At 35.9% G+C, this 121295-nt stretch overlaps 2 protein-coding genes and 1 non-coding gene across 9 annotated transcripts; 1 reads left to right on the forward strand and 2 right to left on the reverse strand.

Annotated features, from left to right (window-relative positions):
* Positions 1-3528: 3528 nt before the first annotated feature.
* Positions 3529-10700, reverse strand: LOC114086562 (small EDRK-rich factor 1). The gene is made up of 3 exons (XM_027927870.3): positions 10526-10700; positions 9636-9744; positions 3529-3793 (listed from the first exon to the last, which is right to left on the reverse strand). The coding sequence occupies exons 1-3, from the start codon at positions 10530-10532 to the stop codon at positions 3721-3723; spliced, it is 189 nt and encodes a 62-aa protein (XP_027783671.1). The 5' UTR covers positions 10533-10700; the 3' UTR covers positions 3529-3720.
* A 4582-nt stretch (positions 10701-15282) lies between these two features.
* On the forward strand, positions 15283-110413 carry Bdp1 (BDP1 general transcription factor IIIB subunit). Of its 7 annotated transcripts, none has more exons than XM_071612490.1 (39): positions 15283-15700; positions 18836-19112; positions 20494-20603; positions 22054-22113; positions 24524-24655; positions 27507-27640; positions 29113-29207; positions 33876-33930; positions 35900-36043; positions 40385-40654; positions 42856-43003; positions 48365-48487; positions 49694-49853; positions 52663-52754; positions 53702-53903; positions 54703-54842; positions 61034-62477; positions 63483-63670; positions 64315-64537; positions 67090-67268; positions 68200-68410; positions 69883-70022; positions 74360-74558; positions 75451-75644; positions 76612-76999; positions 81702-81824; positions 85619-85655; positions 86122-86214; positions 87820-88048; positions 88452-88612; positions 90683-90833; positions 91052-91232; positions 94240-94303; positions 94713-94893; positions 95812-96016; positions 100273-100309; positions 101876-102143; positions 103617-103866; positions 107429-110413. In XM_071612490.1, the coding sequence occupies exons 1-39, from the start codon at positions 15489-15491 to the stop codon at positions 107558-107560; spliced, it is 7632 nt and encodes a 2543-aa protein (XP_071468591.1). In that variant the 5' UTR covers positions 15283-15488; the 3' UTR covers positions 107561-110413. The 7 variants fall into 7 exon arrangements, with proteins under 7 accessions (XP_071468591.1, XP_071468593.1, XP_027783788.2 ...); XM_071612492.1 differs by having other exon boundaries at positions 87883-88048; XM_027927987.2 differs by having other exon boundaries at positions 64318-64537.
* LOC114086668 (U6 spliceosomal RNA) lies at positions 41339-41446 on the reverse strand. Its single transcript, XR_003581668.2, has one exon. It is a non-coding gene; the product is annotated as a U6 spliceosomal RNA (small nuclear RNA).
* Positions 110414-121295: the final 10882 nt, after the last annotated feature.

The following is a 121295-nucleotide window of genomic DNA, read 5'->3' on the forward strand; positions in this document are numbered from 1 at the left end:
AATTTTCCCTTTTAGCTTAATTTTTCACAAACAGGCTACTGTTTGATAAATGGATCACAATTTCTTATACATGCCACTAATAAAAAAAATTTTTTTCAGAAAGAAGCAAGGGAGCAAAAATAAACCTTTTTTAAGTAAAGAAAAAAAAAGAATCAAGTAACTTGTGAAACTGACTCAGTACACCTTATTTTCAACAGGACTCATGAAAATTGCTAAGGATAATGCACTACCTCCTTTTGAGGATGATGTAAGACAGTTTTTAATTTTAAAAAAAATTTAAGTCAAGCTGAGCGGGGTGGCCTATAATCTCAGCAACTCCGGAGGCTAAGGCAGGAGGATTTTGAGTTCAAAGCCAGCCTCAGCAGATTAGCAAGGTACTTAGCAATTTAGCAAGACCCTGTCTCTAAATAAAATATAAAAAAGGGCTGGGGATGTGGTTCAGTGGTTAAGCACCCTTGAGTTCAATCCCGGGTACAAAAAAAAAAAAAAAAAATTTAAGTCAGTTGGGCACAGTGGTGCATGCCTGTAATCCCAGTGGCTCTAGAGTTTGAGGCAGGAGGATCACAAGTTCAAAGCCAGCCTTAGCAAAAGCAAGGTACTAAGCAACACAGTGAGGCCCTGTCTCTAAATAAAATGAAAAACAAAAAATGGGGTTGTGGCTCAGTGGTGGAGTGCCCTGAGTTCAATCCCTGGTACCCCCCTCAAAAAAAAAAAAAAAAAGAATTAAGAAAATTGCTACTAGGGATTAAACCCAGGGGTGATTTACCACTGAATCACACCCCAAGTCCTTTTTATTTATTTCTGTACTGGGGTTTGAACCGAGGGGTGTTTAACCACTGAGCCACATCCCCAGCCCCTTTTTAAAAAATATTTTTTAGTTGTAGACGGACACAATACCTATATTTTATTTATTTACTTTTATGTGGTGCTGAAGATTGAACCCAGAACCTCACATGTGCTAGGCAAGTGCTCTACCACTGAGCCACAACTACAGCACCCTCCCAGCCATTTTTTATATTTTATCTAGAGACAGGGTCTTGCTGAGTTGCTTAGGGCCTAAGTTGCTGAGGCTGGTTTTGAATTCACAATCCTCCTGCCTCAGCCTCCCAAGCCATTGGGATTATAGATGTCTGCCACCACCAGCTCCTTTTTATTTTTTGAGATAGGGTTTCATTAAAATGCTGAGGTTGGTCTTGAACTTGGGATCCTCCTGCCTTAGCCTCTAGAGTTGCTGGGATCACAGGCAAACATCACCATGTCTGGCTAAGACAGTATTTTTTAAATTTGGGGGGATATCAGGGATTGAACTCAGGGACACTTAATCACTGAGCCACATCCTCAGCCCTATTTTGTATTTTATTTCGAGACGGGGTCTCAGTGAGTTGCTTAGCGTCTTGCTGTTGCTGAGGCTGGCTTTGAACTCTTGATCCTCCTGCCTCAGCCTCCCAAGCTGCTGAAATTATAGGCCTGTGCCACTACCCCCAGCTAAGACAGTATTTTTTTAATGCCTAAGAAAGTGTTGCATGGAATTTGGTATTTTCCAAATTAAATTCTAAAATTAGTACTACTTTACCTAAATAACTTTATCTTGGGCTGGGGTTGTGGCTCAGTGGTAGAGCATTTGCCCAGCATGTGTGAGGCACTGGGTTTGTTTCTCAGCACCACATATAAATAAATAAAATAAAGGTCCATTGACAACATATAACAATAATTAGATTTAATTTTCTTCTTCTCAGATAACTCTTGTCTGCCTTAAGGAACCCTATGGTCATGTTGAAGTTAAAAATAAAACCCCTAGCTTGGTGTGGTGGTGCAGGCCACTGGCTTAGGAGGCAGGAGGATCACAAGTTCAAAGCTAGCCTCAGGAACTTAATAAGGCTCTAAGCAATTTAATGCAACCCTGTTTCAAAATAAAAAATAAAAAGGCCTGGGGACATGACTCTATGGTTAAGTACTCCTGGGTTCAATCCCTCGTACCTAAAACAAAAAGACCTCATTTTAGCAATGAATTTAAGTGCCATAAAATTATTCAAGAACAGTTTTGAATTTGTGTCATAAGGATTAATTATAGTCCAGACATCATCTTTATCTTAATATCCGTGTTATTTTGGAAACTAATTTTCCCTAGATTTATAGGAATTAAGTTTTCAAAAGCCTAAAATTCCTTCAACTCCAAATAGGATAATTTAAACTATGGAAATTATTTGCTTGAAAAGAAAGCATATAAATAATAGAGCTTAAAGCATAAAAAGTTTCTTGTATTCATGGCTTATTTCTTTGCATAATTTTAGAGATAAGATTTACAGAAATCAGACCCATAATGAATCTATGTGGTACAATCAGACTTAATCTCTTTTATTAGAATGTAATTTAAATGGTTGTAACCTTTTTGCCCTTGTGACTACCACCATAGAAAATGTTGAAGACCGAAGTTAATCCAAGGGATAGACCATAAAAAGATCTGTGCTTATAAAGATAAAGACTCAGACCAAGCTGAGTGCAATGGTGCATGCCTGTAATCCCATCTACATGGGAGGCTGAGTCAAGGGGATCATAAATTCAAGGTTAGCCTGAGCCATTTAGCAAGGATTTATCTTAATAAAAAAAATTTACGGCTGGGGTTGTGACTCAGTGGTAGAGTGCTTGCCTAGCATGTGTGAGGTACTGGGTTCAATCTTAAAAAATAATGTGTCCATATATAACTAAAAACAATATTTTTAAAAAATGTAAAAATTAACTGGGTGCAATGGTACATGCCCATAATCCAAGCTACTTGGGGGCTGAGGTAGAGGGATTAAAAATTTATCGCTAGCTGGAGCAATTTACTTAACCTGCCTTAAAAAAAAATGACTGGGGATGCTACTCAATGGCAGAGTGCTCTGGGTTCAGTGTCCAGCATGGCAAACAAACAACAAAAACCTCAGGCTAAGCCAGGTGTGGTGGTGCACCAACTACCTGGAACACCAACTAAATGAATATAAACGAGAGGCCTCAGCATAAGTACTACTTATGGCTTTAAATTTTTTTATGAATTGTAACTTATTAATACAAAAACCAGTTGATTATGAAGCAAAAATTATTAGTATTATTTTTTGGTAATGGGATTAAACTCAGGGGCACTTAACCAATGAGCCGCATCCCCAGCCACCCCGACCCCCTGCCTTTTACGTTTTATTTAGAGACAGGGTCTCACTAAGTTGCTGGGACTGGCTTTGAACTCACGATCATCCTGCCTTAGCCTCCTGAGTAGCTGGAATTACAGGCATGTGCCACCATGTCCAGTACAAAGGAATCTTAAATTCAAATTATACAATCAATATTTCTGTGTGGATTTGGGGGTGGAACCCAGGGCCTTATGCGTGCTAGGAAAGCACTCTACCACTGAGCTATATCTCCAGCCCTATACAATAAAATTAAATTTACAGATCTAATTTTAGAGTTATATAAGGGATGCAACTGAGTCACATTACTTAGCTACTAAATTACATAAATTTCACGGCTGATAAAAAAATAATGTTCACCAATATGTCACATGCATGGTTAGTACTTTATTCTTTGAAGAACAGTGCTAAAACATCACACCAAGGCTGAAAAGTAAAGTTTAAAATAGACAGTTTTATAAAGATAAGTTATATGTAATGAATGTTCACTCTTAAGAAATCTTAGAGCATATGATGCACCCAGTTGGCTGTAGCACCCAGGTCTTCCAAAGGCCATTCGTCATTTTTCTCTTGTTTGCATAGACTTCTTCTCATTAGCTGCCTTCTGCTTTTGTTGCATGATCTCAGAGTCCCTATAATGGGAGAAAAGGCTGTTAATTTGTCACAGAAAAACTAATTTTTGTTTTCTATACATAACTCATTCAGTACTTTAGAAGACTATTTATTTTGGGGACTAGGGATTAAATCCAGGAGTGCTTAACCACTGAGCCACATCCCCAGCCACATCCCCCATCTCTACCAGGGAATGAACTCAGGAGCACTCGACCACTGAGCTACATCCCAACCCTGTTTTGTATTTTATTTAGAGACAGAGTCTGAGTTGCTTAGCACCTCATTTTTGTTGAGGCTGGCTTTGAACTCTTGATCCTGCTGCCTCAGCCTGTTGAGCTGCTGGGATAACAGTCATGCACCACTGCGCCCAGCAGAAGACAATTTTAAAATGTAGATATAAATATGCATGGTTTTGGTTTTTATAGATGATAACAGAATGGAAAGGCAAAGACTAGAAAGCCTTTGCAGTCAGATCTTATTTTGAACACCAGTCCTACTGTTATCATAACCTTGAGCAAATAATCTCAAGTTCTTTCAGAATTGGAGAAATTTTGTATATAAAGGTTGTTCTGAGAAACAGTTAAGATTAATTCACTCTAATTTTCTTCCTGAAAGAGGAACTCAGGAAGTCTCCTAGACATCTTAACTAGTACCTAGGATCAGTACACAGATGTTATGAAACAATTCAGTTTCTTACAAGCCAGGAGCCCAATAGCTAGTAATTAAAACTGGCTTACTCTTAAGAAAAGCCAGATATTCAGGGTGCTTTCTTAACCTTTTATCTCTAACTGAATTTCCATATGTTATATTAACTGTGAACTCTAACCAGACTATCTGGACTAGGTGATTCATGAGTTCATGGGATCCTTATTTTACTTTTTAAAAAATTTATGGGCTGGTGCTGTAGCTCAGTGTTACAGAGTTTGCCTAGCATGTGCAAGGCCTGGGTTCAATCCCCAGTACTATAAGATAAAACAAAAAGAAAAAAAATTGCATTTTGGCACTGGACATTTAATTTAGGGCCTTGCACATGCTAATCACGATCACCACCACTAAGCTACACCCCTAGCTGCATATTGTAAAAATATACTAATGACTATATATTTAACACCCACTATGTGTCAAGCACTACTGGCTCGGCCTAAATCTGAGTTATTGTCTCCGTGTTTCAGATATTTTAAAAAAAGCTTAGCATTGAATGATTTTTCTCCAAATCATATAAATACCAATGTCCATCCAATTTCAAAGTCTAGGCTTTTCTATGTTATTGCATAGATTTAGAATTACATTTTAATTGAGGATTGAATACCCTTGTCTATGACTAAGACATTTATGCAAAGCCAACAGTAAAAATAAAGAAGGAAAAACAAGGCAGCTACAAAGAAAAAAATATAGAACAACAGAACAGTCATATAGTTACTTTTGTTTGAAACTGAGCTCTGTCGTGCTTGCTATATAACCTTAGTAATGTTACTGCAGTCCAAAGCTTTAGTTTCCTATCCTGACTGGTGTGAATACTATTTTTCTGGTTGGGTCCTTTAGTCACAGCAATGAAAAAGCTGAGTAAAACATAAATTGGTACCAAGAAGTGGGATCATTTTGTGACTATCCTGACTATGTGGTTCAGAAGCTTTTGGGATCTTTTTGAAATTGGTGGGAGGAATTTTGAGATGTTTGGCAGTGCAAGCTGGAAATGCTTTAGACTGTTGTAAATGGAGCTTAGTGGCCAATTCTGGCGGGAGCTCAGAAGACAATGCCAATAGGACCATGGGCTCAAGAGGATTCAGAAGAGGACTCTATTGGAATTTGGAGTAGAGGCCATTCTGACTGAGAAGTTATCTGCATTTTGCCCATGTCCTGAGACTTTGAGACTGATTTTTTAAAAGTAATGGACTTCTTAATCTGGTGGAAGAAATGTCTAGACAGCATAGCATTCAGGAGGTGGCATGGCTATTACTGGTGGCTTTTAGCCAAATTTATTGTGATAATCAGGAGCAGAAAGCAGAGAAGAAAGATTTGAAACACTTGGACTTGAAAGGCAGGAGTAAAACCTGGGCTAAGGAAGTTGCAGTTGTTAAAGACATTGCTGCCACTAAAGAAATCCTGAAGACTTTGCCCAGAGACAATAAGAAAGAATGCTTGAGAGAATCTGAGGACCTGGTAAGACCACACCCACATATCCCAAAGCCACACCCCCAATGCCCACCTCCTTCAGACATACCCTACCACCTTCAGTTACCCCTCACATAGGGATTAATTCACTAATTGAGTTAAGACTCTCACAACCCAGTCATTTCTCCTCTGAACCTTCTTACACTGTCTCACATGTGAGCTTTTGGGCTCAAGAGAATAAAAGTGAAAATTCTCTTGAGAAAAGAGCAGTGGGGTTCTTTCTTGCACAAAGAGGCCTAAGAAGTTTTTTTCAACATGCTCAAGTCTCCTCTGAGACTCAGGGCAAGCTTGCATTGTGAGTTCCTGTAAAATTAAAAGCAATTTTCAAATATCCAATTTATAAAGGTACAGAGGCTACCCAGGCACTCAGAGGCTGCTACAGCTGTGGTCCCTGGAGGCTTTATTACTGCTTAAGATGCAGCAGAACTTGGCATCAACCATGTGGTGCTGATTCTGCATGAATGCAAGATGCTGGAGTTAGAAGGTCTTGAGGCTTCCACCAAGATTTCAAAGGAAAGCCTGGGAGGTCAGGTAAGCTGCAGCAGGGTCAGAGTCCCTGCAAGCAGCCCTGAGAGCAAAGTGTAGAGAGGTGAGGAGGAGGCCTAAGCTGCAGTGGAGACCTCCAAGATTAAGAAATGCCAATAATGTGGGACATTGTCCTAGGAAAGCTGCAGGAATCAAACAGAGACAAGCCAACAGAAAAGCCAGTTGAGCTGTAACCAACAAGGCCATGGGGCAGAGCTACAGAAGCCCGGTGAACAGAATATCACCATGTCATATGCCCCAGATGTCGGACATGGAGCTATAGGACTTGTTTGCCCAGCTGGACTTCAGTCTTGCTTTGGTCTGAGCCCTTCTTTCTATATCCCCCCCTTTTTTAAAAAAAAAAAAAATTAGATACTTGTAAAATTGCTGGTAATTTTATAGGAACTCACAATGCAAGCTTGCCCTGAGTCTCAAAGGAGACTTTGAACTTGAACTTTTGGAAAATCTTGGAACTGTTGAGACTATGGGGACTCTTGGGAATGGACAGAATGGAGCTTTTGTGGGCCAGAGTGGAATGTTATGATTTGGATGTGAGGTGTCCCCCAAAAGTTTACATGTGAAACAATGCAAGAAGGTTCAGAGGAGCTGGGTATGGTGGCACATGCTTGTAATCCCAGTGGCTTGGGAGGCTGAAGCAGGAGGATCATGAGTTCAACGTCAGCCTCAGCAAAAGCAAGGCACCAAGTAACTCAGTGAGACCCTGTTTCTCAATAAAATATACAAAATAGGGCTGGGGATGTGGTTTAGTGGCATATGCTCCTAAGTTCAATCCCCGATACTATATATATATATATAAATAAATAAAAGGGAAAAAAAGGAAAGTTCAGAGGAAAAATGATTGGGTTGCGAGAGTCTTAACTCAATCAGTGAATTGATCCCCTGATAGGGGTTAACTCAAGGCAGGTAGGGTGTGGCTGGAGGAGGTAGGCATTGGCGGTGTGGCTTTGGGATATATATATTTGTATCTGACAAGTGGAGATCTCTCTCTGCTTTTCTTTTTTAATATTTTTTAGTTGTTGATGGACCTTTATTTTATTTGTATGTGGTGCTGAGACTCAAACCCAGTGCGTCACAAATGCCAGGCAAGTGCTCCTCCACTGATCTACAACTCCAGCCCTCTCTCTGCTTCCTGATCATCACATGAGCCACTTCGCTCTGCCACACTCCTCTGCTATGATGTTCAGCCTTACCTCAAGCCCTGAGGAATGGAGCTGGCCTTCTATGGACTAAGACCTCTGAAGCCATGAGCCCTCAAATAAAGTTTTCCTCCTCTATAGTTGTTCTGTCAGATCTTTTAGTCACAGCAGTGAAAAAGCTGATTAAAACAATTATCTTGAAAAAGGCTATGATGCGGGGCTGGGGTTGTAGCTCAGCAGAAGCGCACTTGCCTGGCATGTGTGAGGCACTGGGTTCAATTCTCAGCACCACATATAAATAAATGAAATAACCATCTATCAACAACTAAAAATTTTTTTAAAAAAGAAAAAGAAAAGAGCTATGATGAATAGAGAGAACACATACAGAACAGCTAGCACAGAGCTTTATAAGGAATAGCTTTATAAGTAGTTTTATAAGGAGTACTCAGTAAATAATGGCTATTTCTGAACCAAGCTCAAATAAGTTCTGCAGTAAAAAGACTATTTCAGGGTCACTTATGTATACCACTTTTACCCCAAAGTGGGTAAAAAGAAATTTAAGGCAAAGCTCATTGCTTAAATAACAACTGTCACTAGAAGAAAGTGTAAAGTGATAGTGAAGGATTTTGACCAACAATTGAATCTTAACTGCAGCTACACAATGGAATCACCTGGGGAACTATTTTTTAGTCAGGTTTAATTTATAACTTAGGTAAAATAAATATTACCCAGCATGCTTTTAATGACCAACACCAGGCTAATTAAATCAGAATTGGGGCTGGGTGTGGTGGTACACACTGTTAATCCCAGTGGTGTGGGTGGCTGAGGCAAGATGATAGCAAGTTCAAGGCCATCCTCAGTAATTTAGTGAGACCCTATCTCTATCGCTTCTCGGCCTTTTGGCTAAGATCAAGTGAGACCCTATCTCAAAATAAAAAACAATAAAAAGGGCTGGGGATGTGGCTCCGTGGTTAAGCGCATCAGTACCAAAAAGAAAAAAATCAAACTGAGTACAGGGCACAGGCTTACCAGCTGTGATGCCAGGTGATACCCATGTACAGGACTGAGAAACACCCCAAGTCACAATGAAGCACATTTAGTCAGTTATTCATTGACCTCCAAGTTCCATAGAAACAATAAAATTTGATTTTAGAATATGGGGTTGGGGGTGTACCTCAGGGGTACTAAGAGACCTAATTTCAATCTTCAGTCTTCTGCACCAAGAAAAATAAAAAGATTTGAGAGTAAAATTAACCTTTGGTTAGTTTTTTTTTTTCTTTTAAAAAACATGAATGCATTCATTTTTCACCTAAGCTCTCACTAAAGTATTTCTGTGGCTATTCTGTATTACTTGTCATATAGTTTTTTGCAGTGTTAGGAATTAGGGCCTCAAGCATACTAGGCAAGCATTCTACCACAGAGCTACAGCTCCAGTACCCCTCACTTTTTTTTTTGGTGGTACTGTGGATGGAACCTAGGGTCTTACACATGCTAAACAGGTGATCTACCTCTGCACTCTGTCCTCAGCACTATTTGTCATTAAAGTCATATATCATCAAGCTGTTTACATGCATTCTCTTCAACCCAATGGCTCTTCAGGAGTCAGTGTAGCTACATGTACTTTTGTTACTGCCTCCAGGACAGTTATTACTGTAATCGAGTCACTTGTCACCCAGACTAGTCTGGGTAGGCTCACTGCTTTAAAGATGTATCCCTAGCATTTAACTGCTTTGTGTATGGAAGATGTTCTATTATTTTGCTGAATAAAATTATTATAGTTGTGGAGAAGCTGTGTGAGATTCTCTTCAAATCAAATGAGAGCGTCAGAGCTTTAAATTCTTTGTCCACAGGTGGGGATGATGATTACTCCACAAGGTTTCAATATGCTTGGCACAAAATGGATATTCATAACTGTTATCCCCTTCTGTGCTTAAAAAATGCTTTCCATTTCCTGAAATGTGGCTTTAATAAAAATTTCAGTGACTTGAAAATTCTGAGTTCCACTCACCTCTGCTTTCTCTGAGAGGCAGTCAAGCTATCCTCTTTTCTTTTTCCCTTGCTAATTTCCTGGGTTTTCTTCATATTTTTCTGGCGGGCAAGTTCTCGCTGATTTCCACCTACAAAGACAAATAGTCATGCTCTTTTCCCATCTTCAAAATTATTAATAATTGCATTTAAGAGCTTTTATTTAAAGGAGTCTGAAGTTTGCTTTTTAATGAATAAGCAAGCAGAACACTGCACAGAGGTGCTCCCAGATTTGACGAGGAAGCTTAAACGTAAATACCTAACAACTTAAGAGTATTATCATATCAGTCTAGGTGTTCACTAGCTATAAATACCCGAGCTTTTAAAACAGGCACTACAATGGTATGTCTATACGGGCCAGAATTCCAAAATAAGTTCTAGCATCTGAAGGGTGTGGGTGGATAAAGACACACACGAGATCCCACCTAGCTCAAGTTTAGCCCATCACAATTGGATTGTTAAAGCTAGCAAATGCAGATGCTCATAAAACATCACCTGTGAGGGCCAAACAAAAGAAGTAGGGAGAACACCCAGTCCGGACTCCCACCCAATCCTCATCAGGCCTTCAGACTTCACGTAGCAGCAGCTATGGACCGCCTCCAGACTAGCACCCTTCCTGGGGTGGCTGTTGCCCCACGCCTCCTGGAGGTGTGTTCTTTACCAGGCAAACTCGCGGCTGAGGGCAAGGCGCCGGTGCCACCTGGAACCAACTGACCATCCCTCTGCCTAGGGCAGCCCTAGTCCCCGTCCGCGAGAACCCAAGGGGATTCACTCGGCAGCCCCCGCTCCCCTCCCGCCGCGCCTCTGCCCCGGTGTCGGGCTAGGTACTGGGCTCCCTCGCCCGCCGCTTCCCTCACCCGTCTGCACACTCACGGGCCATGCCGACCACCGGACGGAACCTGGAAGAGAGCGACTCGGAAAAGCAACGGCTCCCTCGCACGCTCAGCCACTGTCGCCACCCGTCGATCTGAAAAACTGAGCCCGCGCCCGCCCTCCGCGGGGCAACGCCTCCGCTCAGTCCGCTAGCCGCCCAGCCCCGCTGAGCCCTGACAACAGCCGCCGGCGTGGCTGGCGAGCTATTGCGCGTGCGCGCCTGGGGGGGTGGGCGGTCGCTCCCCGAGGGCGGGGTCGCAGCTCCAGAGCTTCCACTGCACCCGGCCCCGCTGCTCCTGGCGTTTGCAGGTGTCGGAGAAGCAGGTCCCGTGTCCAAGAGAGGCTTAGGTGTGTGTGGATTTCCCACGCACTGGGGCTTAATCAGTCGTTTTTGACAACAAGGGACAATAAACACTACAAAATCTTAATTTTCGACAAAGAACGTTAGCTTTCATTCAGATCCCCTTGCAGAGGCGAAAAGGGGAGGAAGGCGATTGAACAATTTAAAGGGTTAACTGCGGATGACAGTGTGGACCATTTCTGTTTTCCTTCTTTATTCTGCAAAGTAGGCTTCATTGTTCTCATTTTACAGAACAGGCTGATTTAACAAGAAGGGATTTATAGAAGGCAGAATCAAATTTAACATGAACTCTAAACTCTATACATTTCTCATTTTATCCCAGTGTCCTTATCGCAGTCAATAGGGCTTTAGGAGTTTTAGGTTACTGGCTCTCTGCTTGGATTGTGAGGTGGGAAGAAGAGGGCAGAATTTAGAATAGCTCAGAATAACCTCAGCCTACGCAAAAACTGGGGACCATCTGCCTTAGCTAGAAACAAACATGTGAGCCTTCCGCAAGGTTGGGATGTAGCTTAGTGGTAGGATTCTTGCCTGGCATGTGTGAGAGACTGGGTTCAACTCCCAGCGACAGCCACACACACACAAAAAGAAGAAATGTTTGTGTGTTTTGTTTGACTGATCCGTATTTTCTTACCTATTCCATTGTTACAAAAAGAGACGATCCGGACACCCTAAATTTGGTCGGTGTTTTTTAAAATGGTTTCATTTTGTATAATTATAATATAGTCCCCCCCATATGGAAAGAAAAAAAGGGTTTTAAAAAATTTTTGTTTTTATTTTTGGATGATTTCAAATATATACAGAAGTGTGGAAAATACTATAATGCACCCCCCAAGTACATTTGATCAAACTTCAACAATTACTATCTTATAAAATTGCTTATTTTCTTTATTTATTTTTTATTTATGGCACTGGGAATTTAACTCAGGGGCACTTTTTTCACAGAGTTACATATCCATCCCTTTTTATTTTGAGACAGGGTTTTTTCTAAGGTGCTTAGAATCATGTTAAGGTGCTGAGGCTGCCTGGAACTTGTCGTCCTCCTGCCTTAGCCTCCAGAGTCACTGGGATCACAGGCATGCACCTCTGCCCCTTACAAAATTGCCTATGTTAGAGAAGGCAGGAGAAAGTGGCTGTGGAAATGCAACCTCTGGGTTGAAAATCCAGCTTTGTCACTTAGTAGCACTGTTAACCTGGGGACTCTTTGTGTTAAAAGCTTCCTGTACCTGTAAAATGTAAGGTACAATTGTACCTCCCTCATTGATTGATTAATATTTTAAGTATTTGGTGAAGTATCAGCATATTCAATATGTTAGCTATTTTTTTCATTGTTCTGTCAACCTTAGCTGTGCATACTTATCACTGTTCCCATGCTCCTCCTGACCCCCTCCTTAATACTGCTTATAGATCTATTTAGTGAATCTCCTCCTCCTCCTCCATCTTGTTTTTTGCATTTCTGGGGATGTGAACTTTTCTTGAGTAACATAAGCAGAAGGAAAAGATTGACTCTGTGGCCCACCTATTATAAAGAGATCATCTAAAGAGGGAGGAATGTAATGAATTTTGAGTTGGAAAGTGGGTAAGAGTTGTTTTTGTACAGGGCATGGTGGTACAAGCTTGTAATCCCAGTGTGTTGGGAAGTTGAGGCAGAAGGATTGAAAGCTCAGTGATAAAGTATCTCTGGATTCAATCCCCAATAATAGTTTAAAAAGGCTTGTTTTTGTTTGTGTTTTCAATTTATAATGACTGTTTTTTTTTCTTTGCAGCTGAAATTATAGTATTTGAGTTGGAGGGGTACGCATGATGTACATCATATACACAAGTTATGTCAAGTGTGTCTTCCAGAGAAAACTGGAGACCTTCCTTCCTTCCTTCCTTCCTTCCTTCCTTCCTTCCTTCCTTCCTTCCTTCCTTCCTTCCTTCCTTCCTTTCGGTATTAGGGATTTAATTCAGGAGTTCTTTACTACTGAGTGCATCCCTAACCTTTTTTATTTTCTATTTTGAGACATGGTCTCACTAAGTTGCTGATGCTGGTCTTGAACTTGCGACCCTTCTGTCTCAACCTCCTGAGTCCCTGGGATTATAGGTGTAATACTGGAGATTTTAAAATACTAATGACACTAAGAATTTACTCCAGAAATTTGGGTGTGTTACAAATGTCTTATGACTGTGTTTAATAGTAAAAATTTAATCTGACTTTACTGCCATATCTTTACTAGTAGAAAACTAAATCTAAGTCATTATTGATTTCTTTACCTATAAAATTGTTGGAATGCTCTAGATTCTTGGTGGAACAGAACATTTGAAAGAAGGCCTTATGTCTTCAGTTTGCATCAGAACATTCTGTCCAAATCTGTATGGTCCTACCAATGAGTCTAAGATCCTGAGACATCTTTTCTTTGGCAAGATTTTTTTTTTGTACTGGGGACTGAACCCAGGGGTGCTTTACCACTGAGTTACACCCCAGCCCTTTATATTTTTTGTTTTGGAACAGTGTCTCAATACATTGCTCAGGGCCTCACTAAATTGCCGAAGTTGACCTGGAACTTGCAATCCTCCTGCCTCAGCCTTCCAAATTGCTGTGATTACAAGAGTGGGACATTATGTCCATCTGGCAAGGTGTTCTTTTTCAATTTTTGGGCTTTTTAAAATTTTTTGGTGCTGGCAACTGAACCCAGGGCCTTGAGCAGGCTAAGCACTGAGCTTCTTTAAATGCATCTTAGTGGGGGAAAAAAACCAACAAAACCCAAGAAAAACAAAAAAATTAAAAAAAAATTAATCTGAGATCATGTTTTTTTTTTTTTTTTATCTCCAGAGTACTGGAGAGGGCCCACAGAACTTACAGACCTCCATTTTCTTCCCATTCTTAAAGTAATCTCTTAGTTCATCTCTACTTTCAGCCTTGCCTTCATATTTTCAAAAGCACTTGCTCTTTTCTTTCTCCCTCTGGATGACCTATTTTTTTTTTTTTTCAGCCAGTACAGGATTTTGTTTCTTTCATGCTTTGTTACTGATGTCAGGGGATGTTCTTATGGAATTCCCCTCTCTTTTCAAGAAGGAATCAGACCTTTGTTGTTTTCATAAATCAGGGGATTTGTATCACAGGTTCAAACATTGCTTCATACCTACAGGGTGAGCCTTATCTCTGGTTATTTTGCCACCATAAAGGCCCCTCATTACTCTCTATTATTATTTAAATTTATTTCATGATATTGAATGTGAGTATACACATATACACCACACTTTGGCACCAGGGGTTGAACCCAGGGACGTTGAACCCAGGGGCGCTGAACCACTAAGCTACATCACCAGCCCTTTTTTATATTTTATTTGACAGGGTCTTGATGAATTGCTGGGGCTGGTGGGTGTGTGCCACCCCACTGGGCTAAGCAACCCAGTGATACTTTGTCTCTAAATAAAATATAGGTTTGGGGATGTGGCTGGTGGTTAAGTGCGCCTAGGTTCAATCCCTGGTACCAAAACAAAAACAAAAACAAAAACAAAAAAAATTTTTTTGTTGTATTTCTTCCCCAGCCAAGAACATTTTATTGTTGTATTGCTACCTCTTGAAATAGATTAAGAATACTCATGCTGACTTGCAAAGTTTCGATTACAATAATTTTTGAATGGGCAATACATTCGCAAGTACGCAAGGGCGTATAGTGAACTGTCTTCCCATGATGCTTAGCAGAAACCTGGTTCCTCTCCTAGGGTGCAAGTGTAATCACGCCTTCACAACAGAATTTCTAATCTATATTCTATTCAATTTTCATTTTCTTGAAAGCTGGAAAACAATTTTTAAATTTTATTTATTTATGTTTTGGTATTGGGCATTGAACCCAGCGGCCAATTTGCGATCCAGTTGCCTCAGCCTTGCCTCAGAGTTGCTGGGATTACAGGACTAAGCCGCCGCGCCGGGCTTCAATTTAGAATTTCTGAGCCCTGGGGATCCCCATATACTGGTGTGCAGGCGCCGCTCTCATATGCTTAAATGCTCTTGGAGACCCTTTAAAAATAAAATTGGCCAGTTATTTTACTAGTTTCCATTAAGCCTTTCGTTGAGGGGGCTGAGGGGGTAGCCTAGCGGTAGATTGCAAGTTCAGCAAGCGGAAAGCCCTGGGTTCGATTCCCAGCCCCGGGAGGGGAAAATTGAAGGCTTTGAGCTGTGGAGTCGACTCGGCCTCCTCTCTCTCTTTTCAACAACTCCTAAGGACGCCTGAAGAAGGAATAGCACACATCTTAGTTTCTCAAATTCCGGTTCACAGGTAACCCAAGCTCTTGGTAGTTGCCATGGCTCCCGGCGCCCTGAGTCTGACGTCAGTCAGCTGCGCTGCCTGATGATGCGATCAGTTCCGGCGCCCTCTGAGGGCGGGGGAGCAGCGAGGAGGGAGAAACTTAGCTCTTAGTGTGGCAGGGTCATGAAGAAGAGGCGGTGGTGGGAGAGAGGTGACGGCGGCGGGGGCGCGAAACTGCGGTAGCCTCCCGCGGGGCAGGTGGTGTGGCTTTGTGGGGAGGGCGTAGGTCCTAGCCCCCTCTCGGGCAGCGGCCGGGGCTCGGGGCTTAGCGCGGCCGTGGAGCCGCCTCCCCGGGCCCCCTGGCTCCGCCATGTTCCGCAGGGCACGCCTTAGCGTGAAGCCGAATGTCAGGCCTGGTGTAAGCGCCAGGGGCTCTACCGCTCCCAATCCCCAGCGCGGCCAGGAGTCTCCCAGGCCCCCGGAGCCTACGGCGGAGTCCGCTCCGAAGCCAGTGGAGCCCACAGATGTGCCCGCGGTGGATTCCGGGGCAGCGGAGCCCCAAGAAAAGGCTCCTAGGAGCAGGTAAGCGCTTGCAGAGGGAAAATGAAGCTGAGCAGATGAACATTATTAGAGGAGTACTCCCTTGCTTTCAGAGTCTGGATGAACCCACTCTAAACTGCAGTTTGTCCCTCTGACCTTTCGTCAGGATCTGTATGTCCTCGAGGAGACCTGGTCTTCCAGTTGGTGGTGATGGGAATCCAGTATAGCAATCTAAAGGGATTGAAAATTTAATTATCGTAGTTTTTAAGTTTTTTTTGCAAGGAGAGTGGTTTAAAATTTTTTTTAAAATACTTATTTTTAAAAAGGAGATCGCCAGTATTGCTTTTTTGTTTCTGCCGGTGTTGGTGATCGAACTCAGGGCCTCGCACATGCTAGGCAAACGCTCTGCCACTGAGCTATGTTCCCAGATTGTTTTGCTTCTGCTGATTTGTGTCAAGGAAAGAAGTTTCGGTTGCTTGCTTTGGGTTTGAGGGGTGCACTTTATCAAGAATCATGGCTTTAGCGTCGTGTACCGCATTTGGATTAAGGACTCTTTTACTTAATTTAACAATTTAAGTAGACTTTTCCTAGACAAAATTTATTCTGCTAAATAAGGATAATATTATCTTCTTTGGGGGCGTTATTTTGGAGATTAGAGATAACTACTTGCACAGCACAGGCCAGAATAGTTCCCCTAGAAAAGTTCTTAGTTTTGCTTTTTCGTTTTTTTTTTTGGTACCGGGGATAGAACTCGGCGGCACTCGATCACTGAGCCACATCCCCAGCCCTGTTTTGTGTCACCGAGTTGCCTAGTGCCTCACTTTTGCTGAGGCTGGCTTTGAACTCGCTATCCTCCTGATTGCAGGTGTGCCCAGGCACTGGCCAAAGTTCTTAGTTTTAAGAAAGGGTGACAGTGGAAAGTAATTAAATTAAAAACCTGCCAGGTTAGTAAGGTGGTCTCTGTTTTTATATTGTATGTAGGAGGAAATAGTAAAAAACCAGCCCTGTTAAGTGCCAGTGAGTTGGTACAAATTTTGTTTATATTGTGACAAAAAGGTGAACATTTTCTTTTGTGGGAGCACAACTTACTCTAGTAAGCTGGTGCTAGTTATAGGGTGTTTATTTTGATAGTTCATTGATGCTCAGTTATTTCCAAGTTTTTTACATGAATCTGATTTAAAATTTCTCCTTAAAATGGAGATACAATACCTCTTACTGCTAAATTAATAAAGTTTTGAGAGATTTGATTAACAGTGTAGGAATGCATGATGATTAATAGTTTAATAAATTATTGTTATATGTCTCAGACTGTAGTCCTGAGACATTCATGCTCTAGAGTATTTAATTGATTTCTTAGAATTTAAATTAAGGAGTATATTTTGTTTTTGAACTGCATTTTTTTGTGTGTAGGCGTTTTTGCTAGTTGTAAAAATTGATAAGGTGTATATTCTGCCATTATGCATTCAACATAGTTGGGCAAAATGCAGATGATGCATATATCATTTCTGTAAGGGCTGAGATAAGATTTTTGGGGGGAGTGGGCAGCGGTTGGTGCTGGGGATCCAACCCAGGTCCTTGAACATACTGGGCAGGCACTCTGCTACCAGTTACCTCTTCAGCCTGAGATAAGAATTTAAACTGGAAACTTTCTGGAAAGGTTATTCCATAGGCTAAGGCATTTTGCATTTTTATATAAAAACCAATTATAAAATATGAAAAAAGTTTTTTGTTTTTTTTCTTCTCTTATTTTGTGGTTGTGGGGATCAAGACCAGGGCCTCACATATGCTGGGGCAAGCACTCTTACCACTGAGCTACATCCCTGGCCCCTTTTTTCTTTTTAATATTAAGAAAATTAATTGTTACATAATAATTGTACATATTTATAGTGTACAGTGTGATGTTTCAGTATATGTATACAATGTGTAATGATCAGATCAGGGAAATTGGTGTATCCATCACTTCAAAAGTGTTTCTTTGTCTTTGGAACATTTCAAATTCTCTCTACTAGCTATTTTGAGATATAAAATTATTTGTTATTAACCCTACAATTGTATTATCACCTGACTGTGTTATAGTATATTAGAAGTTATTCATTCTATCCAACTTACCTTGTTCTTTTTTCTTGATTTGATTTGTTTTTAGGCCATTCTTGAATTATTTATGTCTTATCTGTACCATATCTAATATATATTTTGAAGTGACTGAATATTTCTGCTGTGTAAGTAGAGTTGTACCTGAAAAAGAATAAATGATTTCTGCTCCAAATAGCATTTGGTTTGAGTCTGGTGCAGTGGCATACACCTGTAATCCTAGCAGCTTAGGAGGCTGAGGCGGGAGGATTGCAAGTTCAAGGCCAGCTTCAGCAATTTAGCAAGGCAGTAAGAAACTTAATGAGATTCTGTCTCAAAAACATAAAAAGGACCAGAGATGTGGCTCAGTGGTTAAGCACCCCTGGGTTCAATCCCTGGTACAAAAAAAAAAAAAAAAAAAGGAATTTGGTTTGGCTAATGAGGTTAAATGTATGTCTTCAAATACTGCAATACAAATATTTTATAAGTTTGAAGTTTTGTGTATTTGCTTTGACTGATCTCATGTTGATATAGTGCCAATAATTTAGACCAATTTAGGGAGATGTCAAAGTGATGTTTAGACTGTATTTGAAAAGAAACCTCTCTGTCTGCCATGCACGAGGCCTTGGGTTCCATCCCAGCATCATATATAAAACAGAAACATAAAACAAAAAGGTTAAGTCTTAAAACCCTCAGTTATTCAAAGTAGGTTGATTAAGTTTGTTCTGTAAAAACTTAGGTTTTTGTTTGCTTTGAGGAAACTAGCATATAATTATGTTGTTTGCTGAGCTTAGGTACATAATATTTGAAAAGATTAACAGTATTCATTAGAATTTATATAAGTTAAAAAGATTTTAAACAAAACTTATAGTAATCAGCATAAATCTTAAGTCATTGGACATGCTAGTGTGAACCCAGGGTCTTGCACATTCTCTGCCACTGAATTGTACCCCTAGACCCCCATTAATTCTTTTTTTTAATAATGAGACTTTAGTGTTTTGGATTTTTATCAGACTAGGTTTTAAAACTAGGACATACGAAAGAAGATTCATGGTGTTCGTTTTTCTTTTCTTTCTTTCTCTCTCTCTCTCTTTTAAATTTCAACAGTGATGAGAAGATTGGTGGTGAAAATAATGTTGAAGAATCCAGCAAATTGTCCTCCACCGTTTCACAGAGAAGAAAGCGAATATCAAGTACTTCTAGTTTGGTTAAGCCTAGTGTCAGTGTTCCTTCACAGTCTCATCCCTTATCTACAGTTAATCAAGATGCTCCACAGCCAAACCCCATTCCAAGAAAAGAGAAACAGCCATGCTCAGATAGATACCGAATATATAAAGCCCAGAAACTGAGGGAAATGTTAAAAGAAGAATTGAGAAAAGAGAAGGTAAGGGAGGAAAATCCCAATTTCAATGGTGCTTGCTAGATTTCTGTTTTTAGGTTAGTATGGCATCATTTGGAAGAAAAATAAGCATCTGTAGTAAAACCAAAATAATCCCTTATGCGTCTGTAGCAAAACCAAAATAACATCTCCTTTTGTTAATAGATGATTGAGAAGTCTGTTGAACTTCATAGTCAACTAATAAAAATTTTTATGTACTTCATTTAATTATGTTTTTAATTTTTTTCCATTTTTTATTGGTGCATTATAGTTGTATGTAATGATGGGATTTGTTATATATTTATATATGTACAATATAATTTGGCCAGTATCATTCCTCTTTGTTTTTAGTGAGGGCAACAAGTAAAAGTTTTATAAGAACATATATACATAGGCATATTTGTAAAATAAACCTTGAATCGGATTTTTCATATAAAGATATCCATGTGACATGCTGTATATTTATTTTTGTTAAGACAAAGGTATTTGAATTAAGATAAACATGGTTGAGCAATATGAATTGGTAATTTTTCTAAGTTAACTGTGTGGAAAATTACAAATGGGAAATATTTGTGCAATGCATATAGTAGAGTCCATGTTCTTTATAATCTTGAAAACTGATTTTTTTTTTTCCCCTGGAAGGACATGGTAATAGTGGTGAAGCATGCTGGCTCTGGAGTTAGATACTTAGGCTTTGAGTCTTAGCTATGTGATGTTGGGCAGTTTAATTGATCTTTCTATGTCTATTTCCTCATCTGTAAAATAGGACCAATAATAGCATCTACCTCATTGAAGGATTGTGAACATTAAATGAATTAATACATGTGAAACATATTTAAACTTAAGTCTAGAAAATAGTAAGTGCTGGTGTAGTGGTGCATGCCTGTAATCCCAGCTATTTGGAAGGCCGAGGTGGGAGGATTGTGAGTTTGAGTCCAACCTGGGCATCACAGTGAGACCCCATCTTTTAAAAAAAAAATTCTGTTGAAAATATTAAGTGTCCACCAAATGTCAGCATTTTTTTTTTTTTTTTTTTTTTGTCCCCTCTGTACTAGAGATTGAATCCAGGGCCTCATGCATGATAGATAGGCAAGCATTCTACTGCAAAGCTACACCCAGCTCCAGTGAGCAGGATTTTGTACATTGAACTTTCATCCAGTCCCAATCACTTTAGATTTTAAAAACTAAAAACTATTATGGGTAATGTGCTACAATTTTTTAATATCCAGCTCATAATTTTTTCCCTAAAATTAGATATAATCAGAATAGGAATAATATTAAAACTCTTGGAATGAATGTAATAGTGGTCCATATATTTGACTATAGTACATTTGAAATTCTTCTATATTTATAAAATAAAAGTGGATCTGTGTGTTTGTATATATAGAAACAATGGAAAAACAAATATGCTATAAATGAAAGTCAGAGGCCACCAGATCGTTCAAAAATGACTATGAGAGACTTCATATATTACCTGCCAGATAATAATCCAATGACGTAAGTAAAATTTGTTTGTTTTAGTTTCTTTGTAGTGATTTAAGTACCACATTTAGAGTATAGTTTCTTGTTTTCTAAAAGCATGTTGAAAAAATTTGTAGCACATATGTTATACTGTGACTGAAGATTTATGATAACTATTAGTGATCTTTTTTTCTTTTTGAAGCACTGGAGATTGAACTCTCGACTTCACACTTAAGCATCACTGAGCTACATCCCCAACCCTTTTTTTTGTTTGGAGACAGGGTCTTGGAAAAGTTGCCCACGTTGGCCTTGAACTTGATATCCTCCTGTGTCAGCCTTTAGAGTCACTGGGATTATAGTCCCGTACCTCTTGCCTGTTTTATTTCTTCCCTCCCCTCCCCTCCCCTCGTGCTGGGAAAAATCTATATAAAAAATCTGTATCTCAACCATAAGAGTAAAGATCCTGAAAGAAAGTTTTCTGATATACAAAAGAAAAGAAATCAAAGTAGTTGAAGTTAAATCTGAAAAATCTTTGAATGTATAAATAATGACAAAGAAGACACACTTCCCTTCCCCTCCCCTTTCCTTGTGTGGGGATTGACTCCAGGGCCTTGCTTGTATGAAAGCTTGTGCTCTACTGCTGAGCTATACCCCCAGCTGTGATTGCAATTAACTGTTTTCTGGGGATGGCAAATGATACTTTTTATCAATGATATGAAAAATGTTTCCTTTGTTATATTAATTAACAGGATGTAGTAAAACCAAGGTTGCAATTTCTCTTTATTATGTACTATAACCTAATCTAAAGGAGCTATCTAAGATTTTAAGCAGTACATCGTGATTAAATTCAATGGTAGTTTGATTAGCAAGTCTTCCAAGAATAAAGCTTCAAAGTCTTGGTTGGGGTTGGGGACAGAAGTCTTCTAAATAAATCTGGTCATTGTTGTTGATAGTTTAGCTGATAGAGGTAGCATATTTTTTAGTAGGACCTTTTGGGGTTCACCAGGTGTTTGACCCAGTTGAAGGAAGGCCCGGAAACCTAGATTTTGAGTTGCTTGACATACACACAGTGAAGACAAGCTATGTAGGTATTTTTATGTCTCGGGATTGGGAGCCTCCCTTTATTAAGGAATCAGGAATTACTAAGAGCATGAACCTAACAGATTATTTGTACTTGATTACAAATTTTTGACTGAAAAATTTTTTTCCTCCCTCCGTTCCTCCCTCCTTCCCTTTTCTTTCTTTCCCTTTCCTGTTTTCTGTGTTGAGGATTGAACCCAGGGATTTAAGCATACTAAATGCTCACTGAGCTAAAACCCCAGCTGTGACTGAAAAATTGATTGTTAAACTGTGCCATTATTAATGAAGTACTATGGTTTATTATATCTTTGAAAAAACACATAGAAGTTAATTTTCTTCTTGCTTACAGATAGAATTGGCAAGGCAAATTCAGTCATTAAAAAGTATTGTTATTTGTGTTTAATAGTTCTTCACTAGAACAAGAAAAGAAAACTGAAAAGTCATTGACTCCCGTCCAGTCAAGAGAGTAAGTATTCCATCTTATTTTTTTTTGAATGTATTCTATTATGGGAATATCTTTTCAAAAAAATGAAATGATTTTGAGGTCTGTGTCCAGATTTTTCTTTTCAGTCTTCTAATTAAATAAGCAGTTAATACAAAAATAGAGAAAGTTCTCTAAAGGAAAATTTTTTTTAAAAACAAATGATTGAACCCAGGGGCACTTTACTTCTGGGCTAAATCCCCAGCCCTTTTTTAATTTTTATTTTGAGATAGGGTCTCCCTAAGTTGCTTAGGGGCTTGGTAAATCGCTGAGGCTAGCCTTAAACTCGAAATCCTTCCACCTCAGCTTCCCGAGATGCTGGGATTATAGATGTGCATCACCATGCCTGGCTCCAGCCCTTTTTGTTTTTTATTTTGAGATAGGGTCTTGCTGAGTTGCTTAGGACCTTGCTAAGTTGCTGAAGTTGGCCTTCAACTTGTGATACTCCTCCCTCAGCCTCCCTACGCTTGGCTTGACTGGATCTTTGTATTTATTTTTTGTGGTGCAGGGGATGGAACCCATGTGTGTTCTGGGCAGATGCTTTGCTACTCAACTACACTACTAGCCTTGTTTGAATTTTTAAAATAGACTCACCTATGAATAAAAGTAACTTTTATTTAAATGAGCTTGAAAATCCCACACTATTTGTGTAATGCATATATAACTGGTCAGTTATGCACATATAACTGACCAGTATTATGATGTTAAGTTAAAGCTGTTAGAATAAGAAAGCTTTTTTTTATTGTTGTTTTAGAAAAATAATTTTTGCATGATACAGAACTCAAAAGGAACAAAAGTGAATATTGTAAAAATTCTTCTACCTCTGATCAAGCCTAGCTTCTTTTTCTTTTAAACATCAAAGTTAGCATGCTATATACACTGTCCTGCAATAGGTTTAGTTTGAATTTTTTTTGTACCAGGGATTGAACTCAGGGGCACTTGACCATTGAGCCACATCCCCATCCCTATTTTGTATTTTATTTAGAGACAGGGTCTCACTGAGTTGCTTAGCGCCTTGCTTTTGCTGAGGCTAGCTTTGAACTAGTGATCTTCCTGTCTCAGCCTCCCAAGCTGCTAGGATTACAGGTGTGTGCCACCATGCCTGGCAATAGGTTTAGTTTTGATGCCACTAGATGTAGACTGTATAAGCACAAGCTCCCTATGCTTTTCACATTCAAAACTATCATGTTAGTTTATTCTGAAGAAATTCCACCAAAAGACCTTTTTAGGAAGTTATTGGCATTTTCTTTCTTTTTTTTTTTGTGGGGCTGGGGATCAAACTCAAGGCCTAATCACATGTTATGCCAAGCACTCTGCTACTGAGCTACCTCCCAGCCCAAGTAGCTGTATATATTAAAGTGAAGGATTGTTGAAATTTAGCAGAAACATTAAAACAGTTTCAGAGCTTCACTTCAAGGGTTAAGTAAGCTTATTATTTTGCCTAGGATGCATAATGTTTTAAAGCACATTTCTGAAGCTTTAAAAATAGTTTATGCTTCACAGGTTTATAATTTATGTTGACTTCAATAAAACATATCCAGCAGTGTAGTAGATTGGAAAGTGTGTGGAATTTGGAATCATTATTTGAAAAACTAAAAGTTAGAAGCAAGATAATCTGGTGTGCTATTGCACAGTAGGGTAGCTATAGATAACTAATAGTTATGTACTGTATATTTCAAAAAGCTTTAAGAAGGATTCTTTTTTTGAGATAAGGTTTTGCCATGTTGCCCTGGCTGGCCTTGAACTCTTCATCCTTTTATCTGAGCCTCCTGAGTAGATGGGATTATAAGCATATGCCACCTACCACACTTGCCTAGAAGGATTTGAAATTTTTCAACATAAAGAAATGATAAATGTTTTTGTTTAACCTGATTTAGACCTTGCATATACACATATTGAAACATCATGTAGATGGTACCCCATTAATATGTACAATTATCATGTTTTTCTGTATCAGCTAAAATTAATATCTAATAAAAATATATACATACACATAGCTTTCTAAAAAAAGGAAAAAAAAAAGCCTATTTGGCTTTTTGTTCTATCCTTACTGTTGTGTAATCTAGAGCGTAAGTTTTCTATTTTCTCTAAGGCTTAAGTGAGTATGAAAATACTAAAGAGTTAATTAAATGTTCTGGAACCAAGTGCTAAGTAACTGTAAGGATTATTATTGTTAATTCCATAATAACCGGATGGTTTGCGTTAATACTGTGTTGAAGTAGAAAAGATGAGCATTTATTTCTCTTTAATTAATCAATTAATGTATTTAATTTTGTTGCTGGAAATTAAACCCAGGGCCCTGGGCCTGCTAAGCATGTGTACTACTACTGAGTCACACTTCTGTCCCAGGAAATACTTCTCTAAGCTATGTGAATTAACTTATCTTTACATTTAGTAGGCAGGAAAATAAGAGCACGCTTGATGTTGAAGATAATGAAGAAATGCAAGAAGAGACAGATGATGGGCCATTGCTGGTTCCTCGAGTAAAAGTGGCAGAGGATGGTTCTATTATTTTGGATGAAGAAAGGTAAGTTAAAGAGATTTGTTGTGGTTTCACCAGAAAAAGCATGCTTTATTTAAGGAGAGGGATCCTGTTTCTGAATCTGTCATTATCACTTATACCGCAGTGTTTATACTTATATCCTGAATGCTATAATCAGAAAAGTGGGTTACATTAATTCAAAACTTGTAGCTTTTTTGGTTTGTTTCTTTTGTTTTGAGAGGAGGGCCTTCTAAATTGCTCAGGTTGACCTCAAACTCGGAATCCTCCTGCCCCAGCTTGCTCAGTAGCTGGGATTATAGGCATGTGCACCCTGCCCAGTTCATTTTTAGCAATTTTTATGTGTTTTGTATGAGATGATACTGTTGTTCTGTTATACATTAGTCTTAACACCATTGTTTTACTAACCTTACTGGTAATTGAGCTGAGCTGCTAAACTAATTATATGCTGTTCTCCACTGAGAATAGAATTATCTAGAATTAACTTAATCTTGAAGTCAGTATTCAAGTTTTCATGTAATTAATTAATACCATATTCTGGTATACGATGATAAATAATGGATATACAATGAGACAGGTTTGACATTTTAGGAGTTTTGTTAAGGTGAGATTTTGTTTACTCTCCACTTTCACAGTTATAAAATTAAATTTCTCAGTTTGGCATTGCAGAATTCAGTTTTCTTTCTGAAGTCTACTTTTTAAAGAGGATATGCTATATTAATAAGTTAGTAAATACGAAAAAATGAAAAGTTTCTTGCCTAATTAATAAAAATAATTTTTTTTCCCTCTCCCCGTTACTGGGAATTTAACCCAGATACCTTCTACCACTGAGCTCTTTTTAAATTTTTTATTGTTTTTGGTACTGGGGATTGAATGCAGTATGTCTACCACTGAGCTATGTTCCCAGTCCTTTTTATTTTTGAAACAGGGTCTTGCTTAGTTGTGTAGGGCTTTGTTAAGTTGCTGAGGCTGACTGAACTTGCATCTTCCTGTTTCAGTTTCCCAAATAGCTGAAATTATAGGCATGCATTATTACTTTTGGTTTAGTAAAAAATTTTATAGCATTTAAATTTGGGTGGTGTGATGGTGTTTGTAATCCCAGCAACTCTGGAAACTAAGGCAGGAGGATCACAAGTTTGAACCAACCTCAGTAACTTAGTGAGACCCTGTCTCAAAAAATAAAAAGGCCCAGCCATGCTCCGAGGCGCATGCTTGTAATCCCAGCATCTCAGGAGGCTGAGACAGGAGGATCGTGAATTCAAAGCCAGCTTCAGCAACGGTGAGTCACTAACCAATTCAATGAGACCTTGTCTCGAAATAAAATACAAAATAGGGCTGGGGATGTGCTTCAGTGGTTGAGTGCCCCTGAGTTCAATCCCCAGTACCAAAAAAAAAAAAAAAGTAAAAAAGGCCCAGCAGCTTGGGAGGCTGAGTCAGGAGGATCAAAACCAGCCTCAGCAAATTAGTGAGGCCCTAATCAACTCAGCGAGACCCTGTCTAAATAAAATACAAAATAGGGCTGGGGATGTGGCTCAGTGGTTGAGTGCCTCTGAGTTCAATACTGGGTACCCTCTGAAAAAAATTTTAAAAAAATAAAAAGGACCAGAGTGTGCATGTGTGAATATGTAACAACAAATCCCATCACTATGTATAGCTATAATGCACCAGTGAAAAAGTGTGGGGGAAAAAATGGCTGGAAATGTAGCTCAGTAGTAAAGCATCCCAGATTTAATCCCCACTACTTTTAAAAAAAACAAACCAAAAGAAAACCCCAACCAAAAAACACCAATAATAAAACTATGATGATGATGGGGCCAGGGTATCGGCTCAGTGGTAGAGCACTTGCCCAGCATGTGTGAGGCCTTGGGTTCCATCCCTGACATCATATAAAAATAAACAGATAAAATAAAGGTATTTTATCCATCTACAAGTAAAAAATACTAATAGTAAAAAAGAAAAAAGGAGTGGATTCTCTAAAAAACAACAACAACAACAACTATGCTGATGAAACATGAATGTAATAGTGCTAGTAATAATAGTAATAATTTTGTTTGCTTTTTTCCATTAGTTTGTGATGGTGAGTTTACTGGTTGATAAAGAGTTAAAAATGTATTTAACTGCTTTGTTTGCACGCATGTAAAATATAAAATGCTTATATTTATCAATATTCTCATAATGCCTAGCATAATAAATATGTATAGCCTATAAGAGGCATACAGAAGGCAACAAAAAATATTTTTTAGGTGCCTCAAAAATACTGAGCCACATCCCCAGCCCTTTTTATTTTTTTCTTTTGAGATATTGTCTTGCTAAATTGCTTAGGGCATTGCTAAGTTGCTGAAGCTAGTTTTTAACTGATGATCCTCCTGCCTCAGCCTCCCAAGCCATTGGGATTACAGGTGTGTGACCCTATAGCTGGCCTTTTATTTTTTTCCTTCTCTGATACTGGAGATTGAATCCAGGGTTACTCTGCCATGGGATATATCCCTAGTTATTTTATATTGGAATAGGATCTCACTAAATTGCTGGCCTCGAAGTAGTGATCCTTTTACTTTAGGTTACTGAGTTGTTGGAATTACAGGTGTATGCTACCATGCCTAGCTTAGTTGCCCCAAAGTTATTTTCTCAATTTTATATTATTACTGTGGATTTTGGAAACAGATCGGTACTTATTTATACTTCTTGGTAATCACATTATAAATAACAATTCGTTAGTAAGTATGTATGTCTGAATATCTATGTATTTCAAATACATATTATTGTCATTTTTGTTCAAATGCATAGTATACTTCTAAAGTATAGCTGTTTAAATCTCATCTACTATTTGTCTTTTTACTTGTTTTTATTTTGGCTCTGTTTGAAAATGTGTTTCTTTCAGTTTAACTGTAGAAGTTTTAAGGACAAAAGGCCCCTGTGTTGTTGAGGAAAATGATCCTATATTTGAGCGTGGTTCTACAACTACATATTCCAGCTTTAGAAAAAATTATTATTCTAAGCCATGGTCCAATAAAGGTAACAAGTTTTCATTAAAAATTGTTTAAGTAAGTTACTTGAAATAAACTATATTTCTGGCTTAAATCAAATCTCTCTTAAGCTAAGTGAAATGTAAACTACCATGTTGTTTTCTGTCCAGCAAATTTTATTGACACCTCCCACCTGCTCCTACTGTGGAACTATATCCCTGGGTTTGTTTTTTTAAAATGTTTATTTTTGAGTTGTAGTTGGACACAATACCTTTATTTCACTTATTTATTTTTATGTGGTGCTGAGGATTGAACCCAGGGTCTCGCACATGCGAGGTGAGTGCTCTACCGCTAAGCCACAATCCCAACCCTTCCTGGTTTTAAATTAGAAATCTTTTGAAGAATTAGTTCTTTGGTCATTTTGTCTGATATCTTCCTGTGTCAAATTCTACTACAAAGAAATACCATTTAAATGAAAAAAAAAATCAACATTTCTAATGGTCATGATATTCTACTTAAGATAATTTATCTAGTAAAGATTCTATTTTTTTTCCCCCTCCTGTGTGCTAGGGAGTTGAACCAAGGACTTCATGCGTGCTAGGCATGCTACCACTGAACTATATCCCCAGCCCCCTAAAGTTATTATAGATAAAAATTAGGCTGTTAAAGTATATAGTACCTATTGCATGGTGATGCTTATTATTTACTTTTTATTATATAAACAATAGAGTTTTGGGAAGAAATTCAATCAAGACAGAAGGATATAGAGCAGAAGGAAAGAGTCTTTACTTCCTTTCTCTGACTACCCTATTCCTATTCTCCTGAGGTGACTTGTATCAAGTTTCTCATGTATTTTTTTTTTTTTTTTTTTAGCTAATTTTTTATGTAGGACTTAGGAAGTCTTAGTTGCACACATACCCGTTTCTGGCTATGACTGACAGTTTTCTTCAAGGTGTTTTGAATGAGACCAGAGAACAATGTCTTATTAAAAAATTCTGTCTGGGTGCAGTGGAGCATGACTATACTCCCAGAGACTTGTGAAGCTGAAATGGGAGGATTGCAAATTCAAGGCCAGCCTCAACCTAGCAAGGCCCTAAGCAACTTAGGGATACCCTGTCTTAAAATAAAAAATAAGGGCTGGAGTTGTAGCTCAGTGGTAGAACATTTGCTTAGCATGTGTGACAAACTGGGTTTGAGCCTCAGTACCACAAAAAAATAAATAAAGTCAGTGTAAAATAAAATAAAAAAGGCTGGGAATGTGGCTCAGTGTTAAAGCACCCATGGATTCAAGCCTCTGTGCCAAAAAAAAAAAAAAAAATCTGGCTGGTTTGGTATGAGCATAAAAATTTCTTATTCTACCCCCCCCCCTTTTAATGTTTCAAGATATTTGTTTAGATATTCCATGACTCTTTTTTCAATAAGAAAGTACTGTGGAATTTATTTTTAACTCATAATATGTGCTATGTAAGATTTCTTTCCTCTGAAAATACTTTTTAATGATTCTCTATCTAATTTTTACAGAAACAGATATGTTCTTTTTAGCCATTAGCATGGTAGGAACTGACTTTTCAATGATTGGACAACTGTTTCCTCACAGAGCAAGGATAGAAATTAAGGTAAAGTAAACTCATATATTTGTTGATTAGAAAAACTCAAAAGTTGCTAAATTTTTTTTAACTTTGGTTTTATTCATAATTCTTGATTTTTCACAGTGATGTTTATGTTACATTTTCCCTTTATCGCCTGAGAAGTAAAGCAATATTTCTCAATTCTATCATTGGTAAAATCTTTTTTAGTATTACTCTACTTAATTTGATCAAGTCTCTCATGTATTTGATCAAGTTTCTCATGGACTTGAGGGTGTACTAGTAAAGTTACTGAAATTAATTAAGAGTTGGACAGTGAATGAAAAGAGAAGATAAATATATAAGAACACCGTTTTTGGGGGTAATGGAGGGGATTTAAATTAATGCCTTGTGCATACTGGGCAAGAGCTCTACTATTGAGCTCTATCCCTATCCTTAAGAGTAGCCTTTGGAACACAAAATATATTACTAAATTTTCTAGGACAGCATAAAGAAAAGAATGGCATTGTTAGCAGTAGCAGTGATGTCAATTATAGCTGTAACATTCCTGGGAGGACTTTTTCTTCATACATGTTTCCTGAATTGGAGAGCCTCTGCATGCTATTACTCTGTTGCTGTAGTACATTACCCAGTCATGGTCTTTGGCCTTCATTTCCCACCTTATCATATTCATTACATTAATAAAAAATTGCCAATAGGGGAAAGATCATTTTTCCCTCTAGAACCAGATTAGACATTGATTGGTTGCCTGGGCACATTATGTAAGGTGCATTGTACAGTATGATGAAATATTCTTCCTCACTACATTACTGCATTTCTTCAAGAGATCAGAAACTGCTTATTCTGGTTTTTTTTTTTGGTATCAGAAATTGAAGCCAGTGGTGCTTAACCCACCGAGCCATATATCCACCCCTTTTTATTCTTTATTTTGAGACAGGATCTTAGTAGGTTGCTTATGACCTTGCTAAATTGCTAAGGCTGACTTTGAACTTATAATCCTCCTGTCTCAGCCTCCCAAGTCCCTGGGATTACAGGCATGTGCCACCATGCCCAGCTCATTTTGAGATTTTTTTCTAATTTTGTTCATGAGAAGAATATTGGTTAATGGTTTGTATTTTTTTTGGTTTGTTTCCTTTTTTTCTGAAATGCTGGGGATTGAATTCAGGGCCTTCTACATGCTAAGTGTGTGCTCTACTTCTGAGTCATTATAATTTTTTTTATATATATTTTTTAGTTGTAGTTGAACACAATACTTTATTTATTTATTTACTTGCTTACTTATTTATGTGGTGCTGAGGATCGAACCCAGGGCTTCACCTGTGCTAGGCGAGCACTCTATTGGTGAGCCACAACCCCATTCCCCCTTGTAATTTTTTAAAAATGTCTTTGTCTTATTTTGGTATAAGGATTATAGAAAATGTGTTGGAAAATGTTCCCTTGTCTGTTTTCTGAAAGAATTTAAGATTAATATTATTTCTCCTTTAATGTTTGATAGAATTCACTAGTAAAATCATCTAATCAGGTGATTTTCTTTGGAGGAAGACTTTAGATTATAAATTCAATTTTTAAAGTATCATTTAGGGCATTCCGATTTTCAGTTTCAACTGGGCACAATGGCATGTGCCTGTCTTCCCATATTTAGGAGACTGAGGCAGGAGAATTGATTTTGCCTAGGAATTTACAATTAGACCCTATCCTTAAAAAAAAGAAAAGTTTCAATTTCTTGTAACAGTTTTAATGCTACAGGCATCAGATTTCATGCTATCTCATTACTTATTTATCTTTATTTTTCCTTTTAGTACTGGGGATTGAACCCAGAGTCACTTAATCACTGAGCCATATCCTCAGCCCTTTTTTATTTTTTATTTTAAGATAAGATCTTGCTACGTTTCTTAGGGCTTTGCTAAGTTGTCAGGGCTGGCTTTGAACTTGAAATCCTTGGTTCAGCCTCTTGAGCTGCTGGGATTACAGGTGTGCACCACTAGGCCTGGCTCATTATTATTTTAATGTTTGTAGGATCTATGGTAATAACCTTGTTTGAGAGTTTGTTTTCTCTCCCTCCTCCCCCTTATCCATATACAAGTCTTTGCAATCAGTCAATTTGTGTTAATGTCAGGGTTAACTTTTTCTTTCCTTTGATGGTACTGGGGTTTGAAACTTGGATTTCCAACATGTGAGGCAAGTGCTCTGCCACTGAGCTATATCCTGGCTTTTTTTTTGTTACCAGGAATTTAACTCCAGGGCACTCAACCACTGAGCCACATCCCCAGCCCTATTTTGTATTTTATTTAGAGACAGGGTCTCACTGAATTGCTAAGTGCCTCACTTTTGTTGAGGCTGGCTTTGAACTCATGATCCTCCTGCCTCAGCTTCCCATGCTACTGGGATTATAGGCATGCATCACCATGCCCAGCTTCTATCTCAGTTTTTAAATTCCTTTTTTCTATTTTCTTTTGGGTTAATCAAATCTATTTTATCTGTTATATCATTTTTCTCTTTTTACTTTATACTTAACAGATAATAACCTTTTCTTGTACAAGGTATTGAATTCAGGAGTGCTTAGTCACTGAGCTAGAATCCCAACCCTTTTTATTTTTTATTTTTGAAACAGGGTTTTAAGGCTCACCTTAACTTGCCATCCTTCTGTCTCAGCCTCAGCCTCCTGAGTCTCTGGGATTACTAGTGTGTGCTACCATGCCCAACAACTTTTTTATTTTTTTTTTTAATTAGAGCATTATAGTTATACATAGTAGTTGAGTTCATTCTGACAAAAAATTGTACATACATAGAATTTGTTTTTAGTTCCTGTTCTCTTTCTTCTCCTGTTCCCTCCCCCTATCCTCCTTCCTGTAGTCTACAGGTCTTCCTTTTGCTTATCTATTTTATTTAGTTTTGATTGGTTCTTTCTTCTTAAATATAAGGGTGAAATTCCCTTGGTATATGTGCACATAGTACTATTTTTTAAAGTTCCTTCCACATTTCCTCCCCCTTCCCCTCACTTCTCCCTCCCTCTTTCCTTCTTCTACTCTACTGATCATCCTTAAATCTTTAGGATATTTGATCTTCCTCTCCTTCATTCTCTTCTTTTGCTCTAGCTTCCACATATGATAGAAACATTTGATTCTTGATTTTCTGAGGTTGGCTTACACAAATAATAACCTCTTGCTGGGTGCTGTAGCACATACCTCTAATCCTAGTTATTTTGGAGGCTGAAGCAGGGGTTTACAAGTTTGAGACTATCCTGGATAACTTAGTGAGACCCTATCTCAAAGTAAAATAATAATTAAAAAAAAAGGACTGGAATATAGCTCAGTGATAAACCCTTCTTGCCTTTAATCTCCAGTACCAAAAAACAAAAACAAAAAACCCTCTCACAAATGTACTTTTATTTGTTGCCAATCCCTGTGCTATGATCTTTAAAGTCCTTTTTTACTTCTACATGCCTTATAAACCCCATCTTATAATGAATTTAATGATTCTACAGTATACTTTTTGTTGGGTATGTTGAACCCTAATGCTTTAGGAGGCTACAATAAGAGGATTGCAACTGGCTTGCTTGGGCAGGTTAGCAGAACCCTGTCTCAAAATAAAAAAGGACCGAGGATGTACTCAGTGTTAACAGAGCACTTGCCTGGCATGTGTGAGGTCCTGGCTTCCATTCCTAGTACTGCCAAAAAAAAAAAAAAAAAAAAAGGGAGTCTTTAGTTTTTAAGAAATTTGAATAGAAAAACAAAGTTAGTCTTCAATATATTGAGTACATATTTACCTTTCCTAGTGCTTTTTTTTTTCTTTGTTTTGGTATTAGGGATTAAACCCAGGGGTACTTGACCACTTAGCTATATCCCCAGCCCTTTGTATTTTGAGTTTCTGAGGGCCTCACTAAATTTCAGAGGCTGGCTTTGAATTTGTAATCCGCTTGTCACAACCTCCCTAGTTGCTGGGTTACAATCATGTTCCTGCCTGGCTCTGGTGATTTTCATTTTTTCCTGTAGTTCTGAATGAGTACTCTACCTTTTTTTTTAAATATTTCTAGTTGTAGCTGGACACAATACCTTTATTTTCTTTCTTTATTTTTCATGTGGTGCTGAGGATTGAACCCAGTACCTCACACATGCTAAGCAAGTGCTCTACCACTGAGCTACAACCCCAGCCCAGTACTCTGCTATTGAAAAAATTTCTCTGCTTTCAGTTACCAAAATGTTCTTATTTCAACCCTGTTGGTTTTTGTCTTGTGGGTTTTTTTTTTTTTTTTTTTTTTTTTGTGATGCTAGGGATAAAAGCCTGAGTCTTGAGCATTCTAGATAAGCACTCTGCCTTGAGCTATATTCTAAGCCCTGCCTCAGCATCCTCTTCTTCCTCTCTTTCTCCTCTTCCTCCTTACTATTATTATTACTATTATTTTGCTATTGGGGATTTAACCCAGGGACACTCAGCTCCTGATCCATATCCCTAATTCTTTTATTTTTTAATTTGAGAAATAACAATAAGGAGGAGGAGCAGGATCAGAAACTTAGTATAAACCTTTCATCCTCATTTTAAAAAAGTGAACTTTAACTTGCCTTTTAGTGAAGGCATATTCAATTAGTAGAGAATAGTATGTTATTCATAACAGTTTTATTTTAATGTTTGCTAATTTTAAAAATAACCTTTACTCATTTAATGGGTGAAAATTACTATAAGTTTTGTTTCTCTTAACAGAATAAATTTAAACGTGAAGAAAAGACAAATGGATGGAGAATAGACAAAGCATTTCGTAAGTATTTCTGACCTCTTTTACAAAATATCATTTGAAGAGGCTAAAAAATAATCCTCTTTGGCTGTAGGTATAATCAAAATTACTCTTAAGATTTCATCTCACTCCTGTCAGAATGGCAATCATCAAGAATATAAGCAACAGTAAATGTTGGTGAGGGCTGGGATTGTGGCTTAGTGGTTGAGTGCTTGCCTAGCACGTAGGAGGCCCTGGGTTCGATCCTCAGCACCCCATAAAAATAAATAAATAAAGATATTAAAAAAAATGTTGGTGAGGATGTGGTGAAAAAGGTACACTCATACATTGCTGGTGGGATTGCAGATTGGTGCAACCACTATGGAAAGCAGTGTGAAGATTCCTTAGAAAACTGGGAATGGAACCACCATTTGACCCAGCTATCCCACTTCTTGGTTTATACCCAAAGGACTTAAAATCAGCATTCTATAGTGATGAAGCTATATCAATGTTTATAGCAGCTCAATTCACAATAGCTAGAACCAACCTAGGTGTCCCTCAATAGATGAATAGATAAAGAAAATGTGGTGTATATACTCAATGGAATATTACTCAGCTTTAAAGAAGAGTGAAATTATGGCATTTGCCAGTAAATGGTTAGATTTGGAGAATATCATGCTAAATGAAATAAGCCAATCTCACAAAACCAAAAGCTGAATGTTTTCTCTAATATGCAGATGCTAATTCACAATAGGGTGGGGACACTAAGGAAGAATAGTTATTACCTTAGATTAGGTAAAGGGAAGTGATGGGAGGGGAGAGGAGAGGATGTGAGGATAGGAAAAATAGTAGAATGAAACAGATATTATTACTGTATGTATATATGTGACTGCAACCAATACGATTCTGCAATGTGTACACTCAGAAAAATGAGAAATTATATCCCATCTATGTATGATAAATCCAAGTGCATAAATGCATTCTAATGTCATGTATAATTAATTAAAACAAATTAAAACATCAATTTATAGCTGGGCTTGTTGGCACAAGCCTGTAATCCCAGAGGTTTGGGAATCTGAGGCAGGAAGATTGTGAGTTTAAAGCCAGCCTCAGCAAAAGCAAGGTGCTAAACAACTCAGTGAGACCCTGTCTCTAAATTTAAAAAATTCAAAATAGGGCAGGGGATGTGGCTCAGTGGTTGAGTGCCCCTGAGTTCAATCCCTGGTTACCCTCCCCGCCCTCCCAAAAATGTCAATTTATAGCTGGGCATGGTGGCACATGCCTGTAATCCCAGTGGCTGGGGCGGCGAATGAAGGGGGGCTGAGGCAGGAGGATGGCAAGTTTGAGGCCAGTCTCAGCAACTGAGCAAGGCTCTAAGCCACTTAGTGAGACCTGTCTCAAAATTAACAGTAAAAGAACTGGGGATGTGGCTCAGTGGTTAGATGCTACTGGGTTCAGTTTCTGCTGTCCAAAAAAAAAAAAAAAGAACCAGACATGTTTACACATAGTTAAAAGTGTAGTTCAAATTTTGACAAATAATATGTATGTAATCACCACCCCAAACATGTATGGACCTTTTTTTTTTTTTTTTAAGATGGAACTTTTTATTGCTTAACAAGGTCAGTTGGTTCCCTTTCAATCAATTAAATTCTGTCCTCTTGACCCCAAGTAACCACTCTTCATTTGAATCACCATGGGTTAGTTTAGAATGTTCCAGAATATTTTATTCATGGAATCCTATAGTATGTACTGTTTTGTGCTTGGTTTCTTTTACTCCCTGTTTTTGAAATTAACTCATTTTGTTGCTTATATCACTAATTCTTTTTTTTAATTTTTAAACTAATAGTTTTTTCCTTTCTACATGGTCTGTTATGTACTTGTTTATCCATTATTTTGCTGGTAAATAAACTTGCTTTTGCTAATGTGCTATTTTAAAAACCAGAAATTCTTCTTCTTTTTTTAAAAAAATAAATACTTGAAGGTTCTTTTCCATTTTTTTTTTTTTTTTAAACAGAGGAAAAGCGTCCTTTTGACTTCGATTTTTTTGCTCATTTGCTTCAGAAAGTTCTTGCTGAGGAAGAGAAAAGAAAACAAAAATCCAGTAAAAGTCAGAATTTAAAGGAGAAGAAATCCTCCAAACCACGGAAAAATGTAAAAGGTATTAATTTTATAAGAAAGTGTTCAGTTTTACTTATTAATAATGAACTTTCAATATTGTCTCTCAGGAATTGAGAATTTAGGTACAGCTCAGGTAGTTGAGATCATGAGGGAATCCAATTGGACAGACTTAGTTTTTCTTTACTCAGCCAGTTGAGTGGGTCAAAACAGCAGTTCCTTATAAAATTTTATAATTGTCATGATTGGGCTACTTGACATCATTCTGGCAGTTAACAAATTTTTCTGGTTAATCAAAGAGCATCAGAGATTTTTAAGTGTCATGTTCTGTGTTTGGTTATTTATTATTATTGTTCTATAAAACAAATATGTTGTAAAATTATAATATTTAAAAAGTGGAACTCAGGGCTGGGGTTGTGTCCCAGTGTAGAGCATTTGCCTGGAATGTGTGAGGCCCTGGGTTTGCTCCTTAGCATCATAAATAAATAAATAAAGGTTAATTGACAACTAAAAAAAATATATAAAAAAAAAGGGTAGAACTCTAATATTTTTGGGGTTGTGACTATCTTGTATTCTTTGAGCATAGTTTAATTTCTGAAGGTTGACAGTGACTTGTACCAGGAAGAAAATTGCATTTGTGTGGGTATTTCTATTTTTAGGCTTTTATTTTATTAAACCTTTCAACTCTGGACTCTTAAGAATGATGTTCAGCTATAATCACATAATTTAAAGAAGCTTGAAACACATCCCAGGCCCCTTTCCATTGTTTTAATCACTGAAAAACAGCCCCAAAGATCCTACATTCCTATGCTCTCAGAATTTAAGATGGGGCAGAGGTAGGATTCAAGGTAGAATTGTGAGAGCCTGTGGTGGAGGTCTGCAAGACCACCACCACATTTTGTTATTGGTTAGGAGGACTAACAGTTTTCAGCACCCTATGTCTGGCATATACCAAAATTCCAGACTACCAAAAGGAAGAAAGTTCATCATAAACCATGTTATCTGTACAAACAGTTTAGGCACAGCAAGCCACTCTTATCAATTAGAGTAATAGAAACCTTCCCCAGACCATCATCCCGGACATGGTCCAATAGCCAACTCCTAAGCAGACCTTTCAGAAGATGACAGTGAAACCTGTTGTATTAACTCTTCTCTGTACAAAGCCAATCTAGAATTTCTTTTTCTAGAGTATGGTACCTCTATCTTTGATAACTGAAGTTACTTTATTCTTCTGGTAGCACTAAGATTGAATGTAAGGTCTTGTGCATGCTAGGCAAGTGCTCTACCACTGAGGCATACCCTCAAGACTTTGTTTTTTTTTTTAAAGTTCATTTTGAGACAGGGTCTTGCTTAGTTTCCCAGGCTGATCTTTGAATTTGTGATCTCCTCCTGCCTCAGTCTCCTGAGTAGCTGGGGTTACAGGTGTATGCCACTGTGCCCAGCTCATATTTCATTTATTAGCCAAAGAAATGTTTTTAAACTTACTATTTTTAGCTTTAGGAGATTAAGATGTATTAATTCTTCTTTGATTTTCATGTAAATAGCACGCATAACTCACTGTGTCTTATTTAATGTAAGAATTTTTAAAGATACATTATTATAACTCAAAATTTAGAAATTTGTGGTTATTTTGACTGAATAAATCAAGTGAATCAATCAAGTGTTTTTTCTCAATTTTGAAATCTTTTTTTCTTTTTTTACAGTCTGGGTTTTTTTTTGGTACCAGAGAATTAACCCAGAGGCGCTTTACCACTGAGCCATATCTCCCACTCTTTTTTTTTTTTAAATATTTATTTTTTAGTTTTAGGTGGACACAATATCTTTATTTTATTTTTATGTGGTGCTGAGAATCGAACCCAGTGCCTCACACATGCTAGGTGAGCACGCTGCCACTTGAGCCATATCCCCAGCCCCTCTCCCACTCTTTTTCTTTTTTTGAGACAGTGTCTTGCTAAATTGCTTAGGGCCTTGCTAAGTTGTTGAAGCTGGCTTTGAATTTGCAATTATTCTGCCTCAACCTTCCGAGTCTGTGGGATTATAGGCATACACCACCATGCCTGGTTTATTTTCACTTTTTAAAAAATGTAAGTGAATGAAATTGAATTTTATTATATTTTGGGATTGGATATTTTTAAAGAAAATATCTGATCAACCATGGTTTTGAAGTTAAATTTGCTCTTGGGTTGGGTGTCTGTTTTGTGCTGCTGTAACAGAATACCTGAGTCTGAGTAATTCATAGAGAACCAAAATTTATTTCTCATAGCTCAAGAGGCTGAGAAGCTCAAGATCAAGGCACCTGTCATCTGGCAAGGGCCTTCTTGCTCCTTCATCACATGGTAGAAGGTCAAAGAAAGAAAGCAAGAGGGGAATGAACTTGGCTCCTCTCAATACTGGTTATTAATTTTTCTGTGAGGACAGCACTCTTGGTCTAATCTCCTCATAAAGATGCCAACTCATGAATTGTTACAGTGACAATTAAATTTCAACTTGAGTTTTTTGAGGATATTCAAACCAAACATACTATTTTCATGGTGATCTCTATTATTTTTTCATTTTAATCTTTTGAAATAATTAAAAAATAATTCATGTTTTCACATATTTTATACAGTTGACTATTAATATGTCTACTGCATAAAATTGCTAGTAGGCAGGGCACTAGCAATTATTTTCAAATATTTGTTAAAAATATTTTTCTTTGAATTGGGGGTAGTGGCACACTCCTGTATCTCAGTGGCTTGGGAGACTGAGGCAGGAGGATTGCAAGTTCAAAGCCAGTTTTAGCAATTTAGTAAGGCCCTAAGCAACTTTTATCTCAAAAAAAAAAAAAAGTGTGCATGTGGGGGACCTTGTGTTATTTACACACAGACACACACACACACACACACACACACACATACATGCACACATATTTGTTGTTGTTTGTTGAAAAACAGAGAAAAAGGAAAAAATATGTGGAGGATTGGTCTCACAAAAATCAAAGTAATATCAGCTATAGAGTATAGGAAAGTGATCTGGAAGAGGGAGGGGAGGAGGGAAAGAGAAAATACTGGGTAATGATATTGGCCAAATTATATTTTTATATTGTGTGTGTATGAATATGTAACAACAGATTCAACCATTCTATACAATCAATGTACTAATAAAAAATATGAAAAAAGCACAAATGAGTGAAGATTAAATTCTTTTTTAATTTAGAACACCTGTCTACTACCATGGGCAAGATTCTAGTTCAATCCCTAGCATTACAAAAGCAAAAAATACTCCCCCCTTCAAAAGAAAAATCCATATAGATTTTTCCAGGCATGGTGGCACACTTGGACCTGTAGTCCAAGCAATATGGAAGGCTAAAGCAGGAGGCTCCCAAGTTTGAGAATTATCTCAGCAATTTAGCAAGACCCTGTCCCAAAATTAAAAATAAAAAAGGCTAGGATTGTAGTTCAGTGGTAGAGTTTGATTGAACTAGGGGGATTGAACTCAGGGGCACTCAACCACTGAGCCACATCCCCTGCTCCATTTTGTATTTTATTTAGAGACAGGGTCTCACTGAGTTGCTTAGTGCCCTGCCACTGCTGAGGCTGGCTTTGAACTTGTGATCTTCCTGTCTCAGCTTCCCAAGCCACTGGGATTACAGGTGTGCACCAGCCCACCTCGCTGAAGATTAAATTTTTAACACTCTCTCCCACCTGTTATAAACATTTTTCTGTTCATATATATGTGCTTATCTAAAGATGTATGTTTTATTAATAAAAATGGAATTAGAAATATACACATATTTCTGTCATTTGATTTTTTTTTTAAAATACAACAGTATGTTTTGAAATCTTTCACTTTACTGTATATGAACCCATCTTGTTATTGCTTTTGTGGATTATTTCGTGTTTATGTGGTGCTAGGGTTTGAACCCAGGGCCTTGTGCATGCTGAGTATGTGCTTTATCATTGAGCTACACTCTATATGGATGTTTTTTTGGTAGTGGGGATTGAATCCAGTGGTACTGTACCACTGAACTGCATTCCTAGCCTTTTTTATTTTTAATTTTGGGAACCGGGTCTTACTAAATTACTGAGATTATTCTCAAACTTGGGATCTTCCTGCTTCAGCTTTCCCTATTGCTTGGACTACAGGTATCTGCCGCCATGTCTGGCCGTATTCTACCTGTGTTCTTCTACTGAACTATGCCCCCAGCCCATCTCTGCATGGATTTTTAAATCATGAATGTATTGTAACTTATTTGGTTATTCCCTTTTGAATATTTTAGTTTTGTTCAATGTTTTGTTCACGTAAATAGTATTATAGAGGATATCCTTGAGTATTTATTTTCTCTACCTTTAATAATTTTTTTGTAGGTTGTTTATATATTTATCACTATTTCACTTATTTTCAGTGAGAAAAGTTACTAGTGAAGGAGTAAATGATGATCCCGATGAGTCTGGGAGTACTAATATTTCAGATACTCAGGAGGATGCTCAGACAGTTGAAGAAGAGTCTCTGACTTTATCAGGACAAGATTTAGAACAAGTTGTATTAGAACAAGACCGAAATGAAAAGAAAAAGAGAAGGAAGAATCAAGATGATGCTAATGAACAGGAAGTGAAAACTCTTTTAGGAAATTCCAGTGTTCAGTCAGTCCCTTTTAAAGAAGAAAAACACAAGAGTAAGTTTCTTATGCATTTTAATAGCCTTATATTACTTTAAGACGTACAATAATGTGATATATAACAGGTACTTTTCTTTTGGATAGATTGAACAATGCTATTTATGTATGTATGTATGTATGTTTTTATTTATTTGGTACTGGGAATTGAAGCCAGAGGCTCTTTATCACTGACCCATGTCCTTAGTCTCTCTTATTGAGACAGGGTCTCACTAAGTTGCTGAGATTAGCCTTGAATTCATAATTCTTCTTCTTCAGCCTCCCTAGTTGCTGGGATTGTAGGTATATGCTACTGTACCTGGCTTGTTAACTGATCTGTACTGATAGTACTGTGTTAGGTATTTTTAAAAAATTTTTTTTGGATGTTGATGGACCATTATTTTATTCATTTATTAATATACAGTGGTGAGAATCCAACCCAGCGCCTGGCAAGTGCTAGATGAGCGCTCTTTTTTTTTTAAGTTGTAGATGAACACAATATCTTCATTTTTATTTATTTATTTTTATGTGGTGCTTAGGATGGAACCCAGGGCCTCACACATGCAAGGCAAGCACTCTTGCCACTGAGCTACAACTCCAGCCCCCAGCCTTTTGTAATATATATATATATATTTTGAGTGCTCTATTGCTTAGCCACAACCCCAGCTCCTGTGTTAAGCATTTTTATCTTTTAAAATTTATTTTTCAAATACAGAATGCTTTACAAATTTGCATGTCATTCATGTATAGGGTCGATGATAATATTCTTTGTATTGTTCCTGTTTTTAGTATATGTGCTATCAAAGCAAGCACCCTTTTATTTTTAATTAAATGAAAAAAATTTATTGTTTAAAAAAAAGAGAAAAGCAGTCAGGCATGGTGGCACATACCTGTAATCCAGAGACTCAGGAGATTGTTCTTGGCATCTGTAGGCTCTGGGTTTAATCCCCAACATGAAAAAATAAAATCAAGTAAAGACAGGAAGAAAAAGTTGTAGCAGACCAGAACAACGTTTTATAGAATTTAAATATCATGCAGTTCATCTTCACTAATATGATTTTAATAAATTAATTCTGGTAGTTAAAGTAGTATGATTTTATAAGCCTAACATTATGCTTTTTTGTTGCTGTTACAAGAGACATTGCTTATAAAGCAGGAAAGATTACTGATTAAGATATCAGATTTTAGAAGTTAAACAGACTTTGTTTTTTAATGCTAGTTCTTGTATTTTTATTCTAGCTCTTGACATTGGACTGTCAGTTAATATATCTGAACTCAGATAGTTCTTCTCTATCATGGGTTAACAATGATACCTTTTAATAGGATTTTTGAGTATTAAGTGAGATAATACATCTGATAGACTTGCATTCTTGCTTTTTAGTAAGTAAATGGTAGCTGTTACCTTATTATTAATTATTACACTTCTGAAGGAACAAAAGAACAACCAAGTCCACTTTTAGCTTCCCAACAAGACATAATAAAGCAAGTCATTAACCACTTAAAATTTAAGAAAGATGCTGGGTATAGTGGTGTATGCCTGTAATCCCAGTAACTCAGGAGGCTGAGGTAGGAAGATCCCAGGTTTAAGGCCAGCAGCAACAATTTGACAAGGCCATAAGATACTTGAAGCACAGTCCTTTTTATCTGATTTTGTGTCTCAAAAAAAAAAAATGTATATATGTATATAAAATTGGCTGGAAATATGGCTCAGTGGTTAAGACGTCCTGGGTTTAGTCCCTGGTACCAAAAAAAAAAAATTCCCAGAAAGATAAGGGAAAATGCTACAAACTTCCCAGGAACTTGGGCTGATATTCAAAACACAAACCATTGTGAGTTGATTAAATTTTCATTACGTTCTAAAATAAGATCGTGTCTTACACATAAGAAGTTGAATGTTGATTGAATTGTTTTATGGGTAAAAAAGAGTCTTACATGTAAATATTTTTGTAGTTTTAAAAAAGAAGGTGTTTGGGCTGGGGTTATGGCTCAGTGGCAGAATGCTTACCTATCATGCGTGAAGCACTGAGTTCGATCCTCAGCACCACATAAAAATAAAATAAAGGTATTATTGTGTCTACCTATAACTAAAATATATATGTATGTATATTAATATTAATATATCTGTATATTAATATATATATATATATATATATATATATGAAAGAAGGTGTTTGTGTTTTTGCTGTAATTTTTTTAGAAATACATGCACTTTATATTCATAGGTAAAAGTCCATCTTCAAGGCCTGAAGTAAATGAAGGTGAAAGCAATAAGGAACAGAAGCTTCCCTGTGCACAGAACAGAGATGACATTGTGAGTTTAGCGTCTGGTGAAAAAGTTGAGAAGAGAGCTGACCCTGTCCTTTCAGAAAGGTATTTTCTATATCTTCACTGGCTTTATCTCATCTTTTGATGAGAGAGTAGTGTTGAATTCTCTAACTGTAATTGGAGATTTGTATTTCTCTTTTTCGTTTATTTATTTATTTATTTTTTTAAATGGTATTGGGAATTGAATCTGGAGGTACTCTACCAGTGTACTATGTGAACTATATCCCCAGCCCTTTTTATCTGATTGATTGATTGATTGATTGATTTTTAGAGAGAGAGAGAATTTTTTCTTTTAGTTTTCGGTGGACACAACATCTTTATTTTATTTTTATGTGGTGCTGAGGATCGAACCCAGCGCCCCACGCATGCCAGGCTAGCACACTACCGCTTGAGCCATATCCCCAGCCCCACTTTTTATCTGATTTTGACACAGGGTCTGGCTGGTCTGAGAAAGATTCTGAGGCTGTTCTCAAATTACAGTCCTCCCTCAGCTTCCCAAGTTGCTGGGATTACAGATGTGTGCCAGTGTACCCAGCATAGTTCTGTTTGTTTTTATGTCATTTATTTGAAGCTTTGTTGTTAGTTGCATAAATACTGTATCATCTTGCTGAAATCTCTTATTATATACTGTCTTCTACTGCCCCGCCCCCCTTTCCTCTCTCTTTTTCAGTACTAGGGGATTGAACCAAGGAATATTCTACAACTGAACTACACCTCCAGCATCCCCGACTTTTTTTTTTCCCCAGGAGGTAGCCAGAAGTTGCTGTTTTATTTTCCTAGGTTAAAGACATTTACTTAGAATGAAATGGGTTTCTAAATAATCACTTTCATTCTAAATGAGTCTACCTAGGAAGAAAAAGCTATTAAGTCATCAATGTACCTTCCCCATCCCTTTTTTTTCCTTTTTCTTTCTTTTTTTTTTTTTAAAGAGAGAGAGAGAGAGAGAGAGAGAGAGAGAGAGAGAGAGAGAATTTTTTTTAATATTTATATTTTAGTTCTTGGTGGACACAACATCTTTATTTTATTTTTATGTGGTGCTGAGGATTGAACCCAGCACCCTGCGCATGCCAGGCAAGCGAGCTACCACTTGAGCCACATCCCCAGCCCATCTTTTTTTTTTTTTTTTATGAAATAATTTATTTATTCTAATTTGTTATACACAATGGCAGAATGCAATTCATTTCATATTATACATATAGAGCACAATTTTTCAAGTCACTGATTGTACACAAAGTGTTTTCACACCATTTGTGTCTACCTACATGTACTTAGGGTAATGATGTCTAAGTCATTATACCATCATTCCTACCTTCTTTCCTCCTCCCTTCTCCTCCCTCCCCTTTGTCCTTTTCTTTTTTCTTACTTATTTTTTTTTTTTCAATTGTAGATGGACACAATATCTTTGCTTATTTATCTTACGTGGTGTTGAGGATCTAACCCAGGGTGTCACACATGCTAGGCGAGCGCTGTACCACTGAGCCACAACCCCAGCCCACCTCAGCTCTTTTTATTTAATTTTTTAAACATTTTGAGACATGCTCATATGAAGTTGCCAAAGTTAACTTTGAACTTGTGATCCTCCTTCCTCAGCCTCATGAGTAGTGGAATTATAGGCTTGCAGCACTGTGCCTGGTATCGACTGATTCAGATCTTTTTTTCTGACAATACTTTTGCCTTCTTTTGGTTAGTGTCTGCATGGGTTTATACGTGTGTGTGTGTGTGTGTGTGTGTGTGTGTGTGTGTGTACACACACGCTGGGGATCAAACCCAGGGCCCTACGCTCTCTTATTGTTTTCTATAAAGATTTTCTTTTTGGGACTGGGGATACAGATCATTGGCATTGGTACAAGATTTTCTCTTTAGTTTCATCAGACTGAATGTGATGTTTCGTATCTTGTGTGTTCTAAAATGTAGTTTATTTTTGAGGGGGTGGGTGTCAAACCTACAGCCTTGTACAGTCTAGGCAAGTGCTATTACCACTAAGTTACATCCCTTGCCCCTCTTAAGAAAATTTTAAGTGTATAATGCAGTACTGTTAATTATAAGAACAGTATAGTATAGCAGACTTATGACATTTTTTTCATCTTGCATTCTTGAAACTCGATTCATTGGATGGCAACTCCCCGTTTTCTCCTCATCCCAGCCTTGGGCAACCACCAATCTATTTTGTTTCCATGAGTTTGATTGCTTTAGAGACCTAATAAAAGTGCCTTATTTCACTTAGTTTACAAGCTTACTTTACTTAGTTTTCAAGGTTTATCTGTGTTGTGCATATGGCAGAATTTACTTTTTATGCCTGAATAATATTCAGTTGCATGTTGGGTTGTTTCCATCTCTTAACTAGTGAGTTATGCAGTGAAAATAAAAGTGCAAAAAGTTTTTTTTTTTTTGAGATCCTGATTTAATTAAAAGAACTCCAGAACTGGGATTGATGGATCATATGGTAATTCTCCTTTTTTTTTTTTTTTATTGGTCTCAGGGATGCTTAAACACTGAGCCACATCCCTAGCCCTTTTTGGTTTTGTATTTTGAGACAATGTCTTGCTAAGTTACTTAGGGGTTTGCTAAGTTTCTGGGCCTGGCCTCAAACTTGTGAACCTCCTGTCTCAACCTCCTGAGTCACTGGGATTATAGGCATGTGCCATTGAGCCTGACTAATTTTAGTGTTTTGAAGAACTCTCCATACTGTTTCCAGTACCTGGTATTCCAATTTATGTTCCCACCAACACTTTTATTATTAAGGGTTCATTTTTATATATCCTGTGACTATTTTTTTTTTAAATCTTTTATTGAGTTTTATGGTAACTAGCGTCCTAACAGGTGATACCTTGTTTTGATTTTCATTTTCCTGATGATTAGTGATATTGTACCCCTTTTCATATACCTTTTAGCTATTGGAGTTCTTCTTTGGATAATGTCTGTTAAATTCTTTGTCCATTTTAAAATTTGATTATTTTTAGCTTTGTTCTTTTTCAAGATTTCTTTTTTAAAAAATGTATTCTGCTTGGATTCTCTGATCTTTTTGGAATTGTGATTTGAGTTCTTTTCATTATTGAGTTTTTTTCATATTCTTAGTTATTATCTTTTTCTCTACTGTGGTTTAAAAATATATATATACACACATATATGTATATACCAATTTATATATATAATATGTATATATGCGTGCGTATATGTATATATGTGTGTATATGTATATGTGTGTGTGTGTGGGTATATTAGATATATTAACTTTTTTTTGTTGTTGTACCAGGATTGATCCCAGGGCATTTAATCATTGAGCCACATCCCCAGTCCTTTTTTATATTTTATTTAGAGACAGGGTCTCACTGAGTTGCTTAGGGCCTTGCTAAGTTGCTGAGACTGGCTTTGAATTCGTGATCCTCCTGCCTCAGCCTCCCAAGCCCCTGGGATTATCATTAAGAGTTCTCTCTATTTTTTTTTGCCAGCTATTATACTTAAACCTCCCAGTCAATAGCTTGCCTTTTACTTTACTTATAGAGTCTTTGTTAACAGAAGTTATTTTTTTCCAAGTGTTAAGAAACCCTTAACATCGCAAAGATATTTTCCCACACTACTTCGCCTGGCTGTGTGAACCCATTTTTAAACATATAGTTCAGTAGCATTAACTATACTTACATTTTTGTGTACCAATCACCATTTCTAAAACCTTTTTGTATTTTCAAACCAAAATTCTAAGTTGTGCAGTAATTCCCATCTACCCTAAACCCTAGTAATCTCTAATCTGCTTTTCCTCTTTATGAATCTACCTGTTCTAGGAACTTCTACACTACATTTCAGTGTAATTATACACTATTTCTCAGTTGTTTGTTGTTGGTTGACAGTTTAGACCTCATTTTTTTTTCTTTTTTTGAGGTATTGGGGATTGAACCCTAGGCTTCGCATATGCTAAGAAATCACTTTACCAGTGAGCTATACCCCTAGCTCTCAGTTTATAATTTAAAGTGTGACTTCAAAGATAAAACTAATTTCAGAAATTATGCACAAAACCATACTTATGACTTATTCTGTTATAGGAACAAAACAACAATCTTGTAATAACTGTTAAAATCCCAACAAGTTTTGGAAAACAGTAAATTGATTGAAAAATTGTCTGCAAAAGCTATGAGTTATGAATGGTAAAGAAAGTTTTGAAAAACAGCTGTGGAGAGGGAATATATTAAGGGTTATTCTAAAGCTAGAGTAAAGTACTGTGATACTGATAACAGGCATAGACAGATTTATTCAGTGGAACTGAATGTCTAATGTAGGAAAAGACATTTGGGAATCTTTTATGGCAGAGGTCGCTTTAGAAATGAGTGGGCAAAGATTAAACTAACTATTCATTAGGTGGTGCTGAGATATGAAAAAGATAATATTATATCCCTATTTTGCCCTGTCAAATTTTAACTTCCTGATGAATTAAGGACTACACATATAAGAAAATATCTTTAAAGGTTTTAGAAGAAATGTGGGAAATATCTTTGCGATGTTAAGGGTTACTTAACACTTGGGAAAAAATAACTTCTATTAACAAAGACTCCATAAGTAAAGTAAAAGGCAAGCTATTAATTGGGAGGTTTAGGTATAATAGCTGGCCAATAAAAATATATAGGGAACTCTTATTTATTTTTTTTAAAGATTGATGTGATTTTTTTATACCTTTATTTTATTTTAAATAAAAATATTTATTTTTATGTGGTGCTGAGGATCAAATGCAGCACCTCGCACATGCTAGGCAAGTGCTCTACCACTGAGCCACAGCCTCAGCCCCTATAGAGAACTCTTAATGAACTCTTAATAATACATCAGGAAAAGAGAAACACCTAGTAGAAAAAATAAGCAAAAAAATAAATAAAATAAAAAGACTAAATATGTGTTGAAACAGTGCTAGGTAATGTGTGACTATCAGTTATATTATTGTTAGTTGATATATTTCATAATAAAAAATAATCTTTGCTTTCCATAGTAGTGTTAATAACTGCAATTTGTGCTTTTGGAAACTGTGTCCTCATTTTATATGACTTTTGGTTAACAGTCCCATGCAAAGCAAGGACTGCCTATATAAAATTTTAATGAAAACTAATTCCTAAATATCATTATAATTTTACACACACATTTGATTTGTGAATCCCTTTGAATTATAGTTTTTGATTTTGGCACTTCTTGAGTTCTCCCAAGCCTATTGGTGGTATGTGGTGGTTACTTTCTCTGAAGGTACAGGTCTTTATAACATTATGCAAGAAGTATCATAGAAAAGCCAGCATAGCTTGTGCTTATTCCATAATGAGGGATAATTTTCCAAAGTATTGGTGTTATCTATTAAAAATTTTTTAAATAGTATGAAATAATGTATTACTAGAATTTTTTTTTTTTTTTTTTGCTAATGTGTCTTCATTTCCTTAGTAATCAACAAGATACCATGCCAGTAGCAACTGAGTTTTCAGAATTAAGCACTTCAGATTTGCCTCCATCAGAAGTTGAAATTAGAACAGGAGAAAGAAATGTTGACCTGAAGAATAAATCACTGTAAGTATTTTATATGATAGGATTTTTCTTTTCTTCATAATTTAATAAGGTTCTCAATTTTTTAAATTTTTTTTCCTGTCTTAGTAATTGAATCCAGGGCTTACAAGTGCTAGGCAAACCTCTACTATTGAGCCAACCCCCAACCCTTAATAGCATTCTTAAATTATAGCATTTTATTTAGGAATTACAAGGGATCATTAACATATAGACCATTTATTTTATAATTTAACTGTGGTCTTGTTAGTGCTATATCAGGGTTTTTTACTTTATATTCCATTATACAAATTTTCTTTTTCATATTTGATGTGTGAGCTTTCAGCAAGGTGGTAATTTAGCAGTGAACTTCTAAAATAGTTCAGAAGATTAAATATTTGCTATGAGATTTTACTTGTAGTGGTTTGAGTTATTTTTATTTCTTTCAAAAATAGTAGCTTTTTTTTTTTTAAAATCAGAAGTTGAACCCAGGACAATCTACTTCTGAGCTAAGTCTCCACCCTTTTTATTTTGAGACAGGCTCTGGCTAAGTTTCCTAGACTAGCTTTAAACTTGGAAACTTCCTGCCTCACATCCCCAGTTGCTGGTGTTATAGGCATGGACCACAATGCAATAGGTACATTCATATGGTTCAGACATTAACTGCTATGAAATGGCTGGGTCGTGGTGGTGGCACATGCCTATAATCTTACTAGCTCCGGAGGCTGAGGCAGGAGGATTGCAAGTTCAAAGTCAGCCTTAGCAACTCATCCATATTACTTCTATGGTTTAATTTAAATCTTTGATCTACTTCACATATATTGTCAGCACAGTATAAGAGGTGATGCTTGTTTTATTTTTTTCTCAATGTTATTCAGTTTTTTCATCACCATTTATTTAATTTTATCTAGTATATTTTTTAAAACACTGTATTTTGTATTTCATTTTTTCTTCACTGTTTTGAGATGCTACCTTTATTATGTGTTAAAATATACATTTTAGAGCCAGTGTTTGGAATTTGTTTCATTTATCTGTTTATTCATATGTTAATACCACTACCTGCATTAATTATTGATGCTCAGCAGTATATTTGTCACATCTAATAGAACAAGTTAGTCTCTCAATTTTCTTTGCCATTTCTATAGTAAGTAAACTTTCAAAGAAATTCTTTCTGGTTCAGAATTTTACTTGAACATAACTGCATGTTGCTTACAGTTTAAGTAATTTTTTTAGGGAGACGGATCCGGCAGAAAATGTAAAACCAATTTTGAGAGGTCGACTCCAGAAACCTAAACCGAATCTATCAAGAGCAGTTGGGAAGAAATCAACTCGTTCACAAAACAAAACAGATGCAGAGAGCAAGAGTTCATGTTCAGAAACTTCAGTTGAGAAGGTATGACATAGGAGACGTACTGGAATTAAAATTATAAAATAAAATTTTTTCCTAAGAAATTGGTAATAAAAGTATTCACCTTGTGGGCTGGGATGTAGCTCAGTGGCAAAGCGTCTGCCTTGCATTCTCAAAGCCCTGGGTTTGACCCCCAGTTCCAAAAAAGACAAAAAAAAAAAAAAAGAACCCTACCCCCCCCCCAAAAAAAAAAAATTCACCTTGTAATTACAGATGACTGTTACTGATATTAAAACCAATAAAATAACTTACACATCAACGTTAGTTAGGTTTGTTCCTATCTTATTAGTCTCTTGTTTACATATTTTTTTAATTATATATTTTTTAGTTGTTGATGGAGCTTGCTTTATTTATTTATTTATAGGTAAGCACACTACCACTGAGCTACAACAGCAGCCCTTTGATATATTTTCTTTTTAAAAAAATTTCTTTTTAGTTGTTGATAGAACTTTATTTATTGACATGTGGTGCTAAGACTTGAACTCAGTGCCTCACACATGCTAGGCAAGTGCTCCACCACTGAGCTACAGCCCCAACCCCTCTTATATATTTTCTTTAGAGCTAGGGGACGTATCATTTGAAACATCCTCAGTAATGATAAATCTTTTGTTTACTTACATAAAAACTTTTTAAAAAATATTTCTTAAACCATCTATACATTATACCCATAGTACTTTTATCTGAACATAGGCAGTCACATTCCTATTTGTACTTTATGAACTTTCTCTGTGTATGAAAACATTTCTCTAGTGCCTAACCATGATGTGTACAATAGTTAAAACATTTTTTTCTCTGGAGCTATTCATGTATATATTCTTGGGTCTGATTGAACTTTTAAATAATGTATTGGGCTGAACATGGTAGCACACTCCTATAATCCCAATGAAGGCTGAGGCTGGAGGATTGTGAGTTCAAAGCCAGCCTCAGCAACTGAGCAAGGCTCTAAGCAACTCAGTGAGACTCTGTCTCTAAATAAAATATAAAAAGAGCTGGAATGCGCCTCAGTGGTTAGGTGCTCCTAGGTTCAATCCCTGGTACCACAAAAATAAATAAATAAATAAATAGATAGATAGATAAATAAATAAATAAAAATGCATTGGATTAACATTATTGATTTACCTGATCATTTCTCTAATGGATTATATGATTGTTTTGTTTTTCTTTAATTTTTAAAAATAAGCAATTTTGTAAGTAGGGTTTTCTCTTCTTCTTCCTTCTTTCTTCTTTCTTCTTCTTTGGTTTTTTTTTTTTTTTTTGGTACCAGGTATTGAACCCAGGGGCACTTAAGCACTGAGCCACATCCCCAGCCCTATTTTGTATTTTATTTAGAGACAGGGTCTCACTGAGTTGCTTAGTGCCTTGCCATTGCTGAGACTGGCTTTGACCTTGTGATCCTCCTGCCTCAAACTCCTGAGCCGCTGGGATTGCAGGCATGGTGCTACTGCACCCAGCGTAAGTAGAGTTTTCTTAAAGAAACGATATTTTTATGGGTCATGGGGATTATATTATTGGTTCAAATTAAAATATTTTTATGGTTCTTATGCATTGTCAAAGAATCTATTTACATTGCTGTTAGCATTGAGTGAATGTTCCTGTGTCCTTCTGTCTCTGAGAATTATATTAGAAAAATTTAATTTTGGCTAAATCGCTTTTTAAAACATTGGCCAGCTTTCTTTCTTCAGTACTGGGAATTAAATCCAGGGCCTTGAACCACCAAGCTACATTCCCAGCCCTTTTTATTTTGAGACAGGTTTTTTGTAAGTTGTATAGGCTGGCTTCAAACTTGTAATCCTTCTACCTAGCTTCCCAAGTAGCTGAGGTGATAGGTGTGTGCCACCATGCCTGGCCATTGATCAGTTTTGATTAGTTATTTTCTTAAGTGAAGTATCTTTCTTAGCTTTTTTGTGGGGGGAGGGGAGATGTGTGTTTTTTGTACAGCTATCTTATCCTAATCTTAATAATAGGATTTTATTCTAGAAAATTTGGAAAATACAGGTTGATTTAAAAATCAAAACAAAAATAAGTTGTAATTTCATTATCCAGATGCAACCAGTCTTTTCACATTTATCATCCTAGGTTTTCTTTTATAAAATTGAGTAGTGATATGAATTTAATTTTATATCTTTTGGTATTTAACATTTCACAAATGTTTTTTTTTCATATCATTAAACTTCTGAAAAACATGTTTTTGCTGGGCATGGTGGCACACACCTGTAATCCCAGCTACTTGGGAGGCTGAGGCAGGAGTATTGGAGGTTCAAGGACAGCCTCCCTAAGCAGCTGAGCGAGACCCTATCTCAAAATAAAAAATAAAAAAAGGGCCAGGGAAGTGGTTCAGTGGTAATATGCCCAGGGTTCAATCCTCGGTACAAGGCAAAAATGAAAACATGGTTTTTAGTGATACTCTTACAGTGGTGTGTAACCGAACTTATTTAATTATTTTCTCATTTTTGGAAAATTTGTCTGTCTGCAGTGTTTGCTATTTTATTTAATGTTCCATTGAACAATCTAGTGTGTAGATATTTTTCCATTTACTTTCTTAAAAGTCTTCACAAGATATTACTGAGTCAAAGGATATGAACATTTTCAAGACTCTTCAAATTGAAAAGGGCTGACTATTAATGAATGAGATTATTTGTTTTATAATATTCTCATTTGCATTTAGGATTATTAGAAAATCTTTCCTGGTGTAAATACAAAAAATGCAATTTCATTGTTTTAATTTTCATTTGTTTCTAACAAAGTTTGAACTTTTTAATAATAAGTAGATTAACTGTAAAAATTAAATTCACAGAATCACATGGAAAAAAATGAAGTGAATACAGGTGACTGTTTTGAAATGGAGAATACAGAAAGAGAGAACCTAGAAGCTGAAACTGTATCTAAGTAAGTACTTAGAAAGTAATACAAAAGTAGTTAACTTTTAGGAATGATTCTAATCACTTGTTTTCTGCTTGATAAACTCTATTACTATTTTCATCTAATTTAAGTCCATTTTCAACTATAGGTGGTGATGAAACATTTTAGTAATGTTTTCTATGCTTGATATCATAAATACAAATTATGGCTTGGACCCATTGAATTAGCAATTACATTTGTAATTTTCACAATGTGTTGTTAAATACAGGAATGGTTAAGATAATATTTCTGGAAAATTTTATAGTAAGGGATTTCAGAAGGGATTATTTAACTCAATGTGGAGAACCATAACAACTCCACTCCAGTGTGACTTTAACCAGTAGGTTCTGGGCTATTTCAGGTGGTCCAATTTATACTATAATTTGGTACTAATATCCTGGAATTGTATAACATTTAGTAGTATTCTGTATGAGGCATACTAGTATTACATCCTTGATTGATGTAGATTTTTCCAGTTTTTTTTTTTTCCTTCTTTTTTTGTGATGCTGGAGATTGAATCCAGGACCTGACGTAAGCTTCAAAAGTGCTCAACCACTGGGCTACCTCTCCATCCCTTTTTTATTTGATTTTGAGACAGCGTTTTACCAAGTTGCCCATGCTACCCTTGAAGTTGCCATCCTTCTGCTTCACCTTTCCAAGTAGTGAGGATGACAGGTGTACACTACCATACCTGGCTGACCAATTTTGTAATGAAAAATTGATTTAAAAATATTTTTTGTAGTCAGGCTTCCAGGATTATATCTGTTCAAAAGAGTAGGGACTAGATGTATGAATAACCTTGAAGATGTTCTTGAGGATACCTGTGAATTATTTTATATTCTGAATTGTTTTCTCATTAATATCATGGAGAAGGAAATACTAAAAAACAATCAGTTTGTGACTTCAAAATAAACATTGATTTTATTTTTTTGTAGTTCTAGTTTGAGTGACAAATCTTGTCTGCATGAAGATAATCAACCAAAGGCTTTTAGACCTACACGACCAATAAGGGGCCGATTACCAAGGCCAAAGCCAAATATAGGGAAAGCTGCAGAAAGAAAAGAAATTCTTGGATCACAGGAAAAAATTGGGGTTGATAGGGAGAATAATGAAAATGAGTCCTGTGTTGGTGGAGAAGTAAGTACTTTGATTTTTTTTCACATTGTGTTAAGTAAGTACATAGTCTTAACATAAATCTCTCATTCCTTTTAAAAACAACAAATGGCTAAATAGTTTGTGTTTCTTTGATTATTAAATTTATCGTCAAAATTTCATAGATACCAGTTTTGCTAACTGTAAAGCCATTTTAGATTTTGATCATTGACATGATTTGTAATTTGCTTTCACATTCCCTCATATTTGGACTTGCTTTTTCCCTATTACTCAACGAATTTCTGAATTACCCTTTCCATTTGAAAAGATAGTTAAATGAGTAACTTTTAGTATTGGCTCAAATAGAATAAGATGTTGAAAGTTTCCCTCTAAACCATAATTCCAGGAACAAAGATCATGAATTTTAGATTATTTATTATTATTATTTATTATAAAGACTATTCTTTATAAGAAGGTTGGTATGATGTAAGATTTGGATTTCCTCTGTTGTAATTTATCTGGTTGTAATGCAATTATAATAAATAGAAAGATTCAGAAAGAGGGACACCATGAAATAATTCTCACAGATCAGTCTAAAATAGTTACTTGCTTTATGATTTGGCAGAAAAGAATGGGAGCTTTGAGATAAGGTAAAAGTTTTGGCTTATGAAATTTTTCTGAGATACCTAAAGAAAATACATTTAAAAAGAACCCTTTGAATTTCATTTTATAGTTTTGAAGTTTTTTTCATTTTTCTCATATAACAAAATATTCAGTGCAATTTTTAAAAATTATCTTTGATTGTGAAATCTAAAATATTAAAAAATTTTTCTTTGTTATTAAGATTCCTCAACAAATAGAAGATCAGTCATGTAAAAATTTCAATAGGGAAATGTCACATGTCATATCACAACCTGAGAGAAAAGATTCTTCTTTTCAAAAAGTGGAACCAGATGAGCCCAAGACTCTTAGTGAATGTCTAAGGTAAGCATCATTTTATTGATGATGTAATTTTTGAATTTTGTATAGTTTTTTTTTTTTTGGTACTAGAGAATTAACCCAGGAGCATTTTTGCCACAGAGCTACATCGTACCCAGCTCTTTTTTTTTTTTTTTTTTAGTATATATTTTTAGTCGTTGATGGACCTTTATTTTCCATTCATTTATTTATATATGGTGCTGAGAATTGAACCCAGTGCCTCACACATGCAAGGCAAGTGCTCTTCCTCTGAGCTACAACCCCATCTCCCCATTTATTTTCTATTTTGAGACAGGGTCTCACTAAGTTGCTTAGGGCCTCCCTAAGGACCTGTGGCTGCCCTTTCGTTTCAATCCTCTTGTCTCAGCCTTCTGAGTTTCTGGGATTACCAGTGTGCACCACTGTGCCAAGCTTAATTTTGTATGGTTTTAGAACTTAATCAGTTCTTTTAGACCAAATCAGATTGGATTTATTTTCTGTGTGATAAGTACAAGTCATAAAATGTTCAAAGATATTTCAAAGTACAACTTGATCTCCAAGGAACTTCATGTCATAGCTTTTATTTTGACTTCTTAGTTATTGGTGGCTTGAAAAGAGTTACTTACCATAAATTAGAATTTGTGTTAACTTGAGTAGCTTATCACTTAATATGCATATTAAGTTAAATGCCTGTATCTAAATATTGTAAATGCTATTTTTTTAAATATTTTTTTTTTTAGTTATAGATAAACACAATACCTTTATTTATTTTATGTGGTGCTGAGATCAAACCCAGTGCCTCACATGTGCGAGGCAAGCACTCTACCACTGAGCCACAACCCCAGCCTACAAATGCTATTTCTTATTTATTTATTTATTTTTTGGTATTAGATTGATCACATATTGCTTTTATTTAAGATTGATATAGGGCTGGGGCTATAGCTCAGTGGCAGAATGCTTGCTTTGCACGTGTGAAGCACTGGGTTCAATCCTTAGCACCACATAAAAATAAACAAAATAAAGTCATTCTGTCCATATACAACTACAAAAAAATTTTTTAAAAAAGATTGATATAAATTTTATGTAGAACTTATTAATGAAAACCCATCTGTTTTTTAAAAAGTATTTATTTGTTAGTTTTAGGTGGACACAATATCTTTATTTCATTTTTATGTGGTGCTGAGGATCGAACCCAGTGCCTCTTGCATGCTAGACAAGTGTTCTATCTCTGAGCTGCAACACCAGCCCAAAACCCATACTGTTTTGTAGCCAAAGTTTTTATTTCCCCTCTGGAGGGTACTAAACCAGAGTGATGGACTTATTAGTGTACCTTAAAAATTTTTATTTTGGGAATGGTTAATGCACACAGATGCAGAGAGAACAATAATGGACTCCCATGTATGCACTGTCCAAGGAGACAGGGTCTCACCAAGTTGCTTAGGGCCTCACTAAGTTGCTAAGGCTGGCTTTGAATTTGTGATCCTCCTGCCTTCACTTCCCAAGTAGCTGGGATCATATGTGTGCACCACCATACCCAGCTGTTGTGCTTTGTTACACCAATTTAAATGTATTTAAACCTTTATTAAAACAGAAAATTTTCTGTATTTCTTGCTTCCTCTACTATTTTTGCTTCACCCCTCAACTCTTTCGCTACCAATGTGCCACAGAATTTTTTGAGTAGGAACCTGTCCAATTATATTACTTGTTATGTATCAGATTTTATTTTCAGGAAACTGACAGGTTGGAGCCTGCATTCAACTGAAAAAAATGTAAATGAAAAAAACATTTAAAAATTAATGTGGGGCTGGAGATATAGCTCAATTGGTAGAGTGCTTGCCTCATGCAAAAGGCCCTGGGTTCAATCCCCAGCACCACACATAATAATAATGTGGCTTAGTAGAAAATTAGATTTTCTTTGGGTGCCTCTGAGTTTCAGAAAACTGGTAGATATTGTTAACACCAGTGCACAATTTGATCTCAGCAACTTCCCTCTCCACAGGTAGCTTTATCATGTGACTTTTCTGACTTTCTGGATATCCAGGATCATTAAAAAAAAATTCTAAAATTCTGTGTTTTGTCAAATCATATATCTCTTTGTATTTACTAGGCAGTTTTCCCTTTCCCCTACTCGGAACACTTTGGCCTGTTCAAGATGCTGTGTAAGAGAAATGGATAATGTATTAAAAAATTCTTCATTCGATAAATTAGTGAATGTTTTTTTCAAACAATCTTCTAGACAATTATGTATCTTTTATATAAATATTGGGGCTTGTGTCATGATTGATGATTTATCTTAAGGAGGCATGCAAATGTTTTGTAGATTCTTAACTCTACATTTTAGAAAAACACATTGTGGACCTGGAAGTAGATGTATAATTTTGTGCCTATCCTTTCTTTAGTCATGATCTCCTTTGTTTGCTTTTCTTCTTAAATTCTGTGATCCATGGAGAGAATTTATGGATCCATTGTATATTTTAAGTTGAGAAATATTCTGAATTAATTAATATCTGAATTCCAGTCTCAAAAACTGCTCTTCAGTTAATTATGCAGCTGATATGAATTCTATGAGAAAAGGTCTGTGTTGCTCATCATCGTATTCCCAGTTCATAGGTACTTTCTGGCATGTAATAGGACTTAGAAATATTTGTTGATTTATTATTCATGAACTCAGTGAGTTATCATATATCATATTTTTTATCCATAAAAATAAACTTATGAAAGTCCTTTTATTATATAAAAACAGTTTCAGCTGTTTAAGCACAATTATAACATTTCATGTTTGTATCTTACAATTTGAATTGATACTGAAATAAGGAAACTACCAATAAAGTATTTGCTTATTAATGCATTTATATGTTTAAAGGATAAACCAGTGTTGAAAATATGACTTTATAAAAATTCTCTTTTCTCATGATTCTCAAATCATATTCCTAGCAGAGTAACCTCACTAAAAGCTAGGTGTTTTTGGATGAGGATAATAAAGAATGCAGTAAGGGCCTGCAGTTTTGGCTCAGAGGAAAAATGCTTGCCTAGTGTGCTTGAGGCACTGGGTTCAATCCTCAGCACCACATTAAAATAACATAAAGGTATTGTGTTGGCTTACAACTAAAAAAATATTTATCTATCTATCTATTTATTTATTTATTTTGTGGTGCTGGGGATTGAACCCAGGGTCTTATGCATGTGAGGCAAGCTGAGCTACCAATTGAGCTATATCCCCAGCCCTTAAAAAATAAATATTTAATAATTAAAAAAAAAAAAGGAATGGGGTGAAATCCATCCAGGATTAACCACGTTAAATTTCCTTTGTCAGTTTATATTAATTTTGCATTTATTGTTCACTAAAGTTAGTGATAGATATAAATACCTCAGTTATATAAACAAGTACAATTTGAAAATCAGTCTATTTCAATCTAAAGACTTTTTTAAGTAAAAAATCACATTATAAAAAAACAGATATTTCAGTGAAGAAAGTTTAGATCCTACAAAAATTCGTGCAATAGCTTCCTTTTCATTATTTTTTTATCCCTTTGATATAGTATCTTTTTCAAATCTCAAAATGTTTATGGTCTGAGATGGCCTATACTGTACTGCCCACTGACTTTGGGCTCATGTTGGTAGGAGGGAATTTTGCACTTGGGTGGGCCTTGCATTTATTTTCTTTCATTGGTCATCCTTCCTTCTAAAGTTGGCAACCTGACATTGTGGCCCTTTTCTGTGTTTACTTACCCCAGGTGAATGGTGCAGTTTCTGTTGTTTTTAGGTATGAAAGGAGCAAGATCCTGAAAATCCTGTCATTTAACTTTAGTCTTTTTTTATACTGGGGATTTAACCCAGAAGCACTTTAGCACTGAGTGACAGACCTGCGTATCCTCCCCAATGTGTCCCCTCCGCCCTGCTGTTTTTACATTTTGAGAAATGGTCTCACTAAGTTTCTTAGGGCCTTGCTAAGTTGCTGAGGCTGTGATTACAGGTGTACGCCATTATGCTTAGCTTTAGTTCTTTTCAAAAAAATAAAAAAAAAATATTTTTTCTTAATTACAAGAAGTGCTTGTCTGTTAGCTCCTCTATTTTAAAAATGTTTTAAAATATTTAATTGACACATAGTAATTACATATATTTATGGAGCATAGTGGGATATTTCAGTACTTATATTCAGTGTATAATTATCAAGGTAATTGGCAAATTTGTTGTCTCAACATTTGTCATTTCTTTGAATTAGGAACAGTCAAAATTCTCTCTACGGGCTATGGTTGTAGCTCAGTGGTAGAGCACTTGCCTAGCACGTGTGAGACACTGGGTTGGATCCTCAGCACCACATAAAAATAAATAAATAAAATAAAAGTATTGTGTCCATCTACAAAAACAATTTTTTAAAAATCATCTCTACTAGCTATTTTGAATATCTAATTAATTATTGTCAATCATAGTTATCCTTCTGTGACATTTTTTCTCCTACATATTTATACCCTCATACATGTTAACCATCCTCTGTTCATCTCCTCCTTCTGCAGTCATAATTTTTAATATATTTTTTTAAAGTTCGTGAATTTTAAGGATAATTCACACACACACATTCTTTAAATTTATTTTTTATTTTTAAAATACCTTTATTTTATTTATTTATATGTGGTGCTGAGGATCAAACCCAGCGCCTCACTTGTGCTAGGTGAGCACTCTACCGGTGAGCCACAACCCCAGCCCCTAATAAATCTTTTTTTAAAGCTGTTAAATGTGCAATTATATACTTGTTCAGCCTGACATGGTTGAATAAATCTTTTTTGTTTCTTTTGATCTAGCTTTTGCCTAAGATTAATGACCTCTCAATACTAACTAAGCTCCTTCATTTGTGTATGTATTTCAATTGGTTTTACTAGCTATCATGGAAAATACAAAGCAAAAGAATGCTGTTGCTTTCTGGAGAACAAAGTGCTTGTTGTGGATAGTGATTGTAAAAAAAAATGTCCAATAGTTCAGCAAAATATAATGCATTGTGGGCTGGGATTGAGGCTCAGAGGTAGAGCGATCGCCTAGCACATGTGAGGCCCTCATAAAAATAAGTAAAATAAAGATATTGTGTCCAACCAACTACAACTAAAAATAAAAAAATATATATTTAGTGCATTGTGTCATTTAAAATTTTTAAAAAATGTTTGGGGGCTGGGGTTGTGGCTTAGTGGTAGAGCACTTGTCTAGCACATGTGAGAAACTGGGTCTGATCTTTAGCACCAAATAAATAAAAGTATTGTGACCATATACAACTAAAAAAACTTCGGTGATAAGCAAAGTGAGCAATCCCCAAAAAACCAAAGGCCAAATGTTTTCTCTATTAATGGATGCAGATCCATAATGAGGGTGGGGGAGAGAAGAATGGAGAAATTTTGGATTGGGCAGAGGGGAGTAGGAGTGTGGATATGGGAAAGATGGTGGAATGAGATGGACATTATTACCCTATGTATGTGTATTATTACATGAATGATATGACTCTGCATTGTGTACAACCAGAGAAATGAGAACTTGTGCTCCATTTGTGTACAATGAGTTGAAATGCATCCTGCTGTCATATATGACTAATTAGAACAAATAAAAAAATGTTTGGAAGGCAGACCTAGTTCCTTAGAAGACTTTCTTATTCAAATCATATTTTCATCTAACTGTTTGAGATGGTCAAGTCTGTCATCGCAAAATGTATGTCTGGGTAGAAGAAAATTGGAGCAAAGAGAGGGAAATACAGAAAAACATCATGAAGTAATGCCAACATAGATTATCAGAGTCTTTCCCAGCTAGTATTTGCATGGAATGGTGAGAATGACAATTGGAAAGGGACTATTCAGGGACAATTAGTGGCTACTGTTATTGATCTCATTAATATTTGACCTTTCTATATGTGTCTTGTATAAGTAGGTACAGTTATTACTTTAAAATTTACTATAATGTAAAAAGATAATTTTTTTTCTCCTTTGATTTTAAAATTTTCTCCACTGATCCTGGGGGCTTCCTTGATTGTTTTTATTTTTACTTCATTCTAATTTTTATTGCTGGAAATTGAATCCAGGGCCATACAAGAACATGCCCTAACATTGAGCTATGCCCAGCCCCTTAATATTTTAAAATTTGAGCATGTCTGGTGTTTTCATAATGATTTCTTGACTATCATTTCTTCCGCTGGTATTCTTGTTTAAAATTTGATTGTCTCCTCTTTTTTTTTTTTTTAATAGCATTCAAGAAGATAAACAAGCAGATGTTGTTAAACAAGTCCCTGTTTCAAGGACCCGATTTCAGAAACCAAAGCCAAATATAGGAAGAGGAAATGGAAGAAGAGAGAGATCCTCTAAGGAAGAAGTACCAGGGGAGATTCTTGCCTCTGGGGAAATGACAGTGGCTTTGAGAGAAATTGTAAAACTAGACACCCTACCGAGGGAGAAGGTACCAGTGACAACCACTACTGCTAAAGAAACTAAGTCATATTTAGAAGAAACTGGAAGAGACATTTCTCTCATGGAGAAGATGCCAGAAATAACTGATAATACTATGGAAATGCAGGCAGATTTGAAAGCAATTGGAAGAGAAATTTGCCCAAGGGAGATGCTATCAGAAATGACCGAGAGCACTGTGCAGAGGGAGACAGATTTGAAAACAACTGGAAGAGAGATTTCCCCAAGGAAGAAGGTGCAGGAATTGATTGATGCCATTCAGGAAATAGACAAAAATTTGGAAGAAACTGGAATAAGAGAAATATCCCCACAGGAAAATGTCCAAGAGATCAAGTCTATAGGTGAGATGGAGACAAATTTGAAAGAAACTGGAAGAGAGATGCCCATAAGGGACAGGACTCCACAAAAGATTGATGTCACTCAGGAAAGAAAGACAGATTTGGAAGAAACTGAAGGAAGAGAAATATCTGCGTTAGTAAAGGCTCCAGAGGAAGTCACAACTATAGATGAAATGAAAACAGATCTGAAAGAAAGTATAGGAGATATTTCCCAAAGGGAAAAGGTGCTAGTGACGGTCAATGACCTAGAGGAAAGGGAGGTTGATTTGAAAGAAACTGGAAGAGACATTTCTCTGATGGAGACCATAGCAGGAGAGATGACTGCCATTGAGGAAATGGAGGCAGATTTGAAAGATACTGGAATAGACATTTCCCTTATGGAAACTGTGTCAGGAGAGATGACTGCTGTTGAGGGAATGGAGACAGATTTGAAAGATACTAGAAGAGACATTTCCCCCATGAAGACCATATCAGGAGAGATGACTGCCATTGAGGGAATGGAGGCAGATTTGAAAGAAATTGAAACAGACATTTCCCTGATGGAGACCATATCAGGAAAGATAACTGCTATTGCGGGAATGGAGGCAGATTTGAAAGATACTGGAAGAGACATTTCCCCGATGGAGACCATATCAGAAGAGATGATTGCCACTGAGGGAATGGAGGCAGATTTGAAAGATACTGGAAAAAAAAATTCCTTGGGGAAGAGAGGATCTGAAAAGATGGGTGTTACCGAGGAAATGGTGGCAGATTTGGAAAAAACTGGAAAAACAGACATTTCTCCAAGGGAAAACGAATCAGAGGAATCCAGTACTTCAAAGCAAACTGAAGCAAATGTAATGCAGAGCAGTAGTGGTGACACCAGTACCGTACCTTCACTAGATATGAAAGTATGTATTTTTTGTCCTTTAAGTTTTTTAAAAATAATTTTTTCAGGTCAAAGTTACCAAAATAATTCCATGATTATTGACTTTAAAAATCCAACAACACTTTAAATCTCTAAAAGTTGCAAGTCTTTCCCAGTCTTAAAATTTTATATTTTGGACCTTGAAAAACTGTGTTCTTTAAAAAACAAAACAAAACAAAAAAAGTTTAGATACTGGGGATTGAAACCAGACACACTTTATCTCTGAGACACATCCTCTTCTTTTTAATTTTTTATTTTGGATAGGGTCTCACTAAGTTGTTGAGGCTGGCCTCAAACTTGAGATCTTCCACTTTTAGTCTCAGCCTCTGTAGTCATAGTCACTGTTTTTATAGGCATATGGCACCATGCCGAACAAATTTTTAATAACTATTTGAAGGTTTTTTTTTTTTTTGATAAAAGGAGTGTGAACATATGCTGGAATTTTTATTTTGTCCATATTTGTGTCTGTATTTCTCTTTATTTACTGTTCTACCTGATTTACGTTACTTCTAAGTTTCTTTTGTTGAAAATTTTATCTTGTTCATGTTATTTGAAGTTCATCCTTTTTTTTAAGAATTTTTTTTCTGACTTTTTTTTTAAATACACATTTTTAAAAATATTTTTTTAATTGTCGATAGACTTTTATATTATTTATTTATATGTGATACTGAGGATCAAACCTGGTGTCTCACACATGCCAGGCAAGTATGCTACTGCTGAGCCCCAGCTGCAGCCCCAGCCTCTTTTTCTGACCTTTTCTTGGTTAGATAATGGCACTTGTGGTTTGGAAAAATCCTAATGCACAATATAAAAGGAAAGCTTTTTCCTTGGTTCTGGGTTTTAACATTTGTATGTTAAATTTTATTTAGAAATTAAGAACGAAAGTTTTAAAGGAAAGTGTCCAGAAGACAATAGACATTTGAAGTTTGTAATGTATGAAATGCTTGTAGAATGTGTATGTGCTCATTTACTGTAACTATTTCCTTAGAATATTAGCAGTGAAGTATTATCAGTGATGCATATGCCTACAGAAGAAAACAGAAATTCTGAAAAGGAGGTATCCTGTCATTTGAGTCATTTGAAGACTTCTTCACAAACTTCTGAAATTGGTGAAATAGAAGACCAGGAGATAAGACCTCCAGATGTTCCAGAACAGTTTTCAGATATTAATTTAAGGTATAAGTATATAAAGGTCGAAGTGTTTTTAAAGAAAAAGCATATAAAGTTGTATTTATAGATTATGTCAAACTAAGGTTTCAAGGCATAACATACGGGATAGTGTTAGAGATTTTTAAATAGTTTTTGGAAGACTAGGAGACGGGATTGAGGTCATTCTGACACTGGCTTGTAAGAATCACTATCATGTATAAAATTGACAGACCACCTACTCCTAAGTCAACATAGGTTTTACAAACTGCTTTCTTTGTATAATGACAATGTAATTCCCTAGATTCATGCCTGGATTGTACTACTCTTGGTTTTTGGAATCTACCAAATAAGTTGATTTGTTTTCCTGTTAAGAATTAGGATTTGAAAGACAGTTGAGTGAGTTAGACATCATTAGCCTAAGTACATGTATGAAGACACAAATGGTCTGAAAATACTTTGTGTACAACTAGTGACTTGAAAAATTGTGCTCTATATGTGTAATATGAAATGAATTGCAATCTGCCATTATATATAACAAATTAGAATAAATAATTTAATAAAAAAAAGAATTAGGTTTTAATGTTTACTGCTAATTGCTAAGTTTGTCCTTCAATCCCACTTGCACTGCCCCTTCAGTTCATTCTAAAATTTGATAATCCTTGTTCCCAAAGCAGATCTCTTCTTCAAGAACAGAAGGCACCTGAAGTTAAACCAGCACCTTTTGTGAGAAGCCTATTAAAAAGACCAAAACCAAATTTAACAAGAGCAGCTTTAAAGAAAGAGACTGCAGAAGCCCAAAAATATGTACCTGGGAAGAAGTTGGAAACTGATGAAGTAGAGACCACTGTGATACAGCAGGACAGTGAACAAGCTAGTACTCTCCCTTCTCAACATGTGAGTGATTAAGATGGAGGTTGTAGGAGCTGGGTGCGTTGGCACGAGCCTGTGATCTCAGCAACTCAGGAGGCTGATGCAAGTTTGAGGCCACCCTCAGCAAATTAGCAGGTTCTAATCAACTTAGTGAGACCTTGCCTCAAAATAAAAAGTGCCAGGGATGTAGCTCCATGGTTAAGTGCCTTTGAGTTCAATCCCTGGTAGAAAAGAAGAGATGATGCTTATGTATGTGGGTTGGGGGTTACTATAGTTGTAAGTTTCTTCATATAATTTTTATTTTGTATGATTACATTCCCACGCTTAATGTGCCTCATTATTCTGCAGAGTTTGTGTAGGAATCTTAATGTGTCATAGGAAGTTGAGGTTCTGGCTATATTTAGTTAGCTCTCCACCCCCACCCCCACTTCTGTGCTGGGGATTGAACCTAGGGCCTTGTGCATGCACTATACCACTGAACCATATCCCTAGCCCTTAGCTTTTTGTCACTGACCAAAAGACCTGACATGAATAACATAGAAGAGGATAAAGTTTATTTTGGCTCATGGTTTCAGAGATTCAGTCCTTGGTTGGCCAGATCCTTAGCTTTGTAGGACATTATAGAAGAAGGACATGGTGGAGGGAATCAACTCAGGACATGGCAATCAGGAAGCAGAGACAGTGTGCTGCTCTCTAGGGACAAAATATAAACCCCAAGATATGCACCCAGTGACCTCCTTCCTCTCAGTCATACCATACCTGTCTACTGTTTTGACCCAGATAATACTTAGAATGGATTAATCCATTGATTAGGCTACACTTCTAACTCTTTTTACCTAAAAAATTCTTGCATTGTCTCACACATGAACTTTTGAGGGATGCCTCATATCTAAACCAAAACAGGCTTCGCAACTGTAGCCAAATGATGTAACAGATTTCTTCTAGGAAAATGGGAATTATAGTGCTTTATTTTACTCTGTTGTGAAGGTGAAATGAAAAATTAAAAACTTGGTATGAATTAAGAGTATCAGTATATGGTCCATAACAAGAATTAAAATTCTTACATGGCATCTTAAAGTACTTTAGTTCTTTATTATGCATCAGTATTTATATTTTTCCTGACCTTATGTTTATAAAAGATAAACTACTTTTTTATTAATTATTTTTTCTGATTATAAGAATTTTAACTTGGAAAAAAATACCTATGTTCTAAAAAGTGAGAGTCCTTTATAATGTCTCATCCCTCCATCCCAATTAATCATATAGCAGCTTTGCATTTTTGTTCCTAGACTTTTCTGTGTAGCTATTTATAAAATAATATACAAGTATTTTTATTATTTTCAAAAATGGCGTCATTCTTGCCTTCTGATTTTTCTACTAAACACAATACTGTGAACATTTTCTTTGGATCAATACAGAGAAATGTCTTTGTTTGAGGTACTGAGGATTGAACCTAGGTCTTTGTGCATGTTAGACAAGTGCTCTACCATTGAGCTACATCCCCAGACCTTTATTGAAATTTTTATTTTGAGACCAGGTCTTGATAAGTTTCCCCATGCTGCCCTGGAGCTTGCCATCCTTCTGACTCGGCCTCACATGTAGCTGAGATTATACGTGTGTTCCATCATGTCTGGTAAAATTTGTCTTTTAAATGTCTATGTCATATTGCATTGTAAAGAAATTAAAGTTTATATAATCTCCCACTCATAGATCTGTTGTATGTCCAATATCTTGTTTGTTTGGGGGTGGGTGGGGGCTATTAAATTATTCTAATAAGTATCTTTGTATATTTGCTCATAGGTACTTTGTTGGAAGGGAATACTGAGGATGGAACCCAGGGGTGCTTTACACACTGAGCTACATGTCTGGTCTTTTTTATGTTCTGGAGTCTTGCTAAGTTGTTGAGGCTAGCCTCAAACTTGGATCCTTCTGCTTCAGCCACCCAGGTTGCTGGGATGATTATAGGGTACATCAATAAGCCCAGCTATTTGAGTATTTTCACATTTTATTTTATTTATATGTGGTGCTAAGGATTGAACCAATGCCTCATGTGTTAGGCAAGCGGTCTACCACTGAGCTACAATCCAGCCCTATTTGAGTATTTTTATAAGATAAATTTCTTTCTTTCTTTTTCTTTATATATATATTTTAAGTATAAATGGACACAATACTTTTATTTGTTTATTTTTTGTGTGGTGTTGAGGATTGAACCCAGTGCCTCACACATGCTAGGTAAGTTCTCTACTACTGAGCCACATCCCCAGCTCCTAAGATGAATTTCTAGAGGTGGAATTGCTGGGACTTTAAATTTTTGATCAGTAACTGCCCCATTGTCTTCTACTTCAAATGGTGTATGAAAGTTTTTGTTTCACTATACTTTTTAGCGGGAATGGATACTGGGAATTAAACCAGGAGCATTCTGCCTCTGATATACACAGCCCTTTTAAAAAATTTTATTTTGAGACAGAGTCTGGCTAAGTTACCCAGGCTGGCCTTGGACTTGAGATCCTTCTGCCTTGGCCTTATTTCCCTATACTTTTACCAACTCAGGATGATTTCTTTTTTCTGCCTTCCAGGATGTGGCTTCCCCAATAACATCAAGAGAAAAAAATAAATCGGGTCACAAGAAGGAGGAGACTGTCACATTACCATGTATACAGACTGAAAAAGACACTTCACCTTCAAATTCTCATGAACCTAAAGAGGAGTCTCAGGCAACACAAACACAGGAAAATGAATTAGTTGTTCCTACGGGGTAAACAGTGATATTTCCTTGAAAATCTAAGAGACATTTCTTTGAAAAATTTTTTATTATTATTTAAGTGTGCTAATGTTTTTTAAAAAGGAATATAAAGAATATTTGGTTTATTTTAATTGATATGGCAGACTATCTACATAGAAAATAAAATTGAATTCAACTTGGTACTTTTTGGTACTGGGGATTGAAACCAGGGGCACTTAATCACTGAGCTCCATCCAGCCCTTTTTATTTTTTATCTTCAATAGGGTCTCACTAAGTTGCTTAGGGCCATGGTAAGTTGCTGATCCTGGCCTCAAACTTGGGAGTTCTCCTCCCTTAACCTCTGAGTCTCCTGGGTAATAGGCATGCCCCATCGTGCCTGGCTCAGATTGACATTTTAATGCTTTACTGTTAACTACTTAAGATTTTTTTTTTTTTTTAAATATATGGACAGCATGCCTTTATTTTATTTATTTATTTTTATGTGGTGCTAAGGATTGAATCCAGTGCCTCAGACATGCTAGGCAAGCACTCTGCCACTGAGCCACAACCCCACCTCTACTTAAGATTCTCTACAAAGAAATTCATTAAAAAATACATGTATATATGCCATGAATTCATTACCATTTTCATCAATTTGAGGCATACATACCAGAGGCATTAAGTATGTTTACATTATTCTGTAGTCATTACTATCATCCATCTCTAGAACTTTTTTGTTTTTGTTTTTTTTCCCCTACAAACTTAAACTGTATCCATTAAGCATTAACTTCCCTTATCTTATAACTTTTCTAAAATATTTTTATAATCAAAAACGTCATTTTCCTTTAATGGTAAGAAGTATTTTTTATAGAGGCTTTTAGAAGAGGTTTAAATTATATATTTTTACAATGGTTTTCAACTTTTTACTATCAGGCCTTCTCTCTTTCTTCCTATTCTTTTACAGGACTCCTGAAATTAAAGCTTTCCCACAAGAAGTGAAGGAAAGTGTTATCCAAAGTTCTGGACCAGTGAGGGGTCGACTTCAGAGACCTAAACCAAATATAAGAAAGGCTAGACACAGGCAAATAGTAGAAAATGATGAAGCCAAAGGCATAATTAAGGAAGAAAGATCATTACTACAAAAAAATGAAAGTAATAAGAAGTCCCTGACAATGGTGAGTTATCATATAACTAAATCGAATCCTTTTAAATGCATATTAAAACATCAAGCCCAGTGTGGAAAGCCTATAATCCCAGCAGCTCAGAGATTGAGGCAGGATCAGGAGTTCAAAGCCAGCTTCAGCAAAAGTGAAACCCTGTTTCTAAATAAATACAAAATAGGGCTGGGATATGTGGTCGAGGGCCCCTGAGTTCAATCACTGGTACCTCCCAAAACAAAAAACATCAAGCGATAGCTCAGGCTTGAAGTAGAATATAGTCATCTCACCCTTATTCTCCCTAGTGAATACATAATGTGTCCCAATTTTGTTTGATTTACTATTTCAGGTTTTTTTTTTTTTTTTTTTTTTTAACCGAAAAGACATTACCTGCCCAACTAATGACACTTATGTGAAATGTTTAATCAAAACAAAATAATAGTAAACCTCAAGTGTCAACACCTGAGATAACCACTGAGAATCTTTTGACCTATCTTACCGAATTAATCTCCATGCACACTTATGCGCACATTTAATACTATAATTGGATTTTTATATCAGGAAATAGGATTTAAACCCTTTTTGCTATGTGACAACACTGTGGGTTTTTAAAATATTGTTTTAGTTGTTGATGAACCTTTATTTATTTATTACTTTATACGTGGTTCTGAGAATTGAATCCAATGCCTCACACATGCTAGGCAAGTGCTATACCACTGAACCACAATCTCAGCCCACAATGCTATTTTGAATGATAATTTAAGAAATCTCTTAGTAAATCTTTTGATATTAGAAAAAAAACTAAGTAGTATAATGCCTGAAACTATTTCAGGTAGTCCTTATTTTTCCTGTAATAAGGGAAAACCTAGATTTAAAGTGATTATATGATTATAATAATCCTTATTTGAGCCAAAATACTTAAAAAAAAATCTGTTAAACTTTTTTTTGTAGTTTTTCAAGCATTAAACATATTACTGTGAAAGCACTGTAATTTTCTTTCTGACCTAGCCAGTCTTGTTTTCACAACAAAACATGAACATCAGTTACCCAGTTTGAATCTTAATTTTATTTTTTACTGATTTTTTGTAATATATTCTGCGTAATAAGTTTTTTGCCTTTTTTTGGGGTGGGGGGCTGCATTATTGAATCTTAATTTTACAAAACTACATACCCTGGCTTGGGGATATAACTCAGCGTTAAAAGGCCCTGGGTTCAATTTCTAGTACCAAAAGCTAAAAACAAAAACTAGATACCTGGGGACTGGGGTTATAGCTCAGTGGTAGAGCACTTGCCTAGTACATGTGAGGCATTGCTGTGATCCTCAGCACCACATAAAAATAAATAAATAAAATAAAGGTATTGTGTCTACCTACAACTAAAAAAAAGAAAAAATTAAACTAGATAGCCTTTTTAATGATTGAAATATTTTGGGAGGTATGTTCTGCTGTAAAATAAACACATAATACATTAATATGGTTTTATCTTTTCAGTCAAATTCTCAACTTGAAACTGAAATTGAAGCTGTATCCTCCAAAGTTTCAGAATGCAGAATGGATGAAAATCAAAGTCATGTGGTTCTTGTAGAAAACCTTCATGTTAATGAAAGAAATATTTTAGATGAAAAGATGAGGTAAGTTTGCTTTTAATGAGAAAAGCACAAAAGTTTTCATTGTTTGGATTTTTGCATAATTTTATATAACTTTGTATTCTGAAAATTTTATGAAAGGATAAAGTAATAATTAAGTTAGAAGGTTTTTTTATTTTTTGGTACTGGGGATTAAATCCAGGAGTACTTAGCCACTGAGCCACTTTCCCAGCCCTTTTTATTTTTTGAGACAGGCCTAGGGCTCCACTAAGTTGGAAAACTGGCTTTGAACTTGAATACTCTTAATCTCAGCCTCCTGAACTGCTAGGTTTATAGGTGTTGGCTGTCGTGCCTGGATGAACTAGAGTATTTTAAATTTAATTCTTTAAATATTTTTAAGAGTCACATTGCTGATATTGTGAATGTTTGGCAGCTATCCTTAGTTTTGTCATTAAAGCTAAATTGTTATATTTTAAGGTTCTTTTCTTTTGCTTTATTTTTAAAAAATACTTAAAGGATTCCTTTGTATCTTTAGAAATTTATAAGTAAAAATCAGACTTAATAAGTGCTATGAAGTACTTACTAGATACTCTATTTAGAGGTAACTACATCTAAGCCAAATGGTAAAATGATCTTTTAAATAAGTTGCAGTTAGGAGACATTTTGTCATTAATGCTTTTACATATTTCTTGCAGTCTGCTTTATTACTAGTATTAAAGTAGGAGTATTAGCTTCTTTAGTAAAAAACACCTTTCCTTTCTGAATATAATTCATGATCCATATAATTTATGATGTTATCTTTATAACTAGAGTATGTTTTAGTGAAATATTTATTCATTTTCTTCTAGGATGTCTCCAGCACCTATGGGTTTACTTTGATTGTCCAGTGTTCTTTAATTATGGAGTGATAGTGGTTTTTTGTGGGGGTGGTGGGGGTGGAGGTGGTGCAGAAGAGACATTATTATATTTTTTTTTTATTCTCTAGTTAAGTGAAGTCATAGAAAAAAAATTTAACCGTGTTATGTCATCTTTCTGAACACAGGGTGCTGTTGAGTTTAGGTTGTTTTAAACAGTTTGCTTTCATTGGAATAGATTTGTAATGTAAAACATTTATTGGTTTAGTATGGATTCATTTTGTTTACTTTTTCTTTTCTTGATAGTCTTTTCATTTTATGATTAAGGTCAATTTTTACTTCCCATTAATTTCAAATTCTTAATGAAATGACTAAGAAATGGGTAAGCCATTTCTTCATTTTTTAATAATTTGATGTTTAAATGAAGTCACTGATGCTTAGTAGTGTTTTTTTTCACTAAAGTGTGTTACAAATACACTTGTTTCAGAAATGCTATTGGATTAGGTTGATGACTGATCCCAAGGAGAATTGATAATTAATTTCCCTTAATGATTCTAGGAAACACTTTCTCCCAAACTTTAAAGATGAACCTGTTTACATCTTTGACTCTCCTAGTTACTAATTATGTTGTTCTTTTCTGTATATAATTTAATCTGGTTTTGATCTGACAGAATTTTATGACCTTATTCTTGTTCATTCATTTCACAAATATTTTAGTGTCCTCTTTGTGCCAGACATTGTTCTAAGTGCTGATAATAAGAGACTGAAGAAACAAAAATTTTTGTCACTGTGAAGATTATTTTGAATAGAGGAGACAGATTACAAACAAGAGAAATAACTTGAATAAATAACTAATAAATTAGAGAAAAACAAAAAGTGCTGGAGAAGGAGTACCATTGGAGACAAAAGTTAAAAGAAATGAAGGAACATGGGGCTGAGGTTGGGGCTCAGCAGTAGTGCACTTGCCTGGCATGTATGAGGCACTGGGTTAGATTCTCAGCACTGCATATAAATAAATAAAATAAAGGTCTACCAACAACCAAAAAATTTAAAAATAAATAAATAAATAAAAGAAGTGAAGGAATAGGTTAAGAGAATGTCCAGGAAGTAGGAACAGCAATTCAGAAGTACTCAGAGTATGCCTGGCATGTTTGTAGAAACAGCAGAAAGGCCAGTGTGGACCAGAGTGAGAGCAAGGAGTGGTAGACATAGGAGAGTTAAAGGCTGGACGATCAAGATAGGTTGTGTAGAGACACTGTGAGGATTTTGATATTTACTCTAGTGGGCTTTTACGTATTAGTGACTTTCAAGGTCTGTTTCTCTTAATGTTCTCATCTATAATTGAGTAGACCTGGAGGACTTAAATAGTTTAAAGTAATATTGGCAATTTAGAATTTAAATTTAATTTTTCAGGATTTATGACTTTCAGATTGGTAAGCTTCTACTATATATGAACAGTGTTTCCTGAAAGAAGCTTTTCATGATTCAAATATGCTTAGCCTTTTTTTTTTTTTGTACCAGGGATTGAACCCATGAGCGTTTAACCCACTGAGCCACATCCCCAGCCCTTTTTAAATATTTTATTTGGAGACAGGGTCTCGAAAAGTTCTTAAGTGCCTCGTTAAATTACAGTCAGGCTGGCTTTAAAGTTGAAATCCTCCTGCTTCACCCTCCTGAGCTGCTGGGATTACAGTCATGCCCAGCTTAGCCTTTGTATTTTTTAATGAGAGAATTCTAACTATTAAGACTTCCTGTGTAGAAATCAATCCCGTGCCTTTTCTTTCTTTTTTTTTTTAATATATTTTTTAAAGTGGTATATGGATACAATATCTTTATATTATTTATTATTAATATTAGTATTTCTTTTTGGGGGAGCGGGTGCCGGGGATTGAATTTAGGAGTCACATCCTCAGCCCTTTTTTTGTATTTCATTTAGAGACCGTCTCACTGAGTTGCTTAGGCCTTGCTAAATTACTGAAGCTGTCTTCGAACTTGCAATCCTCCTGCCTCAGCCTTCCAAGCTGCTGGGATTACGGGCATGCACCTCCATGCCCGGCTATTTTATTTATTTTTATGTGGTGCTGGGGGTTGAACCCAGTGCCTCATGTGGGCTAGGCAAGCACTCTACTATTGAGCTACAACCCTAGTCCCCTTTCTTAATCTTTAACTTTTTCTAGATCATAAAGTTTATACCAACTGTTGCTGTACTGTGGCCAAGAGAAACCATCTCAGCTTACTTGTAAAATTTGAAATTTTTTAGTTTTAAAATAGCTTATTCTTATGTCTAATGTTTTGTTGTTTCTTTTCATCTCAGAAGCACGTTGAATTTATGTATGTATTTTTCTTCTTCAATATCTTTGCAAAATCACAATTGATAAAGCTGTAGTATAACTTATAGTATAACTTATTTAAATTAACTTAAATATAACTTGTTTTCCCAAATACTTTAGCTTATACTGGCATGCATTAGCCAGAATTGTATCTTTTTAAACATGATGTGAACTTTCCTGGTGTTTTACTACTAGAACTTTGTAAGATTGGTATATTTGGAAATGTCTATGTACTTGTTTTCTAGATATTTTATTTAAATATGTTCTTAGGATTAATTTTTTTTTTAAATGTATCTTTTTTAGTTATTGATGGGCCTTTATTTTATTTATTTATATATGGTGCTGAGAATCTAACCCAATGCCTTACACCTGCTAGGCAGGCACTCTACCACTGACCTACAATCCCAGCCCCAGATTAGTTTTTGAATACAAATATTTTAGAGAACTCATATAACAAAATTTATGTTAGGTTTTATATTTCTTAATGAAGTTCCTTGCCAGTTGCTTAAATATTTCTGGGAAACCATAAGATTGATATTTGGGTTGTCCTAAAAGCTGTGATTCTACTACTGAATGTTAAAACCTTGTCTGATATGTCATATACAAATGGATTAAGTTAAACGACATTGACTGTCAATAAACCCTTTTCTGTGAGAGTTGTATTCTCCTTCCCACTCCATCCCTAGTGCTGGGAATTGAACCCAGGGCCTCACGTTTTCTGTGAGCCTTCAGAAATATGGTAGAAAAATAGATTCTTAACCTCAAGCCTGCTTTTGAGCCAGAAGGCCCAGGTGGTTATTGTGTATTTGTGTAGGCTTTAGAGTCTAATAGAAGGCATTTGCTTGATGTACCATTATGAAATTATTTTCAGCTACTGGTTTTGGGTATTTCAGTTATTTCTCTAAAAATTACTTAAAGCAGCATGAAACTACACATCAAAATCAATAATAAAAGTAAAAAAGATACATATTATAAAAATATTCCCAATATATACATAAAATGGAAGCTATAAAAGCTTATATGCTTTTACTTTTATATCAGCAATGTAGGAGTTTATTTTACATACTTGGTTTTATCTCCAATTTGTATATAATGCTTTGAATTTAGAATTGGTTTGTATCCAACATCATTGAATAGCTGTTATATCAATAAGGAATTCTGATTTTATTTTTTCAATGTGATTTACACTTCCTTTCAGACATGAAAATAAACCATATGTTCCTACTCCAGCACAATTGATAAGAAGGAAATTCCAAAAGTCAAAACCAAATTTGGGAAGGGCACACAGTAAGAAAGAGGAACCAGGTATAGAAAAAGGTACATATCAAAGTAAGACAAGCAAACAAGAAGATAATTTGCCACAGCAAGGAAATTCTGACATCCATTTCTTTCTAAAAGTAAGTTTTGGGGGAAAATTTCTTTTAGCAGGCTCTCTTCTGTCAGAATTGTGAAGGAGAGTATTGGTGAAATACAGTTTTGACATTTTATTTTGTTTTGTTTTGTTTTGCAAAACTGGGGATTGGACCTAGGGCCTTCCTCTTGCTGGGCAAGTACTCTTACCATGGAGCTATTATCCCCAACCCCTTTTACAAAATTTTATTTTAGTACAGGGTCTCACTTGAATTTGTGATCCTTCTGCCTTCCAAGTAGCTGGGAGTATAGGTGTGTACCACCGCACCTTATTAGTTTAACTTTTTTTTGCGTGGTTCTAGAATTGAACCCAGAGCCTCATACATTGCAGGCAATTATTCTGTCATGGAGCTACATCCCTAATCCTTTTTATTTTATTTTATTTTGTTTGCAATACTGGGGATTGAATTCAGTGGCACTCTACTACTGAACTATATCTCCAGCCCTTTTTATTTTTTATTTCCAGATAAGGTCTTGCTAAGTTGCCCAGCCTGGCCTCAAACTTTTAATTCTCCTGCCTTAGCCTCCTGGGTAGCTGAGATCATTTTATTTTTTGAGACAGGATTTTACTAAATTGCTAGCCTGGTCTTGAACTTGTGATCCTTTTGCTTTACCCTTCTGAGTAGCTGCGATTATGGATGTGTGCCACCGTGTCTTGGACTTGTGATCCTTTTACTTTATCCTTATGAGTAGTTGGGATCATAGGTGTGTGCCACGGTAACTGGCTAATTTTGACTTTTATACTATAACTGTTTTCATGAAACATTTAGAAACTGATCACTATGTATCTGTGCAGTATTATAGTTTTAGGCCAAACAGTTAAATTTACATAGAGATTCTTTCTGTGGTAATATTACCTTTTTTCATCTTAAATTTAAGGAAAAAGCGGAGAATCTGTCATCTATGGAGGTTTCAGCAAGAAAAGATTTTTTAGGCTCTAGAGAATCTAGTTTGGCCAAAAAAGATGCTCAATTAGAAGAAGTTGGACCATCTGGAAGTGTTGGAGAGGAAAATGTAGGAACTAATTCTGTGTCTTCAATTGTAGAAGAGCAATATCTCAGTAAAGTAACAAGGTAATATTTTCTTTAACAAATAGAGTAGGAAATAAAAATCACTTATTCTTTATGGGTGTCTTACCTTAAATTACTGTTAGAGCAAAAACATGGCTTATGAACAGAAGTGAGATTGTTTTTTATTTATAAGTCTGTTTCCTAATTTTAGTGTTTATTTACTACATTTTACTTTTTTCTGATTTTCAGTTGTACACCTAGATGTATAATTTGTGGGTGTCAAATCTATTAGACAATAGCAAATGCCTGATCAAAGAGTAATGTTTATTAGAGTACTAATTCATATGAGGTTATAAGCACGAATGAATGGTACCCTTCTCTAGGTGGTTGTTTTGCAGGGGTCGGGTGGGGTACTGGGGATTGAACTCAGGGTCACTCAACCACTGTGCTATATCCCCAGCCCTATTTTGTATTTTATTTAGAGGCAGGGTCTCACTGAGTTGCTTAGTGCCTCACCATTGCTAGCTTTGAACTCACAATCCTCCTGAGCTGCTGGGATCACATATAGGTGTTACCACACCCGGTTCTTTTCTAGTTTTTGAAGAAAGTAGGAAGGAACCTAAGTTCTAGAAAACAGCATTGCTCTGATAAATTTTTTGTCTGCCCTTTTTCTTTTAACCTAAACTATTCACCCAGTAAGATAAATAAGTATCACTATTTGATCCCACAGTCTATAATTATTCCATGTATTTTATTCCTTTTTGTTCTAATAATTACAAGTTTTTTAAAATTTCATCTCTACCACCACTTATAATGGGGAAAAATAGCCCAGAATTTAAACATTACTGTGCAGAATTCTTAATGAGAAATAAGTAGTAGTTAATTATTATTTTCACAGCATAAGTCTTTAAAAGAATTGGTGGTGGGAGTTTTCGTTTTAATGACTGAACTGAGACTTCACTCTCAACACTTTGGTTTTCATTAAATTATTGCATATATGACCATATTGTTATTTTGATTAAACATATAGCCGTCCACAATTGTTAAAAGAATCAGATTCCTCCAAAATTGCTCTGGATCGAAGAACAACTATCAGTACTGCCTCTGTGTGTGAGACAGATCATAGTGAAAGGAGAACACATAGGAAGATCAAACCAAATGTCACTAAAGGGCGTGGATCAAAACGAACTCGGGGTAAAACCTCAAAGAAGGAACCTAGAGCTTCCAAGTCAACGCTGGTGACTCTTCGGGCTTCCCAGGAAGAAGATGAAGATGATACTGAAGATTTTGAATCTGACTATGAAGAAGAAAACTATCATCTTGCCCCAGAAGAATTAAACAAGGCACCAGTGTTTGTTCCCATTGGTCTGAGATCCCCTGAACCTGTTTCTGCTCAGATTGAGGAAACAATGGAAGAGGTAATAATTTTTGAATCTTTAACATTTCATCAACTTATACTTTTCTTCCTTTTTCTTTTAATGGATCATTATTTCTTCTCTTAGTAGATATTAGGATTTGAAGAGTTCCTTTTCTAAATAAACTGCCACCAGATATAATCTGTTTAGGATCTAATGAATAGCTTAAGGAATCATTAAAAGTGTGACCTCCTCTGATTACTCAGCCCCTATGTCCAAGACTCAGCAAGGGAACCGGTAGAACAATAATGATAGAATTCTGCGTATACTTTTATGTAGAAGTTGCTTAATATACTTTTTTTTAATTAATTTTTAAAATGTTTGGGAAGATATTTCCTGTTAACTTTTTATAATAGGGTCAGACTTAGTTCTGGTTGATATAGAAGGGACTTTTTTATTCTTTTTTGAAAAAAATTGATAAAATACACATTATATAAAATTTGCCATCTTAACTTTTTTTAACTGTACAGTTCAGTGCTACCATTATCACCATCCTTTCACAAAACTCTTCATCTTGCAGAACTCTAATTCTATACCTGTTAATCAATAATCCCTCGTTTCTCCTACCTCTGAACTTTTGGCAACCACCATTCTAATTTTTGTCTCTGAATTTAACTCTGTAGGAACCTCGTGCAAGTGGAATCATACAGTATTTGTCCTTATGTGACTGGCCTGTTTTACTTAGCATAATGTTTTCAAGGTTCATTTATAAAGTTGTAGCATATGTCAGAATATCCTTCCTAATTTCGTGGGTTTTTTTGGTGATGTTGGGGATTGAACCCAGACAGATTCTTGCACATATGAGGCAGGTGCTCTGACACTGGGCTATGTGGCTAGCCCAAAATGTCTTTCTGTTTTAAAGGATAAATAATATTTTTGTGTCTGTCTCACCTTTTGTTCATCCATTTGTCCATCAATGAACACTTAAATTGTTTCCACATTTTGGCTATTCTAATTAGTCTTCCTGTGGACATGTAAGACAAATATCTCTTTGAATCTGTGCTTTCAGTTCTTTTGGGGGATGTATTCATAAGTAGAATTACTGGATTACAAAATAATTCTATATTGAATCTTTTTTAGTGACTGTCACTGTTTTAATAGTGGCTATATCATTTTACTACTAGCAGTGACAGGTATTCTAGTTTTTCATATCCTTACCCAACAGCTGTTATTTTCTAACTTTTTTTTTTTTTTTGCTATTCTGGTAATCAAACCCTGGTCCTCATGAATTCTAGATACTGCACTTCACCACTGAGCTGTACTCAGCTGTACACTTTTAATTAAAGTGGTAGTTATCTTAATGAGTTTGAGGTAGAACATATTTTGCTTCCTTAGTCTTTTTTTTTTTCTCCTCTTTTTTCCTCTTGGTTTAGTATTCCAACTTTGTAAATTCAAAGTTTTTTGTTCTATTAGTTTTAGCCAGTCATTTGACTAAAGAGAAGCATTTTGAATCAGTTTTGTCTAAGAATTCATAATGGTTTCTGAGTCATTTGAAGTAGAATCAAGAGTTAGCTAATTGTGGTAGGGATAATCAGTGGGAAACATAAACATAAAACAGTTCAAATAATGTTAAAGTTAACCTTAATGTTAAGGTAGATCCATTAAGAAGTAATGTAATGGATTGCCTGAATCTGTAGAGTCACACTTAAGAATGAAAATCAAAACTTAATTTTATTTTATTCACTATTAATCATAGCATACTATAGATTCTTGAAACTAACTGAAAATGACACAAAAACAGGTGGCTTTTTGTAATGAAAAATTTAAAGTAAAGATAATTAAAGATTTAGTTGAAATCAAACAGAAGAATAGTGAATTTTGTGGAAAGACAGCTGATTAGTATACTACATGATAGTTTAGTTATATATTTTGTATTTTTCTTTGCATGAAGGTAGATTGGTAGTGAAAATTGATATCAGAAATTAATTTCTTAAAAAAAAGAAATTAATTTCTGAAAGTCAGATTTCAATATGTATCCCTGAATTAACACAGAATATCTTCTTATTTAATAGCAGTAATAATAATAATTTAACAGGGAAAACTTATATTCCTTTTAGTCAGCTTACTAAAATGAAAATTGTTTAAATGTTAACATTTGTTTACATGTCAACATTTGTTTATATGTTCTTTAAAAAGCATTGAAATAAAATGAAATGATATAAGCTCTAATATTGATGAAACTTGAAAACATACTAAGTGAAAGAAGCCAGTCACAGAAGATCACATACATGATTACTCTTATATCAAATGTCCAAAGTAGGAAAATCTATAGAAAAAATAGATTAGTGGTTGCCTAGGGAGTGGGAAATGAAGGGGAGAAGTTGGAAAAGTGATAGCTAATAGGTATGGGATTTCTTTTTGAGGAGATGAAAATGTTCTAAAATTGAGTGTGATGATGTTTGCTCACATCTATAAGTATTCCAAAATATATTGAATTGTACACTTTGTGGGCGAATTGGGGTTGGGGGTAGCTCAGGTTTTGAACTCTTGCCTAGCATGCACAAGGTTCTGGGTTCAATCCTCAGTACTATAAAAAAGGAAAAGGATGAATTTATGGTATGTAAATTATATCTTAGTATAGCTCTTATTAAAAAAATACAGCATTGGTAAGCTGTATGAAGCCTGAAGAACCAACTTTTAAAAATTATCTAGAATATTCCCTTTCCCTACCCATTTCCAACTTTTGGGAATATATTTTATTTTCACAAATCTCTTGAATTTTTAAATTCATTCCAGACCTTTTGGATATTAATGAAGATTTTTCTATTAGTTTTACATTTGAAGAAAGACAAAGAACTGTAGTAACTATTTTTTTAAAAAAATAAACATTATTTGCTTTTTTATTTTTTTATGTGGTGGTGAGGATTGAACACACAGTGCCTCACACATGCTAGGCAAGCGCTCTACCACTGAGCCACAACCTCAGCCCTAGTAACTACATCTTGAAGACAGATTCTCAGACTTCATTCCTATACTCATAGATTCTATTGAATCACATAGTGCTTTATACTTATCTGTCGGAGTCCAGCTCCAACAGGGGGTCTCAGGAGACGAACAGATGGTGAGGAGTCGGCGAAAGGGGGTGGAGAAACAACACAGACACCAAAGTGAAGGTGCTGATCCCAATCTTTACTTGTGAAGTTGATCATATATACTTTTCATTTTGGCAGGCTCACAGTACTTTGTGGTTACAAAACAGGAATCATTATTCAAAGAAACAAAATATTACGTAGCTACAATTAGAATAGAAGACTGTATCTTGGCTTACGCATAAGCAAGCATTTTTTCTTTCAGTTCGCGTTTTGCTTTGAGCTGTTTCTGTTTAATTAACTTTTAATAATAGTTAGAAATGTCCCAACTATTGGCCTATACCTTGACTATTCTTTCTTGACTTACTGACTGGAACCGGTGCCATGGTTACGGCAAGTGGTTAGCTTGTTATTAATTTTAATCAAACAAGAGTAAGAGCACAAACCATTGTGCACAGGAACAAGAACAAGTTGCCCAGTACTAAGCACTAATCTGTCTTCTTAACATTAATTCTTCTTCTCTAGATTTAATTTAATTTCTCAAAAACTTCCTTGACAGGAATACAGGGAGTTTTCATTAGACATTAACAATTTATGCTCCACAGCTGAATCATTGCATTTAGAGCAAACAGATCTATTCTTAGAAGTAGTTGCATTAATTGGGAAAGTCATGTTTTTTCCTTCATACTTGAAATCGCAACTATACTTATTAAAGGAATACAAAAACAAACCAGCCCATTCCCAGAAACATACTGCACTCCTCCAGAGGATGGACGCCTTGCACCATCCACCTCAGTAGGGCCTTGCCATTGCCTGAGTCAGGGGAGGGGCACAGCATTTATCTTTCTGTTAATAAGGGAATAGGAGCCATACTGTAGTTTATATATTTTAGGAGATTAAATTAGTGTCTTGGGGCTGGGGATGTGGCTCAAGCGGTAGCGCGCTCGCCTGGCATGTGTGCGGCCCGGGTTCGATCCTCAGCACCACATACAAAGATGTTGTGTCGGCCAAAAACTAAAAAATAAATATTAAACAAACAAACTTTAAAAAAAAAAAAAATTAGTGTCTTTTTAAACTCTGATCATAGGGGCTCTTTGACTAGTAGGGCTGCCACATGAGAATAACTGTGAGTGAACCCATTTCCATGGGTGTCAAGAATCGTGTAGGCTTTGGGACTTTGGGAAAAGATTGTTGTACTGGGGATGAAGTGATGATCAGTCTTTTAAAGCACTTTAACTCCTCTCTATTATAGCATTTATGACACTGTATAGTTCATTTATTACTGTGTTTCTTGTATATTGTGAGTTATTGAAGGCAGGGACCAAATGTGCCTTATTTGGTTTGTGCCTCTATGCCCATATCCCTCTGGTTTTTAGGAAGCACTTCATAAATGTTAACAAATGGAAGAAATTGGGGAAAAATAGGGGCAGGGTGGGGAGGATGAGAAATGAAATGCCAGGCACTATGATTAAGCCTTAAAATTTTTGGTTACTGGTTGCAATAGTCACAGCCCTCTCAAAAACTTTAAATGTCTTACTTTTGACAAATTGCTATCAATCAGTTTTTAGAATCACATTTCTTTTTTTAAATTTTGTGTGAATGTGAATTGTTTCCTTCATTTGAAATTTAATTTTATTTGTTCATGTGGAAAATAATAAAAACATTTATTTTGACAGCTTGAAATAACTGAGAATGTTGCAGATATAGGATGTGTAACTGTTGTTGAACATGAGCTTTCAAACACAGATGTATCTACTCAGGAAGTAAAAGAAGAAAAAAATTCGAATACATCATCATTTGTAAGTATCCATGTTAATGTTTTGTCTTTTGTCCTTTGTTTACTTTCAAAAGACTATAGGGTTACTTTGATTGCTTTAAGTTTTCAGTTCTTTGCTGTTTCTCTCATGTATGGAGTTGTTAGTATAAATAGTAAAAGTTTGGGAATAGTCGTGGATTTTGTATTTGACTTGGAAAGCATTGGTTTTTTTTTTTGTGTGTGTGTGTGAGTAGAGCTTTTAATGTCCCTGTTGACTTTACATTTGATCTTAGCCAAAAGGCTAATAAGTGATAGACTTTTATATGAAAATTCTATTGCATTAAATCTATGTCAAATGTAAATTACTTAAAATATATTTAGTTTCATTTTGTTTGCCATTCTTCCATATTTAGTATTTAACCTTGTTTTTGCAAATGAACACTTGGAATTGTCCTTTTTTTTTGGCACTAGGGATCGAACCCGGATGCTTTACCACTGAGTTACATCCAACTTTTTTTTTTTTTTTTTTTTTAAACGGGGTTCTTACTAAGTTGCTGAGGGCCTTGCTAAGTTGCTGAGGCTGGCCTCAAACTAGCAATCCTTCTGCTTCAGCCTCCCAAGGTGGTGGGATTACAGTGTGCCATCAGGCCCAGCACGGAATTGTAACTTTTTGAAAATGCTTTTAATGATATATAATATACACATTGTATAGTTCACCCATTGAAAGTGTTCTGTTCAGTGATTTTTTTTAGTATATTCACAGAGTTGTGCAAGTATGACAAATCAATTTTTAGAATATTTTTATCACCTCAAAAACAAATTTCATATCCATTTGTAGTCACTCCTTATTTCCCCTGCAAATCTCTATAGGCTTATGGAACAAATTACCAACTATTTTTTTGAAACTGGGAATTGAACCCAGGGCACTTTACCCTAGAGCTATATTCCCAGCCCTTTTTTATATTTTATTTTGAGACAGGATCTCATAAAGAACTTGCTGAACTCGAACTTGTAATCCTCTTCTTTTGCCGCAGCCTCCCCAAGTAGTTAGATATGCATCACTGTGCCCAGCCAATTATCTGCTTTTTGCCTATAGATTTTTCTTATTCTGGACATTTTATAGAAATAGTATAATATTGTATAATGATCAGCAGTATTTAAAGGTCCCTGTTTATTCACATTTTGCCAACACTTATTTGACTTCTTTTGATCTATGCTTGTGAGTGTATTGTCTCATTATGGTTTTGATTTGCATTTCCCTAATGACTAATGATGTTGAGTATCTTTTATGTGTGTATTGCCCATCAGTATTTTTTTGGAGAAAATGTTGATTTAGATCTTTCATATTTTTATTTTTTTTATTTTTAGTTGTAAATAATAAATAATTTACTTATTTATGTATTTATATGTGGTGCTAAGGATTGAACCTAGTGCCTCATACATGTGAGGCAAGTACTTGCTCTACCATTGAGCTACAACCCCAGCTCCCAGATCTTTTTTAATTGGTCTATTTTATTATTATTATTATTATTTGAGTTGTAAGGTTTTTTTTTTTTTTTTTTTGTGTGTGTGTGTGTGTGAGAGAGATACTGGGGATTAAACCAGGGACCTTACACATGCTAGGCAGTTGCTCTACCATTGAGTTACATCCCCATCCCATAGAATTCTTTAATATAGTCTAGGTACAATTCCATTGTCAGATGTATGATTAATAGATATTTTCTTCCATTCTATGAGCTATCTTTTCATGTTCTTGATTATTTGCCTTAAAGCACAAAAATTTCTACTTTGGATGAAAGTCTAATTGGTTTTATTTTTCTTTTTGGTACCAGGGATTGAACCCAGGGGCTCTTAACTTCTGAGCCACATACCCAACCCTTTTTATGTTTTATTTAGGGACAGGACCTTGCTAAGTTGTTTAGGGTCTCGCTTAGTTGCTGAGGCTGGCTTTGAACTTATGATCCTCCTGCCTCCGCCTCTCAAGTCACTGGGATTATAGGTGTGCACCACTGTGCCTGGCTCCTGATTGATTTTGTTGTTGTTGTTGCTTTTGCTTTTGGTGTCATATGAAGAATCCTTTGCCAAATCCAAAGTCATAAAAGTTTACCACTATTTTTCTTCTAAAAGTTTTATAGTTTAAGTCTTTGATCTATCTTGAGTTAATTTTTGTAAATATTGTGATAATCTTTTTATCCAACTTCCTTCTTGTATGTGACTATTCAGTTGCCCTAGCACCATTTGTTTGAAGAGACTTCATTGAATGGTCCCAGCATCCTTGTCAAAAATCAGTTTATAATAGATATATGGGTTTATTTTGGGACTGTTAATTCTTTTCCATTGACCCATAGCTATCCTTAGGTTAGTGATGCTACATTGATTATTGTTGCTTTGTACTAAGTTTTGTAGTTGAGAAGTGCAATAATAAATACAATAAATATTTTATTATTGTCAGAATTATTTTGGTTGAGTCCCTTTAATTCCATATGAATTTTAAAATTAACTTGTTAGTTTCTACAAAGAAGTCAGGTGGGATTATGTTTGGAATTTCATTGTATTTATAGATCTTTTGGAAGAAGTTGCAGCCTTAACCATGTTGACTCTCAGTCCATGGACATGGGGTATATTCCTTTTTTGGAAGATTGAATCCAGGACCTCATGCATACTACAAGCATTCCACCCACCATTGTAGCTCTACCACTGAGCTACACCCGTGGTCCTCCTATTTATTTAGAACTTCTTTGATTTCTTTCAAAAATGGCTTGTAGTTTTAGAATGTGAGCTTTGCACTTCCTTGCTAAATTTATTTCCAAGTGTGCTATTATTTTTACCATTATTATAATTGGAACTGTGTTCTTAATTTCACTTTTGGATTGTTTATTGCAAGTATATTGAAACAAAATTGATTTTTATATATTGATCTTGTATCCTGCAACTTTGCTAAACTCATTTTTCAGTGGATGCCTTAGTATCTTCTCTGTACAAAATCATATAATCTGCAAATACAGTTAGTTTTACTTCATGCTTTCTAAAGCACCACAAACTGAAGTGGCTCAAAGCCACAGAAATTTTTTCTCTCAAGGTTCTGAAGTTTAGAAGGAAGCCCCAAATCACAGTGTATTGGTTCTTTCTGGAGGCTCTGAGGGGGAAATAATTTCATGATTTCCATGGTGGTTGTTATTGGCAGTGCTTGTCATTTCATGATTTGAGCAGCATAATTCCATTCTCTGCCTCCAATACCACACGGCATTTTCCCTGTTTATGTGTCTGTGTCTTTTCTCATCTTCTTATAAGGACACCAGATATATTGGAATAAGGGTCACATATTTTTGTGGGGAACACAATTCAGCCTGCAACACTCTTTGATCTGAATGCTATTTCTTTTTCTTGCCTAATTTCCCTGAGTAGAACCTCTAGTTAAATGTTTCTTAGAGAGTGGACATTCTTTTTTTTTTTTTAAGTCTGTACTTGGGATTTAAGCTGGGGGTCCTTTACCACTAAGCTACATCCTCACTCCTTTTTATTTGTTGAGGAAGGTCTCACTAAGATTTGACTGGACTTGAAGGATTATAAAAGTGAAAAAGTAGAAATGGTTAGGTGTACAAAGCAGTATGATTAGAGTTAAAACTTACATTTCAGAAGAGGTAAAATTAGAAGCAAGAGAGAAAAGAATTTGCTATTATTTTCTTCTTGTTTATGAAATATTGTGAATAATCATAAATTTAAAATATTATTATAACTAAAGATATAGAAAGATCTAGAAAATGTAGTACTTCTTGAGAGACAGTGCATGTGTTTGGGGGAAATACTTCTGATGTTCCCTATCTTTTCCTCTTTCAGGAAATAACCACAGGTGAACAGACCCAAGATGAACCAGGTAACTGTTAAGGAAACTGCTAAAACTACTTGATTAGCACTAGCACAGTGATTTAGCATTGGTCATAGTGAATGAGTCACTTTGCTGAAGAATTGAACAAAAATGTTCTGGTGTTGTATGTTATCTTTATTATAAACTTAAATCCTTGGGATACTACTTTTAAAAGGTGAGCTGAAAGTTCAGAAAAGTATTTGTTGAGCGTTTCCTCTTAATTTGCACAGATGAGGACATTTTCTTTGAATGTATTATTTATGGGAGAAAATGGTTTAGTAAATAAGAGCCACCAATTGATGATTTTTTAAATTTGTAGTGTATAAACTGAACAAAACACAGCACTAGTAAGGGAATAACAGAGGATATTGAAACCCATTGCTAGAAAATAAACAACGGAGCTAACAGTCTTTTTAAAGTAAACTAATTGCCAGATTTGTTTTTCTGTTTTAATTTTGCTATATTTCCTCACAAGGTACCAATGATGGAAGTACTGAAGCTGCCATAACTTTACTAACAATGGGAGATCTAGTATTGCAGTCAGAGATCAGCACTGAACAGGGTGATGGTAAGAGTGAAAGCTAAGTCCTACCAATGAGAAAAAAAACTTAAAATCTGTTAAGAAATTACACCCATGTTTTGAATAAATAAGCCTTTTACATTTGAAATTGTCATCACTGTTGTTTTCCAGAAATGGTAATACTTATGTGTTGATCCATCCTCCCCCTCTTGCTATCTTTTCTTTTTAGATTGTACTGGAAATTGAACCCAGGGGCACATTACCAGTGAGCCACATACCCAGCCTTTTCTATTTTTTATTTTGAGACAAGGTAATGCTAAGTTGCTTAGGGCTTTGCTTAATTGCGGAATCTGCCCTCAAACTTGAGATCCTCCTGCCTCAGCCTCCCTACCACTGTGCCTGTCCTCATCCACTGTCAGCCCGTTTAGGTGTGGTGAAAACCATTTTGAGATAGTGCATTTAGTTTATTAAGAATAATTTGAAGCTGGGTGTGGTGATACAGGCCTGTTATCCCAGCAACTTGGGAGGCTAAAAGGATCAAAAGTTCAAGGCCAGCCTCAACAACTTAGTGAGGCCTTAAGCAACTTAGTGAGACCTTGTCTCAAAAATTAAAAGGGCTGGGGATGTGGCTTAGTGGTTAAGCATCCCTAGGTTCAATCCTTGGTACCAAAAAGAAAAGAATAATTTGGATTCATTGAATAGTTGCTCTAATGGCTTATGTTTATCATCATAAGCATCATTGGTTAATTGAGGTTATTTTGTCACTTTATACTCGTTTCGTTAGCAAAGGATTTGCTGCTTGAAAAGATTTTCACAATCATTGAGAGAATTTAAACTGTTGTGATAGTTTGGACAGAAGCCAAAAGACAATGCCAATCTAGATGATTTTTTTAATATATTGAGCTGGACTTACAAGTTATGGTCTTTGCCATTGATTATCTTTAACTTCATTAAGTGAAAAATCATGCTAATTGTGTTTCTGGTAATTACTTTGTTAATGACTTATCTGCCATTCACTTTAGTTGTTAGATGTTTATGCTTGTTACACTATATTTATTAGGAAAGTATGATTTGTGTTCCCTATACCATAGAGCTTCATTCTCAATGACAGAGTATTATAGTAACACTTGTCACAAATCTTGAAGACATAAAATATAGATCTTAAAAGCTAATAAATGAAGACAGTCCTGTCTTGAAATCCATTCAGCATTATGCAATTATTGGAAGTAATTAAAGAAGAGATCAGGGCTGGGATTGTGGCTCAGTGGTAGAGCTCTTGTCTAGCACGTGTGAGGCGCTGGGTTCAATCCTCAGCATCACATAAAAATAAATAAATAAAATAAAGGTATTGAGTCTAACTACAACTAAAAAAAATAATAATAATTTCAAGTATATAGGCCATTAATTTTATAAAAAAGGCGGGGGGATGCATTACTTTCAGTAGCACAAAATTTTAGTCATAAGAATTATTAAACTCATTACAGGTCAAATCCCCAAAATGAAATATGAGATCATGAATTTAAGTTTGGATCCAAAAAGAACAATCTTTAATAATAACATAGAATTTTATAATTATTAAATGTTGAAGAATTAATTTTCACTTGGATATCTATTTATACTGGGTCAATTTTAATTTCCTATTTTTTTCTGCAGTAGGAGTATGTGTGTTTCCTGATGTTCATTCAAAGGATAAAAGTCATATCCCTTTTATCCCAGATAATGTAAATCACAAAATTGTTCATGAATATCAGGAGGTTTTTTCACCTGTCATTAGTACATCTCCTGCATCATTTGAAGAAAACAAGATTGTACTGGAGGAACAAAGTACTAGAGAAGAAGTTGGTTTAATGGAAGAAGTCAAGAAGAATGCTACGTTGACCAGGTTTATTTTATATTCAATTATTAAATGTTATTAAACCCATCATAAATTTAGTTAATAGATTTGAGTAATGCTTGTAACAATGTTAATTTCTCACCAATTAAATTACAAATTGGTTGACCTAGAGTTTAATGATTTATTTATTAAAGTTATAACAGTGTTATCTGTCTTAGAAGATTTAATTTAAAAGATTTATGTAAATGTATTCTCTGTTCTACAAATATGTTCTACAGGTTTTCTTCTCAAGACCTCCAGTAAATGTAGTAATTAGTAATTTTAGAATTAAGAAATGAACACTTAAATATACCATGATATCTGAAAGGTATTGCGTTAACTGCAATCAGTGTGAGAGAGTAAGAGAATTCTTTAGTGATTCATAAATTTCTATTATCTTTGTACATTTTAGGAATACAACTTCTAAAGTGACCAATAATTTGAGAATGAGAAGTAGATTTGTCAAACCAAAGCCAAATCTTGAGAAGGTTTTACGGACCAACAGGTTTCATGCTCATCAGAAAGTTCCCGGTTTTTGTGTTTTAAAAGGGGAAGAAGTAGAAATTCAAAGAGGTAAATTTTATTTTTCACTTACAAACTATAAAATTGCTTTGACACAGAAATGATATTAGTATTTCAAAGGGATGATTTGTTAAAATTATTTTAACTTTGTTTTTAAATACAAAATATCACATGAGCTATAAAATAAATCTGCCAACTGGTTTCGGTAATTGGTATCATTTTGCTGTATTTGCCTAATCAGGTTTTTTCTTTTTTTGGTGTGTCTGTATGTATGTGTGTGTGTATGAATACTCAAACGTCTCTTAGAAAGGTATACATGACTAAGATATAACTCGGTGGCAGAGCACTTGCCTAGCACGTGTGAGGCACTGGGTTCAATCTTCAATACCACATAAAAATAAATAAATAGAATAAAGATATTGTGTCTAAGAGATGTGTTCATCTACAAATGAATAAATAAAGCCATGCTGTTCATCTGTAACTAAAATAAATAAATAAATAAATAAATAAGATTTTAAAAAATGGGAGGGTATACACAGAAGACATGTGGCAAAAAATTTGATATTGCACCCAAAGCTTAATGGGCAGTGGCCCATGCCTGAAATCCTAGCAGCTTGTCGGGGCTGAGCAGAAGGATCAGGAATTCAAAGCCAGACTCAGCAACTTATCAAGACCCTAAGTAACTTAGCAAGACCCTGTCTCTGAATAAAAATTTTGAAAAGGGGTGGGGATGTGGTTCAGTAGTTAAGGGCCCCCCAGGTTCAATCTCTAGTGCCGCAGTCTGGCTGGACACAAAATAACCGAGCTGCCATGAGGCATTTGTAGATTCAAAACAGGAACTGGGGACTTTGGGTGCACTATCAAATTTTTTGCCACGTGTCTTCTGTGTATACCCCTCCCATTTTTAAAATCTTATTTATTTATTTATTGTAGTTACAGATGGACAGCATGGCTTTATTTATTTATTTTTATTCATTTGTAGATAAACACAATATCTTTATTCTATTTATTTATTTTTATGTGGTGTTGAAGATCGAACCCAGTGCCTCACATGTGCTAGGCAAGTGCTCTGCCACTGAATTATATCCTTAGTCATGTATATCTTTCTAAGAGATGTTCTCTGCTTATTTTTAAATTGAGTATTTGTCTTTTTATTATTAAGACTTCTTGGTCTGTGTGTATACCTCAAGGGTAGAGTACATATTTAACATCCGCAAGGCCCTGAATTTGATTTCCCAAATCTTAAAAAAAATTCTTTGTTTCAGTATCTTTTATTTTTCAAGCTTAATATATTGAAAAGATCTTTTAATATAATCACACACCACCCTATTTAATTTTTTAATTTTTATTTTTTTTAAGTGGCCTTATTATATTGTGATGTACCTGTTGACTGCTTGTCCACTTCCTTTTCTGTCTCCCTTCCTGTCCAATGGCCCACCCCCTATGGCAATACTAAGACCATGGAAAGTAGTGCAAACAACAGGCTACCTATATTATATTGATCTCAGGTTTAGAAGATCTGGATGTTAGCGTTATCTTTTACCTATTTTGGACTCACTGATTTCTGGGATTTTCTTTCATCCAGCAATGCCTGTGGTGCAGTGTTCTTATGCACTTAGTTAATTCATTCTTATTCTATCTTGAGCAATATCCAGAAATTTTCACTCTGTTGAACCAAATTGTTCTATTTATCTAGAAATATTTTCTTCTCCTTTATGACATCTTTGTCATACAATTCCCTTCCCAAAATCTCCCCTAAGGTGGACCTAGCCAGGCTTCATCTATACTTTGTACCTCTTTTGGGTGGGAGTTTTTAACAACAGTATTATTTTTGATGATAGTACTAGAGTACTGTTACCATAAAGTAGGGACACAATTGCTGTGGCAGCCAGGAGTGAAATGTATTACAGTACAAGATTCATTAAACATCTGTTTACTATTCAGAAATCTCATTGGCCAGAACCATTCTGCTGCCATGTTGATTTTTGGATTAAGAAGAGTTTGGAGGAGTTACTACATAGTGGTCTATTGTTTAAGAGAGAATGTTTCTAATATGGAGATTTTTAGCTGTTCTGTTTTGAACTGTATCTTATGTGTGTTTTTTTTTTTTTTTTATTTAAGAAACTGAGAAAAATGCTTCCAAAGTGACAGAATTAGGAGAGAAAAGCCTTGGGCAAGTTACAACAACAGAGAGTAAGGAGCAGAACAAATTGGCATCTGTACATGATATCAAAGGGACCAGTATTTCACAAGAAGCAAACTTAACAGAAAGGTAAAAGAGGGAATAGAGTCTGAAATTCAGTTCATATTCTCTTTCAGCTGTATCCAAAGGCTATAACTAAGAATTTGCTTGAGGAGTTCTGTTGCATCAAACATATTTTAAAATCTTGAAAATCATTAAATTGGATGATCAAATTACACCAATCTCTAAAAATAATCCCATGATGGTTTGCCTGATTTCAGGTAACATATACTACAACTCTCTTTCAGAAATGAAGATCAAGAGGAGAGATCTCAAGAGGTTGAGATAGTGTCAGTTACTCCAGTTGTTTCCTCTGAGCAAGGACCCCATACCCTTGATTCGGGTAGGGATGTTGGTGAGAGTTCTTTTGAAGAGCCCCTGAGAAAGAACACAGAAGGAGACAGTGTGCTCAAACATCATGTGCCAGAGGTAAAAGAACAGATTATAAGAAGGGGTAGGAGGGGTTTTTCCCATTTGAAAAATTGAAGTATAATTTGCGTGTAATAAACTTTACCCTTTTTAGTTTTAGAAGTTCTCATGTAACCAGTATGTGAACAGTTCCATCATCCTTATTTCCCACTTGTCTTTTATAGTCACCCTTCTCCTTCCCCACCAGCTCCTGATAGTCACTGATTCATTTTCCCTATAGTTTTACTTTCGTAAACTCTACTGTGGTAGAATTTCAATAGAGTGTATTTAGTCTCTGGAGCATAGAGGTAATAGAGCTGTTACTCAGGATTGTTATTAAGAAAAAATTAAATAAACATACACAGAGAATTCATTTCTTGTTTCTTAGCTCCTGGATCTGAGGAGTTTATTAACAGCAAGTATTATTGAGGTACTGTGAGGTGTTGGAAGATAAATCTTCAGGAAACTGCTGACTAAATGAATGATTAAACTTGGTTTGAAAGATACTTTGTTGCAGATTTGAACAGGACTCTGTACCAGTTGTCCTCCACCCAGTCAAACCAATCTCATTTCTGGGAATGAGGCCCAGACAATAAGATTTTCTTTTAAAAGTTCCCTAAGTGGGAGAATGCTTGATCTTGAAGAATGAGTATAACGGTCAATAAAAGGGTGAAGAACACGTGTAAAAAAAATAAGATGTGAAACAGTATGACATGTTCAAGGATTATAAATCACTGAGTTGGGTTGGCACCATGGTATATTTCTGTAATCCCAGGGACTTGGGAGGTAGAGGCAAGAGGATCACAAGTTTGAGGCCAGCCACAGCAATTCAGCGAGAACCTGTGTCAAAATAAAAATTATAAAGATCCAGGGAAATAACTCAGTGGTGGTAAAGCACCCCTGAGTATAATCCACAGCACCATGCTCCCCAACCCATAAACTCAACTTGAGGCTGGGTATGGTGGCACACTTTTGTAATTCTAGCATCTTGGGAGGCTGAAGCAGGATTGTAAGTTTGAGATCAGCCTCAGCTATTTAGCAAGACCCTACCTTAAAATAAAAAAATAAAAAGGACTGGGGATGTAGCTCAGTGGTAAAATGCCCCTAAGTTCAATCCCCAGTATCCCCCCTAACCACCCCCTAAATCACTGAGTGAATATAAATGAAGAAAGTGGTTAGAGAGGAAGTTAGGAAGGCAGCCTACAGGCCAAATCATAAAAGGAGTTTGATGACTCCCTAAGGAATTTGGCTCCTTCCATAGTTGAGATTCCTGCCCATCTCCAACTTTTAAATTGTAGCCTTTTATTTTGAAATAACTTGAAACTAAGAAAAGTTATAAGAATCTTACAAAGAATTCATACTTTTCCCTTGGATTCATTAATTATTAACACTTGGCTTCATTTGTTACTCTGTCTTGCTATCCATCTCTATAGATAAATACTTTAAAAAACTGAAGCATTTGAACCAGGGTTGGTGGCACAAGCCTATGAGTGACTAGGGAGCCTGAGGCAGGAGGATCACAAAATCAAGGGCAGCCCCAGCAATTTAGCATGACACTCAGCAACTTAGTAAGATTTACTTTCAAAATAAAATATAAAAAGGTCTAAGGATGTAGCTCAGTGGTAGAGCACTTGGTCTAGCATACACCAGGCCCCTGGGTTCAAGTCCTAGTACTTTAAAAAACAAAAAAAAGCAGCATGTAAGTTGCAAACACAAGCTGTCACCCCTAAATAGTGTGTTTGTATCTTCTATCTATTAATAAAAGCAAGGATATTCTCTTACAGAGAATTAAGAGTACTCTTCTCACAATTAGTATTATCATACTATTTAACATTGATTCAATAATATTACTTAATATATTGTTCGTTTTCAGGTTTCACCCTTGTCCCAAAGATGTCCATTAGAGCTTTTTTGTTTTTAACTGAATACCCAATCAAGATTGTCACACTGCATTTCATTGTCATTTCTTCTTACTCTCCTTAGAGTAGCTCTCTTTTGTTTGTGAACTTAACATTTTAAACAATTTTAGATGGCTCCACAGTATGAATTTATTTATTTTTTAAATATATATATATATATATATATATATGTGTGTGTGTGTGTGTGTGTGTGTGTGTGTGTGTGTGTAATATATATTTTTAGTTGTTGATCGACCTTTATTTTATTTGTTTGTATGTGGTGCTGAGAATTGAACCCAGTGCCTCACATGTACTAGGCAAGTGTATTACCACTGAGCCACAACCCCAGCCTCTGATTTTATTTTGATTTTTGGTACCAGGAATTAAACCCAGGGGTACTTAACCATTGAGCCACATCCCCATCCCTTTTTTATATTTCATTTAGAGGTGGTTCCTCACTAAGTTGCTGAGGCTGGCTTTGAACTCGCATCCTTCTGCCTTAGCCTCCCAAGCTGCTGGGATTACAGGCATATACCACCATACCTGGCTCCTGATATTGTTATTGGATTCAGTGTTTAGGCAAGATTACTATGTAGGTGATTTTGTCTTCTTTTGTATTACATGTCAGACTGAGCACTTGGTCAGAATGGTACTTGACAGATTTCTTCATTATAAAAGCATCTTTTCTACTTTGTAGTAGTAAGTTATCTGAAGAGATCTAGCAACCTGTTACCCAATAATTTTGGCATCCCTTGGTGAATCTTCCCTGAATTAATTATTGACAGTTTGCAAAATGAAAGTGTTATGATTTTAAGCACTAGAGAATTACAATCAGGGTTGCATTTTAAAATGGTGTTAGCAGTTCTGTGGAAAACAAATTGGAGGAAGCCACTCTGGAGACGAGGAGAGCAGTTTGCCTCCATTCATATGTCACTTACATATGGCTTGTGTGATCAGAGAGGTTGAGGGATTTGGGTCTCCCTATTATGTCACTTCAAAAATCATCTCAACTGGAAAAATTGTATGTTTAAGATAAGTCATTGCATTTTGAAGTTATCTCTTCACTATGTATCACATTGTCAGGAAAACTTTTTAAAACCTAACTCTTTCATTTTATTTTTTTATGGCAGTGTATACCAACCAGTATTCCAGAAGTCCAACAAGAGAGTGTAATCAATTCTGAAGACCTAACAGGTATAATAATCTGCTTCAGTGAGGTATCATAGTATTAATTAATATGATTTTTTAATTTATCTATGGAAAACACAAATTCTTTTTTGTTTATAGTGTTTATAGTTAGGCAACAAATAAACTATTTTGTATATCAGTTTTGTTATTCAGAATTATAAATTCTTCCGGCTGTGCCCTTTGTGAAATTATTCTTTTGGTTAGTAAGTAATTTATCCAGAAAGATCCAGCAACCTGTTACCCAATAGTTTGGAACTATGCACGACAATTATTTGTAGTGATGCTTGGGGGTATAATTTAGTTTTTTAGTTTTGATGACAAGTTGTCATGAGGCTCTCTTTTTAGAGATGAAATAAATGATTTTTTTGTTATTTCATGGTTTAGATTTTCATTAATAACATTTCAACTTCGATAGTGAATCTGTTTGCTGATGTACAAGATGGAGAGGAAGAACAAGCATTCATTTTAACTCTGGTAGAAATCCCAACCAATGCTACAGAAGAATTTACGGATGCTGCTCAGTTAATGCCAAACCCTTTACTACCAGCACCCATATTGGTCAAATCCATTAATACTGAAGAAATAGGCGATATGAGGTAAGAAATGAGTTAACTGTTTCTTCTAGGGGGAAAGATGCTTTATGAATCTGATAGTATTGATTGAATGAACTTGTCCCTGCCAGTAATTTGTATTGATTGTGTAGATCTTAAATTATGTGGTAACTTAGAGAAAGAAAAAAAAAAGTAATGTGGTTGATGAAGGTTGAAGGTACCATTTAAATGAAAATTAATATTTTGTTTTGACAACCGAAAAATTTAGTAGCCTAGATTATAGTGACATCTATTACAAATATAGTTATATACACATAACTGAATACACATTCACAGAAAGTTGGGAAAAAAATAGTACAGAGAAGAAATACTTTGGATTTTTAAATTTTTTTGTGGTCCTGGGGATTGAACCCAGGGCCCCCACACATTAGACTAGTGCTGTGTCACTGAGCTACACCGGTAGGAATACCCTTTACCCTTTTTTTGAAACAGAGTCTCACTAATTTTCCCAGGCAAATTTGCCTTAAATTTGTGATCATCATGCCCCAGCCTCCCAAATAGTTTGGATCATAGGTGCCTGCTGCCATCCCCATCTCAATTTCATATATTCTTGATACTCTTAATTCTTTCATGTAGAACTGTTAAGCTGTATTTTGATTACCATTGGAAAACTTATGAAGTAGCATTAGAAATTGAAGCCATTTATATTAGAAAGGGACTTTTTAGATTAAAAGTTTAAAGACATGAACACATATACTTCAGATTTAATTAAATATTGGGAGATTAGGTTGTGAGCCTTTAAGTATGAATGCAGCTCAGAACTAGAATCTTAATGACCGTGATCTTGAATTTATTTATTTGGAATTTGGTTTCATTAGAAATTTAATTGGAATAGCTCAGTCTTTAACATCATTAAATAACTTTTGATTCATTGATTTTTCTCTGCATTTTGTTTCTACGCAGTAAGCGTTTACCACTAACTTTAGTTGGTCAAGATGCCATATGTTTATCTAATTCTGCAAGAGATGCTTCTGAACAGCCTCCTGCTAATTTGGATCTTATATCAAGGAAGAGATCTCATTGCACGCTTGATGAAAGCAACCATGTTTCTCCTGCCAAAAAAAGGTCTCTCACTTCAGGAGATGGTTGTCAACAATATACTTCTGAGGTAAGATAGACTCTTTAGGTAAGTGCGATGGCCATAGTGGAAGAGACATGTTTCTATTTTTTCCTTCTGGCTCTTAAAACTTTTATAGATACATAAACTTAGTTCAGACACTTATCATCATAAATAATAGATAAAGCCTGTTTGGGATTATCACTTTTTTATTAGTTCAGTGTAAAAATCAGTTGACCTAATCGGGAAAACTACTCTCAGTTCTGTGATGTAGGCTGAAAATAAGGCCAAAAGTATTATGTAGACCTGGATCTTAGCTCTGCCACCCAACAGCTATAGAACTGTAAATAAGATACTTTACCTCTGAGGATTGATTTTCTGATGTATAAAATAATAGTAATATCATCATAATGTGTAAAGTTTTCCATTGCTCTTAGAATAAAACCAGAGCGTCTGAACCCCTGTATATAGTTTTACCCATTTCTGTCTCTAGTCTGATTTTGTGCTAGTTTTCATCTCACTTTCTAGCCACATTGGCCATCTTTCAATTCCTTTAAATGCGCTATAATCCTTCATGTCCCAAGGCATTTTGTTTGCTGTCCCTTCTATATGAAACATTACCTTGTAAAACATTGCAGACTGCTCTAGCTCAGTCATCAGTGCCTCAAGAAAGTCAAACTCCATGATGTAGATTTAATCACTAGTCATCATGTTGTAGGTTTCCTAGTATCCTCTTGTTTTATTTCTAATACTATTCATAATTTGTAACTATACTATGGCAAATCAATTGAAATTCTATTTCTTCAAAGGGAGAGCTGAAGACCAATAGTTCTTAGATGAGAGCAGATACAGAGGAAGTATACTTTCATGTTTATGATAGGTAAAAAAAATTGTATCACAGAATAGTTTTAGATTCTCTTGTAATGAGTAAGATTGAACATCGTTTCATATGATTTAGAGCCATTTATGTTTCTTTGACTATGAAATGAATTTATATTCTTTACACATTTTTTTAAAAGAGTGTTGCTATTTTCTTATAGACCTGGAAAAATTCTGTGAGATAGATATGGTAATGAGCAGCAAATTTTTACCTCCAGTTTGTCACTTATCTTTTATTTTAATTTTTTTAGTTGTAGATGGACACAATACCTTTATTTTTATTTATTTATTTTATGTAGTGTTGAGGATCAAACCCAGGGCTTCATATATGTGAAGCAAGCGCTCTACCACTGAGCTACAACCCTAGCCCTCATTTATCTTTTGACTCTGTGTTCTTAGGCAGATTTATTTAACTTTTTACAGTACTAAAGGTAACTTTTTTTTTTTTAATGAAAAAGATTTTGTTTTAATTGTATATGGACAGCATGCCATCTGCATTTTATTTGTTTATTTTTATGTGGTGCTAAGGATCAAACCCAAACCCAGTGCCTCTCAAGTGCTAGGCAAGTGTTCTACCACTGAGTCACAACCCAGTCCTGCCAAGGTTAACTGTTTTTTGTTTTATTGTACAAGGGATTGCACTCAGGGATACTCAACCACTGAATCGCATCCCCAGCCCTATTTTGTATTTTATTTAGAGACAGGGTATTACTGAGTTGCTTAGCACCTCGCTTTTGTTGAAGCTGGCCTTGAACTCAGTATCTTCCTGCCTCAGCCTCCCGAGCTGCTGGGATTATAGGCATGTGCCATCACACTTGGCTCAAGGTTAACTTTTTGATGGAAGAGTTTTCAAACCTAGACAGAGATAGACAGTAGAATATAATGTATTCCCATGTACTAGTCACTAGTTTCAGCAATTTATTAGCATTCCCTGCAGAGACTGTTTTGATTTTAAAAGTATAGTTAGTGACATATGAAAAAGATCATAGTATATTATCAAATACAAAACATTATGAAATAACATTACCAGATTATAATAGGTACGAATATGTAAGAAATAGTCTATTGGCTTACTTGTGATTTTTGTTGTCTAACTTTTGTTTTCAGTACTTTAACAATTAAAAGAATTTCTTATGCAGAATTCTAGAATAATACATAGAGTGCATTCAAAAAGACATGCAGCTAGATGTGGTGGCGCACAGATGTAATCCCAGTAGCTCGGGAGGCTGAGGCAGGAGGATTGTGAGTTCAAAGCCAGCCTCAACAAAAGTGAGATGCTAAGCAACTCAGTGAGACCCTCTTCTCTAATAAAATACAAAACAGAGCTGGAGATGCAGCTCAGTGATAGAGCACTTACCTAATATGTGTGAGGCACTGGGTTTGATCCTCAATACCACATAAAAATTATAAATAAAATAAAGTTATTTAAAAAAAAATAAAGAATAAAAAAGAGCTGGGGATGTGGCTCAGTGGTTAAGCACCCCTAGGTTCAATCACTGTTCCCCCCTTCTCCAAAAAAAAAAAAAAAAAGACATGCAAACATCAATCTTTTCATGTGAGGCTTCTGTGAAATCCTTTGAGTCTTAAAATTTCCAGCTAATATTACTGACTTATGTAGAGTTTATTTTGGTGTAAAGAAAAGGGCCAACTTAAGTTTTCCATGATGCCTTTTCAATTGTTCTAACACCATATGTTGAATAATTCATCTTTTTTCCACTGATGAAAACTATACTTTTTTCAGTTATCATCTCCATATATATTTGTATATCTTCCTGGACTTTTTTAATGTGGATTTACCTGATCTTCCAGGGACAGTCTCATACTATTTTAAGTATTGTAACTTTGTGCTTTAATATTTTATAGGAATAGTCTCTCCTCTAATAACATATACTTTTATTCTTTTTTCAGACTTCTCATTACTGCTTGTGTTCTCAAATTTATATGGATTTTAGTATTAGTTTGTTGAAGTCTTTAAAAATTGCATTAATGTTATTCAGAAAGTTCTCTTAATTAGAGAGAAAATTCGCTAATTAAGAATTTTCTTAATTAAGAATTAATTATTAATTAATTTGTCAGATGAACATAAGGAAAATTGACAATATAATTATAATAATGAATCTTCCAATCAAAAAACATGTCTTTCCATTTAAGTGTTGCTATGTGTCTTTTCAATTTTATTTTAAGCTCTTATAGAATTCATACATTTCTTATTATGTTATCCGTGAGAACTTAATCATATTGTTTTTATCATTGAGCTCAATCACTCTCTTTTCTCTCTAATTAAGAGAACTTTCTGAATTTCCTCATGTGCATTCAGTTGATTTGAGATTTTGTAGGTTAACAGGCATCTCATCTGCAATTGGAATTTAAATTCTACTTTTTAAAGTCCTAATTTTTTTCTGTTTTATTTATAATGACTGATATAAGTAAAAAATAATGTTAAAAAAGTAATCCCAAAGTTGACATCTTTTTCTTATTCCTGATTAATGAGGATACTTCCTATTAAGTGGGATGCCAGCTTTCACCTTTCAATGGTTATATTTTATGGCATTAAGAAAATGTTACTAGGTGTGGTAGTGCATGCTTGTAATCCTAGCAGCTCAGGAGTCTGAGACAGGAGAATCTCAAGTTCAGAGCCAGCAATTTAGCAGGACTCTGTCTCAAAATAAAATAAGGAGCTAGGAATGTGGCTCAATGGTTAAATGCTGTGGGTTCAATCCCCAGTACCAGAGAGAAAAGAAGGAAGGAAGGTTGAGGCAAAAGCATCATTTGAGCCCACAAGTTAGGACTAGCCTGGACAACATAGCAAGACCCCATCTATATTAAAAAAAAAAAGAAAGAAAGAAAGAAAAGAAAAAGAAAGGAAGAAAACATATCTAGTACATATTATTTACTTTTTTCAGGAATGAATAATACTGTTAATAAATGCTTTTTCTCCTTAGGTCTATTGAATTATAATAGATTTCTAATGTTGAATCATCTTTACATTCCTGAAACAAACTATTTGATTATTATATATTTGCTAGTCTATTGATGTGCTACTTGTAATATTTAATTTGAGGGTTTGGAGTGTAGCTCAGTGGTGGAACACCTGCTTAGCATGTACAAGGTCCTGGGTTCAACCTCTAGCACCACACACACACACAATTGTACTATTGCACTTGACATTTAAGTGTGATGTTTAGTTGGTATCGATATTATGCTTGAGATAAGAGGCATTTGGCAGCTTTCCCTCTCCTGTGTACCAGTTTAACAGTTGCCAAATCATTTCCAGAAATGTTTGCTAGAATTTCTATAAAACATTAGTGACTCTAGAGCTTCCTGGGAGATACATGCCTTCTTTATAGAAAGGAAAGAAGGGAATGGAGGGAGGGAATTTTATTTAACAAATAGATTTCTAAATTTTTTTGTAAATTTTCTTAAAACAGGTGTGTTCAGAGAAATTAAATGTTTTTGAGGAAACAGGTGAGTGAAATAAATTTTAACATGATCACATTGCTAAGTACCTCTGATTATTTCCCACACATTTTGAGCTTGAAGCACTCTTGCTCACTTTTTTTTTTAAAGAACCTTAATTTTATTGTCAGTATTTACTCTCCTATTAAGACATTGGATTTGGCATATTGATAGCCAAAATAAGCTCCTTTCATCCTGTAATTAATGGAAAAACAAAATGACTGTACAAAGATTTTTTTGTAAAAGCTCAGTAACTACATTTTAGGAATTAACTGAGTAGTATGAAGGCAGTTGTTCTTATAGCTCCTTAACTTTGCCCTGAATTTTTATTATTCCTCATTTCTTTGAGACTTACCATTTCTTAGGCCTGTTAAGCCATTGCTGAACTATGGCAATGGTTAAGAACTTTTTTAAAAATTTAATTCTCAAGAATTAAAAAAAATTATTAATGGTGGCATCTTTGTAGAGTTAGAATTCAAAAAGAAGGGTTTGATGATTTGAGGTTTTTGTTTGTTTGTTGTATGGTGCTGGGGATCAAAATCAAGGCCTCATTCATGCTAACTAAGTGCTCTACTACTGGGCTGCTCCCCAAGACCTGGTTCTGGCTTTTTAAAGACACAAGATAATAACAATGTCATTGGCTTAATCTTAATTGTCCAACTTTAATTGTGAAACTGTAATCTGGTTACAGTTTCCAGCTTTTAGAAATGTTCTAATATCTGTTTCATTTATTTCCTCCTCTCTGATAAAAGTGTTAACAGATCACAAAACTCTGAAGTATTAGTGATATAGTGATACATCATATGCCATCCTTTTTAAAAAAATTTTTTAGTTATAGGTGGACACAATATCTTTATTTTATTTTTTATGTGGTGCCGAGGATCGAACCCAGTGCCTCCCGAGTGCGAGGTGAACGCTCTCCCTCTGAGCCACAATCCCAGCCCCTCATATGCCATCCTTAATCATGTTTTGTTTTGTTTTGTTTTTTAAAGGTAGGTATACTTACCAACTTCATTCTTTTTTCAGGGAGCCTAGGACATTCTCACTGGGAACTGAGCCTTAGAAATAGCTATCTAAAGGGAAATCTATTTTTTATTTTTTGTTTAACAAGAAATTTCTCATTTCTAACTAACTGCTGCTTTGGGTTTTATCTACTATTTAGGAAAATAAAACTCTTTAAAGCTAACCTGAGTGTTTAAGAACCTGTGGGGTTTTCTTTTCTACTAGACTACAGATACCCAAGTGACCACCTATATTTTAGGTTGGTTTAGCTTCTATAGTTTAAAGAGTCTTAGATTATTTTAAAGTGATCATCCTTTGATTTTGATAGTTCAAGATATATTTTTGGAAAAAAAACTTTTTATAGTAATACCACTATTTTTGTCAAAGGTGTTACTATAACTTTTACTCAGTTATTTTTAATTTTCCAAGTAACTCCACTAATTATAATTTAGGCTTCTCTTATTAGATGAGGTTTGTTATAAGATACCATGGTTTTTCCCTTCAAATATTGCAATTAAAATATAAGTATTAATTTTAATATACATACTTACCATTTGTTCTCTTTTTTTGAAGGGGACTCTTACAAGGAACGAGGTATTTTCCCTACCTCAGGATGCACACGAGCAACTCCAGAACCTCAAAAAGAGAAACTTGAAACAACTTCTGAGAATATAGGGTCTAGGTCTGTTGGTAGAATAAGAGATATGTGTATAGAAAAGAATATGCCTCAGTTGCCTCAGGATGAGATGGTTGTATCTGATAAAGAAAAAGGAACAGATTCTGCTTCTACATCTGAACAAATGGGTAGCAGAGTGGCACCTTCAAAAACTCCACTGTCCAGGTATCATGTGCAAATCTTTAATAAATATTCCGTTACCCCTCTGAAAAAATATAACCTATAGCTATAACACGAATATAGAGATGAAATTCAATACAAAAGTTGATGTTTTAAAAACATGTTCTCTATCAGTAATATAAAGAAGAGCATCTTTGACCTTTTTTTAGATATATGCACACATTTTTCCCCAGATTGTGGTTATTGTTTAGGTCATTATGCATTCTGCCATATGTAGTTGCTAATGCACACATTGATGATAAGAGACATAGAATTGGTACAGAGGTATTGCTGGAAGTTGTTTTATTGAATTCCCAAATAATGTTTCATTTTCTTTCCTTATCTCATTTTCCTTATCTCATATTAATCCATGGCTTGCTTTCTATAAGACTCAGAGTTAAATTTAAGCCCAAAGCCAACTTCTCCCACATTGTTTTTTCTCATACTCTAGAAGTGAGTCTTCTAGGTTATCAACAATTATTGGTTTGTCAACAGCATTCAAAACATTTATATGGGGCTGGGGATGTAGCTCAGTGGTAGAGTGCTTGCCTAGCATCCATGAGGACCTGCATTTAATCCCCACTATTGCCAAAAAAAGAGAAAAAATTTACATGGTGAGTGGAAGGGAGGCAACATACAGTAGCCTCCACTAAGGGGAAAGGACATGTCTTTAAAATGCTTATTTAATAAATCTGTTGTTTGTATTATCTAAACTATATAGAAAGTAAAGCTCAGTGATATATTTTCTGTCTTTAGAGTCATACTGAAAATAGAATGAGGGGTTTGGATTAAAACAAGCTGAGAGAAGCAGTGTTCTAGAACAGAAGGCAGCAAGCCTGTTATATAAAAGGTCATATAGTACATATTCTAGGCTTTGTGGACGATATGGTTTCTCTTGCAGCTACTCACCTTAGCTTTGCAGTTACAATACAAAAGCAACCATATAGGGCTGCAGCTCAGTGGCAAAGCACTTGCCTAGCACATATAAGGCACTGGATTTGACCCCCAGCCCCACATAAATATAAATAAACAAACTAAAGTTACTGTATTTATCTACAATTAAATATATTTTTAAAATCCCCAAAAGCAACCATAGACAGATGCACATGGCTGTTTCAGTAAAACTTACTTACACAATCGTATGATTGGACCATCATTTGCTCTGACCTCCTGTTCCATAGCCTTGCTTCTCTTAAGTGTGATCATATTTGAGAACTTGTTAGAAATGCAGGACTCAGATCACACTAGCATTTCAGTCAGAATTTTCACTTTAATTACGTTGCCAGGTGATTGATATGAACTTTTCAACATGGGAAGCTCTACTCTAGAGTAAGCCTTGACCCTGTCAGAGATGTATGTTATGGCTTAGTGACACCAGTACATAGTGAGTGTGCCATTTTAGCATTAGTAGGAAGAAGATAGCATTAAGAATATGTCTTCCTTGGATATTCGTGAATATCTTTACATTTGCATTTCTAGGCGTGGCAGAAGACCCCTGGGATTTTTATCTTTAATATGCTCAAAGAATAATTTGGAATCTGACGAACCTACTCACGTCCATAGTAAGAAGCGCGTAAAACCTCTTATACCTGTGTCGAGGAGGAATTTGAAACGATCTAATCCACTTAGTGAAGGCGAGAAAAAGAATCAAGAGTCCTCTGATCTGCTTCCATCTCCAAGTGTTGCTACTAATACACAATCGGAGAATATTGACAGTTCATCAGCTCAGGTATGTGATAACTATCATATTTTATTGTTTGTATAATAAAATGAGTTGAATATTAGACTCAGGAAAAATATGGTATCAGAAATTATTTCAGAACAATTCACATCAGTTTTCTCCCCTGTCAAACCCTCTATCCTGGAAAAAATAACATATTGGATTATGAAGTTACACCTAGTTTAGTTCAGAACCATAAATGGACACTTAATTGCCATTTCTTTTATCCAATTGCTTCTGATTTGTGGAAGCAAAATGAAGCAGTGCTTGCATTTTGTTTGCCTTAGGACAAATGTCCTGACACCCACAAGGATAAACTAGAACCTTAAAACTAGAATTAGTGTTTCATTTCTTTGTATCCTGTAACTGTCTAATGGCAAAAATTTGTGAACCTTGTGAATCTTGATTATCATTGCCAAATTATTTTATAGAACGGTTATAATTATTAGTAGTAAGGCAATGCCAGTTTAATCATATCCTTGCCAGTGTTAGATATTAAAAACACTTCAAAATTTTTTTCTATTAAATATAATGATGGAGAGGTGAAAATATAATTTTCACTGTTTTATTGTTTTAATTGGCATTTCTTTAGTTACTAATGACTTGATTTTTTTCCCATATATTTACTAGAATTTTCTTTTGTATTTTTTGTTGATTATTTTTTTGCTGCGTATAGCTTATTATTTAAGAAATATTTCTCCAGAGCTTTAAATTTTTCAGTAATCAGTTTTAGAATTTTGACTGTGTTCATCCAAGCCCAGTGGTATATTCCTGTAATCCCAGCTACATGGGAGGCTGAGGCAGAATTGCAAGTTCAAGGACAGCCTAGGCAACTTAGTATATAATATGAGGCAAGAATCTCAATTACATTTTGTTTTGAATTAAGTAATATTTTATACATGTTTCAAGATTTATACATGTTTCAAGCACTCTACCATTGAGCCAAAACCCCAGTCCCTGTTTGTTTATTTTTATGTGGTGCTAAGGATCGAACCCAGTGCCTTACACATGCTAGGCAAGTGCTCTATCACTGAGCCACAACCACAGCCCCCTTATTACTTTTTATTTTGAGATAGAGTCTTGCTAAGTTGCTGAGGCTGGCCTCAAACTTTTGATCCTGCCTCAACCTCCCAAGTACCTTGGACTACCAACACATCTGTCTGTATCCTACTTTTTTTAACGTAACAATATGTCTTAGAAACCTTTGGAGAATAGTGAAGAGCTTCTTCTCTGTCTCTATCTTCCTTAATTTGAATTTTTCATTTTAAAATAATTGTAGTTTCACATGTAGTTAGTTGTAAGTAATACAGAGGAGTTCCATCTTCCTTTTATCTATTTTCCCCCATTGGTAATGTTTTGCAAAATATGTTCCAGTATTGCAACCAGGATATTGACATTGCTCCAGTCAGAAAGCAGAACAGTTCTCTATCACTGCAAGTGTCCTTTGTATAATACCCCTTTAAGATGCACCCACTTCTTTTTCATTTCCACTCTCCACCCCACCCCCTTTTTGTGTGTGTGTGTGTATGTGCTGGGGATTGAACCCAGGGACTTGTGCATGCTAGGAAAGCACTCTACCAACTGAGCAGTATCCCCAGCCCTCCACTCCCTTCTTAACTGCTGGCAAGTTGTTCACCATTGAATTTATCATTTCAAGAATGTTACATAAATGGGGCTGGGGTTGTGGCTCAGTGGTAGAGTGCTGGCCCAGCATGTGTGAAGCACTGGGTTTAATCCTCAGCACACGTATAAATGAAATAAAGATACTATATATTCACCTACAACTAAAATATATATATATTTAAACAAAAAAAAGAATGTTACATAAATGGAATCATACATTCAAGATGGCTTTTTTCATTTAGCAGTTTCCTGGAGATTCTTCCAAGTGGTTTTATGTATCAATAGTTTGTTGATTTTTTTGTTGCTGAATAATATTCCCTACTATAAATGTACCACAGTTTTACTTATTCATTTAGCCATTAAAGGACATCTGAGTTGTTTTGATTTTTTGCTGTTATGAGCAAAATTGTTATGATCATTCATGTGTATGTTCCATATAAGCATTAATTTTTATTTTTCAGGGATAAGTGTCCAAGAGTACCCTCATTGTTTTTAATGACTATATGGTATTCCATTATTTGGTTGTATCTTATAATAATCATAGTCTAGTATTCTTAGGCATTTAGGTTGTTCTTAATTATTTGTTATTTTAAGCAATGTGGTAATAGCTTAACTTAAAAATGACTCATTCTTGCACATATACCCATTGGTTTAATTCCTAGCAATAGAATTGATTTAAATTAAAAGGAAAGATTATTCCTTTGATAGGTACTGCCTGATTGTTCTCCATATGGATTTTATTAGTTTCTATGTGATTTTTTTTTGTGTGTATGTGGTACTGGGGATTGTGCGTGTAGGCTAGTGCTCTACCACTAAGCTATACCCCCTGCACCTTTTTATTTTATTTTGTTCAGGCTGACCCTAAACTTGTGATCCTCCAAGAAGCCTCAGTCTCCCAAGTAGCTAGGTTTATCAGTGTTTGCCACTATACCCCGCTCATGCTTTATTTTCAGTGACACATATATTGATATAATTTGACAGTTAAAAAAAATTATTTATCTTTTCATACTGATTTGTAGAAGTTCTTATTAGGGAAGAAAATGCCCTTTGGTGATATAGAATGCATTTTTTTTTTTTTTTTGCACATGCCCTTTGTCTTTTATTCCCATCTGTTAGCTTTTGCTGTGCCTTACCTTTTGCTTTTGTGTAGATGAATTTATCAATTGTTTCTTTTATGGCTTCTGACTTTCAGGTCATTTAAAAAGATATCACTCCTCTCCCAAACCAGTATTTTACTATGGCATATTATAGTACATTTTTTTGTGGTTGTTTTAATTAATGTTTTTACATTTAGGTCTTTGGATTAATCTAGAATTTATGTTGATAAAATATAGGTCTGGCTGGTTTTTCATCCTGTAGTGGTTATACAGCTCTCCAAAATCAGCTCCTGAATAATCTTAACTTTTCTCATTTGTTCTTCAAAATATAACTTTCATCAGATAATAAATTTCCATGTTATTTCTAATCTTCTGTTTTATTGATCTGTATGTATTCCTGTGCCAATACTATGCTATCTTAATTTTTTATAGATTTGTAAGTGTTTGATAAGATCTCTGATTTGTGATGCCTTTGGGTGCTTTTCTGTTTTATGGGTCTATCTGTTGTTACATCAGTAATTGAAGTGTCATTTACTGATTCAACAATGTTATGTTTTTCTGTGTTATTACAACTTTTTCTTGAGAGTTAAGATGAAGAAATGGATCTTGAGTATCTTATAATTTGCCAAATCATGTCGAAGTGTTGTATATTTAGGATGCGTCCAATTTTATTGTTATAACTGATGTAACAAATTACCTTACTGTTAAAACTCTGTTGTGTTTAGAATTACTTCTCCCCCTCCCCCCGGTGATGCTGGGGATCAAACTCGGGGCTTTTGTGCACACTAGACAAGTACTCACTAGAGATATGTAAATGTTGTATTGCGTATTTATTTTTATTACCTTTTTAGGTTTCTTGTGATCAGCCCTTACTGAAAGAAGAACATAAAAGTGGCCAACACCGGGCACCTGATCAGGAGCCAACCACAGTCTCTGAGTATTTCTTCAGTGATATCTTCATTGAAGTAGATGAAACAGAATGAAACAATCTTTTGGGTTTCTTCTTCTTTTTTTCTTTTTTTAAGTATTGGAATTTCCAGAATCAATCACATCAGCAAAGCAGCATTTAGAAAAACGCATCACTGTTTATTTTTCTTTAGGTCAAGTTTGAACATCTAGTGAGCTCAAGTTAAAGCTTTTATAATTAATGGAAAACATTGCTGAGGTTCCTTTGCTTCTGATTGATTCAGCATTTTGGAAATACCAAGCAATTAAGACTGCTTTCTCAGAAATAACAACTCTTGTTTACATTTTGACGCTTCCTGTTTTGAGCACATGTGGACATTGGGAATATTGTGGATTAATGTCTGTATAAATCAGTGCCCGACATTGGAGGTTGATTGTATTTAACATTCAGTGAACTTCTTTTGTAAAGGTTTTTGTTTTTATTTTCCTTTTTGGGGGGATGATGAAGGCCCTTTCAGTTGCCTCCAAGTATATGAAAGCAAATTGTCCACTTGTATGGTAAAGTTAAAAAACTTTTCTATTATCAGTTGTGTATCTGACTCACTCAAAAATATGTATTTTTCTAATTCATGGTGATGTACCATTAGTCCTAATTGAAGAACTAGTATTTAAATTTACTATTTATAAAGTTGATACATCAAAGAGCTTATTTATTTTTAAATTTTTATTTAAAAGCATACTCAGTTTTAATTATATGCACCCCTCAGATTGTGGGTAAAGAAGGCATTAACAAATTTTATGTTTGTCTCCTTTCCCTCTTTATTTGTAGATATTTAAAATGATATAACTAAAAATGTTTGGGTAGTATGTATGGTTTAAATGCTTTTTTTCCTCATAGTTTAGTATATTGACTTTGTACTGTGAATTTTTATTTTTCTTATTTCATGGGTAATCTCAGGATTTTCAGGGAGAGAAAAACTAAACTTCACTTAGGAGACAAATTTCTCACACAAAACTCAGTCTTCTGTGGGGCACGGTGGCACACGCCTGTAATCCCAGCAGCTCAGGAGGCTGAGGCAGGAGGATCATTAGTTCAAAGCCAATCTCTACAGTTTAGTGAGGCTCTAAGCAACTTAGTGAGACCCTGTCAAAATTTTCAAAAAAAGGGCTAGGGATGTGGCTTAGTGGTTAAGCACCTCTGGGTCCAATCCCTGGTATCAAAAAAAAAAAAAAAAAAAAAAAAACTCAGTCTCCTTTACATACACTCCTTAAAAAAAATGTTTCTTGATAGCTCCTCCCCCAACCCCTGTTTAAAGAACATGTACCACAGAACATAAATGTGATGTTAAAAACAAAATAAGAACAAGATTTTAAGATTTTATAAGGTCAGTAATTGTCATCAATATGAATGTAAGTATTTTTAATTTTGAGATTGATATTTCCATTCATTCTACCTGAACAAACCTTTCCTGTTTCAAATTAAATTTCTCAAAGAGCAGATTTATTCTGATTTTATTTGAAAAGCCTCCTAGCTGGACATTATATATTAGCTCTGGAGTTATAAACTTCTGCAAAATATTTTTGAGTTTGCAGGCCAGCTGGTCTGTGTGGCAGCTATGCAACTCTGCCACAGACAGTACTTGAATGAAGGGCCATGGCTGGATTGTTTTTAGTTTAACCCTACATTAAACAATAGTTTTCTTACCTTAAGGTGCTGATATCTGTATGTATAAGTTATTTGTCATTGGAGTTATGAGTTGTGCCTATAAGTTAAAACTGTGTTGATTGCATTATGAAATGATCAGTATTTCAATTGGGAAAATATTTTAAAGTCTAGATAATTTTAGGGTTTTGTATATTGAAAAAATGGTGGCCAGTTTTCAAGTTGCTTAAAAAGAGGATAATGGCTTAGCAAGTTTAACAGTGATGCCAATTTATTGGAACTTGCTATTAGAGCATCTTCTATTTATTGCCTTACAGAAAAATTTAAAATTTAACTTTTTCTCGTGAATGAAGATCTGTAAATCTGAGTGGAAATTCTCTATATAAGTATGCATTTATTTATTTTATTGATTAATGTCACAAAATCATGGTAGTAAATCACATTGCTATTTTAATAACCTATTTATGTAAATTTTTAAAAATCTCATATTGTACTGAGTACAGTGACACATGTCTGTAATCCCAGGTACTTGAGATGCTGAGGCAGGAGTATGGTGAGTTTGATCCCATCGGGGGCAGCATGGTGAGAACCTATCTCAAAAACCAAACCAAACAAAACTCATTCTGAAATTCTTAATTAGTGTTAGTTTGGGTATTAGATTGCCATGACTAAATTATAATTTATCCCTGTATAATATTTATTTTTTAACTTTGCTAACATCTACAATAAACCAGTTTTATGGATGATAATTTCTTATTGTATAACAATAACAAATATAGGGCATTCATTGTATAGAGAATCAAGTCAGTTAACAAATTATCCTACTGTTATAGTCTTAAAACTTATCTTGGAGAAAGAGAAGTTTAATCACTGTACTTACCTTACAAGATGGAATGATCTGTGTTAAGTCTGACTGATGTAAAGGTGTTGCAAAGAATTTGTTTTATAAATCTTGAAGGAGATGTGATTAAAAGTCTTTATCTTTTCTTTTCTTGACTTTTCCTCCTAAACACTTACATCTTAGCATGTGATCAACATGATGGCCTCAAAGCCTAATTGTTGGTAAATGATTGAGGCACCAATAAAAATATTAATATCCATTGTTTACCACCATATTATTTTAAAAAAAACGCAACCATGTATACTACTGCTTGAAGAAGTTGTTGACAAAAAAAGCAATATCTGTCATATGTAAATTTTCTTGTTCTAAAGAAAGCAGTTATGTTCTATAGATATAAATTATGTAAATAAAAGTTATTTTATATCATTTGTGTTGTATTCTTTTCAAATAGTAAGAAAGATCTTTATTCCAGTTAACTGAAACTAGTTGCTGTTTTCAAGTTTTTTTTCCATAAAAATGAAGTATAGCTGAAAGAATAAATTTTTATTTTTATATGATCATTATGAAGGAATTTTTTTGATCTTGCAAGAATAAAGAACAGATGCCCCTGCCACCTCCAAACACACACATGTGCATGCATGCATACACACACACACACACACATAAATATGGGACATATAAGGAGAGGTTGCTTACTTTTTTTGGTTATTTACTGCTTAAATAATGCTTTTCCCATTCTTCCCCATTTCTTTTTCTCTGTAAAGAAAGACAAATGGGAAGCTAATTATGTAATATAAACTTGGACTTCTGAAGTGTTTATTGGAAAAATTTCAGCCAAAAAATATAGCTGAGAGAAATATCTGTTGCCACAGTCTGGCTGGGCACAATTCAGGAGCCACTTGTCAAAAGAAACGAACTTTATTTTTAGAACACACACACACACACACACACACACACAGCACCACACAGCTCCTCAGGAAAACCCTCAGAGCCCAACTGCCACCACCCGCTTCCCACAAGCCTCTCAACCTCCCCACTCCTCCTGCTCTTGAGGCCTATTGGCTGGGTCACGTGGGCGGAGCCAAAAAAAGTCCCCCAATGAGTAGCTCCATGGTCTGAAAGGGCGGGGAAACAGCCCAATGAGCATCACAGCAGAGGAGCCAATCAGTTGGCAGCTAGAAGTTTGCTGGGGCCCCTTGGGCTGTGGCTCTCAACAATCTGTGGTAACTTTCCTAAAGGTTAAGTTGTCTTAGATTCTATTACACCATCAAAGATACATACCTGGACTACATTGTCTTATTTGCTCACTTTTAGAAACATTGTGAAATTGTACAAAAGCCTAAAGATATTTTTACTACAAAAATATGGACTTTATTGTATTACCCCATATATTTCTTATGGAAACCTATAGGAGATATTTCTCTTTGGTCTCAGTGCCGGAAATAATTGTGCTTCTATTCAACTGGTCTGGTTTTTTGTTTGTTTGTTTTTTGTTGTTGTTCTGTTTGTTTGCTTATATGACGGTGTGAATTCTTTGTTTTTGGTAATGGGGATTGAACCCAAGGGTGCTTTTTTAATTTTTTCTTTTGAGACAGGGTTTTACTAAATTGCTTAGGGCCTTGCTAAGTTGCTGAGTCTGGCCTCCTGTGTTACTGGGATTGTAAGTGTATGCCACTGTGCCTGGCTGGGCTATGTGAATTCTTATGTTATTTTCTTTTGCCCTGCAAAACCGAATTTGGAAACATCCTTTATCAAAATAGAATACTTTATGTCACGCATTTTGTGTTCTAAACTCAAACTAACTCTGATTTATATATCCTCATTTCCCCCGCGTAGATTTTTAAAAATCTGTAACTTTTTAAAAATAACTAGCTACTTTTGGGTGTGGTGGAGCACGCCTGTAATCCCAGCAACACAGAAGGCTGAGGCAGGAGGAGTGCAAATTCAAAATCAGCCTTAGGAATTTAGAGAGAGGCCCTAAGCTACTTAGACTCTGTCTTAAAAAATAAAAAGGGCTGGGGATGTGGCTCAATGGTAAAGCACCTCTGAGTGCAAATCCCTGGTATCAATGAATGAATGAATGAAATGACAAGCTACCATTTAATACGGTAGACACTGTGCTTACCTCTTCCCATCCACCCCCCTCTCTGTTTTGGTGATGGTAGGTATTGAACCCAGGGCCTTGTACATGCTAGACAAGTGCTAGGTACATTCCAGCCTCAATGCTGTCCACTCAAATGATGGTGTCCCCTCCAAAACTCATGCTGAAACTCAGTTTCCACTGCAACAGTATTAAGATGTGCAGTCTTTATAGGGGGATTCATTCATGAGGCCTCTGCCCTTAAGAATTGTATTAGGTACTCTCATAAAGGGCTTGATAGGGAGCTGGGCATCATTGTACATACCTGTAATCCCAGCAATTTGAGAGTGAGACAGGAGGATTGCAAGTTCAAGGCCAGCCTCAGCAGGTTAAGGATGTCCTCAAAAAAATAACAAGGACTAGAGATGTAGCTCAGTGGCAGAACCCCTCTAGGTTCAATCCTCAGTGCCACAAAAATAAAACAGAATAAAAAGTCACTTCCTCAAATCTCCTAGACATAGTTGTCCTTGTTTTCATTGTGTAGCAGAAACCCAGTTTTCTATTTCTAATTACTTTTTAAAATATTTTTGGTTGTTTTTTATTTATATGTAGTGCTGAAAATCAAACCCAGTACTCACATGTGTGGCAAATGCTATACCAATGAGCCACAACCCCAGCCCCTCTAATTATTTTTTTGGGGGGTATGGGGATTGAACTCAGGGGCACTGAACCACTGCGCCACATCCCCAGCCCTATTTTGAATTTTATTTAGAGATAGAGTCTTAGAGCCTCGTTTTTGCTGAGGCTGGTTTTGAACTCTTGGTCCTCCTGTTTCAGTCTCCTGAGTCACTGGGATTAGAGGTGTGACCACTGTGCTTAGCCCCCTCTAATTAATTAATTTTTAATGGCAAATTATATATTTGTCATGTACAACATGATGCTTTGATATATGTGTACATTTCAGAATGGCTAAAATCAAGCTAATTAGCATATACATTATTTCACTGTTTTAATGGTAAGAACACTTAAAACCTCAGTCCTTGATCCCCCTCCTTCCCACAATGCTGCTTTCTTTTTTTATTCAGGAATACTCTACTTCTGAGTTACATTCCCAGCTCCTTATTTTGAGACAGGGTCTAGATTATTTGCCATCCTGGCCTTGATTGGCCATCCCTAGGTAGTTAAGATTGCAGATGTGTGCCACTTTGTATGGCTACAATCTTAGTGCTTTTCAAGGATACATTGTTAATAACTAGTCACCATCCTTTATAACTGAAATTTTATAACCTTTGACCAACATCTCCAGAGCCGGTGGTTGGGGTTTTTAGATTCCGCATGTAAGGGAGAATGTGGTTTTTTCTCCAGTGCCTGCTTATTTCACTTCATCATTATCCAGGTTCATCCATGTAGTCACAAAGAACAGGTTTGTTGCCTTTTTTGAGGCTAAATAATTGTGTGTGTGTGTGACGTACACAAACTATTTTCTTTGTTCATCTGTTAATGGACACTTAGGATTTTGTGAATATGGGAATACAGATATTTCTTCAACATACTGACTTCAGTTCCTTTGGATATGTACATATCCTGAAGTAGAATTGCTGGATCCTACAGTTCTATTAATTGGGTTCATTTTCTCAAGTAAGTAGTCCCATTCTCAAGCTGTTGGTTTAGCAAAATGAAGAGCCTGAAATAGCCTTTATGTTCCCTGTTGAGGTTGAGAGCATCCTCCACTAGGCACCAGGACCTCCAAATGCCCAAGGGTATTGAGAGGGAAGCAAACATTCTCCAAATGAGCGATAGATAGGTGTGATAGTGAGGGACAACTCCCTCCTATACTTCTTAGTTCCAAGACCCATGGATTCTGACTAAGAAGAATGGCAGCTTGTATTGGCTGCTGATTTAAGGTATATACTGTATCCCGAGCTTTTCCTGATTGGAACTATAGCAGCCAATTTTGTTCTATCACACCAACTATTTCTGGGTGATAAGATACATACAGTAGTGAATTCTAAGTGTTCAGACCACTGCTGTAAAACGTATTCTCTGGTCTAAAACAATTTTGTGTGTGTGTTTGTGTGGATATACAATGATGATAACACATTCTATGAGACCAACAATGGTTGCTGGCAGAAATGTTGTCAATAGAGCAGACAATTCCATACCTAGCATATATGTGTGTGCCTATTAAAACAAAGGACTGTTTCCTTTGTGATGATGGGAGGAACCTTATGTAACCACCCTGCCACCAGATCTCCCTGATAAATGGTGCCATATCGGGAGCTCAGTATTGGTGCTTGCTATTGGCAGGTTGGTCCCTCAGTAATGGTGGGAACCAGATCATTTTTGGTAAGGAGAAGACCTTGTTATGAAATCCATCCATGCATAAGCCCATTTAGCAAGTCCTGGGAGGCAGGGCAAGAGACTGACATCAAAAAGATGAGTGAGCAAGTAATCCCAGCAGCTTGGGAGGCTGAGGCAGGAGAATCATGAGTTCAAAGCCAGCCTCAAGTACTTAGCAAAGTCCTGAACAACTCAGCAAGAACCTGTCTTTAAACAAAATATTAAAAAGGGTAAGGATATGGCTCAGTGGTTAAGCACCCCTAGGTTCAATTCCCAGTACCAAAAAAAAGGGGGGTTATCTTATCCATTTGAATGTTGAGAAATGTCTACTCCTGTGGACATTGATTTTTAGCCTTGTATTTTGAGAGATTCAGCCTCATATTTTGCCCTAGATTTCCTGGTCACCAATTTTTGTTTTCTCCAAATTTATCAATAGTCTGTCAATCTTTAGTCACTGCTTCTGAACTGATGTAGATCATACCTCAGGCTATCTCTTCTCCCACTTCAAAGGAACTACCAAATATGCTGCCCAGTTTGTTACTCTATAAGTTTCCCTTTGGTATTGCTTTCTAGGGCCAACAGAGAGTGGGCTGTTTTACAGTGACCAGTCTCAGTAGCCAGTGCTGTGGATTCATCAACCAAGCCTGTACTTCCTCCACCCCTTACTTGGGAACTTTCCATACACCCATAGCTATAAATTGAGGGGTGAGCAAATGGAGTTTGGGCCTCCAAAATTCCATTAGTGCGTTCTAGACCTCCCTGAGCCTAGTTTTCTATATATTACTTCCATTTTACTCTGGAATTTTTTTAAAAGAATTGCTGCATTATATTTATACACAATAATGGAATTTGTTGTAACAGATTCACACATATACACAGCGTAATTTGGTCATTTCATTCCCCAGTACCTCCCGTTTCCCTCTCCTTCCTCCCCTTTCTCTACTCTACTGGTTTCCCTTTTATTTCCATGAGATTCTCTCCAGCTTCCATGTAATGGGAGAAAACACATGACTTTTGGGGTCTGACTTATTTTGCTTACCATAATGCTTTCAAGTTCCATCCATTTTCCTGTACACTGCAATTCTTTTGTGCATGTCCCATTTTATAGTTCATTGAATCAAATAGCACTGCTGTATGATGGGCAATGCACTAGGTCAAGCATTTAGTTTCTAGCAGTATTAAGTCAGTAACTGCTTTTCAAAGGTAGAATACTTTTTGTTTATTTTGAATCCAGGGCATTGCACGTTAGGCAAGTGCTTTACCCCGAGTTACATCCACAGCCCCAAAGGGAAAATAGTTTTTGACAGAGGGCTTGTCCTTACTCCAAATCTAGGAGTCTGCAATGTGATTGTTCTAATAGTTCTTAGGTGACATTCCATAGAGCATCTTTCCCGCATCCAGAATCTTCTGTAGAGCCCCTTTCTCACTTTGGAGCCTTTGGTTATCGCAGGCTATGGGTTAGCCTGTCAGTAGGTTGGAGCAGCTGACCCAAATATATGTTACCTCAAAAATTCTAAGAGGCCCTCCAAGCGTGGTTGCCTATTGAAATCACCTGGCAAGTTTAAAAATGATGCTTAGATTCTAGCATCAGAGATTATCAATTAAGTGATATATGGTACTATGCCTGGATTTTCTATAAACAGCCTTGGCAATATTTGACATACAGTAAACTGCATATGTTAAGTATATAATTAAGTTTTGACATATATGTATACCCATAAACCATCACCACAATAAAGATAGATCTCTACCACTCCCCTTGTCCCTCTCCCCTTGCTTCTTGCTCCTCTCTGTCTCCTAAACCTCTCCCAGGTTTCCAGGTAAACATTAATTTGCTTTTAGTCATGATGAATTGTCTAGATTTTTTTTTTTGTGTGTGTGTGTGTGTGGTACTAGGAATTGTACCCAGGAGCACTTTACCACTGAGGTATATCCTTAGCCCTTTTTATTTTATTTTTTTAAATTTTGAGGGTCTTGCTAAATTGCCCAGGCTGACCTTGAACTTGCAATTCTCACTCCCAAGTAGTTGAGATTACAGGAGTGCACTACCACCCTTAGCCAGATTTTTCTTCTTTTCCTCCTTCCCACCCCCACCAAAGAATCTTTCTGAGGGAATCAAGAAACATCTCTTTAACATGAAACCAAAGGAGATATTGTCCCTATTTCTCAGTTCTGTGGAAAAGCAGGAGCCCAACTTCAGCTGGCACCCAGTAAATTGCAACCTACAATTTTCTCCAAATTTATCAATAGTCTGTAAATCTTTAGTCACTGCTTCTGAACTGATGTAGATCATACCTCAGGCTAGTTCTTCTCCCACTTCAAAGGAACTACCAAATATGCGGGAGGATTCCAAGTACAATTATCATTAAGATGATGAATTTAATTTTCCTTTGGATCAAGGCAATTACCAAACACAAGTAACTACCCCATTTCACTTGGTGGTGAATTTAGTATGAACTCTGTGTGATGGTGCTGCCAAGTCCCCTTACTTGAGGACTAGTTTTTATCTTGTAAACATGTATGATATGGAGCACATCTGCATGGCTGTATAAAAGGATGAGATTTATTTCTGTTTTTGTAGTCTCTTAAGCACATTGCCTGGGATGTACATCACATATTAGATCTTATTCAGACTGTCATTTTTACAGGTACTTTGTGTGTATATACAATTCTATGAAATTTTATCTTTTATCTCATATGTGGTAGATTCATAACTTCACTATAATCAGGGTACATAACTGTTCCATCACCCCCCCCCCAAATCTTCCTTATGCTGTTCTTCTGGGCATTCCCTCCTTCAACCCTAACACCTGTACGACTTGTTCTCCATCATTACAATTTTTCATTTGAGAATAGAGTACAAATGGAATCTTACAGTGCAATCTGTGCAATACAGGTTTAATTAATAGGCTTGGGACGTTCAAGCCCTTGGAATATCCTGCCTAAAAGTGTTTTTGAATACCTGGTGCCTTGGGCTAACAATTTTAAAATTATTTATTTTAATCTGTAACTGTCAGCTTTTTTGAGTTCTGTGGTTCCTTCCAGTTAATTGTTAAATTTGATGTGGTCTTGTGTAACCTTTTAAAAAATTCATTTTGTCATGCTGGGGATTGAACCCAGGGCCTCATGCATGGTAAGCAAGTACTTTACCACTGAGTTACATCCCAAGCCCTTGTTGACTAATCTTTTGAGGTGGTCTTTTACATAAATTATTTTTCCCGAAGGCAGTATTTATCTTATGTATTTTAAATTCATAAAGAATAGAGGGCTGGGGAGAAGCTCAGTGGTAGAGTGTGTGCCTAGCATGCAGAAAGTCCTGGGTTCTATCCCCAGTACTGAAAAAGAAAATAGAGAGGTTTATTTAGCTCACAGGTCTGGAGAACAAGAAGTCCAAGAGAATGGCCCTGGCATCTGAATGTCATCAAGAGGAGTACATCAATCATAGTCTGTTCATCCATTGACCTGTTAATGGTCATTTGGGTTGTTTAGAGTTTTTGTATATTACAAATAAGGTTACTAACAATATTTTTGCACAACTTTTTGTATGCATGTTTACTTTTCTCTTGAGTAGATTTCTATGATAGGGGTGAAACCTCAGAAAGCCTCCATCACAGCTTTGAGTGTATTGTCTTCTATAGATGCCAGGGCACTTTGGCTTAGGATAAGGCCAGGGTATGACAGAATGGATACAGAGTCGAGGTGCCAACTAAAGGCACAATATAGATGATAAAGACCCTATATACATGTCAGCTATGGTGACACACACACACCTGTAATCCCATCAGTTTGGGAAACTGAGGCGGGAGGATTCCAAGTACAAGTACTCATCAATTTAGAGAGACTCTGTCTTGAAATAAAAAATAAAAAGGACTGGGGATGTGCTCTCCCTGATCTCCTCCCCCACCCTTACCCCTGTGCGCCCCCCCCTCCAGCCAAAGGGACCATATATAGGAAGGAATGGAAATCTGGGAAAATTGCATGGAAACATTTGGGTAGATGTGGTTTAGACCAAGATTTTCAAATGCCCAGAACCCCTTAAGATTTTCCCAGGAGTGGAAGCAACTCAGCCTCATACCCACACCCTCTTCTCAAATAGCCTTCCTCTATGTAAAGTCAGTTACTTCATCTGAGGTATTTGCCTTATGAGCTGATTCCAATTCTCCTGGGGGCCCTATCACATCTCTTTGCCTCTGGATCTTTTTAAAAAATATTTATTTATTTATTTTTAGTTATATGTGGACACAATATCTTTATTTTATTTTTATGTGGTGCTGAGGATTGAACCCAGGACCTCACGCATGGCAGGCAAGTGATCTACCTCTGAGTCACAACCCCAGCCCCTTGCCTCTGGATCTTAAGAGGAGTTAATTCCAACATAAACCAAAAAGTACTAAACATGGCCTAGAAAGAGAAAGTTGCTTGCCAATTTATATGGGCAGCAGTTATGGGATATGGAAATCGATTAAAGGAGTTAGAACAAGGTAAACAAAATATAAAACTGGATTGGGCTAAATGTAAAACATGGATGCACTCATCTGGTATAAACAACCACATACTATCTCCCAATAGTCTGTAAGTGACCTTGACACTCCTCCCATGGAGACATAGAATCTATGTCCCTTCCCCTTGAATTCAGTAGAGTTATGCCAAAGTGATGCTATGGGATATCCTAGGTAAGGTCAGAAAGGGGAAACAGGACACCTGATGGTAGAGGGGAGCCTGTAGAAGTCCAGCAGCCCACCTTGACTTTCCACCTTCCTGCCTTCCTTTAAATAACTCTCTCTCAGGTGTCCTGAGAGAGAGTTATTTAAAGGAAGTTATTTTTCACATGTTCATTCAACAAATTTAGCATCTGTCATGCACTTGGCTGGGCATGGGACAAAGGAGAAGGTGACTCTGACAAGATCTGTAGTTGGGTAAACTAAATGAGCCCTAACCACACAGTGTGACCTGAGCCACAATAGAGGTCTACTTGAGATTGAAAGAAGTAAAAAGGGCAGGTCAGGAAGGACTTTGAGGGAGAGGGGACTCTTAAGCCATGTTTTGAAGGATGTGTATGAACCCACCATGTGTAGTAGTTAGAATAGGAAGGTGTGGTGGTGGAAAGCTGCCCTGGGCAGAGAGAAAGCATGTAGAGGAGGGCCACCCATGGGAATAAGCAATGCATGGGAGTGGGGCTGAGGGGAGAGGGGAAAGGAGGTACCCCAGGCTATAGAGATGGGCCCTGGGGGCGAAAATTCAATTCTTTTATTTCCAACATAAAATTTCTTTAAAAAAAAACCATCAGGTGGCTAAGTCATAACTCTAACCTCTGAGTATCATCTCAGTAGTGAATGTAGATACCAGACACTAACAAATGCTAGGTAATTTTGGGGTCACTTGACCTTTTGCATTTTTCTACTTCCCTATTCTGGGAGCATTATACAATTTCCAATGAGCTTCATGTGATAAAAGTTACAAGAGCCACGTTCAGTGGCGCACACTGTAATTCCATGGCTCAAAAGGCTGAGGCAGGAGGATAGCAAGTTCAAAGGTAGCCTCAGCAACGTGAGACCCTGACTCAAACAAACAAATATAGAGTAAAAAGGACTGGGGATGTGGCTCAGTGGTTAAGTGCCACTGGGTTCAATCCCTGGTATCAAAACACCACCACCACCACCACCAAGAACAACAACAACATTGACTTACAATAAATAAACACGATGGGAAGATTTTTAAAGAAAGTAAGGAATTATATTCTATCCTGTCTTTTCTGTGGTCAGAAGGTGGGTTTTTTTTAAGTATGTTTGCATTATTGAAGAACTATTTAGAGAAAAAGTGTGACAATTTGAATGTCAAACACAGTCTCTCTCCTGTTACCTTAATGCATTTGAAGAGTCAGTTTTTAGAGCCATTTTTCTATTGAACACTGGCAGCACACACATTGTAAATCAGAACTTTCCAGTTGAGCTCCTGCTCTTGTGCTTGCCCCACATGCTGCTGGCTGTTCTCCATTTGCACCAAGCCTAGCCAAGTTTGGGGCTCTGTTCATATTCAAAGCTACTGCAAAGCTAGTTGCAGTGGTGTCTCAAGCCTGTAATACCAGTGGCTCAGAAGGCTCAAGTAGGATTACAAGGTTTAGGCCAGCCTGGGCATGTTAGTGAGACTTTGGATCAAAATAAAAAATAAAAAAGGCTGGGGATATAGCTCAATGGTAGAGGCCCCTGGTTTCAATCCCCAGTACTGTAGAGGGTGTTGGGGAGCCTCAGCAAGGCTTTGTTCAGCTACCTCACTTTCCTCATGGCATTCTGTTCCTTTAATGTCTGTCCTACAAATCTGACATTTAGGTGGTCAATTTTGTTGCATTTAAAAATTTTTATTTTATTTTTACTTTTTAAAAGCAATCATTTTATAAACTGTTTTTGTCATTAATACGTTATGAGCATATTAATTGTGGTGGTACCACAGCTAATATTATCATTTGATTTGTGTTTGTTGTTGTTGAGCGGAAGATCAAGTTCTGAGAGAGATGTACTCTGCTCCGTCTGAAGTTCTCTATTTAAAAAATTATTTTTAATTTAATTCCCACACTTTTTATTGGTGCATTATAGTTGTACCTAATGATAGGATTAGCTTTATACATTGTACATGCACAAAATATAACAATATAATTTGGCCAATATCATTCCCCACCCTCTCCGCTTTTCGTTTTTTTTTTTTTTTTTCCAAGCACCTTGAAGTCCGGAACCAGGTTTATTTCTAGCTGGTAGCCACACCCTCTCTCTCTCTGCCCGCTTTTTCCTAGGTTCCTCACATTTTTACCTTTATTCAGTCGCCTAAGCAACCAATCGAGTAGTGGGCAGTAAATGTTCAATACACATTTGAATTAAAAAGTTTCAAGGCATTTTG

The sequence above is a fragment of the Marmota flaviventris genome, chromosome 5, assembly GCF_047511675.1.
Source record: "Marmota flaviventris isolate mMarFla1 chromosome 5, mMarFla1.hap1, whole genome shotgun sequence".
Classification (NCBI taxonomy): domain Eukaryota; kingdom Metazoa; phylum Chordata; class Mammalia; order Rodentia; family Sciuridae; genus Marmota; species Marmota flaviventris.

Coding starts and splice junctions, on each gene's coding strand:
- LOC114086562 (XM_027927870.3), bottom strand. Junction 3,794..9,635: donor GCCTCTCAGAGAAAGCAGAG/GTGAGTGGAACT, acceptor CTCCCATTATAG/GGACTCTGAGATCATGCAAC.
- Bdp1 (XM_071612490.1), top strand. CDS start 15,489: ATGTTCCGCAGGGCACGCCTTAGCGTGAAGCCGAATGTCAGGCCTGGT. Junction 63,671..64,314: donor TTTTCAGATATTAATTTAAG/GTATAAGTATAT, acceptor TTGTTCCCAAAG/CAGATCTCTTCTTCAAGAAC. Junction 74,559..75,450: donor ACATCCATTTCTTTCTAAAA/GTAAGTTTTGGG, acceptor CTTAAATTTAAG/GAAAAAGCGGAGAATCTGTC.